The sequence below is a fragment of the Squalius cephalus genome (genome assembly GCF_949319135.1).
Source record: "Squalius cephalus genome assembly, chromosome: 13".
NCBI classification, from domain to species: Eukaryota; Metazoa; Chordata; class Actinopteri; order Cypriniformes; family Leuciscidae; genus Squalius; species Squalius cephalus.
The window spans coordinates 15,700,639-15,838,461 of NC_137134.1; the positions used below are offsets into that span (position 1 = coordinate 15,700,639).

The 137,823-nt window shown below is 38.4% G+C and overlaps 8 protein-coding genes across 12 annotated transcripts; 2 read left to right on the forward strand and 6 right to left on the reverse strand.

The window, feature by feature from the left end:
- Positions 1 to 2,175: 2,175 nt before the first annotated feature.
- On the forward strand, positions 2,176 to 9,024 carry LOC307170320 (vitellogenin-like; the record flags this gene model as incomplete). Its single annotated transcript, XM_079891411.1, has 28 exons — positions 2,176 to 2,215; positions 2,358 to 2,378; positions 2,733 to 2,884; positions 3,019 to 3,270; positions 3,345 to 3,506; positions 3,597 to 3,745; positions 3,829 to 3,979; positions 4,073 to 4,230; positions 4,319 to 4,484; positions 4,569 to 4,694; positions 4,785 to 5,003; positions 5,093 to 5,310; positions 5,396 to 5,493; positions 5,598 to 5,722; positions 5,804 to 5,905; positions 6,013 to 6,132; positions 6,240 to 6,426; positions 6,517 to 6,619; positions 6,707 to 6,892; positions 7,002 to 7,098; positions 7,209 to 7,398; positions 7,476 to 7,735; positions 7,826 to 7,870; positions 7,956 to 8,033; positions 8,125 to 8,331; positions 8,417 to 8,559; positions 8,656 to 8,794; positions 8,880 to 9,024. 28 exons carry the CDS (start codon positions 2,176 to 2,178, stop codon positions 9,003 to 9,005), a joined length of 4,020 nt encoding a protein of 1,339 aa, XP_079747537.1. The 3' UTR covers positions 9,006 to 9,024.
- An 11,825-nt stretch (positions 9,025 to 20,849) lies between these two features.
- On the reverse strand, positions 20,850 to 32,104 carry LOC307169094 (afadin- and alpha-actinin-binding protein-like). 2 transcript variants are annotated; one of them, XM_079889513.1, is made up of 12 exons: positions 31,894 to 32,104; positions 26,367 to 26,513; positions 26,021 to 26,224; positions 25,204 to 25,314; positions 24,982 to 25,117; positions 24,747 to 24,822; positions 24,469 to 24,649; positions 23,959 to 24,106; positions 23,018 to 23,133; positions 22,641 to 22,814; positions 22,444 to 22,555; positions 20,850 to 22,372 (listed from the first exon to the last, which is right to left on the reverse strand). In XM_079889513.1, exons 2-12 carry the CDS (start codon positions 26,487 to 26,489, stop codon positions 22,311 to 22,313), a joined length of 1,443 nt encoding a protein of 480 aa, XP_079745639.1. In that variant the 5' UTR covers positions 26,490 to 26,513; positions 31,894 to 32,104; the 3' UTR covers positions 20,850 to 22,310. The 2 variants fall into 2 exon arrangements, with proteins under 2 accessions (XP_079745639.1, XP_079745640.1); XM_079889514.1 differs by lacking the exon at positions 31,894 to 32,104 and adding an exon at positions 26,608 to 26,630 and having other exon boundaries at positions 20,856 to 22,372.
- LOC307169599 (E3 SUMO-protein ligase ZBED1-like) lies at positions 29,169 to 30,394 on the forward strand (the record flags this gene model as incomplete). The annotated part of the gene is made up of 2 exons (XM_079890330.1): positions 29,169 to 29,480; positions 29,846 to 30,394. 2 exons carry the CDS (start codon positions 29,169 to 29,171, stop codon positions 30,392 to 30,394), a joined length of 861 nt encoding a protein of 286 aa, XP_079746456.1.
- A 157-nt stretch (positions 32,105 to 32,261) lies between the features above and the next one.
- LOC307170122 (atrial natriuretic peptide receptor 2-like) lies at positions 32,262 to 46,714 on the reverse strand. The gene is made up of 23 exons (XM_079891142.1): positions 46,661 to 46,714; positions 45,414 to 45,510; positions 44,787 to 44,919; positions 44,313 to 44,436; positions 43,145 to 43,249; positions 42,965 to 43,067; positions 42,591 to 42,736; positions 40,782 to 40,854; positions 40,458 to 40,596; positions 40,194 to 40,280; positions 39,916 to 40,059; positions 39,707 to 39,828; positions 39,472 to 39,616; positions 38,624 to 38,672; positions 38,422 to 38,529; positions 38,179 to 38,298; positions 35,903 to 35,996; positions 35,525 to 35,612; positions 34,989 to 35,128; positions 34,744 to 34,896; positions 34,510 to 34,608; positions 34,078 to 34,169; positions 32,262 to 32,684 (listed from the first exon to the last, which is right to left on the reverse strand). Exons 1-23 carry the CDS (start codon positions 46,697 to 46,699, stop codon positions 32,586 to 32,588), a joined length of 2,499 nt encoding a protein of 832 aa, XP_079747268.1. The 5' UTR covers positions 46,700 to 46,714; the 3' UTR covers positions 32,262 to 32,585.
- Positions 46,715 to 53,800: 7,086 nt separating this feature from the next.
- lpar3 (lysophosphatidic acid receptor 3) lies at positions 53,801 to 64,258 on the reverse strand. The gene is made up of 3 exons (XM_079889700.1): positions 63,846 to 64,258; positions 62,231 to 62,994; positions 53,801 to 54,183 (listed from the first exon to the last, which is right to left on the reverse strand). Exons 2-3 carry the CDS (start codon positions 62,970 to 62,972, stop codon positions 53,852 to 53,854), a joined length of 1,074 nt encoding a protein of 357 aa, XP_079745826.1. The 5' UTR covers positions 62,973 to 62,994; positions 63,846 to 64,258; the 3' UTR covers positions 53,801 to 53,851.
- Positions 64,259 to 67,699: 3,441 nt separating this feature from the next.
- mcoln2 (mucolipin TRP cation channel 2) lies at positions 67,700 to 81,765 on the reverse strand. 2 transcript variants are annotated; one of them, XR_013823346.1, is made up of 15 exons: positions 81,566 to 81,765; positions 80,536 to 80,695; positions 79,871 to 80,044; positions 76,999 to 77,152; positions 76,835 to 76,913; positions 76,655 to 76,751; positions 75,191 to 75,290; positions 74,975 to 75,087; positions 74,667 to 74,816; positions 73,322 to 73,423; positions 73,037 to 73,159; positions 72,089 to 72,295; positions 70,725 to 70,864; positions 68,348 to 68,545; positions 67,700 to 67,978 (listed from the first exon to the last, which is right to left on the reverse strand). XR_013823346.1 is itself a non-coding variant. In XM_079891410.1 (14 exons), the coding sequence occupies exons 1-14, from the start codon at positions 81,613 to 81,615 to the stop codon at positions 68,509 to 68,511; spliced, it is 1,686 nt and encodes a 561-aa protein (XP_079747536.1). In that variant the 5' UTR covers positions 81,616 to 81,765; the 3' UTR covers positions 67,700 to 68,508. The 2 variants fall into 2 exon arrangements, 1 of the variants encoding a protein (XP_079747536.1); XM_079891410.1 differs by having other exon boundaries at positions 67,700 to 68,545.
- A 606-nt stretch (positions 81,766 to 82,371) lies between these two features.
- On the reverse strand, positions 82,372 to 93,241 carry clcc1 (chloride channel CLIC-like 1). Of its 3 annotated transcripts, none has more exons than XM_079891407.1 (11): positions 92,458 to 93,024; positions 90,829 to 90,945; positions 90,501 to 90,611; positions 90,197 to 90,421; positions 89,971 to 90,111; positions 89,341 to 89,440; positions 89,059 to 89,156; positions 87,955 to 88,101; positions 87,328 to 87,876; positions 83,064 to 83,117; positions 82,589 to 82,725 (listed from the first exon to the last, which is right to left on the reverse strand). In XM_079891407.1, the coding sequence occupies exons 1-11, from the start codon at positions 92,626 to 92,628 to the stop codon at positions 82,648 to 82,650; spliced, it is 1,791 nt and encodes a 596-aa protein (XP_079747533.1). In that variant the 5' UTR covers positions 92,629 to 93,024; the 3' UTR covers positions 82,589 to 82,647. The 3 variants fall into 3 exon arrangements, with proteins under 3 accessions (XP_079747534.1, XP_079747533.1, XP_079747535.1); XM_079891409.1 differs by lacking the exon at positions 83,064 to 83,117 and adding an exon at positions 82,852 to 82,928 and having other exon boundaries at positions 82,593 to 82,725; positions 92,458 to 93,241; XM_079891408.1 differs by lacking the exon at positions 83,064 to 83,117 and having other exon boundaries at positions 82,372 to 82,725; positions 92,458 to 93,051.
- A 21,233-nt stretch (positions 93,242 to 114,474) lies between these two features.
- LOC307169600 (uncharacterized protein) lies at positions 114,475 to 137,770 on the reverse strand (the record flags this gene model as incomplete). The annotated part of the gene is made up of 13 exons (XM_079890331.1): positions 114,475 to 114,741; positions 114,817 to 114,963; positions 128,641 to 128,738; positions 129,838 to 129,937; positions 130,074 to 130,214; positions 130,303 to 130,527; positions 130,616 to 130,726; positions 134,606 to 134,663; positions 134,974 to 135,061; positions 136,286 to 136,576; positions 136,667 to 136,784; positions 136,951 to 137,212; positions 137,478 to 137,770. 13 exons carry the CDS (start codon positions 137,768 to 137,770, stop codon positions 114,475 to 114,477), a joined length of 2,199 nt encoding a protein of 732 aa, XP_079746457.1.
- Between the last annotated feature and the right edge of the window lie 53 nt (positions 137,771 to 137,823).

Sequence of the window (137,823 nt, forward strand, 5' to 3'; positions counted from 1 at the left end):
TTTCTCACATTCACTTGCATTGATGATTTTTCAATCTAGAGGTCCAGTGGGGTTAGCGGAAGGGGCAGGACTTACCAGCTCTATTGCCTATGCCTCAAAATCAGAGGGAGAGATTTTATAGAGAGAGGTTAGAGTGACAGCAAATGATAGCTTTTTCTTATAAGGGCCAAAATATATAAAAACAATAGGGGTTATGTGCAACTTAACTTCCGTATTCTGTAAAACAGATCGCATCACTTACGGTTCAGGCCTTTTGTATGTGTAGCTGTTTTACTCAAGATAACTTAAAAGGAGCGAGCAAAGATGAGCATAACCAATGTCCCTCGCATATGCAGAGTGATATCTAAAAGTTTGTTCATTTTTCTTCTTCACACTAACGTTTAGATATTTAAATAGAATAAAAACCAGTGAACCAGGTAGGTTAGCTGATTACCTAAAAAGTCCATAGATATCGGCATCACTTCATTCTGTTGTTAACACTTTCTCTGACAAGCGGATGTGATGAGACCAGGAGCACATTCAAACTCAAACTGGTGTGCAACGTTTTGCTACGGTTTCCGGGTTGAATGAGATGTTTCCTGGAAACGGTGTGCAAAGGGGTTTGAGATATGTTTTCTCTTGTTTGCGTTTGGTGGATGTGTCAAAAATGTCAGCCCAATCAGAAGCAACATGTATATAAACCACGCGGTATTAAAGAGACAGCTCGCACAATGGGTCCAAGTAAAGACCTTTACAAATGTGTCCGCTGCAGCTCGGTATATGCAACAATTGAAGATATTTGAAGACATGTTTGTCGTATGAGTTTTATACGACACTCGAATGGGATGTTCTCTTTTATTCTGAATGGCAAGGGCATTGACTGTAACATTGAGCGTATTTTGCAGTATTAAACACGTATTTATACCGATTTCATCAGACTCCAAAATTCTTCAAAAAGAACACAAAGAATGGCCTTCTCAGCTGCCATAGTTGCAACTCTTGCGTCATCAGAACAGGATGTTCAACGCACCACCATTTCCATTTAAAAAACGTTTTGCAACTTTTTGTTGGGGCTGAACGCAGCCCAGTATTCCGGTTTGGTCATGTGACGTTCGACATTTACCCTATATTGATTCGCTAAAATCAAAAGTAGGAGGGTCTGGGGTGCAGCGCTCTGCGCCCCGAGGACAATCTGAAATAAGCCAATTAGAGCTCAGCCTAAAGTCACAAGCGTTTCAAAAGTTTATAGACAACCATTTGTCCATACCCGCACACACAAAACAAACGAAATACAATTTTTATTTTTTTAAGATGTGCTATCATGACTACCAATCGAATATTATGACTATTAATACTACAAATAATGTTATTTCATAATTATTTTGCAATATATAGTTATCTTATTTTTAACACATTGAAGTAGCCTTCTTCTCTGGCTAACCTGAAGGGGACGGCACCCCAGTACCCCCTATTGACCGGCCGCCACTGTTTCTATCACTGTTGACTTTTTAATACGAGGTGCCAAGCTCATATGCAGTCTACTGCTGTTGAATACTTTTTCTGTAATACTGCTGTTTTCTTTGTAGTTTGCACTAATAGTTTTTCTTCATGTGTTTAACAAATATTACTTGTATTAACAATTATAAAACTGTCCACAGATCACTCCACGTCTAGTTCCAAAGTTCATCCAATGTTATTTCACCAGTCTTTACATAAAAATGTATAAATATGGACTTTAACAAGATTTTAGATTAAAGGCCAGGGTAACCTAACCCAAAACTGATAGCTACGATTTGCCTTCAATCCAAGGCTGTTAACCACAATTATTATTTGTATAAAAATGTACAATAATACTGAATATGTTTTCTGTAATATACCTCCATAGATAATTTTGTTGCTCCAGCATTATTTTATATGATAGAGAAAAAAAAATCACCCTTTTGAACATAAAAGACAAATGATCAGCATGATTTCACTGTGGACATTGGCTGAAGAATGACATGATGACAGGCCAGGGTAACCTAACCTCTACTGATATTTAGATTAAAATAAGTTGACAGAAGTCTTGTCTTGTGTACAATTTGATATTCCTTTAAAGACATTGGTTAATAATTAATTTAATAATTAGTACTAGGTCAGCAAGAAAATGCTATAAAAGGTCTGTTTCTCTGAGGAGCTCTTCACACACCATCAGCCATGAGAGCTGTTGTGCTTGCCCTGACTGTAGCCCTTGTGGGTAAGTCGAAATATATTTATATATTGTTCCTTCTCTCTCTCTTTTTAGCTCTATAGAATAACTTGTTTGGAAAATTAAAAACCTCTTGAAAACCAAATTTAAAACAAGATTTTCATAGAATATTTTTTTCTGTTTCTTTCAGCAACTCAACAGATCAACCTTGGTAAGTAATATGATATGGCAAATGAGTTTTAAGTGGTAATTTAGACTTCATTATTGCTTAAACGTAATGACCAGTAAAAGTAATTGACTTATGCCGCGTTCCAGGCAACCTGTAACCCGTGTTTTTCCAACCCGTAACTGGGAGTACATCGATCTAGTACGAGTTCACGGGTGGGAAGTCACGGGTTTGACTGCCGTTCCAGTGCACTTTCACGGGTATAAGGTTGGAAAAACACGGGTTACAGGTTGCCTGGAACGCTACAAGGTCGTGAGTCGTGGTTTGAAGTCGTGATTTACGAGCTCAAAAACCTGCCTGGAACGCAGCATAAGATCACAAATTCTGTACACTTTTCAGTTCCTGAGTTTGCCCCTGATAAGACCTATGTGTACAAGTATGAGGCTCTGCTCTTGGGTGGTCTTCCTCAAGAAGGTCTGGCCAGAGCAGGAGTAAAAGTCAGCAGCAAGGTTCACCTCAGTGCCGTGACAGAGAACACCTTCATGATGAAGGTAATGACCATTGAGAACTGTAAACACTGTAGGTCTTCCACACTGACAGAAAAAAAGGGGGGAAAAAAGTGTTAGCAAGATTTAGTTACAATAGCAGCAATACCCTCATTTAAAGTAAAAATGTTTCCTTACAGCTCATGGATCCTCTACTCCACGAGTATGCTGGCATTTGGCCCAAGGATCCATTTGTTCCTGCCACTAAGCTCACCTCAGCTCTGGCTGCTGAGCTTCAGATTCCCATCAAGTTTGAGTATGCTAATGGTGTGGTTGGAAAGGTATTCGCCCCTGCAGGAGTCTCCCCTACAGTACTGAACCTGCACAGAGGAATCCTCAACATGCTTCAGCTCAACCTCAAGAAGACCCAGAACATCTATGAGCTGCAAGAGGTGAGAAAATTATCCTAGTACGTTTTTGATCTATTTTGAGTTCTGCAATCTAATTTTTTGACTTGTCCTTCAAGGCTGGAGTTCAGGGAGTGTGCAGGACCCACTATGTCATCAGTGAGGATCCAAAGGCCAACCATGTTATTGTCACCAAGTCTAAGGATCTGAGCCACTGTCAGGAGAGAATCATGAAGGACGTCGGTTTGGCGTACACTGAGAGGTGTGCTGAATGCACAAAGGTAATGAAGAAGACTGGAAAGAATTGAAATATTTACTCAATATAATGAAAATGCCAAGAGTCAAATGGTCACATACCTTTCTCCCAAAAGAGGGTCAAGAGTCTGATTGAAACGGCATCTTACAACTACATCATGAAACCATCTGCCGCCGGTGTACTGATCGCTGAAGCAACAGTTGAGGAAGTGCATCAGTTTTCACCCTTCAATGAGATCCATGGTGCTGCCCAGATGGAAGCAAAGTAAGATTGATCCTCTGTGAGATTTCTCTTAAAAATATGAAGTAAAAATATTACTAAGAAATAAAGAAATAATTTTTTTTCAGACAAACCTTGACTTTTGTTGAGATGGGCAATACGCCTGTTGTTCCAATCAATGCTGATTACTTGGCCCGTGGATCCCTGCAGTATGAGTTTTCAACTGAAATTCTTCAGACCCCCATTCAACTCCTGAAGATCAGTGATGCACCAGCTCAGGTATAATTCATTACTTGACATCTTTAACAGTCTCCAAGTCAAAGCCTTTGATCCATGAAGACGTCATCTAAGTGTTTCCCTTACTTTTTCTAGATTATCGAGGTCTTAAAGCACCTTGTTGAAAACAATGTGGCCATGGTCCATGATGATGCTCCACTTAAGTTTGTTGAGCTCATCCAGCTCCTGCGTGTTGCCACCTATGAGAATATTGAGGCTATCTGGGCTCAGTTCAAGGACAAACCAGTTTACAGGTACAATGTTTGAGCAATAAGTTCATAGGAATATAGTTCAAGGATTTTTTTTATTATGAACATATTTTGAAAACAATTAATCTGTTAGGCGCTGGCTTCTGGATGCTCTTCCTGCTGTTGGCACACCAGTCATTGTAAAATTCATCAAGGAGAAGTTTCTGGCTGGTGAACTTACCATTCCTGAGTTCATTCAGGCTCTTGTGGTTGCTCTGCAAATGATCACTGCTGATTTGGACACCATCCAGTTGACAGCTGTGGGTATACCTTACTATACTCAAAATGCTGTTCTTCAAATATGACCAAAATCAAATGAATCATTTCTGTATGTTGCTGAACAGAGTTTGGCTATGCACGAGAAAATCGCCACAATCCCAGCTCTTCGTGAAGTCGTCATGCTTGGATATGGTTCCATGATTGCCAAACACTGTGTTGCTGTTCCCACTTGCTCCTCCGAGCTCCTCAAGGTAAACACCTCAAGATATCCACAAATTTCTGTCATGGACATACTATAATATTTGATATTTGTCTAACTGTATGTGCCTCAAACTCCTCAGCCCATCCATGATATTGCTGCAGAGGCCATTTCTAAGAATGACATTCCTGAAATCACTTTGGCTCTGAAAGTTCTGGGCAATGCTGGTCACCCTGCTAGTCTTAAACCCATCATGAAGCTCCTACCTGGACTGACAACTGCAGCTACTTCTCTGCCTCTTAGAGTCCAGGTTGATGCCATATTGGCCCTGAGGAACATTGCCAAGAAAGAGCCCAAACTGGTAAGTGTCAGACTTTGTAGGATATTATTATCATAAAAGATTACACAAATTGTCATTCAATAATATACAAACCTTGTTTTCTGCCTCAGGTTCAGCCAGTGGCCCTGCAGCTTGTATTGGACAGGGCTCTCCACCCTGAAGTGCGTATGGTTGCTTGTATTGTGTTGTTTGAGTCCAAGCCCTCAGTGGCTCTCGTCTCCAATCTTGCTGGTGCCTTGAAGACTGAGACTAACATGCATGTTGCAAGCTTTGCCTATTCTCACATCAAGTCCTTGACCAGAATCACTGCTCCGGATATGGCATCTGTGTAAGAACAATTTTTTTTCGAACATATTTTACTTCATCACATAAAATGAGCACAAGCCAGAGGTAATCATAGTTGTCCATTTCAGTGCGGGTGCAGCTAATGTTGCCATCAAGCTCATGAATCGCAAACTGGACAGGCTTAGCTTCCGTTTCAGCAGAGCCATTCAGCTGGACTTCTATCATAGTGAGTCTTGACATGTTTGAGAGAGAGCTAAAAAATGTTTTCTTGGGTGTTTCTTAAAATGTGTAAAAAAAAATTAATGTATTCTTACCTCTATCTCTGTGCAGCTCCACTTATGATTGGAGCTGCTGGTAGTGCCTACATGATCAATGATGCCGCAACCATCCTGCCTAGAGCTGTTGTAGCTAAAGCACGTGCTTACCTGGCTGGAGCTGCTGCTGATGTTCTTGAGGTGGGACAACCTAGACTTAAAAAAACTGATTCATTGTTTTAAAATATTTTCAGTCTTCACTCAATTGATCCTTTCAAACAGATCGGTGTGAGAACTGAAGGAATCCAGGAGGCTCTTCTGAAATCTCCTGCTGCAGATGAAAGTGTTGACCGTATCACAAGGATCAAGCACACCCTGAGAGCTGTAAGCTTTCATGTCCAGTGTACAGTATAATTAAGTGTACTTTTAAGTAATATTATAAACATGATATAGGCAAAATGTATATAACTTCTCTGTTTTAACACCTCAAGCTCACAAACTGGAAGGACTTTCCAACCAATCAGCCACTGGCATCAGCCTATATCAAATTACTTGGACAAGAAGTGGCTTATTTCAACATTGACAAGACCATCATTGAAGAAGCAATACCGGTACTGTGTTGTACTTTATGCCTTCTCTCTCATTAATATATTTTTTGTGATCTGTCTAAAAAAATTCTCACAATTAGAATTAAGTTTCTCATAAACACTATCCCCAGATGGTCACTGGACCCAAACCACGTGAACAGTTGAAGCGTGTCCTTAAAGCTTTGCAGGAAGGAGTTGCCTTCCAGTATGCCAAACCCCTGCTTGCATCTGAAGTGCGTCGTATCTTGCCAACAGCAGTTGGTTTGCCCATGGAGCTCAGTTTGTACACTGCTGCTGTTGCTGCTGCAAGTCTCAATGGTATGGTTTTTTTTCTTAGAATTGTTTTATCTTACCTTGGATATGAGAGTGTCACTTTGAAGTTTGATGTTGCTCTGTTCATCCCTCTAGTTAAGGCCACCATTACACCTCCTCTCCCTGAGCAGATTGAGACTATGACTCTTGACCAACTCAAGAAGACTGATGTTCAACTCCAAGCTGAAGCTAGACCAAGGTACACTTTTGCAGCTACATTCATGAAGATGAGATATAATGTACACAACAACAGTTTAACAAACAATCTCCCTTATTCTTATTTCAGTATTGCTCTCCAGACCTTTGCTGTGATGGGAGTGAACACTGCCTTGATCCAAGCTGCTGTTATGGCAAGAGGGAAGATCCGTACAATTGTCCCTGGAAAAGTGGTTGCAAGAGCAGACATTCTCAAGGGCAACTACAAGGTGGAGGCTCTGCCTGTTGAGCTTCCTGAACACATTGCTGATGTGAGGTAATGCAATCTTAGTCAGACCAGTGTAGAAAACATTCTGAATCAATTCATAAATAACTTAAAAGGTTTCTGAAAGTGAGATGTGACCACATTTTTCTTGTTCCAACAGCTTTGAGACTCTTGCTGTGGTCAGAAACATTGAAGAGCCCAACGCTGAAAGGACTGTTCCCTTAGTACCCGAGGAGGCCACTCTTGCTGATTATTTGGTAAATTTTGAACACACATATGATGGATATGTGTTAGTATGCAAAGCATTCATTTGTTTTAAGTTTTTTAAATAGCAAGGCTTGTTATAATACTTAATTATTCTTTTCAGTCCTCTGAAATTCCAGATGAGACTCCCGTGAGAGCTGCAGCTCCATTTCACAAGACTCTCTGTCTTGCTGTCCCATACATTGAAATCAAGGGGTGCGTTGAGGTGCACTCTCACAATGCTGCTTTTATCAGAAATTCTCCTCTTTTCTACATAATTGGACAGCACTCAGCCCGTGCTGCACTGACAAGAGGTATTCATTCAGAGAAGATTACATTGATTAAACTCAAATGTTTTCAGACAAAATTATAATTGTCATTTTGGCTTTAGCTGAAGGTCCTGCAGTTGAAAGACTGGAGCTTGAAGTCCAAGTTGGTCCTAGAGCTGCTGAGAGGCTCCTTAAGCAAATCAGTCTCATTGATGAGGATACTCCAGAAGGAAAGGCCTTCCTGTTGAAACTGAGGGAAATCCTGGAGACTGAAGATAAAAATGCACCCGTCTCTTCTGAAAGCAGCAGTAGCAGCCGCAGGAGCAGGAGCAGCAGCAGCAGCAGTTCAAGCTCCTCCATGTCCAGCTCTCGTGTGAGTAAGGTGAGGACGTGGAATGTAGCGTGTTGATTAGGTAGCCAATATTTGTTATAAATATTAATTTACAGTTAGTCATTTTATATGGATTTTCAGACTGCCACCATCATGGAGCCCTTCAAGAAGTTCCACAAAGACCGGGTAACTATACTAAAAAATAATTTTGTTAAAAATCTTGTTTCTTTAGATTATCAGTTTTCATGTCTATAATGTGTTTTGCTCGCAGTTCATGGCACCCCATGGTGCCTCAAAGGCAGTAAGCAGTGGAAGCACTGCATCTAGCTTTGAGGCTCTACAGAAACAGGTGAATCAATTAGTGTCATTAATAACATATAACCCAAAGGTGACATTTTGTACTAAAATCCACTTAAATTGATTATGGTATATGCTTTCAGGCTAAGTTCCTCGGAAATGATCTTCCACCTGTTTTTGCTGTCATTGCCCGTGCTGTGAGAGTTGACCAAAAGCTGCTGGGCTACCAACTTGCTGCTTACTTTGACAAGCCAACAGCAAGAGTGCAGCTCGTTGTTTCCTCCATCGCTGAAAATGACAACCTGAAGATCTGTGCTGATGGTGCCGTGCTGAGCAAGCACAAAGCCACTGTAAGACTGGAACTATTATCAAAATTAATTTCTCAAGTGAAATAATTTACATCAATACCATATTTTGAACACAAATGTCCTTCAGGCCAAGGTTGCTTGGGGTCAGGAATGCCAACAGTATGCAGTCACTGCTAAAGCTGAAGCCGGTGTCCTGGGAGAATTCCCTGCTGTACGTCTAGAGCTGGAATGGGAGAGGCTGCCAATAATTGTCACCACATACGCCAAAAAGTAATGTTCAGCAACACTGAATGACAAATGTATTGAATAGTTTAAAAAATGGCACTGGTTTAATCTGCTCTTCTTTGTGCATCCCTTCACAATTAGACTGTCTAAGCACATCCTTATGGCGGCTTTCCAGACGGGCTTTAGACTAGAAAGAGCCACGAACAGTGAGAAAGAGATTGAACTGACTGCAGCCTTGCCAACTCAGAGATCCTTGAATGTCATTGCTAGGATTCCAGAGGTGAAATAGTTTTCAGTTAAATTATGACTCTCACAGAGATATAATAAGAAAACATAACTAATTATTTTTGTCCCTGGTACTCTAGATGACACTGTCAAGGATGGATATTCGTCTCCCTGTCGCTGTTCCCATCAATCCAGACGGAACTCTTTCCATTCATATCGATGAGGACATTCTCTCCTGGATCCAGAAACATTTCAAGGAAGAATAAGACATGAAGAATTACATTTCACATTTTCTTAAGAAAATGTGAGCTGTGTGGAATTGATCATGCTGAATTGATTGTTCTTTGACAATTTAATTTAATTTTACCACTGTTGTAATGCAAGTAACACTAATAAACACCCTGCAAGTTACTGATGTGTGGATTGCTTTAAAGGGGTCCTATAATAATGCCCTTTTACGAAGTCTTGATTTTGTTTTGGGGGTTTACTAAAATATGCTTTCATGGTTGATTGGTCAAAAGAAAATATTGTTTCACATATTTTACATTATTACAGCACCTCTCTACCTAGTCTGGCTAGAACGCGCCATTTATTTCCTGTTTCGATGAAGCCCCTCCTTCCGAAATACAAAATGTGCTGTGATTGGTTTGCTAGCCCAGTGTGTTGTGATTGGCACCATAGACATAATAAATACATAGATGCATTGTATTGGCCGTTGGATCGTACGTCAACGGCACCGCCATATTCCTCCAGACAACTTGCCGTAACTCTAATAAGTGGACTGAAGAAACAGTGCCTGACTATTTTGAGGTTTTACAAACCGTCGAACGATCCAAACCAGATCTTGGGGAATTACCTTTCACAGGTAAGACTGAACAGTTGTTTTTGGTCATATTTGTTTATTATAACATTATGTTGACAGGTAGGTGGCCACCAAAGTAAAACTATTAGCCTAATAGCTAGTGGTAACGGTTATTATCATAACGGAATTTAGTTATTAAAATTAGACTTTATAAGAGATAATAAAATGTTTACATGATTCTTATGAGGTATGAGCATATATTGTAGTTTATATGGACTAATGTAAATGGCAAGTGAGTCTTCAGTAGGGCTGAACGATTAATCACACTTTACATGTAATCGCACTTAAATCGAGATGGCTTATCGCGATTTTAAACTCACAAAGGCTGCGATTATTTTTTATTTGCAGTTTGTCATTGATGTACGGCTCTGTAAACGCTGCTCCATCTGAAAGCACTGTGAGTTTGAGTCACTTATAACGTGCATTTGAAAAAACAACACGCGTCAAACATCTTTCCAAAACATGAAAAGCATTTATGAACCTCTTGTCCAACAACAGACAACATTTAATAACATGCATTTACTCCAAACTCACTTCATAACAACAGTTGAGTATCCTTCTGTGAGATGATGTGCCTTCTTACACAGAATAAGGCAGTCGTGTATTTATAAGTCATGTTTAATCAAAGCGTTTCAATCTTCTGTTTATTCAGCTACAGTGATAGGGATTTCCTGGAATGATGCGCATTATTGTAACGTAGACTAACCATGTTCCGTACACAACGATGTTCCGTACAGATGACCTTTAACCGCCGATCGCTGAATAAATACGTATAGGTTATACATAAACTATATATGTGTGTTATCATAATTTATCCCTCTTTTATCCCTGACCAAGAAAGAGAATCCCCCGCCGTTTGTTCCAGAGAGATTTCAGTAAGTTTGCTAGGTGCGCCCACTGCGCCTACTAATGGAGGGTAGGCAAGCTGCAGCCCAGATATTAGCTTTAGGTGGGGAGACAATTACAGCGGTGATAATGTACATTTCAATTGGATTAATGCTTCTCACAGTGCTATAGTCTTCATGAAATGATTATTATGTTATCACAAATCATTAAATATATTACCTTTTGTTGAATAACTGCTTTGAAATGGGAATTTTTAAACGTAAATTCCGGACAATGGCCGCTTGGCACCACTCTCGCACTGAGACAGGTCTGTCAACACAGTCAACACAGACTGCGTGCAGTGATGATTATATTCATAATATCTTAACATTTAAAAATAGTAATTCTTTAATAGACAATTAAAATAAATAAACAGCTCACAAATTATGATTTTAAAGTCAATTTTGCAGTTAAAATCAAGGTATGCGCTCTGTACGGAACACCGTTGGCAGCCTGTACGGAACACCGTTAACGTCTGTGAGCATCCGAACCTAGGCGGAGGAGGGACTTTACCCCACTTTTCTCAAATACTATTGGTCCAAAAGACATCAATCAAAGAATATATCCTCCAATAGGAATTTCCCCAGAGAATGAGCACTCACACAAGCTTGTATGTCTCTCAGCAACAGAGGAGTGGCCGTTGACGTGCGGTGAAAGGTGAAAAGTGTACGGAACATGGTTAGTCTACGTTACTTCTGCGGTGGGCATATTTATCGTGTTTGCATGAGAGCGCCCTCTGGCGTTCAAATGGGGCAGTATTTACTACCAGTCAGCCGCACTCCACTGACAAGCTGCGCATAAAATAATCGCAGCCTTTGCCAAATCGCGTGCGGTTTTATTGCGATTAATCGTTCAGCCCTAGTCTTCAGTGCAATGCAGTGATCAGAGGACTGACAGGACAGAATTACAGATAGAGCTAAACGACTCATCTCTCCAAAGAGCAGGCATTTTGATTGCTTGTCATCTAATCGTGGCTCATTTATATATTTTCCCCATTTTAGCCAGTGAAACCAGAACAACACAAACCTCAAGGAAGGCTGAAGAAAGCAGTCAGTGGATTCATTGACGTATCGCAGGAACGTTCAAAAGCGGCCAATAGGGCGTTGATACATTTATTATGTCTATGTCTAGCTCTACTCAGATGTAAATATTAAGGATGACATCAATTTCAAACCAATTAAAGCCTGATTCAGACTTAAGATTGTTAACAAATCAGAGAATCAGAACAGATTTCATGCACAGACTTTGCAAGCATGGATTTCACAGGATGTTTCAGAGTGGTTTGTTTTGTTTTGTTTTGTTTGTAATTTTCTTATACATTTTAGATACAAAGTTATACACCATTTACCCCATTTGTGCCCAAATTTTTCTGAATGGTTTCATGAATATAGTCGTGTTAATAGTGTCCTATGTGAAAATGTTCTGCATTTATTTTCCCCAGGTTTTAGTTTTTTTTCTTGAAAATTGTATTTGAATGTGCTGCCGGTGGGCAAATATGTTGTATGCACCCCCTCAATGTCAAATATGAATAGGAGGAGAACATTTGGCATCTATCTCAAAATAACTGCTTTCAACAGATCAATCTTTATTCATAAACAAATTTATTATGTATAAAAGTTGAAGAACATTTGATGTGAACCCAAAAAAGATGCATCTAGCTTATAATCTCTTGAATATGAAAACACAACAAACAACAAATCCATTTGTCTTAACCCTTGTGCGCTGTTCGGGGTCTTTTTGACCCCCATTTCTAACTTTCATTCATGGGATAACATGGATTATCTGACATGGTTTAGTGTAAGATTTTTGCTCATCTTTTGGAAAATGCAGTTTTAAAAGTAACAAATTATCACTTAAACCATTTGCTATTTTACTAACAGAAAGACATATTTTCACAAGTTTTTCCAGTTCTATTCATATCTACATATTAAGAAATCACAATTATAACAATAAAAGTTACTTTTTGTCAAAGTTTAGGCATTTTTTTGTACTGAAAAAATATCTGTTTTTCAATAATGTTATATTATGATTAGAATCAAATGTATTTTGTCAACAAAATTCATCCTCAAAATCAGAAACAACACAGAACACACAAAGGGCCCTATCTTGCACCCAGCGCAATTGACTTTTTACACCGACGCATGTATCATTCCTATTTTGCACCCGACGCACAGCGGACTTTTCCCTCCACAAAATTAGGGAATGAACTTGCGCTCCCGGGGGCGGTTCAGCGAAAAGAGGAGGCGTGTTCCGGCGTGAATTTCCCTGGTGCTATTTTGCAGTTCCAGAAAACAATTCCGCCACAGACCAGGAAAAACCTAGTCTAAAGTCATTCGTGTTATTCAGATGCTATTTTAAGGGCGCATGCTTGGCCATAATGTAGCGTGTGCACAACACGCACACACTTTGCTTCTCTCATCTACACACAGACACAGCAGTTCCCATTTTTGCAAACCATACATAATTTCAAGGAAAAATATTTGAGGGAAATCATTGTGGTGTCCATGAGGCTGTGAAAAAATAGGCATAAATCTAGCTTACACATTTCCCCAAATTATTATACGGCTGTTCAACCGAAGCTAATTTGGGTGGGTTTCTCCCATCCCCATACAATGTCACTTCTCTGTCTTTTACGGCCCTGATGAGAACGTTGGTCTCCTCGGCTGTGAACCGCTCCTGGTGTGCACCTGGCAAATCCGCCGTTATAATAGCAATCCGCCATGGAACAAGCGCGCCTGCTCTTAAAGGGAATGCGAGATGATGCTCTGATTGGTTTATTTCACGTTACGCCCAAACCACACCTATGAGTAATGTAGCTACTTCAGACCAACCCATTTTAGATTTGCGTCGGGCGAATCTTTTCTTTAATATTGCTCAGATTGAGCCACAAACTGCGTCAGGGCCAATTCCCCCGCCCTCATCCATGTCTCCTAACAGTTTAGCTTGGTAGGCCTGCAGCAGTGACAATGGGTCTCATTCATGAAACATTCGCAAATATACGAGTAAATATGTGAGTGATTTGCGCGTAAAGAGACCTTCCCGAAAACTCTTCTCCTGTTCACAAATACTTCGTAAACGTCAGATGTGATAGTGAAATGTGTGTGTGTGTGCGTGTTAATGAATTCCAATCAGTCGTAAATGGGACGCGCGTGCACGCTCATTCTCAATTACAATAAATCCCGCCCATTAAATCCGACTGACAACTATATATGGGCATAACACCAAACGAAGGATTTCAACATGTCTTCTCAAAAGCGAATGAAAAAGAGAGATTTCTCAGATGCAGAAATTGAAGTTTTATTATCAGAAGTTCATTCAAAACGCCACATTTTATTTTCAAGTGTACATAGTGGCGTATCAGGTCCTAAAAAAAAGGAAGGTTGGCAGCATATTACAGATGCAGTTAATGGAGTTTCATCTGTTAATCGAACAGTCCCAGAAGTGAAAAGAAAATGGTTTGACATGAAGCTTGACTGCAACACTTGTGACTTGCGGACTTGTGTTCCGTTTGCAGATGCTATTACTGGCTCTCATAATAAAAGTAAAAAGAAAAAACGTATGTAATTACTATATATAATATTTTTTCAAAATGCTGTGTAAACATGTACCCGATTAAGGTGAATTAAAATGCAGCCTTATTAATGAGCAAAACGTTCGGATGTTAAACGCACTATTTACGCGTGGCTGGGAGCAGGCGTAGATTTCTTTCGTACCAACTAACATTTGGAAAATACGAACATTTTAATGAATCCGAAAATTTACGCCAGAACCACTTTACACACGATTTACACAAAAATTCGTTCTGCTCGTGTTTCATGAATGAGACCCATTGTGTGAAGGCTTGATGCAGCCTGACCTGAATAAACTTTACCCACTAGTGGTGATGTAGTTGTGACTGGCTTAGTGGGTAATGCCGGGGCCTTTAGGGAAGATGCAGCTTCGGGGGAGAGATAGCTCGCAAGCGTCTCTTCCACTTTTGGCATCGCCCCATAACCGTGCTCTTTATAGTTAGATATAGAGGAATAATTAGATGTTTGTGCACTGTAAACTCAATATGAAACCGGTTTCTCCCACGATCTCCACACTGGGGAAAAAAGGTAGGCCCCGGCATTGAGGTTGTGATCATGATGGTAGAGTTCGTCCAGTTTACTTTTAGAACGAATGTCCTGTTTATCTGCTGGCTAGTCAATACTCAGTCTTTCAACTGGTCTTGTCACAACCTCAACCAGTTCTTCGAATGCATGAGACTGAGGTGGCGAATCCTCAGAATCTCTTGCATCGACTCTGACAACGTCCATTTCCTCAGAACTAGATAGTTGCAGTGTCGGTACCTCAATCAGGGCGGAAGGAACTGCAACGCGTGCTTCCAAACTCTGAGAGAAGGCACTGGATCTATCAGGTGAAGGCAGAGATAAGGCTGGGCCCGTCTCTAACCCCGCTTATAGATCCATTTGCGAACCCCATGACTGTGATCGCCGCTGTGCCTCTGCAGCGGGACCAGAGCCCTGGGGAACACGAGCCTGAGCGTCCTCGCGAAAGAATGCCAAACAAGCTACACAAAGAATGTGTGTGTGTGTGCACCCCTGCCCGCGTTATTTAATGGGTGGACACACACACACATTCTTTGTGTAGCTTGTTTGGGTGAGGAGCATGCACAGTCAGCGCTCGAGGGCTTCCAATGTGGACACTCCGATCCTGAACTGCTGCTTGCTCGACTTTATATATAAGACTGATGTAAAGACAAAACAACACCAAATAGACAAGGACAGTTTCACAATGAGTGCTACCTAAGACACAGAAGCTACTCTGGCTGTTTTTGGGCAGGCTTTATAGTTTCCTGGTTCATGACGTCACCCTCCTCTGACGTTCTGTCACACCATTGAACTGATTTTACATGTGCTTCAAGACGTCATCACGTGAAGCGTTCTCTTTGCGTCAATCGACGCAGCGCGAGTTCCCTTGAAAGTAAACCAGGATTAATTATCCTAAGGGGCGGTGAACAGTCTTACAAAAGCGAGAGCTTACAAAAGCTACAGAAACACTATATCAACACTAGGGGTGTGAATCTTTAGGCACCTCCAATCCGATTCTGGGAGTCACGATCAGATTCCAAATCGATTCTTGATCTACTTTTTTTTCTTATTAATTAATTGGTTTACAGACTTGATTTCTAATTTATTTAATTAAAGCTCCAATATGTAAAAAAAATTCACCACAAGAGGGCGCAGTTTCCAACAATAACAAAGGCGAAGCTTGATGACGCTATGAAGGAGGTGACGATGGGAGATGTCGTTTTTAATGCGTTTTCACCATCTAGCGATGTATCTAAATGGAATTAATGAATCATGATCACGGATGAGGTAATTTATTCGTTTTTGTATTACCTGTATGTCTGATCGTATTATTTTATGTCATCATAATTAATGAACTGCAAGGAACGTGAAATGTTATGCTATATTATTACAGGCATGTGGTGTAATTCATATCTATTAAAATCATCTTTACTGTAACTATTACGTTACTTGTACAATAAAAAAAATTTGATTTGCTTACCTGTCTATTAATACACTCGCGAGAGCAGAGTCTCTGTCAAGTCCAAGATTGTCGCGCAGCTCTCACCATCTCGAAAACGCCTGGCCGATATTTATCCGGGTTTTATTCCTCCGTTTGTCACACAGTCTGCGTGTATCCGAATATGGACGCTTTCGTTTTGTTGGCACTTCAATACTCGCCAAAGAGTAATCGTGATCCATAGCAGCTATAACCATACAGTCTATGGCTATAACACTATAACCACCACTTCCGCATTTGACCATGTGATATTCCGGTGTGGTGGATTATCACATGGTCCACACCGGAAAAAAAGGATAGTGCGGACATTGCATCACTGAGAGGCGACATTTCTTTTCCGGGACGGACTGAATAATAAAGATAATAAAGAGAAACTGTTACGAAGATAAAGATGAAGGAGAGTTCAGAAAGGTTTCAATAAACAAAAGGGTTCTTTAATGATAACAAACTCAGGTAATCCAAGAGATGAAGGCAAAGTAACAGCGTATCTACACACAAACACGAAGAACAACCGACAACTGATGGGTAAAACAGAGCAACTAAGGGTACGTTTATATGGCAGCGATATGCTTAAGACGGAGAGGTTTTTCCTTTGAGTTTTCCACGTACAGATGACACTATTGTCAAAACGATCTCCATTCACACGAATCCGTGAAAAATTACTAAGAACACTGTATTCTGCTGCCAGGCCATTAAGATGGCAATGAAACCCTGAAACCCATTGAACACGTAATACGTATTTGCATGACGTCATCATCTTAAGAGATTCACGTTTTTGTTGTTTACACAGAGACCGTTTTTAAAAACTTGCACTTTGAAGCCCATTTTCAAAAGTTTGCGTTTTCAGGCACCCAAAATGCAGTTGTCGTGTAAATGAATGGCCAAAAGGAATAAAAAGTTTCACGTTTTTCACGTTTCACGTTTTTGTCGTTGACAGGCCCTTAAATACACAGTGATAATGAGATGATAACGAACAGGCGTGATGATTAAATGAGGCAACTGATGACTGCACTAAGACTAAACTAATGGCGCTTTTCCACTACACAGTACCAGCTCGCCTCGGCTCGACTCGACTCGCCTTTGTTTGGTTTTCCACTGTGTAAAAGTTGTACCTGTACCTGCTTCCAGGTACTTTTTTTCGTATCACCTCCGGCGAGGTTCTAAGCGACGGAGTATCCTGAATAAAAAACAGCATAAACAAAAACATCCAAAAACAGCATACACTCGATTTCCTCCATTGTCCTGTGTGCGTGGGTAGCGGGTGTGTGTCGCGTAGAAGATTAAGTCACGGCAGTTTCCTGCGGCGTCGCTATGACGACCAGGTACTATTGTGGAGGTACTATCTGCAATGGAAAACGGAGCGAAAAGCGAGCCGAGGTGATTCGAGTCGAGCTGGTATTGGTAATGGAAAAGCGCCATAAGACAAAGAAACACATGTGATTGAAAATTTACCAAAAGTCCATGAAAACAGAAACTAAGAAACATTACAAGCAATAATCAAAGAGTGCTGTCAGAATTTAAGTGTATCTGAACGTTTTCCATTCAAGAGCTGTGAGTAATTTTTCTCTTTCTCAGCTTTACTGTTGTTTGATTATTACTGATGACATCATAGACAGCAGGAGATCCAATAAGCTGCATTCACACTAGCCTATCTCTTTTGAAATATAAGATGCTTTTGTCCTGTTTAATCCCTTAAGACATAATTGCACGAGCTCTCGTCACAAAGCGCACGTAAGCATTTGTAATTGAAAGCAGCCTTCTGTCATTGAGTTTCATATTTTTCATATATAAGCCCACTGCATTCCAAACGACATAAATTATGCCTTCGTAGAGCATTTCTAAGGAAAATACCGGCGAGCAAGACAGCACACTGCAAGTGTAACCTCAAGCCAGGGCCGTTTCTAGGCATAGGCAAACTAGGCGGTCGCCTAGGGCGCAAACAGCTGGGGGGCGCCAGTGAGAGCCCCCACCACACCAAGAGATTTTTTTCTCGCCTAAGCGAGTGGAAGAAAAATCCTTCTTTTTTTACATTTCCGATAATGGAGCGTATATTTGCACTAAGTGCCTGTCTTTTTGGCAAAAAGACGCCCACCACTAAATATCTACAGTGGCATATAGGTCGTAAGGCGGGAGGTGCTTGAAAGTAGCTTTTGATGCGTTCGACCGGAGTTCGAATCCGCCTTTTGCCGAACTCGCTCTTCTCCCTTTTCCCAACACATGAGATGTAAAAGTTATAGTCTAACATAAAGGTCTCTAGCATTATATTTTGTCAACGAACTAAAATCGAAATCGTGATATGGCTTTGTGCCTTTATAAAACAGCACAAGACTTTAATTAAGTAGCCTATATAGGCATTCTGTTTGTGCTGCGTGATTTAGAGAAAAGTGCGCACTTTTCTCATGCGATCAGCATGGTGATCTGGTGTTTTTCTCCAAAATAAAAGCTAAAGGGTTTATTTCTTGCAAGTGAAGAAATTAGGACAAAAGTATTGTAATTTTCCTATACTATAGTGTAATGTAAAATATACTTTTGAAATATTCATTTTAATTTATACAGTACATATTATTGGCTATGGATTTTACGTCATAGGAATACATATATAAATCATAAACACCAGTGATAATGTAATGTAGACTGAGACTCTATATCATAACTAATAAGATGTTTGAGCCCTCTTTAGTGTCCAGGTACAAGTCAATGGTTTTTCTTTGTTCAGTGTGCACAGTTCATGGGTTGAAGCTCTTAATTTTTAGCTCTCAAAGTGCACCAGATTGATGCATTAATTTAACCTTAAAATGTACAAAAAAAAATTTGGGGGGTTGGGGGGGTTTAAGGGGGGCTCAATAGGAATCTTGCCTAGGGTGCCAAAAAGGCTAGAAACGGCCCTGCCTCAAGCAAAGCCTAGCTGCGTTTCTCACAGCGCATCCTGTTCCTGATTGCAACGACGCCCGCGAATGTTGTAGTTCAACCTTTCTGAACATAATGAAAAATTATTTTATAGAAGGTTCGAGTGTGTGTGTGCGTGGAATTGGAAGCAAGCAGAATACGGGTGTTTCTAAAGCGCACGCAACTCGTGCATCTGCAGTTAAAAAGAAGCTCAGAATCGATTCTGAAAATCTCCGAATCAATCCAGAATCGTTGGAGACTCCGCGATGCATCTTTTTTTTTTTCTCCCACCCCTTATCAACTCTAATGTTGGCTAGCAGGTGAGTAAGCCAAACAACTTTAACCTTTGTTTACATTGTAGCAACAACATAAAACTTATATTTTGAACTGTTAATAGAAAACGCAGCTAAAAATAATAAGACATAGGCCTACTTACAAGTTGTTGTCCACAAACAGTGGGAACTGCTCCATTTCAGGAGAAGCTTTTCTGGGTAGCCTGCATTGTACTTTCTTAGGTTCTGGAAGCTGTTCTCCGTAAAATGTGCAGCACACAGATAAACGTTGGGGTTATAACGTTCAGGAGCAGTGTTTAAAATAAATTGTAACCATTCGAAGCTCATCAGCCGGAACGTCAAACAAATGAGTTTTGGGAACGGGGTGGAAAAAACAGTGTCTCTTAGATATAGCAACAACACTATATTCTCTAATGCAGCTCAACCATACCTCGCACCTTTTTTTCTGGTATTCTATGGGCTTGGATTATTTAAATGAGTAACACTGTTACTTCACAAGTTCCGGAAAAAAAACTTGCTGTAGTCCAAACGAGCCGTTCGTTGTAGTTCTTGGAAAGTGAATTCTGTTAAATAAAATATCTCCATTTGGAATGGACTTTGAGCTTCGTAACCTTGCAAAAGTCAGCATGAATGATGTTAAGAGTTAAGAATGATTTTACTTAACTGGATAACTTCATAACCAAGTCGATTAAGAAATAATTTATCAAAAGATGGCAAGAACAGCAATAGGCTTACTCTATGTCAAGAACCACTTTCAAGATGGAGGACAGTTCTCAGATTACCACATATCAGTTTTTTTTTTTTTTTTTGCTTATAATTTTCTTTGCATAGTAAGTAACTCTACACACAAACATCAAATGATTATATATAGCCTACGTCAAACTACATAACTATATTAAATGTGTAAAAACCTACATACATTAGGTGACGTATATTCAGTATTTACAAAATGAACAGAAATGCAAAAGTGAAAAATGTATTGTTATTTATTGTTTCTCAAAACATTAGATTTTGATTTCTAAGTGAACAAATTACATAGCCTAAGTGTTTTCAAATTATTATTGGGTGGATAGGATATGTATATATAGTGTGTCATTTAAATGGCAGATTTTCAAAAGAGCTGTTAGATTTGAAGAACTGTGTTTAGTGTTTTGCAAAAAGTTTGTTTTACAATTGCAAACCGAGTGTAAAGCAGATAATGTTCTTGCAGTTACGCAAACTTGGTCTGAAGATTAGGTAGCCTATATGATTGAATGGTTGGGCGTCAAGTACCACTTTTAGTGTGTAAGCATAAGCAATTTAAAAAAAAACTGTAAATTATAGACATGACGCATTTTTACAGACCTATGAGAGCAAGAAATCGTAACCTACCTATTGGAAATTTTGATTTGAATGGATACCAAAAAATCCAAAACTCTAGACTCCTTCGTGCCATTATCAATACTCGTTGTTACTCCATGTGAACAAGTTTTGCGCCAACCGTAATTCGATTCGAAGGAATCCTTTGCATCAAAGGAAAGGTTTAACCTAATCCTTTCATTTTGAAAATGAAAACATAAAATGTAAAAAAAACATTTAACCAAAAGTAAGTTTACATCCCAACGGACAAGTTAGATTTAAATGCTTCAAAACGTAAAATGTTTTATTTTTTTACATTTTCCATTGCATTGAGACAACAGGAGGTGCAGGCCACTTTTGTAGACTATGAATTTGTAATTATTCCACGTTTTTACACAAGTTACTTTCTTTATTTGAATAAATCTTAATTAAAGCATTATGAAACACTCTCTACAGTATTATTCCAGTTTGCCATTTTATATAAACAAAGCTTATTCCTTACTAGCCCGTTTTATATCTAAAATACATTAATTTTAGGATCAGTCCCTATTTGTTAGTATGATATATTAATCACTTTATCCATATGAAACAGGAAATCAAAACTTTGTGGTGATATAAACAATAATGGTGGTGCACTGATTAACTATAAAAGTCTAAAAAGATAAAATAAATAAAAATGTACGTTTAAATGCAAATGCACAATAAATACAATGAACATATAAACTATTTGATCTAGATAAGTCAAATACTTTTTCCTTACAACTTTACGCCATATTCATTAAAAAAAAAAAAAGTGTACAAAAAAACCCCACTTGTAACAACACTGTTTAAAATGATGCATAAGATTATCCAAGTACCTAGAAGTAAACCATAAAAAACAATAACTAATACAATACATTTCTACTAGAAAAGTAGCCTGGGTTTCCCCATGCGGCCTTGAGCGCAGCGCGATTTTATTCACGCTGCTAGGCAGCCTGGACACCATGGACCAGATTTTCCCCTCAAAAAGGGAACCAATCACAGAACGGGGAGAGAGCAGCAAGACGATGATGACGTCTATGCGACACACTGAAGCAGTTTGTTTATATCTATGGATCCAACATGGCATCAGACGCGAAGTTACCTTTCGACGCAGCCTTAGATAGTGTTCTAAGTAGTTTAGAACGCAAGTTTATTTCGTCTTTTTCCTCGTCGGATTTCTGTCGCTCTACATACGTCATCTGGTATAATTGAAAAGATTGGCTATGAGCTACGTGCAGGCGCATTTGATAGACATTCGTAGCGCCCAATAAACGGCTCTGGGCATTCGTAAACCACGCCTCAAATACGAGAAAATGAACATGTGGTTCCCAGACCATGTGTCAATGAGACGAGGTCTGATGTTAGCCAGGCTACTAGAAAAGCACAATATGAATAAAATTCTATATGGATTTTCTAAATGAAAATGCAAAATGTTTCAAAAAGTCAACATGGCCATATTTAAAACATTGCTTACTTTTTCAAAACGTACACAATTCAGTGGCTTGTAAGAACCAGCAGGCTTAAGTCTCTGACAATCTTATCCAAAATTGACACAATTCTGTTAAATATTCATGTCTGGTTGTTGTAAATTCTTCATAAAGATATTGGTGGACTTTAATCACATTCAAACTCATTCATATTGGCTCCGAGTATCTCTCCTCTGTCGTTGGAAGAAAATGTAGCTCCATCTGCAAGCAGTTCCATAGGTGGACAGACTAAAGATGAGATTTACTGACTTTTCCAGAAATTGAAATGAGTTTCTCCTCATGAGCGGAGTCTGCAAAATCAGAAAACAAATTTCAAGTTTTATTTTAAAGAGAAATTAAACTAGTAAAAATAATCACTCACGCTTTGAAAATTCTTCCGTTGTGCGACTTTGTGGTTTCATCTGGTCTGCAAATGTTATGTTCAGAAACTGATGTTTGAGCCACGTTGCACGATCGTCCTCAAAAGACTTCCTCTGAAAGAAGAGAACAATGTGGTAAAATCAAGATGAATTAAGAACTGAATTCAGAAGTCCATAAAAACCAGTCACGGGTCAGAACCTCATGGCCCAATCTGATGGCAGCCTCCGTGAAATTTCTCCTTTCCATTTCAAAGTTTTTCCTCTGTTCTTCAAACACCCTCCACTCTTCTTTCAAGCGTTCCTTCTCTTCCAGCATGTAGGAATCATTCAGAACAGCTGCAGTCTCCTCATCACAGGGTGTGTTGAGCTGTTGCTGTAAAAAAAATAAAATTAACAAAAAGAATTGCTGGTCTAGGAAAGCAGCTGTGTTTACTTGTAATTTTACGCATTAATAGCTATATTTAAATAGACATCTTAATGACTCTGAACGCTAAATAAAGTGATCGGGTTGATGGTCGTGTTTATATGTCACAAGCTTCAAATTGGAATGGATTTTTTGACTGTGCCTCTACTTACTTGCAGAAGTTGTTGTTGAGTCTGAATAAACTCTTTGCACTGCTGAATTTCTTGTTTGAGCCTCTCCATCTCCTCTTCATGGAGTTGTTTGGCGATCATCTCTTCACTGTCTCCAGCTTGCACCATTGATGTTGCATAACAAAATATAATAACAGCATCTGTATATTTATTTTACAATAGCTTTGTGTGTCTAAGTTGTGTGTATTGGCTGATAAAGCCACAAACGAAATAAATCAGAAAAGGCTGTGATGAACAAAAAGGTGAGACTTAGGGCGTGTTTTGCACTTGTAGTTCAGTTCTCTTGGTTCTTTTGGTCCGGACCAAAACATTTGAGGCTATACTATAATGAAAATGATAAAGATATAGTTCTAAAAATCATTCTAAATGTACAGTAAAAGAATAGCAGAGTCCACACTTCAATATCGTTCAATTCGGTATTGTTGGAATCATTTTCAGAACGATAAAAACATTGCCACCAATCAGAATCCATTCTTTTTTATGAGCTTGAGCATTTAAAGAGTTTGTAGTTATCGTTTTTGGTGTGAACGGCCCTTTAGACCCATTTTTACTACTAAACATGAAACAAAACAAATAACAGCTTTTATGATGTATATTTTGCGACGGACTTTACCGAACATCCAAAACAATGCTGTGTGCTGGACTAAATGTGCTCGTTGTATGTGCGTACAAATGATGGTACTTTTACCAGCCGAGAACTCATGAAGAGTTTATAAAATGTGTAAAGGAGTCAAAACAGTGGTAGAAATTCCTCCCTTGCACACAAATGAAGATCTGCTGCAAGGAGACATAGCACCAGGGTTCAGTTGGCAAAGTTCATGCTTATTCAAATGAACTGCACTAGGAGAGCAATCGCAAAAGAGTTCGTTTTAATCTAACCAAACCTGCCAAGTGTAAACACAGCCTTAATTCTAATCCTCTACCTTGGCTGTCCAGTCTCTCAACATGATGTTTGAGTTTCCTCCACTGCTGACGAATGCTGTTGGTCAGTTTCTCCCGAGCGTGATCACAGGACATCTCAGGATGTCCTTTCAAAGGTTCCTCGTCATCTGAATTTGTCTGCAGAGTCAACTGAAATATGACCAAAATCATTCTTTTTTCTTTGTTGTTGTTGGTTAAAAATTTCAATAGCTTAAAAATATGGTGAAAGAAATGGTGTAGCGTCAAATGTATATGGACAGTCCAATGTCACAACACTTACTGGGTGCAGAAATCAAAAAGAAGAAAAAAAATCTAAATCTGTACACAACGAATAGGGCAGAGGCGCTCCAACTGTTCGTTTATTATACTTCAACAGAGGCAACAAAAAGACGTGCAAAAAGGTGCTATAAAGTGCAAACCGTTTGAGAGATCAACTCTTCATCTTAAAAATAAAAATAACACTTATACAGCAAGCACATAAAACATAAAATTCTTTAGTGTAAAATGCAAACCTGATCCATATTATTGCTTTGTTTCTCTTCCTTTTGGCATGTCTTCTTTGAATTTAAAACCACCACCATTTCTCGTTTCATTTGTTGAAGCACTTTCTTCAGCTCTATGTTCTCCATCATTAGCTCCCTCTGACGGTTATCAAACTCATTGAGAAGAGTTTTGTACATCTCTCCCTCATGTCTGAAAAAACAAAACAAAAAGAATGTTTTTTATATGATATTATACTGAAGGAGAACAATTAAAACTGCAACAACAAAAAAACAAACAAATATTTTACCTGGATTCAGTTTTTCCAGTTTTCCAAAGACATCTCCTCCCGTCCGACCTTCCAACATAATTCAACACTTCCATTCCTGACAAAGTACAGTAGTACAGTAATTGTAATAATATTTCACAGTATTACTGTTTTTAATCGAATAAATGCAGCCTTCCTAATATTGTATCTAATATTAAAAATATACACTATATTATACAGTAATAATATTGGTTGATATACAAGTAATACATATTACCTTGTTTATTTTCCTTTTTGGCAATGAGTAGTTGATTGAGGCGCTCCTTTACTCTGTTGTGCTCCCTTTCTCTTCTTTTGATGTCATGGTTGTATTGTGTGGCACGGCTTGCAATGATACCCTGTAGCCTTTGCACCTATTAAAGTAAAGACCATATCTGATTTGACAAAAGACTGAGGATCACCACCGCTGTAGAACCAAAAAAAAAAAAACTTTTCATACCTCTTCTTTTGCATCTTTTAGGCAATTTTGCAAAGTCTTTATATTTGTTTCCAGCTGACGCTCTCTCTCGTGCAAGCGCATGTTTTCCTTTTTCGAAAGATCAAGCTGGTCCTACAAAACAGTGAAACGTTTTTTGTTGTTTTTTAGTTTTACTGGAAAAACTATGGAAGCTTGTTTCTGCTGAATAAAAAAAAAAAAAAAGGTAATTGCGATTTCTCACAATTCTTGCGTGATACAAACTTGTATCACAAGTTTTTTTCTCAGAATTGCAAATTTGTATCTCACAATTCAGATTTTATAACTCGCGATTGCAAGTTTATATCACACTTCTGAGAAAAAAGTCAGAATTGCAAGTTTAAAGTCTGAGATTGTGACTTTTTTTAAAGAAAGTCTGAATTTCGAGATAATTTGCAAAACTGAAAAGATAATTGCAACTTTTTATCTTACCATTTTTTTTCTATCACAATTGTGAGTTATAAATTATGGGATATAAACTCACAGTTGCGAAAAATTAAGCTTTTAAATCACTTCTGAGTTTATATGTCACAATTCAGATGTTTTTCTCGCAATTGCAAGTTTATAGAAAGAGAAAGTAGTCAGAATTGTGAGATATAAACTCGGAATTGCGGAACAAAAAGCTTAATTTCTCGCAACTGCGAGTTTATATCCCATAATTTATAACTCGCAATTGTGATAGAAAAAAAATTGTGAGATAAAAAGTTGCAATTATCTTTTCAATTTATTTATTCCATGACAAAAACAAGTTTCCATTAAAAAAAAAAGATTAATTTGTTTGTATGTAGTAACAAAGCCAAACCTTTAGTCTGGAGTTGGTGAGGTGTTGGTAGTGGAGGTCGCTGCTGGACTTGAGCTGCTCCACCTCCAGCTCCTCCATCATTCCAACACCTCGACGGTGTAGCTGAAGCAAGTCATGTATGTTGTTTAGGGCAACCACAGCATCCAGATCACGAATGCCGTCTGAGTTACGGAAAATTGGCGGAAAGCACAGGGATGACAACTCCTGTGAATGTAAAGAGTGGCAAATGTACTCATGCCATTGCCACGCGAGTCCATTTATAATATGAGATTCAAGTTTGTTCTTGTCTAGATTCTTCTTCTTCGAACCCATAAGACAAGCTGCAGACAAATATAAGAGCACCTACCTGATTGATGTACAGAATGCACTCAGAGATATTCTCTTCTGTGCAGAAGTTGCTTGAGACACTGAAAGAACTTAAAGGCAGAGGAGGCATCACAGATGCTGTGTAGAGTCTTGAAGGAGACATTCTAGTCAATAATGCGTATAAGTTCTGGAAAAGAACAAGAAACGTACACATACATAAAATAATCCACAATTTAAAAAAAAAACGCACTAATAAGTGTAAAGATTTCTCACAAGATTACTTGTGCATGCTGTTACGGTTACAACAAGTGAATGTGAATACTGCTCTAAATGAGGTTAGGAGGGGAACCTGTCCTTAAAATAACTTTCCACAGTATTTTGAGTCGCCTAATCTTTCCCTTTTCCCACAAGACTTTGGTTATCTGGAGCACGGATGTGAAATCTCTGTTACTAATATCAACTATGTTCTAAGTAATGACTTGATATGCCAAATGCAACTGATTTAAAGGAATATTTCGCCCATTGTCATTATTTACTTGCCTTGGTCATTCCAAAACCTGTATGTACTGCATTCAAGCCATGTCATAATTACCATAAATAAAGAGCTCCGAATGCTTTCGAATTGCTTTCACGGTACTTTGATGTCAAAAAACGATCGGTCTGCCCAGTGCCGCTTCAAGTCGTACACACCTTACATGTGCAGTGGTACAGCAGCTACATAGTACAAGTCGTAACTCTCAGAAAATTGTGAATTTAAGTGTTGGCTGCGTCCAAAAACCTATCAGGCAATGACTTTGCAGGCAGTGATTGTGCAGGAAGGCCCCTCACAAAACTGATTTCGGACAGACCTCTGAGGCAGCGTAACGGTTTAATGATCTACAGCAAAATAAAGCAGGGTTTGGTGATAACTAAGCAAATATTTAAGCTAGAAATTACATCAAAAGTGGAAAACGTCGGTAAAAAACATATATTTACACACAAACTGACCACCAACTGCAAATTTCAGACACCATCTTTATTTTTTAACTGTCACTGAATGGAAAGCTCAGGACTGTGGGATATCAAAGGCAGCGAAGGATACATCTATGCTGCCTTCAAGAATCGATCAGATGATCTCAGGAGACAGGAAGCTAAAGTTGAATTCGGACATTCCTTGATGCCTTCCTACCTTGCAATGCGTCCTCCGAAGGCAGCATTTTTAAGATTTTAATTACAAGTTCTTCAAGCACGTGAAGGCTTTTCACAGATCAGAATTACTATGATAATTACGGCGTGGCGTGAATGCATCTCTGTTACCACATTTGCCAAGCTCAAAAATAGAGAAAAAACTAAATGAAAACACTCCAGATATAAACTATGCACCATATCCAAAGTCTGAATTATGAAGTTTAGCGATAGATTTTTCTAAAGAACAGACTGAAATTTAGGTTAAGAATTAAAAACTTTCCCATCCACCAAAGTTCTCAAGTAAAATACTGTATGGTATAGTCAGAAGTCAGGTTTAAGGTCATAACATAGGGTATGTTTCCACGACACCGACAACTGAAAACTGAAAAACTTTTATGCATTTTGGCCGTTCATTTTGGTTTGGGGGCCTGAAAACGCAAACTATGGAAAACGGGTTTCAAAGTGCAAGGTTTTGAAAATTATGCCTTTACCTTCTCCATGTAAACAACTAGGGATGGGCATGATTAATCGACGATTGATAATTGATCGTTAAGAATTTCGTCGATCACGTTAATTTGTTATCGATTAATCTAATGCATTTTTTTATCTAATGCAGGTTGCGTTGCGTAGTGTGAGTCTTGAAGCAATTAAATGAATTTCACTGTGTGGCAGCATTTAAACATTTTACCACGCGGGGGCAATATTTGACACCATACTCGGTTATCTGTGATCTTCCGTTTTGATTTCAAAATAATCATGAAGAGGTCACGGCGAAGTGTGGCGTGGGACCATTTTGATTTAAAAAGCGAAATAGTTCACTGCAAACATTGCGATGCAATGTATAAGTACAACACGGCCACGACTCAGATGATGTACCACTTAAATAAAGTGCATCCATCCCTGGTCGGTGGCGGTGCATCCTGCTCTCAGTCTCAACCTAGCATCAAGTCGGCGTTAGCACGGACTCGGAGCTGTGATGCACAACGAGCAGAGAAAATTACCCAAGGGATCTGCAAGTTCATTGAGATGGATATTCTGCCCTTAAGTATTGTTGAGGGCAATGGTTTTCGAGATCTGATACATTTATTGGAACCAGCATATCAAATTCCATCACGACGTACCATCACTAGACTGGTAGAAACTCACTACGAAGAACGAAAGCAGCAGCTGTTGAAAGAATTGAGCAAAGCTGAGAGAGTTGCTCTAACTACAGACTGCTGGACCGCTTTAACAGCTGAGAGCTACATCACCATAACCTGCCACTACATCAGTGATGACTGGCAAATGAACTCAGCGGTCCTGCTCACAGAAAGCCTGCCAGGCCGGCATACAGCTGACCACCTCGCTGAGAAAATGAATGGTAGAGCAGTGGGGACTTGAAGGCCGAGTTATTGCATGCGTTCATGACAACGCGGCCAATATTGTAGCTGCCAACAGTCCCACCAGAGTGCCCTGGATTTCCGTTGCCTGCTTTGCACACACCTTCCAGTTGGCCATAAATGACGGATTTGCACTGTATCTTTATCGGGTAATATCAGCGGCTAGTAAACTCGTTAGCCACTTTAATCACAGCACTACAGCAACCAAAGCGCTGCAAAAGAAACAGGAGCAAATGGGCCTCGCAACTCACCGGCTTACCCAGTCGTGTAAAACACGGTGGAACTCCGCGTGCGAGATGTTTGATCGGCTGGTGGAGCAGCGGTGGGCTGTTGTTGCTGTGCTGTCGGACCGAACCGTGACCAAGCTTCAAGATGCCAGGATCCTGGAGTTGAAGGATGAGTACTGGCAGCTGATGGAGGACACACAGCCCGTGCTGTCAGCACTTAAATGTGCCACCACGGTTATGTCTGCAGAGAAAGACGTCTCCATCTCGAACACTTATCCCGTCACCTTCGGCAATATCCACCTCATGCGCAGTGAAGGAGACGGGCCCAGACTCATCGAATTCAAGACAAAAGTGCGTTCCCCTCTCATCCAACGAATGAATGTAAGCTAAACTTTTTATCTTAGTTTACATATACATAATTACATGGATACTTTCCTGTTATCTGCGTGTTACCTTTTTAAATTTAAGCAATAAGCCCCTCGAAGAATAAAACTGTTACTCCATAAAAATATTTATTTTAATATTTATTTTATTCATAAAATAAACAAAAAATATAACGTTATTATAACACATGTATTCGTTTATTCGTTACCTATTTAGATTTAAGCAATAAGCCCTGCGAAGAATAAAACTGTTACTCTTACTCCATAAAAATATTAATTTTATTATTTATTTTATGAATAAAATAAACAACAAAAAAATACAACGTTTTCTGATTATTGATTCCCCATCATGTATTTATACAGATTGAGGCTGGTGAGTTTGTGTCATTCGCCCCCATGATCTCATCAATGCTGAACCCTCGTCACAAACACCTGGGCTTTCTTACACCAACACAGAGACTGGCTGCTAATGTGAAACTGGTTGAACTGGGAGAGGCGGTGGGGACCGATAGGGCGGCTATCCAACAGGCTGGGGGAGTCGAGGCTGCGTTGTCTGACACGGGCGAGGGGAGCGCAAACACTGAAGTCGCGACCTCCCAGTCATCTGCTATGGCACAACTCCTTGGGGATCACTATACCACTCAATGTGAGGCTGGTATTGAAGCAGAACTTCAGAACTTTCTGAGGGAGACTCCCCCACCCCTGAATTGCACACCTACAGACTGGTGGAAAGTGAACGGAATAAGGTTCCCCGCGCTGGCCAAGTTAGCACGGAGGTACCTGTGCATCCCGGCAACGTCAGTCCCCTCAGAGCGGGTGTTTTCGGCGGCTGGACTGACGGTCACCAGGTTGCGGTCACGTCTGACCCCAGATCATGTCGACATGCTCTTGTTTCTTAACAAAAACCAGTAGACTGGTGCAGAAGTTGTATGCGATTGCAAGTTACTAAAGTTAGTTATTTTTCATTAGCCTAACGTTAATTTGTTAAGTTAGCCTAATTGTTAGGAAGCTAATAGCCTATCTCTCACCCTCTTTCTTCTGGCTTGGATAGTTTTGAGTTACATTTTGACAAAATCTGTCAAGTATTATTATGTTTTTTTGTTTAAGTTATTGTTTAACATGTTTATTATTATTTTGGAACAAATTAGGTCTCTGTTTAAGAAGTCTCTGCAGGTTCCGCTGCTTTAGAGCACCGCATATATGTTCGGTTTGCCTAACTGAACGTAGTTTAACTGTCTGCCACAAGTTCATCTTGTAATAAAGGTCTCATTGAGGAAAAACATGCTGTATTTTTGTATTCATTGCATTTTTTAATTATAGAAGTTAAAATAAATTTTATTATAAAAAAATATTAATTATTAATCGATAGTCGATCGTTAATTCTCCCGACGATCGACTAAGAAAATTAAATCGAATGCCCATCCCTATAAACAACAAAAACGTGAACTTGTGAAAACGGTGACGTCATGTGCATGCGTATTACGTGTTCACGTATGCATATTACTTTGTTTCTTGACAAAGTGACATCGCCGACTACAGGCCTGTCAGCATAATACAGCCTTTTTAGTCATTTTTGCAGATCAGTGTGAACGGGAACGTTTTGAGTTACAGTTGTTTTTAGCACATGGTTGTCGTGTAAACATAGTTACAAAGAATGTGAGAACCAATGAAGGTGACATCCAATGTGAGGTGATCCATTGAAAAGCATCATATTAAAGCTACTTAAAGTTCAGTCTTTTCCTCACAGACATATCATATGGTGTTTGGAATAGCCTACAGCGTGAGTTTTTTTAAAGAGCTCCACAGACATGGTTACTATGAACTGTTGTGGAAAAGAACTGAGTGAAGATTCTGCAAAATTCTCCATCTAAAAGTCTAGATGAGTATAAATAATAAAATTGTCATGTTTAAGTAAATTATAACTTTAAATGACCAAACAACGACTTTTTCCATCTACAAAATTCCACCTCATTTTCAGTGACTTTTCTAGTCCTCATTTTAAAGAAATTGCACTCATAAAGATAATTTATAACCAATTATATATAGTGATTAAAAATCATTATAGCAATTTCCAATATTTTCAAATATAACATTTTACTCTTCCATGCATGGAAAACACAAAATTGCTATAAAACTTGGCTATGTAAATATAAAAAACATCCATATCCATCCATATATATTTTATTATATATATATATATATGAACAGCAATCCATGAGTAGCTCAGTATTACTGGATAGTAGGCAACACACCTCTATCAGGTCTAAAGTAGGTTAAGGTGAGAAGAAGGATTTCTGCATTAGGACGCTGAATTTACTCAAAATTACATGATAATAATGAGACATAAAAGCGATATTTACATATTTACTATTTAGGAATTACATACAGATGGTAAACAAACGAGGACTTACCGCGTATCTTTTGGCATTCAAAAGCACTCGTGAGGCATGTCAGCTTCATTTCCCGACATTTGCACAGATTGATACATTTTCCCTGGAAGTTTGCGTAATGAACCGTCTTATTGTGGCACGTAGTTTGTTACATTGATGCAGGCGCGTTCTGCTCAGGCTCAACCTTGAACGAAAACAGTCACAAGCAAACGCGTTGCCATGCAACGAATACGAGGGCGTGTCATTGGCTGTAACTCATGCCCCCTGCGGAATATCGACCAATAGACTTCGTCGCAGTCAATGCAGGTGCTAAAAACTAAAATAGGCTAGTATAGTAACAATCTACCAAAATGCAATACTAAATATAAGAACATTTACATCAGGCAAGCAACGTTTTTGTCTTCCCATTTTATTTCAGCATATCAAACTTTCAAATACAACTAGGTACTGATGAAGACAAAATAATCACAAACATTATAATGAAAGGTCTCTACAAACACATTGGCCCTTCCTATGACAAATGCAATTTTTACATATTCCAGACAAAACATATTTGACAACATTTTAGCCAAATATACAATGAAGGCAGCAATCAAATAATACTTTGCACATACACTTACAGTAATTAAACTTCACTGAAATCCGTTAGCATATTTGCTAAACAATTTGATTTGTTAAAGTTTCTGTCATGTGCTTATACTGCAGCACATAAGTTAATTGCTAACAGGAATGGGAAGACCCAAAGGTTCGTCTTCCCGGGACAAAGGGTCTCTTTTGGCCTCCAGCCACCAAGTTGTCATTTCGCCTTTGCCCTGTTTAACAAAAAGTCGCAATCAGTAAATCTCCTAAACACAATGCCCTGAAGGACAGCATCATACAAAAGAAAGGAAGAGGGGAGAGAGTGCGACAGCGCAGACTAGGTGTGTATTTGCTTGTACATAATGAACACACAAGTGAAAACACAAAAGCCAGCTGAGACCGGGCCCTAATTGAGAGGCACAGCTGAGCTGGGGTCAGAGTTCAGCCTCTGGGGAGCATATACCATCATTTCAGGAAGAAAAACATCAATGGAAGATTGATTTGGTAGAAGGATCTCTAATATACCAGAGCTGTGTTTCCCGAAAGCATCATTAGCCAACTATAGTCACAAGTTTCATTGAATTGTGTTGGTAACGACGGATCTTGTGAACATAATTGGTATATTGGCATATTTATTAGTATAAATATTATGATAATAAAAATATCACTCATTATAATAATAATTTCATAATGTATAATAATAATTTTAAAATAATATATTATTATTAATAAATTGAATAGACAATAATATATAATAAAATAAATATTTATTTTGAGCACACACATCATTTTGATAAAAATATTTCTTACTTCATAACTGTCGTTGAATTACTTATTTTTAAAAAACATTGTTTATGTAAGCTATTTTGACCTATTTTTAACCGATAATACAGTGTTTATTTTTTCCACAACATGTATCAGCAGATTAATCATCTTGTCAAGCCATAATGCTATGGAGCACCTAAAAGGATATGAAGATTGAAGAATTTTTTTTTTTTTTTTTGCGTTTGCTCACAAAAATGTAGCTTTTCAAAAGGGTGTTGTGTTCCACGGAGAAACCCGTGTAATCCCTCACAAATATTTAGCATTCTCTTGCAAATGTATTGCTTTCCCCCAAGAAAATTTTTATTCACTCGCAAAACGTTTGCGCTCTCTTGCGAAACTTTTGCGTTCTGACACAAAAGTATCGTGTTCCACCGAGAAACTTTTACGTTCTTTTAAAAACGTTCTTTACATTCTTTTTGAAGAACCCCTAAACATACGTAGGCAGATCGTACGAAAACATATGAAAGATTCTACGAATTCGTACAAATTAGCCACCAATTTGCCAAAATGTAAAATTGGTACCGAAATGTGTCATTTCATCACAAAAGTTTAATGATTGAACACAAAGTTTTACGAAAGAATGCAAAATCACTGAAATATAATTTTTCCTCCCATCTCATTTTTTCATCACCAAATCCCTTTAGGGGCTTCGTAGTACGCAAAGTTTGCGAGTTAACCATGGCAACCAGGGTGAATGAACAAAATATTTTGCCACTAAATTTACGACAGGCAAAATGATAGCTCTGTGGGTGGCTTCTTTTCATACACAAACAAGTGCCTGAACTGAACTGACCATCTTACCTTCACATTGAGAGACCCACGACACATCAGCACGTATCCGCCAAGTGTGTGTAGAAGGTCTGCTGAAGAGCCACTGCACTGGATCTTTAAAGCTATAAGCATCATAACAACGATACGAAATATAAAGGCGTGTGGAAAGGAAATGACAAGCCCAAAAAAGCTGACAAGTTTTATAATGATCCAAAATAGTCTAGAGACTTTTGGTATTAATAGCACAGTACTTAGCTTTAGCTTTTTTTCTTTTTATCTCCACAGAAGTTTAAGAGAGGGAAATATTTGGATCCAACCGTAACCAACATTCAGTTTTATCCCTTTATATCCAATAAAACAGTACTCAAAGACAAATATTTACAAGATTCCATTCGTCCGGAAGTGTCGGACAGGCTCAGTTATTAATTGACGCTGTGTAAACAGATGCGTTTGCCCAAATACCTTCACTGGTGGACTCCATACGGGCAGCGGTGTTTACAGTGTCGCCAAATAAGCAGTATCGTGGCATTTTGGTGCCGACCACCCCAGCCACAACGGGGCCTAAGATAACATAAAATACTGTAAATAAAGTTGATAAAATACTGTCTCATCCAAAACACAGAGTTAACGTGTTTAAAATGGTAGCCAGCTTGACGCTAATTTCAAGGAAAGATGATTAATGGAAGCCATGCTGACCGGAGTGAATGCCAGCCCGTATCTTCAGCTGTGTGGTGGGCTTGTGTGGGATTTTAAACGCGTGACAGACGCTGATCAAGTCCAGCGCCATGCTGGCAATTTCCCCAGCGTGTTTGATCCCGTTCTCTTTCGGTACTCCTGAGACTACCATATCTGCGGAGGGAGGGGGTTTTCATTGATTTTTGTGCAATTTGATGCGAACGTGTGACATACAAAGGAAGCAGGGTCTCTGTAATCGCACTCACAAGCATCTCCTATAGTTTCCACTTTGTACACATCATAGTTGTCGATGATGTCATCAAATGTGGTGTAAAGCTTGTTGAGAAAATCCACAACCTGGTGAGGAGTGCTGGAGCCTGAGAGTTGGGTGAAGCCCACTATGTCACTGCCCAAAAGAAACACAAAATAATTGATATTCATTAATATATCATATAATAATTTATAATATGCTAACGAGTTGAGTTTGGGATCAGATTTTTCTTTTATTCAGCAGAATGCATTAAACTGTTCAGAAGTAACAGGTACAAAAAATGGGTATTTCCAATAAAAGCTGTTCTGACTGCATTCAAAAAATACTAAAATAGAAAAGTTATGTTAAATTGGAATAATATTGCTGGATATTACTGTTTTTACTGTGAATGTAGCCTTGGTGAGCATAGAAGAAATAAAAAAAAATCTTAACAAACCTAAACATTTGAACAGTAGTTATATATAACCCAATGTCACTTGTCTTTAAAAGCAAATATTTATTGTTTCAGTGATTCATAGTTTTCATTCTTACCTGAAATACACAGTGGCGCTGGAGTAACTCTGGGCCTCTGCTGTGCATCCCTGACGAAGATCATCAGCTACTGGTTTTGGTAACATGCCTGACACAAACATATATCTATATATATGTATATATATATATATATATATATATATATATATATATATATATATATATATATATATATATATATATATATATATATATATATATATAATTTATGTTAATAAATGCACCAAAAATTTCAAGCTGGAAACAGTCACACAGCACAAGTTCTTTAAATGTCCAGTAGGTGGAACCATTTGGACATTCATTCCTTGAAAGTTTTTTGTTTTTTGTTGATTATGATTATGGATAATTAACTTTCATCAGCCATATACACTTCCATACTGTAGAGTAAACGGTCTGTCTTCTGCTTCTCCTGAAGAAGATCCTGTGTTCTCTCGGCTACAATGGTTTCCAAATGTTTACTGTACTTTTCCATCTAGAAAATAAAAACAACAAAGGTGGACTTCATTTTTTTTTAATAATAATACTATTAGAAACATTTCTGTTAATTGAAATAATGCTAAAAACTAAATGAAAATTAGAAGTGAAAAACTGAAGTGAAAATTATTAACTGTAAATAAATAAATAAATAAATAAAACTATAATAAAAAGTAAAAATTAGACCTAAATAGAAATATTTAATAATAATAATAATAATAATAATAATAATAATAATAAATGTGTGTGTGTGTGGGGGGGGGGGGGCATAATAAAATTTGTTTATGTTTTTAAACATAAACATTAATGTTTATGACATTAATGTCATAAAAGACATTAATGTTTAATGTCTAAACATTAAACTGAAATGTGAAAATATAAAAGTAAAAGCTTATTTGAAAAGTTAATAAAACGTGTGTATATATACACTCACCTAAAGGATTATTAGGAACACCTGTTCAATTTCTCATTAATGCAATTATCTAATCAACCAATCACATGGCAGTTGCTTCAATGCATTTAGGGGTGTGGTCCTCCTGGTCAAGACAATCTCCTGAACTCCAAACTGAATGTCAGAATGGGAAAGAAAGGTGATTTAAGCAATTTTGAGCGTGGCATGGTTGTTGTTGCCAGACGGGCCGGTCTGAGTATTTCACAATCTGCTCAGTTACTGGGATTTTCACACACAACCATTTCTAGGGTTTACAAAGAATGGTGTGAAAAGGGAAAAACATCCAGTATGCGGCAGTCCTGTGGGCGAAAATGCCTTGTTGATGCTAGAGGTCAGAGGAGAATGGGCCGACTGATTCAAGCTGATAGAAGAGCAACTTTGACTGAAATAACCACTCGTTACAACCGAGGTATGCAGCAAAGCATTTGTGAAGCCACAACACGCACAACCTTGAGGCGGATGGGCTACAACAGCAGAAGACCCCACCGGGTACCACTCATCTCCACTACAAATAGGAAAAAGAGGATACAATTTGCACAAGCTCACCAAAATTGGACAGTAGAAGACTGGAAAAATGTTGCCTGGTCTGATGAGTCTCGATTTCTGTTGAGACATTCAGATGGTAGAGTCAGAATTTGGCGTAAACAGAATGAGAACATGGATCCATCATGCCTTGTTACCACTGTGCAGGCTGGTGGTGGTGGTGTAATGGTGTGGGGGATGTTTTGGCACATTTTAGGCCCCTTAGTGCCAATTGGGCATCGTTTAAATGCCACGGCCTACCTGAGCATTGTTTCTGACCATGTCCATCCCTTTATGACCACCATGTACCCATCCTCTGATGGCTACTTCCAGCAGGATAATGCACCATGTCACAAAGCTCGAATCATTTCAAATTGGTTTCTTGAACATGACAATGAGTTCACTGTACTAAAATGGCCCCCACAGTCACCAGATCTCAACCCAATAGAGCATCTTTGGGATGTGGTGGAACGGGAGCTTCGTGCCCTGGATGTGCATCCCACAAATCTCCATCAACTGCAAGATGCTATCCTATCAATATGTGCCAACATTTCTAAAGAATGCTTTCAGCACCTTGTTGAATCAATGCCACGTAGAATTAAGGCAGTTCTGAAGGCGAAAGGGGGTCAAACACAGTATTAGTATGGTGTTCCTAATAATCCTTTAGGTGAGTGTATATACTGTATATATATATATATATATAGTACTGTGCAAACGTCTTGGCCACACTAGTATTTTCGGCCCTAAAAATGGTTTAAGCCAGTTATTTATAAGTGTGTCGGTAGGAAATATCAGTTTATATTTACAAACATTGCTTTTGCAATAATCCAGTGAGATTTTTAAATGCACAACGAGTCTGACAACAGCCGGTATGATCTGATCTCACCATCATCCAGTCTGTCTGAGATTACATGAAGAAACAGAACGTTTATTCAAGAGTCTTGGAGACAGCGCCACAGTTCTTCTGGATTTAGTCTGTCTCAGTTTTTTCTGTTTCTTCATGTAATCACAGACAGACTGGATGATGGTGAGATCAGATCAGACCGGCTGTTGTCAGACTTGTTGTGCATACAAAAAATCTCACTGAAATATTACAATTAATTAATTAATTAATACACAGTACTGTGTGTGTGTGTGTGTGTGTGTGTGTGTATGTGTGGTAAAACTGGAATAAAACTTGAAAGGCTTGACTAGACAAGATACATACCAGGTTCATCATCATATCCACAGGGCTGACCTTGTGCGGGTTCATTTTTTCAAGAATCTTTTTCACCTGCTCAAACGTCGGCCTCACGAGGACATTGTGGGACCAGCATCTCTTTATCAGCTGCGTGAAATTTGTGTGTGCTTTTCATTTATCTGATCAAGAGCTTCAAAGTCATTCAAAAAGAGGAAATGTGCTTAAGTAAATAGCGTTCAAGTGCAATGCATCAGTTACAACAATACAAACCTCACAGTAATCATCTGGATCTGGGCAATCATTGTCCGATTTCCCAGCCTCTAGTTTGGGAAGCGATGGACGCCACATAACATCAAGCTTCACTGAATCTGCCTGTTCCTGCTCATATGACAGTAATTGCACTTCTTATCATCACCTCTTATCCAAATAACTGTCTAAAACCCCCAAACCTTCCTGATCCTTGTATACTTACTGAAATGAGGTCACTGCGAGTGGCGATTTCCACCAAAATAACAGAGTAGCTTGAGATACGGGAAGAAAAGGAATGTTTATTTTATGCTTCTGAGAGATTGTGTTTTATTTGAGAACAAATTGTAGCTCTGGGATGCATCTTTAAAATACACAAAGCATTTCCTTGTGTTCAAAGATAACAAAACAAAAAACAGGGTTATGACCCTGGGTTAGACGCACACTGTTATGCAGTACATTTTATAGTCCCCATCATGTCTATTCATTGATTATTAGCTTATTTATTTATTTATTTATGTTTGTTTGTCACAAATAATTAAACAGAGAAGTGAATTAGTGAATTTTAAATATGTGACCCTGGACCACAAAACCAGTCACATGGGTCAATTTCTTGAAATGTTGATGTATGGTTTGTTAGGATAGGACAATATTTGGCCGAGATAAAACTATTTGAAAATCTGGAATCTGAGGGTGCAAAAAAATCGCCTTTAAAGTTTTTGTTCAAATTTATGTTCGCGATTGTGCTGCATTCACTCACAAAAATGAATGTTTTATATATTTACGGTAGGAAATCTACAAAATATCTTAATGGAACATGATCTTTACTTCATATCCTAATGATTTTTGGCATAAAAGGAAAATCGATAATTTTGACCCATTGTATTGTTGTCTATTGCCACAGATATACCCGTGCGACTTGTGACTGGTTTTGTGATCCAGGGTCACATATGTTCATACTTTTTTTGTATACAGATTTTTAACCTCACTTAAAGATATTCCAAACATGTTTTTGTTTGATAAATCATTAAACATCAAAATTTAAAAGGATGGTTGAAAAAACATGTCTCTTACCTGTACACATCAGCTGCGGCTGTGAAACTAGTGCTGATTCTCAGAACAACTTCAGGGGCGCAGTAAATGTGATAGACGTTTTGACATTGGAAATTGGTGCTCATGTCCTCAAAGTCCTCCTTTCTGTAGGCCATCAGCCCATAATCTGTATAATTAAATATGACTTAATTCATAATTGAATTATTTTTTCACATGCGTTGGAATATGTATAAGAAATGCACCTAGAATTATGTACCTGATATTTTGCAGACCCACCGATCATCAATCACACAGTTATGAGAATGAAGGCGGCTGTGAAATATTTTGTGCTGGTGTAGGTATGCCATCCCTCGGGCAATATCAGTAGCAAAAGACAATCTGTAGACAAACGTGTTCATTTTATTTATAAAGTTCCATCATGGAGCTTCTAAAGAGCTTTCCCACAATGCCACAAGACATATTTACCGAAAACCCCAGTTGATGGGGATGTCCTCGTTCAGCAGCACGTCTGCCAGGCTTCCCTTTGGACAGTACTCTGTGATAATGCTCACGAAAGGAACTTCAATGCACCCTCCAATGAACTTTGAGAGGTTTGGGTGATCAAGCTCCCTGGTGTGTAAAAAATAAAAAATAAAAATTCTTAATTTAGATGTTAGTTAGATGTAGACGTAAATCTAATAAAGGCATTCAATGATTTGGTATGGTTGATGCAATTTATAAGATTTGTGGCTACAGCTACTCACCTGACCTCTTTGACTTCTTTTCTGATTGTTTTAGTCAGGGTGAAGTGTTTCTTCTGGATGTGTTTTACCGCTACAGTCCTTCCATCACTGAAAAAACAAAAACAAAGAAAAAACCCAAAGATAAGACAAAAACAAAGGCAACAAAACAAAAAAGTCAGCAAAACAAAGCAAAGAAAACAAAGCAACAAAAAAAAAGTCAACAAAACAAAGACAAGACAATACAATAAAACAAAAACAAAACATTCGTTTGTAGCAAACACTCACTAGATGCCGGCCTGAATGAAGTGCGGTTTGAAGTTGGCGTTCACCGCAGTGCAGACCGTCACATCTGTAACTCTACTCACACTGGAGTTCCTCTTTACTGTCCAAAGACTTGTGGTGCTACAAGAACCTGTGTAGCATACTTTACATATATGGCCCAAAAAAGGGGAACAGGATGTTCAGTGAGAAAAAAAAGATTGACTTGAAATTACGTAAATTGTTGTGTCATGCTAAATGAATAAAAAAAATAATGTTGTGAATTCAAATATTTTTATATTTAGCAGTAACACATTTAAAGGCAGTGGATGACTCTCTAAAAACTCTTACCAAACATGATATTATTGTAGTTGATAATCCAGCTCTCATCCCAAAACATTTTCTGTTTTTGGTACTGCAGCCACTAGGAAAATTTCATAATTTTAAAATATTCATAATGGGACAAAACAATACATGATTTGTAACAAACTGTACAACATAGGCAGATTAATACATTACTAACACTGAGCGATGACATTGACGCTAGAGAGAATGCAGCCGGTGTCTGAAGCATGTGTGGAAACATGCCAATTCTATTGTTCAACAGCGTGGTCAGGTGACATGGCGTCAGCGCAAAACCGAGACCATAAATAGAGGCCTGAAATGAATGGAATGGATAAACCTAAAGGACTCAAGCCTGGGGTCAATCCAATTCAATAATATCCATGAATGTGTGTGGAAAGGGCCAGCCTGCCGCAACGCAAACATATTTAATAAGTAAAATAAATTCCCAAGAGACACACACTCCTTTTCTATGGAGTGGGCTCTGTTACTCAGGGATGAGGCCCATTGTGCGTCCCACAGGTAAACTTGAAATACTGAGGGGGCGCATTCTTTAGGATACCTTTTCAAAAACGGCACCTTTGGAAAGTAACCTGATCGTGAGTGCAATCTATGAGCTGGTACCCCTCAGGAACCAGACCCACAGCTTCCACATCTCGGGCCTGGGGTGAAATATCGTGGCCCGGGCCTGGAAGAGAACATCCCTCCTAGACAGAATCTCCCAGGGAGAGACATCAGGTCTGAGAAAGGTCCACACTTAGAGGTAGGAGAAAGCCTAACTCTATCCTGTCCAACTCTAGTTGGAAAACCTAGGAGCAGAGCGATTGGGGGGAAAGTGTACAGATGTAGCCTCGGCCATGTCTGCACCAAGGCTTCCAGCCCAAATGAAAGCCCTGGAAACACCAGAGGTGGTGGGGTAAACAGAGCAGTCCCCAGAGGGCTTTGAGGGAGAGACGAGGCATGATGTAGTGGTGCCACAATCTCTTCTCCAAAGGGGGCACGCCCTGAACACCCTGTGGCCATGACCATCAGGGCTTGGACGGCTGTGTGTGACACCCAGGTCCCTCCTGAAAGGGGGGAGCACAGGCCCTCACACTGGCCCTGTTGCTCCTCCCTTCTTGTTATGGAGGAGCTAGGGCCTAGCCAGGATTGGCTCGCAAACTCCACCGGCAAGACAGCCAGATCTATGTTCCCCAGAGTTCCCTCACTGACACAGGGTCTACTCCCTCGCCAGGTCCAGGTCTTTCAGCAGGTCAGGCTTGTACGCCTACACCAACATCATATGCAGCGACACACCAGCCTGACCCACTACCTCATAAGCCCTCCCCCGAGGCCAGATGTAACTTTACACAGTACTCCAAAGGGAACACAGTACAAAGTTTTGCGAGACAATTACAAGCATTTTGAGGGAACACAATGCCTTTTGTGAAATAACGCAAAATTGCTCTGGGGAATGCAACAATTTTGCAAGTTATCGCAAAACCATTGATTTCCATGTTCATCACCATGTCCCTTTAAACCCCGTAAGAATGTGAGTGGTGCTTCCCTGTGAAATATTTGCATATATTAGTGTATTGTTGGTGGTTGATAGGGCATAGCTAAGGTATTCTGAATGGTTTTAAGCATGTTACGGGGTGTTAGTTGGTTGCTTACTTTGACTTACTTACTTTGAAGTCAAAAGAGCCCATCCCAAGTCTCTTTTTTATCTATTCCTTCTTTCAGTGTTAGTTTCTTTGCCTTTTTAATCATCTGCAAGTTATATTGTCTGGGTCTCTTACATGAGCAAATATTTGTCAAGCATTGAACCAGGATTCTCACCACCAACGTTAAGAAAAAAACACTGCAGAACAAGGCAACAGGAAGCCCAATGGCCACTTTGATGGATGTAAGCATAGGACAAACACCACAGTCAGCAGGGCACGTCAGACAATTCTCCTCCAGCTCACAGGTGTCGTCTCCACACACTGACACACATGCAGAAATGAAAGTCACATAAACATCCATAGACTTTTTTTCTAATATGACACAAATTATTTCCTGGACCATATTAGAATATGTCAACAATTAGCTTTGCTTAATCAAACACTTTCTATAGTAGGTGCATTTCAAGTAACATCTATATCCTTGATGTACTAGTTGTTTAAAGACATTTTTCCCGTAAATGTCTAAAGTGTTTAACAAGTTATACTAACCTTGAGCGCTGACTACTACCACTTTGGACTCTAGTGCTGCATGCATCTGTCCCACTTTGATATGAGCAATAACCGATGTAACTCCTAAATGGACCAGCACCACCTGTGTAAAATAATTAAAATAATCCCCATAAAATAAAAATAAAAAAATCTTTATATTTATATAGCTTTGCTTGTAACCTTTGACGTCCAGAACGGTTGGCTCATCTTGCCAGCTTTAGATACCGTGTGGGTTACGATTTCGCCATCGTCTGGAATCCAGGGACCACAAATTCCTCCACCTCTCTAAACAGACAAAATGTAATCACCTGACTGTTTAAAGGTTTAATGGGATGTGGAGCAATCAAGGCTAATATTGACTGTCAAACATCATGCACACAATTTAATAACCGCTTACCACACAGTACAATTAATGGCACCAGTTTAAGTAGAACCTGAATAAGTGCAATAAAACTGAATAAAACACACACAAAAAACAAACACACACACACACAGACTTATACTGTTCTTTATAGCTTATACTGTATAAACCTACTCTATCCAATTATACACTACTGTTCAACATTCTTGGGATTAGTAGACATGTAGAATGTTACAACAGATTTATAATGCTGTTCTTTGAACTTTCTTTTCATAAAAAAAATCATCCCTTGGGGGAAAAGTATCACGGCTTCCATAAAAAGTTTACGAACCACAACTGTTTTCAACACTGATAATAATAAATAAATGTTTCTTGAGCAGCAAATCATCATTTTAGACTGATTTCTGAAGGATCATGTGACACTGAATACTGGAGTAATGATGCTGAAAATTCAGCTTTGATCACAGGAATATTCAAATACAAAACTGTTATTTTAAATTGTAATGATATTTCACAATATCACTGTTTTTGATAAAATGTATTAGTGAGCAAAAAGAGACTTCTTTCAAAAACATAAATCTTACAAACCCCAAACTTTTGAACAGCTCATTAAAAATTGTATTCTTAATCTTATTTTAATTGTACTTTTTTCATTTAAGTAATAATTAATAGAATTTAATCACTTTTAATCACTTTTTAATGACAATAGGATTTAGTTTTATCAGATTTAGCTTACAAAATGTCAGCAAATTTTTCCCCAAAGCCTAGGAAGGTACGAAACTCACACACACGCTCATATGCAACCGCCACAGGGCATTGGCAATGGTAATTGGTCTACATACTGCAGTACTATAATTTTGTGGCCTCTGATATCATGCCAAAATGTGCCTTGTTTAGTCGACTTTTTATTTCAAAGATTTCAGCGTCAGTGTGACTAAATCAAAGAGCGCTTGCTGTAGGTTTTACGTCGACCATAACGATACGGACCATGAGCGCAAGAGGACAGGAGTGAATGTTGGCATGGTACACGCAGCAGTTGTCTTCATTGGCGTTGTTCCAGTTTGTGGGACATTCGTGCTCAAGGCAGAATCTTTTGGCCTCTGAGGCATTACTGTGGGAGAAAGTGGAGAGTATAGTGTTAACATAAGCCAACATTCCTACATTCATTGTTAACATAATATTACATTCAAGTCAAGTCAAGTCAAGTATATTTGTATAGCGCTTTTCACAATACAGATTGTATCAAAGCAGCTTCACAGTATTAAATTAAAATAATACAACAAGGTTTGTTTCTAGTGGAATTTATTGATTGATAAAATTAAAATGAAATATCCCCAAAATATTCCTATTCAAGGAAAACTCAATGTGCAATGCGACAACAAAAAGTTCAATGGAGTAAAAAGTGGTTTCTAAACATAATAAAGCACATTTGAGAAGGCCGGCATTGTGAGTCGCGCTCACCTGAACTGGAAAATCTTGTTTTTAACGGCATATTCATAAAAGGAATTTGTGGCCGTGACAGAATAGGTAACGTTGAACTCCTCCCCATCTGTGACCTTTTCTGGCGGACGTTGAACCCAAGCCATTTCTAAGCCTGTGAAAACATGTGGGTGTAAAGTGTTTAAGGAAGCTTAAAAGGGAAATATCCAAGAGATCTAGCAAAGCAAATGTTTATCTTCTTGTATGGCATACGGTATACACACAGAGTTTAATCAACTTTCAAATGAACAGCACTTATTTTGATTAGAAACTTCCTTTAAGTTGATGGTTTGTAAATTTAAGGTCTCGTCTGCAATTCTTAAAGGGACAGTTCATCAGAAGATTTTATGAATGAATCATTTAGGCTGTTTTTGTGAACTTGATCAATGATTCACTGAAAAGATCTGAATCAAAACAATGATTTGTTCATGAATTGGACCATATTTTTGAATATGTCGGTAGCACACAAGTCATACTGGTTTATATCGATGTTAGGATGAAGACAGAAATTTCATTTTTGGGTGAACTGTCTCTTTAAGAAATTACCATCCACAATGAAAGCAATTGAGTGTAGCTAATTAGACTCATTATCTTAGAAGGCGCACTTACCGCCACAGCTAATCATGTTGTAATCATTTGGTTCAGCTATGGGCCAGCAGTCATATTCAGTGTTGTCCAGGTCATGCCATCCTTCAACAGTCAGAATCTGAAACATTTCATAATCATTTATCTGATAACATATGCCAACTCTTATGAATGATGTCTTGCTCAAGTGCACTTGCGTGGGATTTTATTGTTTAGTGAAATCAATACTTTTGAATGTAATATGCTAAATTTGATACACAATAGTGTCGGCTATGTTAGCATACTTTGGTATGAAGGGAGATTGAAATGATAAAATATGTTCCTGCCAAACTCGTATTTCAGAGCACGTTATATCTATTTTACTCACAATAAAATAAAATTATAATAATAAAAAAAAACTGAATGAATGAAATGTTCCTGTCAAACTTGTATCTATGATTCATTTCAGAGTATGTTAAATCTTTTAACCCTTATAAAATAAAATAATAAAAATAAATTTGTATATATGACATTTCAGACCCATATTTAATAAAATAAAAATTTCCTGTCAAACCTGTATCTATGATAAATTTAAGAACATGTTAAATATTTTAATCTATATTTAATAACATAAAACAATTGCATTTGTATCTGTGCACATTTCAGAGCATGTTAAATACATTGTTTACCCATATTTAATAAAATAAAATTGCTTTAAACAATACTGATATGTAGCATGGACCTAATATGTACGATGGTATTTACATATGGCACTCCTGAATGTACAATAGTATTAGAGAAGCAGAGTGAGTTTTATTCACCAAATGTGTATAAACACACAAGAAATTTGTTTTCCAGTAGCTCTGAGGTATTACCATGGTATATGTAAAAAAAATATATATAATAATAATAATAATAATAATAAAAAAAAAAATAAAAAAAAAAAATATATATATATACATATATATATCCATGATGTGCACAAATATATAACTGTAACTCATACATCCCTCATTTCTCATTTCAGTTCTTGGTGAATTCACAGGTCTGTCCTTCACTGTCTAATTCTGCCAACAAGTGTTTCTGACACGGCCACAAAGTGATCCTGTCTGATCCAGTCCACAGTTTCTTGGCAGGAAAGCTGATTACATTTATCACTATAAAACATGGTATCATAAACAACAAAACACCATCATGTTTTCAGACCTAGACCTGTCAAAGTGATCAAATAATTCCCTGCATCATTACAATATTGATTAACTCCAAGTAAAGGCACAAAATCACGCACTTACCATAAGGAAAAGGACAGCGCAGGTTTCCCACAGACCCATGTTGTCTTGCTTGTCTATTTGGATGCACCGTGTGGACTGACTTGATAAGAAGGGGCTGCCTCTTGTCCTCTATTTTTTCTTTCTTTCTTTTCTTGTGGCCTCAATAGCCCCCTAATTATTCAATCAGTTGGAGAGCTCACGCTAATCACAAACACTCTCCCAAGGAGATCCAACTGACCTTCAGCCTCCACTTGTAGTTAGGGTATGTTGTCAGCACACATGCAGAAACCATATACAGTGAGGAAAATAAGTATTTGAACACCCTGCTATTTTGCAAGTTCTCCCACTTAGAAATCATGGAGGGGTCTGAAATTGTCATCCTAGGTGCATGTCCACTGTGAGAGACATAATCTAAAAAAAAAAATCCAGAAATCACAATATATGATTTTTTAACTATTTATTTGTATGATACAGCTGCAAATAAGTATTTGAACACCTGAGAAAAACAATGTTAATATTTGGTACAGTAGCCTTTGTTTGCAATTACAGAGGTCAAACGTTTCCTGTAGTTTTTCACCAGGTTTGCACACACTGCAGGAGGGATGTTGGCCCACTCCTCCACACAGATCTTCTCTAGATCAGTCAGGTTTCTGGGCTGTCGCTGAGAAACACGGAGTTTGAGCTCCCTCCAAAGATTCTCTATTGGGTTTAGGTCTGGAGACTGGCTAGGCCACGCCAGAACCTTGATATGCTTCTTACAGAGCCACTCCTTGGTTATCCTGGCTGTGTGCTTCGGGTCATTGTCATGTTGGAAGACCCAGCCTCGACCCATCTTCAATGCTCTAACTGAGGGAAGGAGGTTGTTCCCCAAAATCTCGCAATACATGGCCCCGGTCATCCTCTCCTTAATACAGTGCAGTCGCCCTGTCCCATGTGCAGAAAAACACCCCCAAAGCATAATGCTACCACCCCCATGCTTCACAGTAGGGATGGTGTTCTTGGGATGGTACTCATCATTCTTCTTCCTCCAAACACGTTTAGTGGAATTATGACCAAAAAATTCTATTTTGGTCTCATCTGACCACATGACTTTCTCCCATGACTCCTCTGGATCATCCAAATGGTCATTGGCAAACTTAAAGGAGAAGTTCACTTTTAAAATGAAAATTCTGTCATCATATACTCACCCTCATGTTGTTTCAAAGCTGTATGAATTTCTTTCTTCTGCTGAACAGAAAGGAAGATATTTAGAAGAATATCAGTAACCAGACATTTTTGGGTCCCAATGACTTCCATAGTAGGAAAAAAATATACTATGGAAGTCATTGGGACCCAAAAACTGTCTGGTTACTGATATTCTTCTAAATATCTTCCTTTCTGTTCAGCAGAAGAAAGAAATTCATACAGCTTTGAAACAACATGAGGGTGAGTATATGATGACAGAATTTTCATTTTAAAAGTGAACTTCTCCTTTAAGACGGGCCTTGACATGTGCTGGTTTAAGCAGGGGAACCTTCCGTGCCATGCATGATTTCAAACCATGACGTCTTAGTGTATTACCAACAGTAACCTTGGAAACGGTGGTCCCAGCTCTTTTCAGGTCATTGACCAGCTCCTCCCGTGTAGTTCTGGGCTGATTTCTCACCTTTCTTAGGATCATTGAGACCCCACAAGGTGAGATCTTGCATGGAGCCCCAGTCCGAGGGAGATTGACAGTCATGTTTAGCTTCTTCCATTTTCTAATGATTGCTCCAACAGTGGGCCTCTGTTGGGCCTCCAACAGTTTTGTCTCTAGTGTCTTTGGACAGCTCTTTGGTCTTGGCCATGTTAGTAGTTGGATAGTTAATCTTACTGATTGTATGGGGTGGACAGGTGTCTTTATGCAGCTAACGACCTCAAACAGGTGCTTCTAATTTAGGATAATAAATGGAGTGGAGGTGGACATTTTAAAGGCAGACTAACAGGTCTTTGAGGGTCAGAATTCTAGCTGATAGACAGGTGTTCAAATACTGATTTTTTTTTTAGATTATGTCTCTCACAGTGGACATGCACCTACGATGACAATTTCAGACCCCTCCATGATTTCTAAGTGGGAGAACTTGTAAAATAGCAGGGTGTTCAAATACTTATTTTCCTCACTGTATATGTGGTATAGGCTGCAGCTATCGATTATTTTAGTAATAGAGTATTCTGCCGATTATTTAATCGATTAATCGAGTAATCGGGTAAAAAATTGTGATAAAAAAAAATCAATGTGAACAACAGCCTTTAAAATTACTTAAAATACAAATATATAATAAGCGATGATAATCGGTTCAAGTAAAGTATCAAAGTAAGAAATCATACACTGTAAAAAATTGCTAACCCTCCCAAATCAAAAATTTCAAGTGACCGATAACATCTAATTTTTTCACTTGGCCCAAGTTAAATTCTGTAAATTATAAAATTAAATTCACAGATTTTCACTTGGGCCAATTGAAATTTACAGAATTTCACTTGGGCCAATTGAAAAATTTTGATGTTATCGGTCACTTGAAATTTTTGATTTGGGAGGGTTAGAAATTTTTTACAGTGTATTGGTTTTATTGAACAACACTGTTAAAGTCGACATGAAATCAAAATTGATCCTATTTAGTTTGTTAGCGCATATTACTAGTCTTGTGGTGAATAATTAATCCGTGCAAGTTAATACACACACACAAAAAAAATTTGCCGTGGTAATCTTTAATCAAAATCTGAAAAGTTACTTCCGGTCTGGAATGGCGTTCCTTTTCTGATGACGTCAGTTTGACGGCTTGGGTTGAAAACGCTTAACCACTCCCCTCAAACTGTTAGCCTGCTATGAGCAGAGATGGAGAGGATGAGCGCTAAAGTAAAACCCTCCCCTCTGTTCAATATACCTTGGAAATACGTCACTTCTGAATGATAGAAGTGCAACAGCCGCTGTAATTTCATGAACAAGAACATGTGCACATCAGGGGCGTGTCTAGGGGGAGGCAGTACTGAAGTTGCAGTGGACAGTGTTAGGATAAGCCCTGCCTCCCCTGAGAAATGATGTGTCTCATTTAATGCTAGTGTGTTCTTATAAGCTTTTCCTGAAAGTCTTGTAGTTGAACAGTTAAGTTTTGTTTGCATTTTTTTGGTCATTTTAGCAGGCTATTCATTTGTTGGGTAACATACCCTAGCTCAGGCTGCTTAGCTAGCTGTTAGTCACTGAAATTGCTAGTCTCTAGTCATTGAAGTTGGCACTGAAGTCACTGAAGTTGGCTTTTGGATAAGTAATAATTAGACAAGTACAATCGTTATAATACCAGTTTTTATTAAACATAAAAAATGCATAAGTGGCTCATTAAAAAACAGGCACCTTGTCCTTTGCCTCTGTCGAGCTCAGCGCATCTGCTAGCAACACTGAACATGCTGACTCTGACAAGCCCAGTACCTCTGCCTCCAACACCGAGCAGAACATGAATCTGTCAATAATAATAATAATATAATCATCATATTATTAATGTTGACCTGATTTAACTAACTTTTATGTGATGATAGCCCTCTAGTCTAAGAGGGTCCTGTGCCTATCTCTGGGTTCCTGCAAAGATCTGCACTAAAACAGATTGTGTGTAGTAATTTTGCGCCGATTAATAAAAGAAATTTACATTTTTGAGTTAACTTTCTCTTTAAGATCAAAGATACAAACAATTTTTTCTGGATGTTGCATTCAGATATCAGAGGTGACACGTTTGGATGGAATCTTGAAAGGTAAAATGTGAAACTCAGATGCTCATACATTTCGGTGCTGTTCCAGCCCTTTTCCTTCAAGGACTCGACAATTTCCAATTCTTGGGAACTCTAGACACTATTTACACTAGACAATTAAACAGTGCCCTAACCAGACGTGACGTGATTCTGCGTCATACAATCGATAAAAGTATTCCATTTTTGTGATGAGCAACGGGATTCAATTTTAGAAATTATTTCTATTCTTCGAAGTAGCAGTTGGAACAACAACATACAAACTATGACAATGATAATCTCAGCCAGGAATTATATGCTTAAAATATTTTCAAATGTCAGTAACACTGTAGAATAACTACAGCATTAATGAATAACTAGACAGGAACAAATGAGTAACTCCCTTTTAACATTCTAGTAACTACTATTAACTCACAAGAAACTCTGATTAACAAATTAGTAAGTAGGCTAGTGCTCACCTCTAATTCACCTCAGATCTTAAAAAGCAAACATGAACGTTAAAACTGTGAAACTCAATGTAAACAAAAAAGTGCATTCTATGACAATGGTTGTTTCAGTCACTCAGTATTTTTGAGTGAAAATGGTATAATATTTATTAATTTCATTATGTAGGCTACTTATGCTGCGTTCACCCATGCCGTAATTACTGTAGTCTCCAGATGACGTTCCATTCGGAACTGTTCACATCCTCTGACTGGGAATTACACCTTTCTATGGCAACACTATCAACGCCTAAATGAATCTGCAGCGGTCAGGTGATACAAGTAAGAGCTCTTAGAAATTTCGGTTACATTTTATTTTAAGGGGTCCACGTTACCGTGTAATTATACATTTAAGTACTGAGTAATAATAATTAACTACATGTACTACTGTAGGGTTAGAATTAGGGTGTGGTTTAGGCTATTTGCTTGTACTTAAGCACAATTTATAGTAAGTAACTGCATGTAATGTGTGTAACAGACAAAGTCAAATAAAGTGTTACCTAAATTTATTACAAGCGGTAATTACAAGCGTGAATGCTTTTTACAAGTTGAAACCTTGTAATTACGGTAATTACAACATAGCGTGAATGCATCTTCTTGTAGTGCAGTGTACTTGCTGAGAGAGGTCCACCCACACGCTCTTCTGATTGGCTGCGATTTATTTATTTTTCTTCCGGTGTGGACAATTGCTTGTCGCTGGAATCTTACCGAACATGGGCTGCGTCCAAAATCGCAAAGGCTACTCTCTTGAGTAGGTTCCAAGGTGCATTATAGTCGCATTATAGTCCTTCACGTCTATTGCGATCTCAAAATTCCATCCAGTTGATAATACCCAAAATATCAAAATCGATTGCTGGCGGTAGCACCTAAACTCTGGAACAGTCTTCCTAACATTGTCCGGGAAGCAGACACACTCTGTCAGTTCAAATCTAGACTAAAAACACATCTCTTTGACCTAGCATACACATAAAACATATTCCCCTGGTTTCACAGACAGGGCTTAAGACTAGTCCTAGACTAAAATGTAAGTCTGAGCTGTTTCCACTGAAATAAACTTGCACTGACTGATCTTAAAAATATATCAGTGCCTTTTTAGTTTTAAGATGCACATCGGTAATGTTTTTTTCTAAGCATGTTTATAAAAATTACTTAAATGTCCTAATTGATCTATGGTCTAATCCTGGCTTAGTCTAAGCCCTGTCTGTGAAACCGGGCCATTGACTTATATAATAACTTTGTTGAGGTCAATTTGTAAAGAAAGACTACACACCTGCACACATGTATATTCAAACACGCATAGGCCTACCTATAGATTAAACACGTAATACGTTTACGTGTTTTATGAGCCCTGTGAATTCGGACATACTTAATTTGTCACATACTGTTTTCCATTTCATTTTTCAGCCTGAGTGTTACGAGCCACTAAAACAAAAGCCGCGCTATGATAGACGATGTGTACTTTCCTGTTTGCTGGAGTCAAGTGACATGATTCCAATGTGGTTTATCTTTATGGAATCAGCGCCCACACCGGAAGTATAAACCATCCTGTTTGGGCTTGAATACGTGACACTCAAGGACCCGCAGGTGGTCATTGAGAACGTTTTTGTCCAAGTGTCAACAGGAAAAGCTCGTTTCCCAGGATTCACAAACTGAAGCACGGTGGTTTCGTCATGTTGTAATTAGCCTTTGGCGTAACTCCAGGATCTTGACTGTAGAGTTCAGGTGAGACGATGTGCATCAGCTCGTTGCATAAGAATTGTGTAAGACGGGGAATATCTGGCTATTTCAAAGAATAAGTAAAGGAAACCGGTTTAATCTGTACCCCTGACCTAGCAGTTTGTATTCCCAGCCTATCATCTTAACGCACATTGGGAGTGGTTAAGATGAAAACTTTAATACGAACCCAACAATGTTAACCATTTACTTTTTTTTTAACCCAGTAATAAATGGAAGCTAGTTTCCACTTCAGAATAAAAATAAAAATGAAGGGGATAATTTATTATTTTAAGTTTTCATTTTCAATGTAGTTTAAATGTAAGTAATTTTGATTAATTTAATGTTGTTAATTTTGTTTCAGATTTAACACAAACTTCAATTTAAGTAAAAAATGAATTATCTAATATTTATATTTTATTTCAACTTTATTTAAATTACATTTGGATTAATCTATATAACCGCAGTAAATACTGTATGACAACTTATAATTAATGTTTTTCATAATTAGAGAACTTAATACTTTCTTTATCCCACTCAAAGTAAGTCTTCAGTGAGTTTCCATTAAAAAAAAAAGACTCTTTAAGACTCCTATGAGCACTTTAACAGCACGACTTTACTTTTAACATTTGTTATAAAAGACATTTATCTTTTACACATGAAACCACAGATACAAATTAGCAGTACCGCTATGTATTTACACTGGCATAATTGACCACTTAATCATGTAGGACCACATAATCATGATAGTAATCGGCAATATACAGTACAGACCTTTAAATAGTCATTATGCTTACACATGAAGACTGTGAAATGCATATTAATTCGCTCAAATGCTTACATTAATATCTACAACATCTACATAGATCATTTCAAGATAAAAAAAAAATTCAAGACTCCTTTTAAACTGTACAGTACACTTAGGAAGTAATCAACAGATTCACACAGATTTTACACCAGTACAGAGTACTAATGAAAGCTGTTTCTGATTCTGAAAAACCGTTGTCAAAAGCTGAATTAATGAGCATTGCTATTGAAGATGTGGCCTGGTGGGTAGTGCACATGCTCGGACAGGTTTCACAGAAGCGCTTATATGGGTGACTAACAATAAAAGTTGCACAAGTAAGTGCATTGCTTTGTACCGTCATTAAATTCTCTTTGAGTTCTGGTCTAACTTTTCATCTCTGACTGCAGTCTGCAGGAGTATTTCAGAGCAATGGCGAGCCATGTTGCTAGGAATGGTTTTCGTGGAGTCAAAAGCGAGACTTCAAGACTTCAGCATCTCCTGTGTGGAGACCTTGCTGTCCTCTGCTGTATTCTCTTTCAGGCTGCTGGTTGTCTCCCGACCGGAGCCGCGTTGAATGTTGGCTTTGGACGACCTCTGTCTCCTCGTCCCATTGCGAACGCAGCACATCAGGTTCTTGATGGTGGTCCACATTTCCTCGTCTCTGTACGAGTAGATGATCGGGTTTATGACGGAGTTGAGGACGGCGAGGAGCAGCAGCCAGCGTTTAAATTTAAGGATATTGCATTGTTCGCACTTGAGGCCATCCAGGAGCAGAACCACAAGTCCAGGAGTCCAACAGATCACAAAGGCTCCTGAAAAGACATAATTTTTTTTTTTAAATGTTAACACACACACATACACATTTTATACACATTGGTGGTTGTGGCGAGCAGGACGAGTGGCGTGATTACTGATGCGCGACACCTGCGCGTCTCGTATCTCTCACGGAGGAGCAGAAGCATAAAGGGGGAGAGACGACAGTGGAGATAGAGAGAGGACAGGCCTGAACTTGTGTTGTGTTTGGTTTTATTGTGACAGCAGTCGTCCGTGAGGGGCTGCTGTCTTTTACTTTCGTTTTGCATTTGTTTTATTTGTATCATTAGAAACCTTTATTTATCCCACAATGGGGAAATTCGTTAAAGTTTTTGAATGTTCGCCGGTTCCCGCCTCCTCCTTCCCACAACATTTGACCTCGTTACACTGGTGTTGAGTATCTTATGTTGCCTTGTGTTGTTAAACATCAAGGTACTTTTTTTAAGGAAATGAAAACAGAGAAAGTTGTCATTGGTTCCTAGTTCAAGCAGGTTCCACAATTTTCTCATAAAAAGTATGGCTTTGCTGCACCCCTAAGATAAACCTTTAACACAGATTGCATCTTGCACTCCTGTTGACACTGTTTGTTTTAATTTAGAGAATGCATTTCTGCCCCAACATGTTCAATAACCCTTTTCCGAGCTTCGATATGGTGACTCACAGCAACAAACCTGCCTTTAGTCTGATTCCCACTAAATTCTTTCAAGTTACCATGAAATCCTGTATGCACCGCAAAACAAGCTTAGACAAACAGGACGGTTCTCAGGTGGAGAGCATGTAGCGGCACGTCTTTCAAGGTCAGAAAACACTCGCGTGACTAAAATGAACAAAGGAGATGGTTGTTTTCAGATGGCAGAGCTTCTCGTGAAACCCATCTCCTGTTTTACAGGAAAGTAGTTTTTTTAATCAGTATTTTGTCTTTTTTATTAGTAAAAATATTGAAACATTCTTTTATTAGCCTATATATATATATATATATATATATATATATAATTTGTGTGTTGCAAACATGAAGTAATAACGAAAGTATTGGGATCAAAGTTTTTAGTCTGGATATATAGACTCTGATCAGCCGCGATCAAAATGAATAATTGACCAAACTATTGTTACGCTTCAAATAAAGATTGTATATGTTGGTAACACTTTAGAATACCGTTCCATCATTAATGAACATCACAGGAACAAATGAGTGACGCACTGTTAACATTCTAGTAACTACTATTAACTAACAAGAAGAAATTCAGATTTTTGAGGTTTTTGAAAGGTTTTGGATAGTAATGACTCGAGTGTTACTATTTCCTTCTAAAGAAATGAGTATTCTAAAGTGAAGATCATGTTAACACATTAGTAATGACTCAAGTGTTACCAAATTCATTGGAAGGAATATTTCCAAAACCTTACAAAAAAACTTCAGTCATTACTAGACCGTTATCATGATTTTCACTTTAGAACAATGATTAAAACAATTAGTAGTTCCTTCTGAAGGATGTAGTAATGCTCAAGTCATTAATGGGCTACCACTTTATAATTAATGATATATTATGCATTATCCAAGTTAATTATGAACCTGTATAGTAGTTATCAGTAGTCCTCTGGGAGGTATGAAAAAAATAGTAGGCCTAGTTATTGATTAGCTAATATTGAATAGCCCCCCCTTTTGGTACGTTCCATGATCCATGCACACACACACAGTACTGTGCAAAAGTCTTGCGCACATTAGTATTTTCACCCTAAAAAAAATGGTTACGCCAGTTATTTATATATTTTGCTGCAGTGTGTCAATAGGAAATATCAGTTTACATTTTCAAACATTCATTTTGCCATTACTTGTAACAATCCAGTGATTTTTTTGTATGCAAATAGTCTCTCGCCTCTGACCAAAAAAGCCTCCGATAACACAAAATAACGATTTTTGCAGACACACAATACAGAAATCTCTCGTCTCAGGGGGACATGAGGGAGGGAAGCACGGTCATTCGAAAATACTCCCGGGTTTCTACTGTGAAGTATCCCTTTAAGCAAAGTAACTTTTTTTTCCAGGAAAAATATCTAAACTTCCTTAAAACATGAAATACATAGTGATTCAAAGTTTTTGTAAGGTTAAAAGTGTGATAAATGTGCTTATTTGGCTCCAGAAACGCTTACTAGAGAAGGCCATGCAGAGGTTATAACAAAACCTCATCAAATGGGGGCTCCTCTGTGGTTTCTAGTAAGATCCCCATTTAAGGGAACACTCTTTCTCTTTAATCATATTAAACAGCATCTGGAGGAGAACGGCACGCCATGTTTGTTGCAGATGTGCACAGTGTTATAAGCGCTCTTTCCATGCATGAATTTATTACACGGCATGTTTTCTCAGCATAATAAACAGCAGCGGTGAAAGGGCCGGGTACCGCAGGGCCACAGAATCTCAAAGGGGCCACAACTATTTTAAAAGAAGACTCTGAATGTGTGTGAAAACCCTTATAATGGCAGCACTGCTGAAACACCATTCAGGCATAAACACATTTTTAAAAACACTTTTATACACACGTATAGAACATTCTTTTGTAATAATCGCAAAATAAGCATTTATTCAAAAGAAGTAGCGACTCAAAAAGTGTGCAATTTTGGATGCAGACTTTGTGTTCGGTTACGTCTGAGGGAAGGGACATGGTGATGGAAAAAATATGAGATGTGAGGATATTTCAATTAGGGATGCATGATATATCGGCCACCATATCGTATCAGCCGATATATATTCATTTTTAATGTTATCATTATCGGCCCAATAAGAAAATTTGGCCGATATATTAAAGCCGATGGATTATTTCCTTCAGCTGAGACTCTTCAGATGTGCACTGTTTGCCAAGATGGTTTTGAATTGCTTGAAATATGATTGGAATCACTTCAAAAAAGGTAAATAGAGTTAAGTGCACTGTTATATAACATTATAATTGTGTGATTGGAACATGGCTTTTAAATGGTAAGACTTTTTGTAATCAGGCTCTCAAAAACTATATCAAAATTTGGATTTAGATTTATCGGACAATATTTCGGTTATCAGCCGAGGAATTTTGCTAGCAACGTTTCTCATGGGAACGCAAAGGTTTTATGAGCGAAAGCAAAGTTTTTTTTTTTTTTATACAATTTAATTTCTACAGATTGAGTATACAATTTTTTTATAAATGTTTTAATCTCATAATTATGCTAATAATAATGTTAACCAATGTTCAGTGTTTTTTTGCACTGGGTTGCCCCGTCCACTTAGCCTAGAAATCTAGACGCACCCTAGTGGCAGCAAAATGTATTTTGCAGCCAGGGTAGTCTAGCAACTCTCCGTTGACTTTCGGAGCTGTAAAAACCTAAATTGGGTCAGGCCAATCACATCGTGTATAGAGTAGGCAGGGCGGGCTTAACATAATGACGACAGAGTTGCGACTTGAACTCTGGTTCCCTGCTACTTGAAAACAAAGAAGAGCTGCTGCTGCTGGAGAACAGTCTTTCAAATCGGCTTTGGCCGCGACTCTGGAGGACTTGGAGTTAAGTTTTTCTTTGAGAAAAGAGCAAAGAACGGCACTTAGGTCATTCTTAAAAATGGAAGATGTGTTCGTAGTTTTGCCGGCCAGATTCAAAAGTTGAATCTATCAACTAACGTTAGCTCCGCTGTTGGGAAAACGCTCTGGTTGGTTGAAGCGCTGTTCTATTGCGTGCAGAGGGAATTTGAAAGACAGCCGTTTATCCCGACCCTCGGATTGAGCCGTGTCTATGGTGAGTTGCCAGACCTAACATCTTGCTTGCCAGGCTACAGTCCACTGTGAAATCTCATTGGTCCAGAATCCTCCTCCTCATAACTGTACATTAAACGTCAAATATTTTCTGATTGGCTGTGATAGTGTCACGTCACTCAGCAGTTTCACGTTCAGTGTGCACAGACTGAAAATTGTTTGGTGTTTTCAAGAAATTATCCTGTAATGCTTGCAATTTTGATCTCTATTCAAGCTGAACAAAACATCTCAAACTATCAACATTTACACAGAATGTAAGCAAATACAGCTATGATGAAGTTAATATTTACAAGAAGCTTTCTTTTTTTTCCTTTTTAAACAAAGAATTTTCTCCCTTTTCAAAAGAGGAGTCATGCAACAGATTAATGTAACCGTTACCTCCACACATGCCACAAAACAACAAAAGCAAGAATGTAGCGTGCTTATGAAACGCAGGAGTCTGCTTTTATTAGCAGTTCGTTCAAGACAATAACTGATGATTAACGGACTGTGAATCTTCACAAATCTTCATAATACAAAGTCTCCCAGACACACTTGCTAAACCTTCAAAGCAAGTTCGTCTGACCAAAAACGGGGTTTCACACATGTGAGCAATTGGTTTGAAAGAGAGACACGCATCTACTATGAGGTTCATGTTCTTTCTCTCCAAGGCCACAGGCCACTCGCACTGGTGGTTTGATTCAGATGCCAGGCAGTGTAAAGAGCGACCTTGTGCAAGATAATTATACAGGCCTGGAGGAAGCCTGTTGTGCTGGGAAGAGACGGCTCCTCCGCTTTGACCCTATCTGCAATTTGAAGCAGTAAGAGATACTCCTAAAACCAGAGTTTCTTCTTTGCAGCATGCGTTGGTCTAACATAATTTCTGAATATAATTCCGAACATAATTTCTGAATTTCTCAAAAAAAAGATCAGCTTAGACCAGCATTAACCAACTTTCTGGTGGTCTAGCTGGTGGTTTTAACCAGGGTCTATAAACAGCAATTCTTACCAGATATGTCATAGTACTTTTTTTTTTTTGGTCCAGATCTATTAATATATTATTCAGAAAATACAATGACTTGTATATTATATAACATTATATGAAGAGCCTGTTTTACATTTTTTTATTAAATGTGTGTGGTGTGTGGGGTGGGGGTGGGGGCAAATTAAATAATGCATTAATATTAATATATATATATTTGACTTTCAAATCAAAGTCAAGGTTCGTTCAGGTTGCAAAATATCATGAGGTGCAAATGACAAATTGTCTCTCTCTTTATCAAGTGCACTCTTATTTATCATTGGCCTGTTCGCACACAAAACATCTGGTTGAATGTTTGAACAAAAAGGAAAAACAAAAGGCAAAAGAAACCCAACCTTTGAACTTCTGATAGCAATCAGCTAATGCAAAGGTGGGAGGTTTCGTCTTTTGTGTCTCATTGTTAACACTTGCGTCAACGTTAACTCTTCAGTTTCTCGTGTATCTCATCAATCAAGTTCTCAAATTCTTAAAAGCAAGATGTATTATGTATACATATTCTAGATGTCTGCCTGTGGTTAACAGGATATGAGCACATCCTTCCAATCTAAATATTTGCCATGGCTGTAAAAATTCACAAAAATATTTACCCACCCAGTCCCACATCGCCCAAAGTTGGGTGGGTTACGAGTTTCTTATGAAATGTTTCAGACCTTGCAGGCCTCTGTTGTGAGCTAAATTAACATATTCAGCAGCCTGGGAGCGTTTATCATGCTTACAGACCAAAGGCGTGGACTTTGGACAGCTCATCAGAGCTACGAAGGCTTGTGGGAAAACTATAAACCAACATATGCTGTAATTGCCATTGAACTTTGAGTGACTGAGGAGTGATGGTGCATTCTGACTGATACATATCACAGTCTGGAATGCATGTGGTGCATCAACATGCAGCAATGACTCCACTTCCCATTTTGTCAGGTTGCTTGTATTAATGTAGTATTGCTATACTAATGGATAGATCACCCATGAAAAAATCAGTTATTTCCTCAACATCATGTCGTTTTCCTGAAACACTGTAACCAAAATTTTAATTTAGCTGAAAACCAAAATTAAATCTAAAGATTGGCTCATTAAATGTTGGTAGTTGGGTGGTTTAACTCTTTATGCGGTTCTGGGTGTTTAATAAAACCAGTTAAAGTTCTTCGGCTAAGAGGATATTTATTTTACATATTCCTAACATTATTTGTGTTCACAATGATGACATGTTCATCTGCTGCTGTATCTTATCCTCACTTTGTGCAAAAAATAGATGTATATATACACACACATTTTTTTTTATATATATTTTTTGAATGTTTCAAATGTTGTTTCAATGTTGTTTTGACCATAAAATGAAAGTCAGTGGGGTCCAAAAAAACCAAATTGGACCCCACTGACTTTCTAAAATTCTTTTGTGTTTTACAGAAGAAAGTCAGTCATACAGGTTTGGTACGACAGTTGAACTACCCCTTTCTCAAAAACAAATCTAAAGGAACATCTCTAGTACTTACCAAATCATTTTTCCACAGAATTTTTAATTTAGCTGAAAACCAAAACTAAAAATGAAGTTTGGGTAATTTAACTCTTTATGTTGTTCAGGGTGTATAAAAAGATGGGGTGGTGGAGGGATGCTGTTAAACTGTCAGTGAACGGAGGTAAGTCTGCTGTATACACCTCTTAAAGGGATAGTTCACCTAAAAATGAAAATCAGCCCATGATTTACTCACCCTGAAGTCATCCTAGGTGTATATGACATTCTTCTTTCAGATGGATACAATCTGAGTTATATTAAAAAATGTCCTGGCTCTTCCAAGCTTGATAATGGCAGTGAATAGCTGTCTGTCTTTGGAAGTCCATCAAAGCACATCTATTCATGATCAAAGTGCTCGAAACGGCACTCCGGGGGTTAATAAAGGCCTTCTGAAGTGAAGCGATGCATGTGTGTAAGAAAAATATCCATATTTAAACCTTTATCGACTAAAATAACTAGCTTCCCGGCAGATGGCCGCACGCATCGATTTACGCAAAAAGAGTAACCCTTGAACTTGTCGCACAACGTAATGACGGCAATTGACGCGCCTCTTGCGGTTCAAACAAACAGGACTGGGCAACCACGTTCGTCATTACGTTGTGCATCAAGGTCAAGGGTTACTCTTTTGGCGTAAATCAATGCGTACGGCCATCTGGCGGAAGCTAGTGATTATAGTTTATAAAGTTTTAAATATGGGTATTTTCCTTACACAAACGCATGGCTTCACTTCAGAAGGCCTTTATTAACCCCATGGAGTAAAAGTGGAGCACTTTTATCATGGATGGATGCACTTTTTTGGGCTTCAAATTTTCTCCAGCCATTCACTGCCATTATAAAGCTTTGAAGAGCCAGGACATTTTGTAATATAACTCTGATTGTATTCGTCTGAAAGACGAATGTCATATATACACCTAAGATGACTTGAGGGTGAGTAAATCATGGGCTTATTTTCCTTTTTGGGTGAACTATCCCTTTAAAGACATACATCATTCTTATGAAAATACCTGAGATAGCCTGATGAACACAGATATATTATCACTATCATGTGTTTGTCTTTATGTTTCATCAGTCAAAACGTCTCTGTTTGCATGTTATTATATCCATATAAGGCATTTCCTGAAACGTCATAAGTTTAATACTCCTATGAATCTCACTTGTGGACTTTCTGCGCGAGGTATGAATCAGTGTGTACTGGGCTTCCAGTATGAATGAAACAGATGACATGAGAGTGTTTAGCGCTCCATATCGCTATCATCACCCCATTTTGGGTAAAAATAGAAAAATAATACTAAAGTACTTTGTAACGTGGTTACTTGAGTAGTTTTTAAGCAAACTACTTATTTACTCTTAGTTGAGTCATATTATTTAGGTCTTCTACTTGTACTCAAGTAAATTATTACTTAAGTAGCAATACGTTTACTTAAGTACAATTTTTTAGAACTCTTTCCATCACTGCAGTACGACATGAGAGTTTTTGGTAACACTTCATTTTACAGTGTCCTTGTTACATATGTTACATGTACTTACTGTAGTAATAACAGTAAATTATGCATAATTACATGCAACTAACCCTAAACCAAACCCTAATTCTAACCCTATCATATACTTATGTGGTTAATTATTATTACTCAGCCCTTAAATGTATAATTACACTGTAACAAGGACACCTTAAAATAAAGTGTGAATTTTCATTTTTGGATGTACTATCCCTTTCGGAAGTCCAAATCTAAAGGAACATCTCTAGAACTTACCTAGTACGGTCATCACAGTTTTGATGAGTTTGACTGGCGTCCTCTTACGATTTATAGATCCAGAAGTGTGCGCCTTCAAGACGGCAGTCTTTTTCATCACATAGATGTATATCCTCAAATATATGGACACCATAATGAGGAAGAGCACCAGATTGGACACGGACCAGAAGATCAGGTAGCTCCGGCTAAAGATGGGAGCCAGTTTGGAGCACAGGTCAAGACTACAGATACAGTTCCAGCCCAAACTAGGTACAGTCCCCATGAATATCGATACACCCCACACAAAGGCGATCAACAGGGTCACTCGACGTTTGGTGAGGTTACTGTGGACCTTCCAGTTCATGATGGAGATGTAGCGTTCGAGAGCGATCACCAGGAGGTTGGTCAGGGATGCTGATAGACTCGTATCCAGCAAACCCTGCCGAAAGAAGTAGCCTTGAACGGTTAGATCACGAGATGTTTTCCCTGTATTGAACATGAGATACACGTAAGCGATCGCGGCGAGAAAGTCTGAGGCGGCGAGATTGGCGAGGAGATAGTAGAAGGGGTAGTGAAATCTTCTGTTTGTCACCACCGCTGCAATGATCATGGCGTTGGCCACTAGGATGAAGCAACAGCAGATGGATCCAGCACACTGAACCAGGATGAGCTGCGTTCGGTCCCATTCGTCTGAGGTTATGTTGCTGTTGTTGTAGAAAAAGCCCATGGGCTTATCATGGTTGCAAACGTTATTCTTTGCCATCTTTAGACACAAAACACTATGACTGGAAGGAAAACAACAATATAAGTGTATTGTCTGGAACTATAATGCCTCAATTATTTCAGTTTGTTTTTCATGACTCATTTATAGGAAAACCCATAATTCAAAGACAAAACGCCATCAGGGTAACAGACATGGTGTGACATAAAATTCAATACTAAACAACATAAAATGCAACATAAACACTCAAATGTACATGACTGATCACCGATAGACTAAGGTTTTCAATAAAATCCAAATAAATGGGATTATGATGGCCCTTTCTATGGAAGCTTGATTCCGCCATGGAATAAAACAATTTTTTTGAAAGACAACAATTTTTTTTTTACTTTCTCTCACAATTCAAATGTTTCCCCCCTCGAGTTTACATCTCACAATTCTGAATTCTGTAATACCTTTTGTATTCCGTGGTATACAAAGCTTCCATTCATTTACACAAAAAAAGTCAATGTAAAATAAATAAATTACATTTTACCATAAACGTATCTCTATTGCATTATTAAATAAACTATAAACTTACTAAGGGTTTAAAGTATAACATTTAAGTTCATATTCGTTACAGTAGGCTTATGTTTTTAACATTTTTAAGGTCCTTTATTTTATCGCCATTTTAATCCCATTTTGTTTTCACAAGTTTGTTTTAAATGGAAATGTAGTCTCTCAATTAGAACAAGCTCGTGAAATGCCGTTTCAAACAGTTTTACATAACGTTACATGTTCCACCTCAGGACTCAACCAAAACAAATTTCACGTGAAATCAATTTTCAGCAGTTTTACATCCTTAAAAACATAACCAAATGTATGAAACTATGAAACTAGTTCAATAATGTGCAGTGATAGATAAAGCTCTCTTACCTAGGCAGACTCGTCAGGTTCTCAGTTCACTCTCCATTAGTAGTCCGAAGTATCGCTCAAATCCGGCGTGCCTCCACAAACACTGGGCGGGCGTCTCTCTCTCTCTCTCTCTCTCTCTCTCTCTGTCTGTGAAGTATCTGCTGAAGTTTGATCTCGAGAGTTTTAAGGAGGAGAGCGGGAGTCACCGATTGTCTCTGAGGGCGTGGTCAGAAAACACTGACTGCTTTCAATTGTGAAAAAAGCAAGTAAAACATTGAAGTTTTCTTAAAGCGCAATTAGGCTACGCGAAATTTGCATTTCATCTTATCATGAGCCGAATAACTATAGGCTAGTGTTTGAAGAGAAAAAGTTTAATCGTTCAAGCGAAGTCAGATTGTAGATAGCCTACATGACTTGTGTATGAGTCTTATTCTGTGTCAGCGTCTATTGCTTAATGTTACGCAATTTTACTCAGGTGTGTGAGGTAAAGGAGAGTCTACAACACTTAACTTCTGTAATTTGGTCAAATGTCTTTCAGTCGTTAAGAAATTGATAAAGACTTAATTTATTCTGATACTCAGTTTTGGACTTAATTCTTGAATATTTAATATTTAAACACAACGACAGTGAAGATAACAAGAAAATCCTTATATGAACACTGATCAAAATCCTAGCCCATCTTTTTATTATTTATAGTCAACAAGTAATTTTTATTTTATTTTGGTGCCAATGTTCAGCAAGTTTTCAGCAACTTAATGCTAAAATCGATCATGTTGTGCAAATAAAATAAAAATAAATAATAAATAAATAAAAAGTACAATAAAATAAATCAGCATCTGGGCAGGTAGACCAAATAAATTACAGATTACCTGTGGGAGTTTCATTTCTTATTGAAAGATGAAGTGAAGCCATCATCCTAGAAACCAAGCACTTCTGATTTAATTGTTTTTTGAGGTAAAAAAAACAAAAACAAAAAAAACACAAGGTGTGTGGGGGCGGTGGGGGTTAAGAAAAGCTCCTTCTTAGGGCTGGGTCTACAACACTGAACATCTATAAATTGATTAAAGGTCTTTCAACCCTTAAAACTGATAAACACTTAAAGGGGGGGTACAATGGTGTTTCATGTATTCAGAGTTGTTTACAGTGTTAAAGAGATGGATTCTCATGCTTAACATGGCCAAAGTTTTTAAAAAATATTTTGGACGAATAACGGAGAATTTCTGTGCCGAAAATCTTACTTCCGGGTTGGTACAAGTTTCGGCTGGTTTTTTTTTCGACCGTGGATCTAATGACGTAGACCAGAGTGGAACTCCTTATATGAGCATTTCTCCCGGAAAAGCTCGCCCGCGCACACGTCGACCAGAGGAGAGCGAGACCGCGCACATCAACGCGCTTCAACAGGAAATCATCGGCAGCGCTGCATAGTGTCTCCAAAGTGTGTTTTTGGATGTGAGGGAAAGCTTACCATGTTCAGCTTCCCAAAGAACCCAGCGTTAGGAACAGTGGATGCAGATTGTTTTCCGGGGCAAAAACGAGTTGTGTAGACTGTTTGTTCCCTGCATTTCGACGATGAATGTTTTATAAACAAAGCCCAGATCGACGGATTCTCTCTATGGCTCTGGCTTCGCCCACAGGGCCCGCCTCCAGACGCTCGGTTTTTTCCCGAAAGACTTGGTACAGCCTATCTTTCTTTTATAAATATAATAAAACTAAAGACTTTTTGGAGATATGAAGGATGCAATACTACTCTATAGGTACTCAAGATTAACAGGAGATTGAGTGAAAATGAGCATTTCACCCCCCCCTTTAATTTTATCAGTTACACTTTATTTTAGGGTGCACTTCCCTTGTTACAGTGTAATTATACATTTAAGAACTAATATAGATATAATAATGTACTAATATAAAAAAAATGTTTTGTTTTAATGACAAAAACGAAAGTTATATTTTTGGCAAATGTAAAGGTCCTTTCAAAACAAATAAGCCTCAGGCTGAAGGACATATACATTCATACATGTACAGTAGAGGGCGCAGCTCAAACAAACCTTTCAGCTGTGCTGCCGTTCTGGATTGCAGAAGAAGAAAGTTTAACACACTTACTTCAGCAATAAAAACTAAAGAAACACAAATGTGATGTTTATATGTTTACAAGTCATTTTTAGTATGGTATAATCAAAAGGTCAGCGACAAAGACATTAGATAATAAAGTGAGATTAAATACACAAAGGCCCGGGTTTCACAGAGAGGGCTTAGATTAAGCCAGAATTAGATCTTAATTAAATTAGGACATTTAAGTAGCTTTTCTAAACGTGCCTTAGAAAAAAAAACTGGTGTGCACCTTGAGACAAAACAATGGCTCTGATATATTTTAAGATGAGACAGTGCAAGTTGCTTTCAGTTAAAACAGCTCACACTTGCATTTTTGTCTGGGACTACGCTTAAAGGGATACTTCACCGATTAGCATTAAGCTTTGTATCAGTAGAAACCCGGGAGTATTTTCAAATGACCGTGCTTCCCTCCCTCATGTCCCCCTGAGACGAGAGATTTCTGTATTGTGTGTCTGCAAAAATCTTAATTTTGCGTTATCGGAGGCTTTTTTGGCCAGAGGCGAGAGACTACAGCCGTTAGTAGGAGATAGTTCCGCATGTCTTCAACCCGCCCATAGGGGGATCTCACGATAAAACAGCGTCTTTTCAGTTTCGAGTCAACTAGTAGCCTAGTTGTATCATTTCTTCCGATACTGCCCTCTGTAACCGGTAGGCGTGGCTTGGGAGTGGCCTCCTAGAGCAGCGAAGCAAGTGCATTCTGGGAGTTGTTGTCTTTCATCCACATGAGCCAAAAATACATTTTCTGGCTTTTCTCAGTCTAGAGGGCACCAACTTCTAAAATAATTTCGCATTTCTACTACATAAATGACCCAATTTAAATACACAGTCATCTTTCCAGCAGTGAAACCGGGGGTAAGTATATTTGTGTTATTTAACATATTTAATTATTTTATGTCTGCGTAATATTCTAAGTTTCATTTTCACTGTTTTTATTCATTTTCTGGAATACTGAATCTGTTTTTGTACAAATGAGAAGTAAATGCCTGCTCACATTTAGTTTAAAACTACAATAACCATCATGTTCACACACAACGCCTCTGCACTTACTCACGATTTCTCTCAACATGGGGACAGGAGAGATGTCAGTCAATACATGGGAAACAAAGCAACTTGGGTTTGAAAATGTAACCCGGATATTTTATTGTAAATTGAAAAGTAATGCATTACTTTTACTAGTTACTTGAAAAAAGTAATCTGATTACATTAGGGTTAGTTTCATGTAAGTTTGCATAATTTACCTGTAAACAAAGACAATGTAAAATAAAGGGTTACCATTTACCCTGTTACTCAATATCTTGGACTTAATTGTTGAACATTTAATATTTAATCAAGAAAATATGCCTTTTCTAATGTATTGTGCATAAGAACATATATCAAAAAACTATCTATTTATTATTTATAGTCAACTAGTCATCCAGTCCATTGTAAATGATTGTAAACATTGATGTTCTGCAAAAAAGTTAAATTAAATATATAAGTAAAAGACAGTCAAATAAATAAATCAATATCCGGGCAGACAGACCAGGTAAATTACAGATTTCATGTCTGGTTTGGAATTGAGTTTCATTTCTTATAGGAAGAAGAAGTGAAGCCTAGAAACCAAGCACTTCTGTGAATTGGTTTTTGAGGTCAAAAAAGCACCTTGTGCAAAAAAAAAAACATGTTTCATCATGTTTCTAAGTTGCATTCTAGTATTATGTAACATCCAATTTACTAAGCCAACAATGAAACCCAAACAAGAAAACGGCACACACATAAAGGGCCTCTTTAAGTTTGCAAATACAAAATATTATTTTATTATCTTTCATTCCCTCACCCCAGGTCCTTCCCCCAGTGAGCAACTGCTTACTAAGCAAGTTACGTTGAAACTTGTCTGCCTTCCCTGTTAATTGTTGGATGATAGGCATAATGAGATGTAATTTGCATCATAAAGTAAAATAAATCTCCACAAAGACAAAAAAAGTTACCTCTGCTATAAGTGAACACTGCATTCTTAACACTCCAGTGTTGCACAAACCGTCCACGTCGCAATCACTCCTTGCGCACTTCACATATTTGAAGCAAAATATTAAAAGACTTTATCGTCAAACTATTTAGCTGCAAATGTTCTAAATGCCTTTGAGGACTCATGCCAGAACGGGCTGATATAAAAACAAACACAAATGTGTAATTTGAGCTGATTCTCTAATGTAAAACATGGGTAGACAATCCAGATGACGCATAAATAATATCATAAAAGATATTTCCTCTGGTTTACAACATTTAACAGGGATAATTTTACAGATTGCACATTAAGATGCATCAAACATCTTCCATGCTTGCCATTTGACCCTCTTTTTTCGCTCTTAATTGCATTGTAGCGCACTTTGGCAGATATTATACGGCATTTACCCGTTTGCTAATGCAGGTCTTACCGGTTTCTAATGAAATTGGCATGTGAACTAAGCTCTTGCTTCCTGTGTAGTACGTGAACCATGTACATGGAGCGGTAAACATGTTCACACAATCTTTCCCTGATTAAGCTGCAAATCCATTGCAGTTTTCAGTAGATTCAACGTTGAATCATTCGCTGCGATCAGCTGATGAGAATGATGGAGTCGTCTTTGGGAATCCTGCAAAAGGACACAAATTAAGTATAGTCACATTTTCCTGGTTAAGTATAACATTACATAAAAATTACAATTTTATATGTATTTTTACTTGTAATTAATGTTCTATTTATTAAAACCAAGTATCAATCTCATCAAGTGTTGAGCATTTTGAATTTTTTTCCAAAATAATATCTAAAGGCAGTTACTATTTTTCAAACAATGTTTTATTTGTGAACTGATGTTCAGCTGTTCTTTTTAATAGTAAAATATTTTCAGATCATCAGTCATGCTCGTTAAACACTGGGCCACAGACACGAAGGTGTATCTTTAATTTCTCCTTTAATTTCTAAGCTGATTGCTCACTAAAAAGTCATTATGTTTTCAGTCACCAGGTTTTTAGGCCATGTCAAGTTTGATTTTGATGTGACAAAGCGGTTGATATTTAAGTGGCTGAGCGGTTTACTTACTTTTTAATTAGTCTTCCCATTAATCTTGTTTATTCAGACCGATTTGAGGATGCGCACGAAAACAAGAGGCGGGATTTATCGCGTGAACCAATCATAGCCAATCATTTCCAGTTATAGTGCGATGGAGGCATTGCCTCCTCTCACGTGACTTTACCTCATTCAACTCAATTACACCACAAAAATCAATGGGCTCAGGGGAGGCAAGAGAGATGCGGCATCCCGCTGTAACTTTACCTGCTGGTGTCGCTGTTGGACAGTTTTAAAAAAACGGGTGATTTGTGCACTTTTTAATGTCAAATTTTATTTTTGTAATATTTTCTCATCCAGTTTTTTGAGGAGGCACTGCCTCCCTTGCCTCCTCGGAGGAAACTCTTCCATATATTGTCGGGTAGATGTTCTGAAACAGTCTTTAAAACGGTTTCTGTCATCTTTGAACCGACTTAAAGTACGGTTTTTAGTTCTAATGTATTTTTAGTGAAGATTGGTCTTTATAAATGTGTCCGGTTGCAGTTTCCAAAGGAAGTGAAAGTAAAGATTTCCCAAAAAACTTGAAGAGAGATTTGCAGGTTAGTTTCATGTCATATTAGGTAAATTCTTTAGGTAAAGTCCCTGTAGGACTTCAAAAGGTTGGGGCTTGTTAATACTTTTATTCCGCAAGAAATTATTAATTGGATCAAAAGTGACGGTACAAAAGATTTTCATTTAAAATAAATGCTGTTCTTTTGATTAAAGAATTGTGAAAAATATGTATCATGGTTTCCAGAAAAATATTAAGCAGCACAACTGTTTCAACATTAATAATAAATGTTTCATGAACAGCAAATCAGCATATTAAAAAGGATTTCTAAAGGATCATGTGACACTGAAGACTGGAGTAATGATGCTGAAAATTCTGCTTTAATCACAGGAATAAATTACATTTTTAAATATATTCAAATAGAAAAAAGTCATTTTAAATTGTAATAATATTTGTAAAAATAGTACACTTTTTACTCTTTTTTTTATCATATAAATGCCTTGCTGAGCATAAAAAATAAATCAGATGTGGCCTATTTAAACATGACATTTATAATAAAAGTGATATTGATAAAAGATGCCAATATAGCCTGAATCCCCCAGCCAACTGAGAATAACAACTGTTCCTATTTCCGAGATGAAAAGATTTGGAAATATAATTCTGGTCCACTTGTAGAGCAGGAACACCAGTTGATCTAATCTAAAGAGATCATAGTAAAACCCAATTCAATCCCAATGTACGGTAATGTCCATGCTCAAATCCACTCAGTGCAGCATAAGTGGGTTTTAACCTGATATTTAGACGCAGCATTAAAATTATAGCCAGGCATCCCTTCGCATCTGACACTCAAGCAAACAATGAATGCTCCTTGTGGAGTCAGTTTCGAGTTCTTGCACTAGAACCCAAAACAGCTAGATACGAACAAGACAAAAGGCTCTAGCAAAATTCTCCAGAGGAAAAGCAGCGCAGAAAATTAATGGGCATCATGGAGAGTTTCTAAACTCTCGTTTGTTTATCGTTCCTGCAAGGCAAGGGGAAGCCTTCTCGATTTTTTTTTTCCCCCACAGAGAACATTTCTCTGTAATCAGCACTTTGCTGGGTGTGTCCGTCTTTCTCTCCCACCACTAATTCCATTTCTCATGCCATAGTGGGCTGACCTCAGCTCTGGAGGAAACACTGCTGCCCTGTAGCTGATGTCTGGGATTATATACTGTACCTTTTGCAGCAACACAGCATAACAGAAGGGTGGACGTTCTCGACTTCGCCACACTCCTGCCCCTGGAGGGGGAAACCCTCCTTCTGGCCCATCATAAACTGCTGGAGCTCTGTCATGGGGAAGCCTGTCGTTTGGTAACCCTAGGCAAAATGGAGAAGTTGATATGAAGTGCTACAAACAAGTATAGCATGGCTTTGTTTGTTCAATTTTACTATGTGTAATGCAATACGGAGAAACGTTTTACACAAATGATAACACACAGTATATATTCAATTAAAGGAAAGTTAATCTAGAAACTTAAATGTCACCATTTACTCACTCTGATGTTGTCAGTTTTATTTGTTTCTTTGGTGAAACACTAAACTACAAATTCTGGGGGTATAAAAGCAAACAAAAAAGCAACGCAAAACAAAAACCAAACAAAAAAGCAACGCAAAACAAAAAGCAAAGCAAAACCAAACAAAAAAGTAAAGCAAAACAAAAAAGTAAAGCAAAGCAAAACCAAACAAAAAAATAAAACAAAGCAAAACCAAACAAAAAGCAATGCAAAACAAAAAGCAAATCAATATAAAACACCACCAAAAAAACAAAACACAAACAAAACAAAACAAAACATAAAAACCCCAAAGAAAACAAATTTACTGCCCTTATATGGAGAAGCTAGGATGTGTTGTCTATATATTTATTTTTGCATAAGAAAAAATAAAATGGGGTTGGAAAGATAGGAGCAAATGATGAGTTTTCGTTTTTTCGTTATTTAAATAAAATAATTTAAATAAAAATATAATAAAAGTAATTACTTTTTTGCATTAGAAAGAAAATAAAATGAGGTGGGAAAGATGCGAGTAAACGATAACAGTTTTCATTTTTGCGTGAACTAACCTATTAAGAGAATAGATATTTTTTCAACTGATATGCTATTGTATTGCTAACAAGGCCAATTCCTTCAACCCCTAAATTAAAAACAAAAAACAGCTAAAGTTGTGTCCCAAATTATGCACTATACACTATGCACTTATGCACATACTCAACCTCTATGTATTCTATAAATTTTATAAGGTGATTTTGTCATTCAACATCAGTCTGATGCCCCTCCCCCTCCGCTTCTTAATTAAAGCTGCGAGAGTTGAGTGTGGTGAGGTGTCCAACACTTCGTTTTTTTTAATCGAGAGCATAATATATGGACAGTGTAAAGGGACTAGGATATAATAGGATGAAGAGGGGGAACGAGATTAGGAAATGTTGCCAGCTTGATTCAAACTCACGATGTGTTGGAGCATGTGAGCTAAACCCTAAGCCATGCAAAATCCTAGAAGCTAGTCACATTATCTATCTATCAAAACCTTTTATCAAGTTGATGGTACCTTGATTGTGTCGTAAGCATCTGTGATGAGGGCGATGAAGAGACTGAGCACCATGTAGATGAAGAGGGAGATGAACGAGTAGAGATAGACTCGACTGAACAGCCACACCATTGTGTTTTTTTGCCCAAACTCTGCAAACGTAGGGAACATGTCGTCCCCATTGACTAGGGAGAAGAGACACTCTGCCACACGACTCAGACCTTCAAACTGACCCACATATGAAGAGATGGAAGATGCAAGGGAAATGACATTCATTCATTAAAAAATATATTTCATTATATATATATATATATATATATATATATATATATATATATATATATATATATATATATATATATATATATATATATATATATATATATATATATATATAAAAACATACATATATACACACACAATGTGTGTATGTAGTAATATTTATATATAAAATATTTAGAACTAGGATTATATTATTTAATTTATTATACTATTTATATAAAATATATATAAATGATTATACTATTTTATAATATTTTTAACTGCCATAAAAAATCCAAATCAAGGAAACATGTTAAGATGTACTGCCATCTACTGTTCATAAGAAAGACTACAAATCTTAAACCAAGGAAAAATTCAAATATCTTTAAAAAATTATTAATTATATTAAACTAAGTTAACAAATAATATCATATAAAACCTGCTTATAACTACTATTATTTCAAATAATTACTTATTAAATATATAATATTTGATATTTAATACATCTATATACCATTTATTAAATAAATGGCTCTTTAAATATATAAAGCCAACATGTCCTGCCATCTACTGTTCATAAGAAAGACTGCAAATCTCAAATAAAGGCACAGTACATCCATATGTCACCGGTATACAATTCAAACTACATACGATTACAGAATGGGTATATTTATTTATTTTATTACTTTATTGACTTTCTTTTGGTACCTTCTCATGGTAGGGCCCTAGAACAATCCATCCACAGAAGGTGTAGCCAAGGTAGATCATTCCTGCACAGCAGCAGAAGCGCAAGACCTTTGGTAAGGCTGCTCGCATAGTGAGGATAAGCACCTGTGTTATCATAAAAAAAAACATTGTAGGGCCTTAATTTTTGGTCTTAAGCAATCAGCACTGTTATATTACTTGTGGTCAATAAAACACATGTACTGTACTTAACCTTGCTATTACATTTACATTGGTGTTCTTAATGTGATTTTGTGCAGTTTGACTTACATTGTATTTTTCGAAGTATCCCAGATATCTTATGACGCCCACCCATACCATTAGAGTTGATGTTCCCAGGAAGATACTGCACACATCATAGTTGGTCAGACTCTGGAAGAAAAAATGAACGGGGTGACTTTATTAGTGTAAACGTGGGCCAAACTTGCGCTTCTATGCAAGTACAAAGTAAATATTACATAATTGTTTAACTGCCATGACTTAAATCGCCCTACAGCACAGACCCAAAGTCCAAAGACTAAGTGTGTCTCTCAAGAACTCAAATTTGCAACATTTGTGCTGTTTTTAGAGGAACATGAATTTTTGTATATATATATATTTTTTTTTTAAGTTTCCAACTAACAAAGAAATGCAAATCAAATGACTTTGATTATGAAAATGAAGCAAATTCCACCCTAACCCAAATTTTAATTACCTTACACAATAAATCAATAAACAAATAAAATTAAAATAACAATAATAATAATAATAATAATAATAATATTTCACACCCAAAATAAAATTATTATTGTAAAAAACCTCCTCCAAATGTACTTGGCAAAGATAAATAAATAATTTAAAATAAATAAACAAACAAATAAATAAAATCAATTCTAATATTTCAGGCCAAAAATACATTGATTTTCATTAAAAAATAAGCACATTCCTCTCCAAACTGAAATTTTTACATAAATAAATAAAATAATAAATATACTAACATTTCACTCCTAACATCAAATGATTGTTAATGAAAATTAAGCACATTTCCCCTGCAAATGTACCTTGCAAAAAAGAATTTAAAAATAAAACTAATATAAGTGTTTACAAAGGGACATTTTCTACCAGCTAACAAAACTCAAATCAAATTATTTTCACGAAAATGAAGCACATTTCCCCTCTAAATTTAAATTACCTTACTAAAACAATCTTATTAAATATATAATTTAAAATAAATAAATGGAAATATAAATGACCAAAAATATAAATAAATGATTTTAAAAATACTAATATTTCACCCAAAAACAATTTCCCCTCCATATTAATCTTTTTTTTTTTTTTTACAAAAAAATATTTTCAATAAATAAATAAAATATTTTACTGTATAAAGTGTCTAATACAGGCCTTTAAAATAAAAGTATTGTATTGTACTGACAATCCTCATTTTAAAGAGAACTTTAAAGTATTGAAGTATTGAAAGTATTTTAATTTGATTCTGGAGGTTGGGAGGTTAATTCACCCATAGACGCAATAATAACATATTAAAGTCAGCATTTTTTTAATTTAGGGAACTACAATATTCTCTGCAACATTTCAGATTATGTGGTTATCAAATGCATCAGCAAAAAAAGAAAAGCACCTTAGCCTGTATTTCCATTTTTAGTATCGATCCAATGATGGCCATAACATCACTGATGATCACCAAGATGTACCAGCCGTTTAAGAACTCCCTCTGGTCATCTTCACACACTTTATGATTATAATTCTCAAGGCAGAATCTAGAAAACCGCTGCAGAGTGAGGAAGTGACACATGAAGGAAACACTGACACGGCACAAATATATATCAGAACAGCATGAGTTCACTTTGAGTCAGAACTTCAAAAATAACTATAATGTTGATGTATCAGACGGTATTCAGTAATATACAGATTCCCAGTCAGGTTTACCTGAAGTAACTTCACAGCAAGTATAATAGAACGAGTGCAGAGCACTGCAGAGATCAGACAGATTACAATAACAAAGCCATCAAAGATCAGGAGGTAGTGTGTGCTCTTCTGAGCTGAAAAAACACAATAGCAAACCATCTGAAGTCCATATGCACGTCATAACATTATAACTATTCATTGACCATAAGCATTCACTGTAGTTGATTTTTCACATACCAGTTCCCGAAATCTTCCAGTTTTTGCACACGCTACTAGCATCATCAAAATCAAGAGTCAATTTCACCTTCCCGCTATGGCAACTGTTATCAAAGACAATCTGCAAAGAAACAAAATGAATTTATTCAGATAAAATGGATGATATTTTTTTAAAGATGACCTATTATGCCCTTTTACAAAGTCTTGATTTTGTTTCTGGGATCTACTAGAATAGGTTTTCATCCTTGAATGTTGCAAAATAACTTTTTCCCACATATTTGACATTGTTGCAGCAACTCTCAGCACAGTTTAGTTCCTGTCATTATAAAGCCCCTCCTTCTGAAAAGCACAGTGTGCTCTGATTGGTCACCTGGAACGGTGAGTTGTGATTGGTCAACTGCTTCGAATGCGCTTCAGAAACGCCACGCCCCTTTACCATAGCCATAAGGTTCCACACACTAACTCAATCAGGCCTCGTCCCTCTTTGTGTATGTTTTGGGCGGGAATTATTTAAATGAGGAATATTGTGACACTACAATGGAGGCGTTTCAGGCAGTTCAGAAACAGTAGAGAATAACTCTCTCTGGATTCACTTTGTGCTTTGTAACTTTGCAGACCCTTTTCATGCTCAAACAGCAACATTACATTACAAAATTACACTAAAGAAAGCTGACCATGTAAAAAAGCATAATAGGTCCTTTTTAAAGGAGATCTCCGGTCAATTTTAACATTGAGCTCATTTTTTTGTACATTTGGAGTGCTGTCAGTACAGAGAACAACGACAAAAATCGGTGTTGCCTACACCGTGTTATCCTCTTTTTAAAATTTGCACCCTGTTGACTTCAATGGGGCAAGTTTTAAACCTGCTTTTAGCCTCTTAACATCCTTGATGTGTCATTACAAGTGCCCAGCCAATGTGAGTGATTCCTTTAGAGTGAACACGGTGAATCTGACTGCAGTAGATGTGAAAGATATGAATAAAAATGATGTTATTTCAGCCAGCGCACATACCTGTATTTACATCCTGTTTTCGGTTGAAGTCCACAGTAGTCGATTGTCGAGTTCACGCGCATGATCATAGGTACTAAACCAATGCGCGTGAACTCGACAATCGATTACTATGGACTTTAATCGAAAACAGGATGTAAATACAGGTATGAGCGCTGGCTAAATAAATATCATTTTTATTCATATCTTTCTCATCTACTGCAGTCAGATTCACCCGTGTTCACTCTAAAGGAATCACTCACATTGGCTGGGCACTTGTAATGACACATCAAGGATGTTAAGAGGCTAAAAGCAGGTTTAGTACTTGCCCCATTGAAGTCAACAGGGTGCAAATTTTAAAAAGAGGATAACACGGTGTAGGCAACACTGATTTTTGTCGTTGTTCTCTGTATTGACAGCACTCCAAATGTACAAAAAAATGAGCTCAATGTTAAAATTGACCGGAGTTCTCCTTTAAGATCCCAAATTTGACCTTACCTTCACAAAGAATGTGTAACAGTCAGGCTGCTCATGCGAACGAACAGTTTGCAAATTGATTCCTTTGAGCGCAAAAGTGATCTCAATCTCAACAAGCCTGTATTTCAAACAAAACCAATGAAACTATTACGTGATAAATTGGTGATAAATATTTTGATTATATAATTTCGGTTTACCAACCTATAAAATTCCAACTCAAAAAAGGACGCGTTGTTCATTCTCCATGTTGTAGCAGACTCTGGATCAAGAGCCAAGCAAACTGGAAAAGACAAGAATGTGCAGTTTAGGCACAAAATATGATTTATAGGCTACAATATTTTTACATTTTCTGTAAAATGTGTAACCTGTTTCAAGCTGGGCGTCAATGTCATAAGATTCCTCGGACGGTTCCACGCTGCCCCTCATGTAGCTCTTCTTGCAGATAATCATGTGCAGAAACTTTTCACTCTCCTCAGCATAACTAACGGGTCCTACAGACAGGTTTCGTAACTGGGAATACTGTTGGATAAATGATATTTTGAGTAATTTTAACTCAATAGTTAATAACTTTAAATTGCCGCACATACAGAAATGAATAGCACTTTTGATAAATATGTTTAAAATTGAGTGCACTTACATGAGATGAGAAGACTAATAAAAGCCATTTTATTTTACATGGAGAGGGTAACCTCATGGGGGCAGACATTTTGAAATCACATGACCAGTGAAATACTATTTTAGTATTTAGGGTCAGGGTTACCCTAATCTTTCCATCATCAGACACTTTCTATCATGGCGGACTGATCTGGTTTTATAAAAGATGACGGTCCGTGTAACGCTTCACAATTCACTTTTCAGACCATACCATGCAAATGCAAAAATGAAAAATTGAAACCAGACATTCATTTTTCTTGTTTTTCCAGTTACATTATCAATGGATATTTGCCTTTTTCTCCCCTTTTTTCAATTTTACTTTTGCTAAATTGTGACTTCAGAAACAAACATTTGAATAAATGAAATCTAACCGATTTTCTATTTTTCCATTTTTCGTCTTGTAATTTGTGCCGTGGGCGGTACCATTAGCACGGGGGTGTGGCCGTGGACTAACTTAGTCTTTACTATCATTTCATTGATGTAACTGCTTTATTTACACTGCATGCACGTTTGAGGAGAAGTTTAAAAGACGGAACACGGGACGACATTTTTCACCCGAAGTGCCATCATTTTTATTATTAATAGTCTGTGCTAAATTATAAGGCAGTCTCGGACCGGCCATCGGGAGCAGCCGGGAAAAGTGAAATCCCGGTGGCCTGGGTACGATTTGGCACATATTGCCCTTGTTTGTATTTACCTATTCATTCTTACTTTATTTTATTAATATATAGCTATATCCTTGTTGTTGTTCATTTTACATGGTACAGTAGCCGAGGCAGCCACAACCATGAGATCCCAGACAGTTCATTTTCAGTGCAGCAGAACGGGGGTGGCTCGCGAGCAGCAGCGCTTTTCAAGATCCTTCACGGGAATCTAGAATAACGATAAAAATTATAGCCTACTAAGCAAAAAATATAGAAAAAATAAGCATATTTTTCCCCCCAATTTTTAAAGGTTTTTAGCTCTCGTTTGTAGGCTAATACAATAGGCTATTTAATGTCTATAGTGCTGATTCATTATCGAATGGCGAATTTAATGTGCTCGAATAAATAAATAAAAAACAAACTGGGCAATGTGCCAAACGTAGCAAGGTATTTATGTTTATTTATGGAAAATAAATAAATATTATTGCTTTTGATTTGCAGCACAGTTAGCTATAGCCTATATCGCCTCATGCTCATATCCCGGCGAACTGCTTCTATTATAATGAACAGACTAGTTCTACAACTGTGCTAGATTTAAGGGCATTTTACGGGAACGAGAAGCGGTGTAGAGCTAAAGCACACAGAAGCTCAAGCGGATGCCGTGGTAACGAACAATGCCCGCTATAGTGAATACATCTGCATCTTTATTGTAGGCCTATTGTAGACTATTACAAACGAGAGCTAAAAACCTAACAAAAAAAAACAAAATTTTTTTTCTATATTTTCGCTTGTATTTTTATTAATAAGGTCAATACAAACAGGTAGGGCAATGTGCCAAATCATACCCAGGCCACCGGGATTTCACTTTTCCCGGCTGCTCCCGATGGCCAGTCCGAGACTGCCTTATAATTTAGTACACGTAGACTATTAGCCTAATAATAGCCTACAAGTTATGGCACTTCGGGTGAAAAAATGTTGTCCTGTGTTCCGTCTTTTAAACTTCCCCTCAAACGTGCATGCAGTGTAAATAAAGCAGTTACATCAATGATATGATAGTAAAGACTTAAGTTAGTCCACGGCCACACCCCCGTGCTAATGGTACCGCCCACGGCACAAATTACAAGACGAAAAAATGGAAAAATAGAAAATCGGTTAGATTTCATTTATTCAAATGTTTGTTTCTGAAGTCACAATTTAGCAAAAGTAAAATTGAAAAAAGGGGGGGGGAAAGGCAAATATCCATTGATAATGTACTGGAAAAACAAGAAAAAAGAATGTCTGGTTTCACTTTTTCATTTTTGCATTTGCATTGTATGGTCTGAAAACTGAATTGTGAAGCGTTACACGGACCGATGACAAGCCATTTGCTTTCATGTGATGCTTCATCCAAACCATTAGGTATCAGTATAATACTGCATTGTCGTGATTAGCATAATTACGAAATGAAAACACGTCCTCGTAATTATGTATTACTATGGCAACAGAGCCAGAGTCAGAGCTCTAAGAAAAGTCGGAGTTTACAAGTTGTAATATTTCATAAGGACATCTCGTGATTACGGTAATTCCGACATGGCGTGAACGCACCTTAAAGTGACAGTTCACCTAAAATTTTTAATTCTGTCATCATTTACTCAGCCTCAAGTTGTTCAAAACCAAACAGTTGATGGGACACATTGACTTCAATAGTCAACGGTGCTCAACCAACTGTTTTGTTACCGCCATTCTACAAAATATCTTTAATGTTCAGTAGAAGTAAAACTCATACAGTTTGGAACAACATGAGGTTCACCATTCATTTTTGTGTGCACTATCCCTTTAAGACAAAGAAAAACTGACCAGTGCAACAAACAAAATTGTATTTAACATAATGCTATGTGATGGAAGAGAAAATACACATGAAGAAAGAAAGAAGCAAGATGGATGAAAAGCAAATACATACCTGATCTATGACATAGTATAAACTATCATATACATTCTGTTTGGTGTAGACAGCAATACTGTAGTCATCCTCATCCACACCACTGTAGCCCTTAAGAAACAGATTCTTAAAGGCCATCAGGTTCTCCTCCTTGTAGGACACCACAAGCTGGTTATTCAGTCCAAACAGTATGAGCTTTGAAATAAACAGAGATGTTTTTTATTCTGGCTGGTGGAACATTACAGATTTGTAAGGATCTTTAAGGAAATTACGTTAAATGGTCATTTACAAACAGGTGTAATTTTTTTACACCCCTAGCTTCAGCAAATGGAATTGCAAACATAGTGACTGTGTTCAAACAGGTTCCTAACCACTCCCCCTGCCTTCCATTGGTCGAACAAACAGATAGCCCCGCCCAAAATTGACACAATTGGTTAAGCCATTGTTGCTGTCCTAGGGGTGCGTTTTTCCCAAAAGCATGGTAAGCCAAATATGGTCGCAAGTTTCATTGATCTCTGTTGGTAAGGCACCCCTGATTGGGATTTGCAAACAAACAGAAATGTATTTTGATTTGAATTGGGTTGGTCTCAGCATGTCAAACTGGGATACAATAGGTTTTTTTTTTTTTTTTTTTTAAAGAACACACATTTCGGCTTTAAGCAATCAGGCAATAACCCTATAAATACCTGGAGTGTAATCATGAATATTTTCAAAATTTGCACTGCTAGTTTCCATGGTAACTGTCGCCGTGTTCTGTACTTCTCACAAGGGCTCATGAAGTAAAACCTCAGGTCATCTCTCAGTGTCTCTTCTGTCACATGATCAGTGGACATGGATGTGGAGACGCTATATATTAAAATATACAACATATATCTGATTGAAGATAAATCTGCAGGAAACATTTTTTAAATGTAAGAAATAAATGAATACGGAAAAGCAGCTTTAATCTGTGTTATTTTGTAGTTTTAATTACTTCAGTGTTAATCTAAACTGTAAAATAGTAAAAAAATAATAATAATTATATATATATATATATATATATATATATATATATATATATTTGATGTGTCCAAAAGTTTGCACTGTTATTCAATTTTATATTTAACAAATATATTATATAATAAGAATATTCAGAATTAAATTAGCCTATATACACTTCTCATTCAGATGTGTGGATAACATTGCATATCTCCATGGACATACAGTTTGATAAGTGTGATTTGTTATATGTTACATAAATGTATTAGAGCACAAGCAGATGATAAATCAACTTTGTGACACATTACCCATGTGACAGAGTTCGGTTTAGGATGAGGAAGATGGAAGGGGTCAATGAACAAAAACGGAAGAGGGAAATTAGTTGCTCAATATACCTTTCTTAAATTTTAACTGAACCTTTGTAAATAACTGCTAAAACTTTGCACTACATTTACACTCCCAAGTCCCAACGCAAGGGTTTAAGTCCAAGCGTCCGCTCAATGGCACTGACAGTGTAGTTACTGACATGGCGTACTAACTTTAAGAGTAAAACACAAGAAAGTTCTTTTTTAAATATTTTCTTTCCAAAAACACAGTTAGAACATTCAAATTCTGCAGTGTCATGTATTTTATTAGATATAAATTAAAACAATGCGACTTTTGAATTTATAGTTGTTTATTTCTCATGCCAAAGAATTCTAGCTAAGGATTTCAATAAAAAGCTTTTGTCAAACTTACCTCGACATGTCAATCCTGACGCCTTGGCAGTAACTATCAGACATCTCCATGCCACCTGTTAGCTCATGACAAAACGTGTCACAAGCGTTCCTTAATCATTAAATTACTAAATAACCTCGTGTTTGACGTCACAGCTGCTACACACAGAACAGCGCCCATCGACCAATCAGGAGCGAGGAGGTTTCCCGATGGGCGTGGCCTCATTCTACCAAATAGAACGTTCTTTCAGTTGCTCAGAATGCTCACTGACTTGAAAACGTCACAAAGGTTCGATTGAAGAACTACGGAGTCTCAAATTAAAACACAAACAGACCATACGCTGTTTATAAGTTAAGTGAACAAGGTAAAGTAAAAATATGTCATTTTACTTTTTACCAATGCTTCCAAGCTGGAACTTATTTCTGAGATCACGAGGTGAAACTGCAGTTTCACAAAGAATTAACAACTCTTTTGAGAAATATCACTTAGGTATTAACCACTAGTCGTCGAGAAAAAGTTTTACTCTAGTCTACATGGAGCGGGTCGCCCTCATATGGGTGTTGAGCATGACCTTCTATGTCATCCAATTAACCTAGTTAATGATGATGATGATGATAATAATAATGTTTACCTTATACAGTGCTTTTAGCCAATGCTCAAGGCATGTTACAAAACATAATCATAAAAGTACATGTAAACATAATATAAGAACAAACCAATACATTACCGGCACTAAATAACAATGAAGCCTGAGTCAATATCATTAAATTAGTATAAAGTGAACGTTCTCTGCTGGGAGTGACAAAAGAAATCCTAACAGCTCAAATCACCTACAACAAAAAAATCATTGAGATTTAATCCAATATTGTTCATTATGAATGGATGAGATGGAGAATGACAGTAAAACAATACTTAATATAAAAACAGTTTTTGTGTGAAGCGACAGCAGATAGTGAACAGATTTCATACATCCCGGCCAGTAGATGTCAGTATAACGTCCAAAACCAGTGATACTACTGGGATCAAAATAAGAGGCAGCTTATTGTTGGCAAAAAACCAATAGGCTTTTTATTTTATTAAACATTTATTTAAAATTTTTAATTTTATTGCCCTGATTCTTGGACTGGTTTCCTAAAGCTTGAATAGCCTTGCTCTCCAGCTGCAGAATCTGCCAATGCCCCCTGCACAAACAAAAAACAAATTTCTGGTCAAAATTATGCAGGTACAACATAGACATTACATATATAGTGGAGTGTATGAGTTTAGTAGTGAGATATGCCATAATATGTATTTGATAAGTTGTGTACCCTATGTAGTTGCTTCAGGTTTGATGGGCTACACAAGCACAATGTAATATTGCACATGTACATGCACTAATATTGACCTAACATAGAAGAACAAAAACACAAATACAACAGAATCACAGGCCATTCAACATAACATAAATTATCACATAATCAAAGAATCATAATTTCAGCTGTAATGACAGACATACGATGATAAACTTGCGAAACATAACCTGCAGCTTGAGGTCATTTCGAGCAGCCCATATCCTTTTAGTGCACATAAAGTGCTGCGATGTTTGAATTAAAGGAACATAAAAATAATGTAAGAAATATTTATAACATTTGTGTATATATTATATACAGTATATATTATATTAAATGTACAGTATATGGAGAAAAGTTAAAGAACACCTGACCAATTGCACCTGTAATGACATTGCATTCTAAATACACAAAAATGAACATGAAGTTGGTCCCCCTCTCCAGCTACAACAGCTTCCACTCTTCGGTGAAGACTTTTGGATTGTTCCAGTGGGAATTTTTGTCCATTCATCCAGGTCAGGCACTGATGTTGGATGAGAAGTCCTGTTTGTTTGTTTTTAACGCCATGCCAGCTTCTGTGGCTATTTTCATGTCGAGAAAAATTATGGTAAAACTACAGTATATCAGGTGTTTACAATTTATTTTTGCTAAAAACTCAACAATATTTAGTGTAACTTTGTTAAAAATTTCTTTAAATGAGTTAACTGAATTAAAAAGGTTTGTCACAGGGTTATAACCAGCACAATCTAATAAAACATGCTTCAATGATAGAGTTTTGAGATTTGATAGAAACTTCTTCTTTCAACATTTGGGCTGATTTCATGAAGTTTATTCATAGTATGTAAATCCCACTCTGTTCGCCATTTGTTATTTATATAGAAGTGTTTTTTTTTTACCCATAGGAGGTACTGTGCAAATTTGGTTTGATCCGTAGTCCAAAAGGTTGGATATGACTTGGTTTTTGTTCGTACAAACTTGTAAGAGTTAAGAAAACATGATAATGAGCCGGATTTCCTTTATTGGTCTTTAGCCTTACTGTGTATTGGCTTATTTGAGGCATCTGTCCAGGAGTCGGATGTGTGATTTCCTGGCCGATCCAAATACTATACATAATCCAAACGTGAGTGTATTAGCTTCTTGTAGAGATTTAGAAGCACTGAACTCTCTGCACCCCATTTTATTTGTGCTAAAAAAATGTAAATATTCCTGACTTTTGAGACATTTATCCTTTAAAATTTGTATGCAAGGAATAAAACTTAATTTATTATCAAGGGTTATTCCAAGAAATTTGGTTTCCTTGACAACTCCGATATGTTCCCCATCCATGAATATCTCTGGATCAAGATGAAGAGATCGTAGCTGGCAAAAATCAATGCAATACACACTTCAATGGACGTCTGACCCAATAGCTTTTGCAATGCCATTGATTTTGATCCTAAAAGGAGTAACTGACATGATGCTTCCTTGTGGAAGTCCTAGTTATTCTTGTTTATGTGGGTCAGATTGGATATTACCTACTCTGACTTTAAAATGTCTGATTAAAAAATGGCAATGAAAATCGGTAGGTGCCCTATAAAACCAAGTTGATATAAATCCTTTAAAATCCCAAACTTCCAGGTGGTGTCATACGCTTTCTCCAGGTCAAAGAAAACAGCCACTGCATGTTCTTTTTTGATGTCACTTTTTTGACCAGCAAGTCCAATGAGATGATCCATTGTGCTTCTTCCTTTTCTAAAACTACATTGCACTTTACTTATTCATTTTTTATTTATTTTTTGATTCCAAGATCCATACCAGACGTTCATTAATCATAATTTCCATGGTTTTGCATAATCAACTTGTCAGGGCTATTGGGCAGTAGATGTTAGGTTCATTGTGATCTTTTCCTGCTTTCGGGATGGGAATGATTTTCGCTTCTTTCCAAGAAAGCGGAATATTCTCTGATATCCAAATATAGTAAAAGAGTTTTAAAAGTAGAGAAAAAAATGGATGAGGCAAATTTTTGAAAAACTGATAATGAATATCATCTGGTCCAACTGCAGTTTCGTGAGATCTGTTTATAGCTTTTGTTAATTCTTCCATTGTGAACGGTTGATTATAAAGTTCCTTATTATTCTTTTCTTCTTGTGCTTGGATACCTTGAAAAGCACTTAAGCTCTATTTTCAATAGAGGAGTTCTTTTCAAAATTTTCTGCTAGTATATTTGCAATCTCTTGTACCTTTTTCATTCCTACCTTTCATCCTTCGGATCAGATTCCAGACCTTTTTTGGTTGAGGTACTTGATGTCAAACCAGATACAAATTGTCTCCCACTTTTCCTTTTTGCATCGTTTATTATTCTTCGAGCTTTTGCCCTAGTTATTTAAATCTTGATACGATTTTCATTTGTTGGTTTTCTGAAGAATAATCTTTCTGCTTTCTTCCGCTCTTTTATAGTGTTCGATGGGGTTGAGCTCAGGGCTCTGCGTTGGCCAGTCAAGTTCTTCCGCCAAACTCATCCAACCATGTCTTTATGGACATTGCTCTGTGCGCTGGGGTAGAGTCATGCTGGATTAAAAAAAAAAAGCGCATTCCCCGAACCGTTCCCACAAATTTGGAAACATAGCATTGTATAAAATGTCTTATTATGCAGAAGCCTTAAGGTTTCCCTTCACTGGAAGTTATTTTCCCTCCTCCACCAAACATTACAGTTGGCACAATGCAGTCAGGCAGGGTACGTTCTCAAGGCATTTGCAAAACCCAGCCTCGTCCATCAGCCTGTCAAACAGAGAAGTGTGATTCGTCACTCCACGGAACACGTTTCCACAGCTTCAGAGAGGCTTGCATGCAGCTGCTCGGCCATGGAAACCCATTCCATGAAGCTCCCGCCGCACAGTTTTTGTGCTGATATTAATGCCAGTGGAAGTTTGAAACTCTTCATTGATGGAATCAACAGAGCGTTGGCGATTCTTGCGCTCCATGTGCCTCAGCACTCGATGATCCCGCTCTGTGATTATATGTCGTCTTCAGCGTTGCGGCGGAGTTTCTACTGTTCCTAAACACTTTCCAATAATTCCACTAACAGTTGACCGTGGGAACATATAGCAGGGATGAAATTTCACAGCCTGACTTATTAAAGGTGGCATCCAATCACAGTACCACGCTTGAATTCACTGAGCTCTTCAGAACGACACATTTTTTTCACAAATGTTTGGCTAGGTGCTTGATTTTATACACCTGTAGCAATGGGTCTGACTGAAACACCTGAATTTAATAATTAAGAGGCGTGTTCCAATACTTTTGTCCATATAGTGCATGTATTATAGACTATTGTTCAAAAGTTTGGGGTCAGTAAGATTCAAAAAAATTATAATAATTAATACTTTTATTTAGCAAGGGCACAGTACTTACATTTATAATGTTACAAAAATTGATATTTCAAATAAATGCTTTTCTTTTTAACTTTTTACTAATCAAAGAATCCTGGAAAAAATGTATCATGGTTTCTACAAAAATACTGAGCAACAAAACCATTTTGAACATTGATAATAGGGTTGTGCCGATAGAGTGTATTGTGATTCATGTATTGAAGATAGTCAGATATATGATGCCTTTGACTATATCAAGACATTAATTGGGTCGTTTTCCCAATAATGTATTAAACTATTATTATTATTATCAGGCTAGTACTGTACTATCAAATTAATATTAGCACCTACAATTCATTTTAGAACGACATCAACACACTTGTGACACATACACGAGTGTATGAGGATTGAGGACTTCTCAAAGATAATGTTTTTAAAACAGACTACAAAACTATATCCCACATCAAAATTGAATTGTAAGATGATCTATTCACAAATTGTCAATAGTGCTTATTATTAAAGAGATGCATCATTCTTATACAGTTGTTGTTTGAGCCAAGGTGAAAATTGCATCGTTTTATTGTCAGCATTTTGTTTCCATAGCACATGAACAAAACATTTTAGTGACACTAATCAATACAATTACAAATTAATAATAATAATACTAAAATTAAATAGGCCTAACAACAGTCTTTTGGTCCGAACACAGCACAATAATCAGTCATCGATGAAAATCAAAAGAAAATCAACTATCATTAATGTATGGTCCTCAAAAGAAATATTGAGCCAATAAATAAGATAGTAGATTAATTTCTCATTGAGCCTGAGAGAATTATTGGGAAAAATGTACTGTGTTTTGACCAACTCCATCTTTGTTCGCAAAATGGTAGAAAAAGATTTCCCGCGATAATAAAACAAAGTAAATAATCAAATAAATGAGTAAATTATTGATGAGATTATTACACTAAAAGACTTCTTTCAAGAACATTACAAATCTTGCCCAACCCCAAACTTTTGAACAGTAGTGTGTTTGTTCATTAATATATTCATTTATTTATAAGGGTGAATTAACCATCTAAATAAGGAATGACATTCAAATGATACTTGCCTCATTTCCTTGATTAGCTCCAAGTGTTGTCACATCTATCTGAGGAGAAGGCACATTGGTTGCAGGCTCACTTCCATCTGGACTCGGTGTGTCTTTCTGCTCCTTTTTGTCCACGGTAGATACATCTTTCTCCTTTTCCTCAACTTTCACTTCAGGCTCTGCATTTTCCACTGTACTAGGGTCCACCTCCTGTGTCCGCTGCTGAAAATCAATCTCATCATCCCTGGACGTGTTACCTGCAGCACGTACAGTCTCTACCCGGACCCTCTGGGTCCCTCTGGGCGAGACGGCTAAATCCTGTCGGAGCTCCATGCTTCTGTCCTCCTGTCTATTTAGTTGGTTTCCTGCTTGATTCACTCTGTTGCCATTGTCCTGGCGTATTTGCAGTTGCTGTGGGGCATCGCCCCCTTCCCAGACGTCCTCACGCTCCCTTAGTTGAGGAGCTTGGCGCTGTCCTACCGCAGGAGGCGGCGGGTCCTGTCTCCAGCCCATCCGGGGCAAGCGTACTGCTTGATGTATAGCTGCCTGAGCACTGCCATACATAAACACCTGAGAAGAGCAAAGATGACTTAGTATGTTTTTTTAACCAATAAGATATTTAACAAGTTTTCTGTTCCCAGCACTTACAAAGATGGATAATGCAATAGTAAGCAGCACAGGTATCTGGAGAGTGACTGGTAGATCCTTCAACAGCGCTCTCAGGAACTCACTGATGCCCTCCCCAATTTGCTTCAAGGGATCTGTGATGAAGCTGGTTATGGTGACCGTGATAGCCTGAAATATAAACCCCACAAAATTTGCATTAATGCATTTCATTTTCATCTCTTATAACAGCTCTGATAACCACTTTTGGAACAAACCGATATCTGCAAGAATAAATAATATAATAAATATAACAAAATTTATTGAACATTTTCTCTCTATTGCAGATAAAGTACTGCTCAAAACAGCACAAACAGTAATACTGTGACATTATTACAATGTAAAATGACTGTTTTGTTTTTTAATATGATCACAGCTGAGTTTTCAGCATCATTACTCCAGTCTTCAGTGTCACATGATATGATGATTTGCTGCTCAAAAAACATATATTTTTTTAAGAATTGTTTGATGAATAGAAAGTAAAAAAAAACAAAAAAACTTGGAATATAAATAATTTATTATAGAAATGTCTTTACTGTCTCTTTATCAATTTAATGCATCTTTGCTGAATTTAGAGGACAAATTCCGATTTGGCTTACCATTCTTGGCCTTCACATGTCACTTTCACTTTATTGTCACAATACCAGGATGTGTGCATAGCACGCAGACAGACAAAGATTCAGAAGAAGATAATTCCAATACAAAGTTTAATCCAAACAGGCAATGACAGGGCAGAGACACACATCTAACGTGAACGAGACCGAACAGAGAATGAATGAGAGGGTACAACTTAAGTAGGAGTACAAACTAGACTATAAACAAATGAGAAGGAACAAAGGAAGACACGTGACTAATGAAAACTGAAACTAACTGTGTGTAATGTGACAATTATTTAGTTCAGGGTGGAGGTATCTGTTTTTTATTTATAGTACTATTTTTTTACAATTACACAGATTTTACATTCAATATACAAGCTTCAAAAATGATCATCTGATTAGTCAGAAATCAACCATAACAATATTTTTCGGTATCAACAATATGCATTATAGTCATTCAAATTTCAGTCATTGGAAATTAAAAGATACAAACCTTTGTTGGAGGCACAAGCAAAATGGGGTTCACCAATAGGACCTCGTAATACATTTTGCAAGGATCATCTTGAAGAGTCAATGTCCGTCTGTACCACTCTAAATCAAAAAGGGGTTACAACAGTTCATCCCTATTTGTCATTATTTACTCAACTTAGTGTCATTTGAAGCTTGAAAATATCTATGAGTAGGTTCTTCAAAATTCTAAATTTATATCCATATCAAAAGTGAATACATAATAAAAATTTTGGGTAACATATTCCTTTAACAGTAAACACCTCACCTAATAAACTGTCCTTCCAGTCCAGTTCCTTCACCCCCGTACATTTGCCATTGAAGCTCTCCACTTCCACAATGTTCTTCTTGTGTTCCGCAAAGACAACCTAGCCAAGAGGAAATGTTTTTTTAACACGCACACACACATTTCATTCCCTTCAATAGCTATGTTTCCATCTAAAGTTGTGAATTTAACTACGGTCGTCTGCCGGAAGCTAGTTATTTTAGTTGATAAAGTTTTAAATATGGATATTTTTCTTACACGAACACATCGCTTCATTTCAGAAGGCCTTTATTAACCCGCCAGAGCAGTGTCGAGCACTTTAATCATGGATGGATGCACTTTGTTGGACTTCCAAAAAAAATATACCCATTCAATCCCATTATAAAGCTTGGAAGAGCCAGGACATTTGTTCTATCGCAGTTTATGCCCATGTCTTCTTATCAAATAAAAAACGTATCAACGCCTCAATTGAGCGCATGTTTTAGAATTGATTCATTTGCATCCAATGTTTTTGTCATGCCATATTCCAAAATGTGCATAAAAATAGGTGGATGGAAACAAAGCTATTGTCAACTGTTGAATACCGGTTTAGCAAAAATGTCACTCAACAGTATTTTGTGCAAAAGTGATTACCATATAAAGATGGAACCAGTTCCAGATCAAGCTAATAAAAAAGCAAACAGCAAACATTCTCCTGAACTGGACAAACCAGGACACCACAGACCAGAGTTCAGTGCAGATGACGGCTACGACAATCAGAACAATCAAGGAAACCTGTGGACAAAATACAGCACATATTCATTTATTAATATTATATAATTATTTTGTTTATCTCTGGAAGGTTTATACAAAAACTGACCCTCAGGGCTGTATCAGCATCCACATAAAACGTGTGTTCGAAACGCCATTTCCAGGCTTCATGGTTGTGGCGTTTGAATTTGACCAGAATTTGACTGAGCGCCTCATCCATGGCTCCTGTGGTCCAGTCGTTCTCTTCATTCAAAAGCTTCTGGATCTCTGCCAGCGATTGCTTGGACAGCTTCACCATGGCGTCATAGTGCATGGCTGTTTTTACATCATCAGGCTAAAGATTTTAAAACAGCAAAAGTTGTAAAACCTTAACCAGTGCAGAGTAATGTTGTAATGAAAACAAAGTCACATACCAGGCCAAGTTTTGAAGTTTCTTTAAGGAGCTTGGAAAGGAATCGCTTGAATACTGGAAGACATATTGGCTTTGAAGAGGTGGCGGTCCCCTTCTTTTTGAGTTCATCAAACTAAAACAGAGAGGTAGCAGCGAGAAATAATATTTTTCAGTCATTCAAAAAAGTTTTGGATGACAATTAGTACCATGGTACAGTATAGTCTTCATTGCTTCAAAAATACCATGATAAAACCATTGTGTACCATGTACAAACAACATGGCAGTACCATTTTGTTAGCGAGGTCTAAATGAATAAATGTACTAAACAGGTGTATTTTGATATTTGTTACCTCTTTCTGCAAAATCTCTAGTTTATTGTTGCACTCAGATGCATCAGACTGTGGCACATCACAGGACTCTGGGCTGAATCCCCTTCTCTTGGTTGGCACATTCTGGTAACTGGCAGACTGTGAAACATTAAAAATTCATAGAAATGGTTAGGATGTGATGTATACAGTATTTGAATTTCCTGCATAAAATGACAGTACTTGCAAGACCTTATATGAATCACACTTTGCCAACAGAATAATGATAGTTCAGTTGTTCAGCCACGGCTCACTGTAAATCAAACTGTCTATCATAAATTATTTAATCAAGTAACCGAGGTACAGTCACATTAACCGGTGAATTTGCCACATTGCCAGAAAACTGCTTGGTTTGAAAAGTAATTTCCAGGTGAGCTGCGCTTCATTTCTACACTATTGACAATAGACAATGGACCTTTTTGCTTGTGAGAGTATTGGACTCAAGAATCGCTTGTGTCAATTTGCAATTTGTGAACCACTTAAACAAATTCATAAATTTTTTAAAAAAAAAAGACAATTCGTCCACAAGTCATTTTGAAACAGGGGGATTTAACTGGCCAATACAATACAGATTAATGAACGTGCAGTTGTGGACAGCAGACCAACGGCCAAGGTCAAGGATTTTCCCTAAAGAATTTCTCCTTTTGTGGCCTGAAAAAGAAAGGTTTTTAGTAAACCTTCATTAGAACGTCAAGGTGAGTACCAAGCTAACAGGGAACGTTCTCAGAACTTGAGCTAACGTTTTGACATTGTTCTCTCAAAGTTAAAAACAAACGTTCTTCCAGTAACGTTAATAGAATGTTCACTCTTGTCTTAAATAAGGTCCCCAAACGTTATCACAAAAACATTAGTTCATATTGTTCAAGGAACATTTTTTTTTCCTGAAACGTTGGACGTTCGCATAGGAGTTTTGAATGTTAACTTAATTGTTTCAAAACATTCCCATAACGTTTGCAAAATGATAAAAGCCGGACGTTTCGAAAATTCATAGTTCGTTAAAACGTTCGAAGAACATATTTTGTTAGCTGGGTAATAAATGACGGAAATTTCATTTTTGGGAAAACCACCCCTTTAAAGTGGAAATGAAGCAGTCAGTCAAGTTTACATTATTTAGTAAACTGACTTCCGCTTTATTAAATAATAATAATAGTAATAATATTTTATATATATATATATATATATATATATATATATATATATATATATATATATATATATATATATAACACTATCAATGTAAGCTAACAATTTTAAAGAAAAAGGGATGTTTTGGAGCTGTGGCACTGCAAGATGGCGGCGCCCGTGCTCCAAAAGCCATAACAAAACATCCCCTTTTCTTTCAAATGGTTACATTAATCGTGTTTGTACATTTTATTTATTAAAGTGGAAATCAGTTTACTAAATAATGTAAACTTGACTGACTGCTTCATTTCCACTTTAAATTTTAAGTTCGTAAAATCTTAAAATATGTGCCACATTGCGGTGATATTTACGATTTAAAGTTTCAAATGAGTCTATTTTTACAGGGGGAAAATGTGATGAAGAATTTAAATGTCCTGCAAGCACTGTAATACGGTAATTAAGTTTTTTCTTTTTTTCTTTCTTTTTTTTTACCTCTGTGGGTTTTCTCATGCGCTTTGTCGTTGGGTCGTAGTTGATCATGTCATATGGATCGATCCATGCATCATCATCTTCCTGGTGGATATTTGCATTTGCATTAACAAACAGACTACAGAAAATAAATAAACTCCAGAATCTAAACGACGAACAGCTTGGCAACTTCATAATCCCAACTGGAACAGACCATGAGAAAACTCAAGACTTAAGTTACTGGTAAAGCTACAGAAAGATTCTTAAAAATGTAAGTTCAGATTCAGCTTTCTTGGACATTTTATTTTACTACATGTTATCCAGATCACCCGTTTATCCTACATGTACTAAATGCATCTATCGGCTGGCTAAAAGTTACCCAATGATGCCTAAATAAAACAAAATAATAGAATACTTGTAGAAAAATCGATCGCACTAGCCTAGGAAACAAACATTTCCTTAGCCTACACGTTGGACGAGAGCTGTCATTTACTGCCACATAGAATACACGCATAGATTCATAATCGCAATTGTTAACAAATTCAAATACGGATTCTAAATACTCATATCTATGTGCAGTCTTGAAGAAGTTTCTTCTTTAGTGTAACGCCAAGAGCTGAAGTGCCACTCATCGCCCCCAGGTGGACAGCGTTATATGTAACATTCATTCTTGACCACTGAAACACAAATATATAATTTGTTTCCCGCTGTCTACTCCTTCTGGGTTTCGTCGGTCTTCGTCTGCCTCGTCTCCTCCCCCGTTTGACTTTTGCAGCGCGTGTCACTGCTTCGTTGACCAGCTGTCTCTGTTTCTCAATTCATGGCTCTGCTTCGTCAGTGTTAAGGTATGTAGTGTTTCTTGTTCTTGATGTTTATTAAATCACTTTATCGTTTTGTCTGCATCATGCATCTCTTTTTTTGGATTAAGACTACACGTTATCAGTGACAATTAAAGCTCAAGAACATTATAAATCAACTTTATGTGACAGTTAGGATGAGAAAGATATGGAAGCTTGTTTCCGCCACAGAATAAAACATTTTAAAAGATAATTGCGACTTTTCATCTCACAATTGCGAGTTTACATCTCGCAATTCTGACTTTATTTCTCAGAATTGCGAGATATAAAGTCAGAATTGCGTGAAATAAAGTCAGAATTGCGAGATATAAAGTCAGAATTGCGTGAAATAAAGTCGCAATTGCGTCTTATAAAGTCAGATATAAAGTCAGAATTGCGTGAAATAAAGTCGCAATTGCAATTGCGTCTTATAAAGTCAGATATAAAGTCAGAATTGCGTGAAATAAAGTCGCAATTGCGTGTTATAAAGTCAGAATTACGAGATATAAAGTCAGAATTGCGTGAAATAAAGTCGCAATTGCGTCTTATAAAGTCAGAATTCTGAATACGCAATGGGAGATATTGAGAGTGAGGAGTCACGTGCCGACTTGGGTTGATTTGGGCGGGGTCTGAGCCTGTCGGCCATGATGGAAGGAGACGCTATCGGTTGCCAGGGGCAACGCCTTCAGAACTACACAGAAGCGCGACTAAACATTCCAGAGCTCTTTCATTTTTGCGCATTTATTAGGCTATTATTATTAGGCTATTTATTATTTCAGCGGGACACAGACTGATCTACGAATACGAAAAAGAAAAGGAAGAAAGTAAAGCAATGCAAAAAGATAAAGCGAAAGAAAAGGGACCTTACAGGAACAAGCTCACACCAAGCGCAAAACAACGGTATTTAGAGAAGATAACATGAGATATAATTCGTCTTGTGTTGACCTAACGGGCGATCTTTGGTCTTGTGAATCTTGTTCCCTGGCCAAACTGAGGGCTAAGTGAAATTTCATAACTTTATATTTAGGCTATTTAACTTTACCGTTGTTGTTAGACTAGAGCGCTGACTTTGTATGTTTGACTGAATCGTTTGCTTTATTTCTTATTGTATAGCTTCTTGTACTTTTTACTTATAGGCTACTTACTTTTATAATGGCTATTATTGATAAAACTGAAATTCAACAAAAAGAGACAGGGTTTTTTGTATTTTTTTTTTTAAATTTTATTACAGTGATGATCAGAGTACAAATGCACATAATATATTGCCTGAACCATATTAATAAGTTTAATATTTTTAAAATTTAAACGAAAAGAACAATTTAAATATAACAATTTAAAAAAAAAGTTTTGTTATAAATATGCTAACGTTACATGTAGTGAATATAATAAATATGCGTTGCCTGAACCACATTTGTGTAATGTTTAAGATTTCTTTAAATGAAAACGAAAAGAGGCAGTGTAGTGTTTTATAACATATTTCGTTTTATTGTTGCCTAAAATGTACATACAGAGATAACCGGAGTAGCAGAGCGAGCTGAGTGACGCGCGTCCTCGGGAGTCATTCCTGAGCTGGACTTGGCATTTAAGTCCGAACTTTGCGTACTTGCTATTGAGAAATGCCTAATGTCGGCGCTTGGCTTCTTGTAACAAACACTGGAGCAGTTTTTACTTCCAGGCATGGTAAAACAGTGCGGAATTGCGAAAACCTCCTCTACTACCGAGTTAACAACACACGTAAACAATGATGTTTTGCCGCTGGAATCCTGCCAACATGGCGGATCGGGGGAGGGGCTCTATACCGTGACGACAACTCCTCAATCTCAATAAAGTCAGAATTGCATGATATAAAGTAGCAATTGCGTCTTATAAAGTCAGAATTGTGAGATAAACTATTCTGAGGTAAAAAAAAAAAAAGTCCGTATTTTTTTCCCCTTAGAATTGGACTTTATATCTCACAATTGAGTTTATATCTCACAATTCTGAGAAAAGATGTCAGAATTGCGAGATATAAACTCGCAATTGTGAGATAAAAAGTCGCAATTATCTTTTAAAATGTTTTATTCTGTGGCGGAAACAAGCTAGAAAGATGGAAATGGTCAATGAACAAAAAATGAAAAGGGAGGGAAAGGGTTGCTTAATATATGCTTTTTAAATTTTAACTGAGCCTTACATGAAGACTACATGTCCATGTCCATGTAAAACACTCACTATCAAGGGTTTAAGTCCAAGATTCTGTGTAGCTACGGACATATCATGCATTCAACATTCAAATTCTGCAGTGGCATGTAGCCTATTTTATTAGAAAAGTTTTTTTTTCTTTTTTTTCTTTTTAAAGCTGTTTATTTGTCATGCAAAATAATTCTAAGGATTTCAGATAAAACTTCTAGATAAAACTTTTGTCAAACTTACCTTTACATGTCAACCCAACATATATTTCCATGCCACCTAAACGCGTTCTTTCAGTTGCCTATATTGACTTGTGAAACGTCACAATAAAGGGTCGATTGAGGAAAGGTATGTGAGTCGCAATTTAACTTACAGGTGCACTCAGTTAAAAAAAAAGTTTTTTTCACAAAGAAATGAACAACAATTTTGAGAAACACACTCACAGTTGACGAAGACTCCAGACTTAGTCTTAAAAAAAAAAAAAAGAGTACTCTGTTTAAAAAATGTTCAGTATGAATGTGTGTGATGGATGAGAAGGAAAAAAACAGTTAAAACAAAATAAAAGTTCTCTTACGTGAGGTCTCTCGTACTGCGTAAGATATCTTACGCTAGGGGAAAATCCTTTTTCCGCGAGATATTGAAGCCAAAAATTATCCTTAATTTTTTTAAGAATGAAAAACGCGTTGCGGCAGCATACAGACATAGGCGAGACAGCTCGCGCGCCTATTGGCTGCTCTGCGGCAACTGCAGCAGCCTATCGAGCGAGGCCTGGGGTGACGTCAGACCCAATGAGGGCGCTTCGCGCCCGCTGCGTCACATCCCGCCGAAACGGGCGTGGCCTAGGCCTATAAATACAGCTCGCAGGCAGCTAATATCTGATTTTTCATCCTTCAAGCGAAGCACACGCATCGCTGGAGCTGGAGAGAAGCCGCGCCGTCTGAAAAAGCCTTTCAGCGGGACGAGTCGACACTCTGAAGCCGCTGGCCGCGCCGCCTTCAGTCGCCTTCCTGCTGCGCTATCCGGCGTTATATCCTTTCAATGCTACTGTGTTTTGTGTATGTGTGTGTGCTCGCCGCCGCGACACACACTCTCATTGCACTAAAAGAGCCGGGTGTCTTTTTCAAGACGCCCCTTTCCTGAGGATCACGCAGCTCTCGCGCTCGCGGACGGCGACTGCCCTCACTGCGAGCTAGTTGCTGCCTATGGTGACTCTTAGGACTCACCTGGCATCCTTCTCCGAGACTGCTCCTCCGCCCCCCCAACCCGCAAAGCTCGCCGGTTCGCCCACTTGCCTTGCCTGCTTGGGGGACGATACCTCCCTCTGTTCGAGCCGCGCAAACCGCGCCGCTCACAGGGGATGTCACGGGGCTAGCTTTCTCTCTCCCTCTGTTCGAGCCGCGCAAACTGCGCCGTTCACAAGGGAGGCTGGAAGCGGATGGTCGGGGTTAGTTTTTCTTTACGTTACAAGAAAGCTACCCTGCCCCTGCGCCCCATTCATGCGTCACTCACCGGCGAAAGGAGAAAGGAGTGTTTTTAGTCCCGCCGAGGATGGACTGACCTCAATTTCTCACATTTCTCAGTTCCCTGATCAGGCAGGCCCGGCGCCACGAGGGGGCATTGCCCCCTCTGATCTGATTTGTGCCCCCTCAGTTTCATTTTTGTATTCATGGTTACAAATGAAATGTTTAACCTTTTGAGCGGTACAGTCCCATATATGGGATTTTTTATTTCAGTGCCCCTGAGAGTATGGTCCCACATATGGGATTTAGAATGTTCAGTGACGACATAACTGCCAGATTCAAACTGTGTTTTCGCGCGTTGATTGGCGCTGAGCCAGAGACGGACGCGCTCAGCGCTGTCATATATCACAACTATGCAGTGTTTTCAACCCCACAATGTTTATTTTAGGTTTCAGACATTTAAATACACATTAAGCACTAGTAAAACAATACATTTGGAGTTTGTAAAATACACACTGATGTCTGTGGAAGCAGCAATAACAATCTATTCAAATATAATTTGCCGACGTGTGTTTTCATATCAGACAAACACAGTGGAAGTAAGTATAAAGTAGTTTACTCTATTCTTCTATTCCACTTTCTTGCATGTATTTCGGGGGAAGTTGATGACTCACAGGATTCTCTGAACTGCGGCGCAAAGAAACAGCTAGCCATCTCACGTTATAGATCAAGATCAAGATTATTTATAAAGGTTTTTAAATGACCAAACACACTCACAAACACATTTTTGAGAATCGGAATATCAGATAGTTGATGACATGGTAAGCAAGTTTGTGAATATTTTGAATAAAAAAGGGAAAAGGAAATAAAAGCGATACATCCGCGGTGTGTCACGTGACAAATATGACGCGTTGCCATGGAAACATTAAGGGGGAACATTCTAAATTCTAAAATAACAGTCGCCTTGAAAAATCTCACTATGGGGAGTCAGTTAGAATATTAAAATTAAGCGTGAAAGGGTTAATATATGCATAATAAATGACGCTGGCTTATCTTTTTTTACTAAGCAAGTAAGTTATCAGTGTGTATTGTTCATTGATGGTATAGAGTTAAGCCCCCTTAACAATTTCACATGCCCCCTCAGTCATTTCATTCTGCAGCCGGGCCTGTGATCAGGCGACTAGAAATATCAATATTGCAGCAAACGAGCCTGTTATTTTACAAGCACGCCTGCAAACAAACGCCGAAGAAAACATGTTGACGCTCTCTTATAGAGCATCACAGTCCCGCCCATAGACATAATAAATACATAGACGCCCTATTGGCCGCTTTGGAACGTTGCTGCGATACGTCAACGCGTCCGCCATTTTGTGGAGGGCAAGACTGCGCTGTAATCAAATGCAAGTAAACAGGTGAGCTGCGGTTTTTCTGTATAAAAACCCCCAAAAAATGTAAATTTATCAACCGATTTCGGTGGTTTGTATGTGGTGTACAAAAAAGTTCCATCTGTAGTTAGTTAGTTAAACTCTCGATAGTTAGACTTATAATTTTTTTTTTTTTTAATAAGGAATGGCCAAAGCTCAGGCTTGTCATTTAGCTTTTCATTCTTGGATAAGAATTGTGAACACCCCCATACTGAGATATAATTTAATTTTCACATTAAATTAAATAAAGTTTTCTTATTGTGGGAAAAGCATATTCTGTCATTGACCTGATTTTAGCAATAACAAAGATAACTGATGGATCCTTTATGGTAATACATATGATATGGTACAACTACAGTGCAATGCAAATAGTAAATTAGATAAAGTGAGAGGTAGGCTAATAGTAAATAGTTTAGTTAATAAAATAAACAAACAGTATACAGTAAATAAAATAGTAATGAAAAGTATAATTATATAATATCATAAGTACTAATATAATAATAATAATAATAATAATATATTGATAATAGCATAGTTTATGTATAATACTATAATAATAGCAATAGAATATGAAATATCAATTACAGAATATAGACAATAAAAAAGAATAAGTTAAATAGTTACAATATAGTAAAATAATTTAACAGCATAACTATAATAGATTGATAATCGCAAGTGGTATATTATTATAATAACAATAATAAATAATGTAAATTTATACATTTTAAAATATTATTACATATGCTATATAAAATAAAACGACGCAACCCTGTCTCTTTTTGTTAAATTTCAGTTTTTAAAAGGTATAAGAAGCTATACAAGTCAAGAAATAAAGTAAACGATCCAGTCAAACATACAGCAGGCTACACTGTTAAAGTTAAATAGCCTAAATATATAAAGTTATGAAACTTCACTTTGCCCTCAGCCAAAACAATCTGCCAAGGAACAAATTATAGATTAATGAAACCAAAGATCGCCCGTTAGATAAACACAAGACGAATTATTCTCACTAGACTGACGTCAGAACTCAGAAGCACTATTATAGCCGAGGCAAGGCTGTTCTCGGCGGGGTACATGAGCGCTGAGCGCCCGCGGTGATCGCTGGATCAACTCCGAAACCGTCAGATAACATTTTTAAAAAGGCGCTATCTTTATAAATAAACCACAGATTTGAGCTTTAAACAACTACATTGTCGACTGAAAAACTCTTAAAACTACATTTCGTGACACAATAACAGTAGTATTTTTAAATTTCGCGGCCTTTCTCCTCTGAAAATAAAAATAGTAAATGAAATGCAACCAGAAACAAATTTTCAGTTTTGCTTGTGAAAGGTAATTCCCTGAGACCTGTTTTCAATTGTGTGGCGATTTGAAAAGCCCCAAGCAGCACAAGAAATAGGCATTTTTCTCAATTCTCGCTATGAGAGGTATGGGAAAGTTGCCCTCCGCAGTATGGCGGCGCCGCTGACGTACGATCCAGCGGCCAATAGGGCGTCTATGTATATTATGTCTATGGTCCCGCCCACAGCCCGAGAGCGCTTCGGTGCCGGAAGTAAATTTCCCATTCATTTTCCCATTGACGTTTTCGAAAATCCGTATCTAAAGAGTTTTAGAGCATGTCTGAGGATAACCAGCTACGGCTGAACTCATAGGTATACAACATATCATTTCGAGTGAAAAAACGGCGAGAAAATCCAAAAAAAGTCAAAGGTACAAGACTGTGTACATATTTTCATTTCCGAGCGAAGGAACTACTCATCCCATAAACCACCGCGCCTCACTGAAGTTGACTGAAGCCACAACCGCGAAAGAGCCTTTAGAGCGACTTTAAAATCTGACGACAGCCACGCGAACTTTTTCTTGTGCCGTTTATAGCAGTTCTTTCAGTAGTAATTGTGTAAATAGACTGGAAAGCATGGCTGGCGGTCCGCGGCTCACGGGTGCAGATCTGGCGGTCCGCGCGGCGTTCTGCTCATCAGTTTCAGCGGCCCACGCGGGCAGGTTGCTGACAAATGCCTCAACAATTTCCCACTTGTGGTCCATGCTCATTTTATTCATGAAGTTATAGTTCATCCTTAATTTTAATAACATTTAATGTATTTTCTTAATAACAACAAGTGAAAATTAAAAAGTGAAGGTCAGCAAACCAGAAAGTGCATCATATTCAGTTTATTAACTTGCCATGAATTATTACACAAATGTTCAGTAAATGCATGAAGAGCTCTCTATGGCTCTGGGTATGCCTAAGCTAAATATTGTTTTGACAGTGGCATCATAAAATGCTTGATATGACTCATACCATAGGCCTATATGAAGACTCCTCGGTTCAAATGTCACATCAGTGATACCGTGCAAAAAAACGCAACAGTTTTTTTTTTTTTTTCTATTTATCTTGAGTCTTCACGAACTTTCGCGGGGTTTACACGAGCTCCACCAATCAGATGCATCACTGTGGGATTGTGGGATTGTTTAGGATTGTGGGTAATGAAGTACTTCTCCAAGACATCGCGAATAAAAGGCATTTATCTCAAAACAAGGTTAGTGCCCCATGAACTTTTGGCGGTTATATGAGCATATACAATCGCTTAGTACTGCCGTAGCTGGTTTTAAGTCTACCATGTATGGTTACGTTTTTATGGCTTATACCCCAACTGTCAATGGAGAAATTGTATTGAATTTTTACTTCCGGCACCGGCTGTGGGCGGGACTGTGATGCTCTATATGCTCGTGCATCTGAAAGCCTTTGTGTTCCCCCCTGTGGCTCAGTGGTGGAATCTTAGGTTTTTCGCACGAGAGACCGGTGTTCGAATCCCGGTCTAACGGCAGATAAATTATGCCGCCAATGCTCGCTCTGTCAGTTCCATGAAAGGCGACTGCAGATGTGCATTTTGCAGCCAATGAGCGTGTTGTACAACCCGCTCGCCTGCACCCAAACACCGTTCCTATGGTTCCCGTGCGTCACTGGCGAAAGGAGAAGAGTGTTTTTAGTCCCGCTGCGGCCGGGCCGACCTCCATTTTCTCACACATTTCTCATTCCCCTCTGAAGTTCAGGCGACTGGAAATGTCAATATTGCAGTGAACGAGCCTGTTGTATACACGCAGGCCTGCAAATAAACGCCAGCATGTTGACGCTCTCTGTTTCTATGGCAACTTCTCGCACGTTCAGTTCCAGTAATGTGACTGTTCCAGTGTATTCTGCAGTAAGCAAGTCAGCGACGCAGCACACTTGCCTGCACACAAACGCCGCTTTTACGGCTACCCAGATAAATCCCATAAGAGTGATTTTTCTGGTGTCCCGGCCACGGCCGATGGTGTTTTATGTGTAGAAAAAATGCCCACTGCCCAGTGCCCATTCCTACACACAAGCACAGCCCGTCACACAGGGCTCGCGCACATAAAATCGACTCAGATCGATTGCGCATTAAACGTGGTAAATGTGCCCACTACCCAGTGCCCACAAACACTACGTTCTGCATGTCTCAAGGTTTCTGTAAAAACGAAACCAACGTGCATTCGCTTCACTCAAGCGGACAATGTTTTCAGTGTGGTAAATGTGCCCGCTATCCCACGCCCACATCCACACACAGACATGATAGTTCCTACGGGACTCGCCCAGCCCTCCCTCTCTCGGTTTACCGCCGCAGAGGAGTCGAGCGCGGGCAATCTGCCCGCTGTTATCAGCGCGCCCCCTGCCTCAAATGTCATAAGCGCGATGCTTATGTTACAGCACACCGAAGCTTCTCTGTCGCTGAGCGAATGGAGCGCACTTCGTATTCAACCCCTAGCCATTCATGCAGACGCATGGGCAAAGCTGCCCGGGGTTTTCGAAGTGGGTGCTAGACATTATAAAAGGAGGCTATTCGCTGCAGTTTCGCGACGCCCTCGCCGCTATGCGGCGCGTGTCGAGACCACGGTGAAAACAGAAGTAGCACATTTACTTCAAGCCGAAGTCGCGAAACTATTGAACAAAGGGGCCATAGAGCCTCTCTCTCAAGTTCAGAGCGAAGGAGGGCTATACATCAGATACTTCCTGGTGGCGAAAAAAGACGGGGGTCTCAGACCCATACTAGATCTAAGGCAACTGAACAGAGTGCTTGTGAAGCGACAGTTCAGAATGCTCACGACCAGAAAAAATCCTCGCGCAGATTCGCCGAGGAGATTGGTTTGTGTCAATAGATCTGAAAGACGCGTATTTTCAAATACAGATAGCGTCACGTTACAGGCGATTTTTGAGATTCGCCTTCGAGGGCCAGGCATATCAGTACACAGTCCTGCCGTTCTGCTTATCCCTGGCACCCCGTACATTTACGAAGTGCATGGATGCAGCGCTCGCACCCCTCAGACTGCGGGGCATGCGAGTACTGAACTATTTGGACGATTGGCAGATTCTAGCTCAATCTCGCCCAGAGCTCACAGAGCACACGACCATTTTACTCGAGCACCTTGAGAATTTGGGTCTCAGAGTCAATTGGGCGAAGAGCTCTCTGTCCCCCAGTCAGATGATATCTTTCCTGGGCACAGAGCTGGACTCACTGTCCATGATAGCACAGCTATCACCATAGCGCACGGTAGACATTCAGCGCGCAGCGGGCTCTTTCCGCTGCGGCGCATCTGTCCCGCTCAAGAAGTTTCAGAAGATGCTAGGTCTCATGGCCTCAGCATCATCAGTGCTTCAGCTGGGCTTGCTCCGCATGCGCCCACTGCAGTTCTGGCTGAAAGCGCGAGTGCCACGCCGAGCGTGGACCTCCGGTCTGCTTCGTCTCAAGGTCAATCAGAAGTGCATCACAGCTCTGAAACCTTGGAAGGCAAACGACTGGTACCAATCAGGTGTAAGCCTGGGGACTTCCTCGAGGGTGAGGGTGGTGTCTACGGACGCATCCACCTCGGGATGGGGAGCACTGCTCGAGGGCAGACCGTTTCTTCGGCCAATGGTCAGAACGGGAGAAAATTCTGCGCATAAACTGCCTCGAAATGTTGGCAGTAGACAACGCGCTGACGCGTTTCTGTCCCCAAATAAAAGGACACCACGTCCTGGTCCGCTCGGACAACATGTCTGTGGTGTCCTACATAAATCGTCAGGGCGGCCTCAGGTCCGGGAACCTGCACAGGCTAGCAGAACGCCTCCTGGTATGGGCTCAGCGCAACCTGCGCTCGCTGAGAGCAGCGCAGCTGCCGGGGCTCCTAAACATAGGACCAGACAGACTGTCCAGGAACAATGTTCCGGCAGGCGAATGGTCTCTACACCCACAGACAGTCCAACTGCTGTGGAAGAAATTCGGCAGAGCGGAAGTAGACCTGTTTGCATCTCAAGAAAACGCTCACTGTCTGGAATTTTTCTCCAAGAGCAGGGACGCGCTGGCTCATGTATGGCCCCGCCGCCCGCTCTATGCTTTTCCCCCCGTCTCTCTCCTGACTCAGGTGATAGAGTGGATCAGGGAAGAAGGATGCTCAGTACTGCTCGTAGCACCGTGCTGGGAAAACCAACCTTGGTTCCCAGTTATGATGCAGCTAGCGAGCACTGCCCCGTGGCTAGTGCCAGTGAGGAGAGACCTCCTCTCCCAGGCCCACGGCTCGATTTGGCATCCTCACCTAGAATTGTGGTCCCTTCATGTTTGGGCCATCAACGGGTACCCGCTGAACTCCCAAAAGGAGTGTTAAACACGATCACGCAGGCTAGAGCTCCGTCTACGAGACGTCTCTACTCCTTGAAATGGTCAGTGTTCTCGGGCTGGTGCACAGCCCGTGGCGTGTCACCCACAGACTGTGGGGTGACTGAGGTGCTCTCCTTCCTACAAGAGCTGCTGGATAAGGGCAGGACCCCTTCCACGCTCAAAGTCTATGTGGCGGCTATAGCAGCGTTCTCGAGAACAACGCTTGGTCAGTCAATAGGAAGGAACGATTTAGTCATCCGCTTCCTTAGAGGGGCTAAGCGACTGAATCCTCCCAGACCTCCCACAGTCCCTGTACGGGACCTTTCTACGGTGCTGGAAGCCATGAAAGGTTTTCATGGCTTCCAGACTATTGATATGAAACACCTGTCTTTCAAGACTGTGTTTCTGCTGGCTATAGCTTCAGTGAAGCGCATAGGGGACTTACACACGCTCTCAGTGAGTGCGACGTGCATGGAGTTTGGGCCTAATGACTCAAGAGTTATACACAAACCTAAGCACGGTTATGTTCCAAAATCCCTCAACACACCGTTTAGGGCGCAGGTCATTTCCCTGTCAGCCCTACCGGTCCCTGATGAGGAAGGAGACGCGAGCCTCCTCTGCCCAGTCAGGGCATTAAGAGCTTATGTGTCTCGCTCGTCTGTTTTCAGACAGACAGAGCAGCTCTTTGTTTCATTCAGCGGGCGTTCTAAGGGACTAGCCACGTCGAAACAGAGCCTATCCAGATGGATAGTTGACGCTATTGCGCTAGCGTACGCTTCCAAGGGCATGCAATGCCCGTTGGGTGTCAGAGCGCGCTCCACGAGAAGCATGGCTTCATCGTGGGCCTGGTCAAGTGGGATTGCCTTGCAAGATATATGTATGGCGGCAGGCTGGGCCTCCCCGTCTACATTTATAAGGTTTTACAACCTAGAGGTTCCCGCCCTGCAGGCCAGGCTGCTGTCGGTCTAGATAACCAGTATTGTCTGTCCTGATGCTATCAGCTCAGAATGCTGCGTCTACTGAGCACAGCTCAATGATCGACAGTGTAAAAAAAAAAAAAAAAAAAAAAACCCACAAAGATGTGTTTTGGGCAAACTGTATAAGACCCACATTTATTCATATATATATATATATATATATATATATATATATATATATATATATATATATATATATTAGAGGTGGGCATAGATTAATTTTTTTAATCTAGATTAATCTAGATTAATTTTGAAATTAATCTAGATTAATCTAGATTAAAATGGCTCATTTGAATTCTGCCGAAGGCATTCAGAATATGTGTGCTACCCAAATAATGACTATAAAAGTAAGTCTTTGAGAACGGGTTTCTCAAGCCAGGTGGCACATTAGACCAGGGGCTCATCTCCTGTTTCCAAAATGCATCACAAACTGCTTGAGAAAGCTGTTCTACTCACAGACTGTAAAAGGTTACTACTGTACTGTTACCGTCCATAGGCAACATTAGGTAGGCCTATGTTATTATCAACTACTATAGGCAATCAATTAGGGATGGGCGATATGGCCTAAAATCCATATTGTGATATACATTGCAGCCTCTTGCGATAACGATATTATAATAAAACCATTTCAGAACAGGTTACACAGACCCTGCTAAACAACTGCTAAATGTTTTTGTTTTTTTGAAAGGGTGTATGTAGTTTTGAGAACATATATTGTGCAAAACTGTAAGTATACAACATAATTTTGCAGATAAATAAAATTTAAGTACACTAGCTGCAGAGACTTAAGTAGGTCTAATGTTTATTATGGCTTGGAGCTTATGAAACCCCAAATTTAAAATTAGAATATTGTCTAACCGATGTCTTTTCAGTTAAAAAGAAACACAACAACGATTCTTAAAATCGGGCGCTTTTAATAAAAAGAGATTATGTGCTACACCACTCACTAAGATATATTGGGAATAATACGCGCGCGCTGGTATTCAGTGATGTGTTTCGTTTTGAATTTGAGGTGGTAGAACGGATTAGTCGTGTTAACTTACCGAATTGTTACACCACACAGTCTACGTCGGACGGCTTAAATCCGAACCAAGTCCAAATAATGGATGTTCCACCGATCTTTTACACCAGCTTTCACTTTCAGCCGTGTTTACTTAAGATGACGACGAATATGATGCGTTGCAGCCGGGTGTTCCTCGCGGCCGCGGGTAGATTGCGTCATCATAGCTTGTGTAGCTTGAGCCAGCTCCCAACCCAATTTGGAGAATAGATTAACGGCGATATTTTTTTTATCGCGCGATAAGAGTCTCGCGTTAACGCAGCGCGTTAACGCCGATAACGGCCCACCACTAATATATATATATATATATATATATATATATATAAAATTCCTAAAAAAGTGGGTCGCAGCTTAATGACCATGGGAAAATGTGTGTTTTTACCCAGCTGAGGCTTCCACTATTTAGAGCTCTTTCTTAAAACTAGCCTTGGCTGCTTTTAGTCAGTGTGTTGTTAGGCTTTCCCTCATCCATTGTGAATCATTATGGTTGAAACCTCCACTCCCTTGAGCTGACCACTGGGATAGTGAACTCGAACGGCCTGGCTTTCTTTGCTAAGGCCTCTGCTCTCCTAATTTTGTCAAAATCGAGTGAAATGGCTCTCTGTGAGCCTCCTCGTTAAGTAGTCTTAGTGTTAAAGTAGTGTTACCTTCTCTCGCTAGAGAATATTCCTGCAGAAGTCTGCAAAAACCCTGAGCTCCGCCTGGATAGCTACTGTATGTCCAGTGGCATGATTCTCTGGGAGCCCCCTTGGTAGGACTGTCTCTAGTATAATATGTAGTTAGGCCTCCTCTCGTTCGGTCGGTATGCTGAGTGCTTCGCTCCCCGGGGCTAGTTAAAGGCAAGTCGGCTGGGGCCTCTTTTAACAACATATTTATTCCAAGGTGAAGGACTTTTTGTAGGCCTCCTTCATGAATTGTGACTTTTTGTAGGCCTTCTATCAAATGATCTCTCTAGCAGATTTTAATTTCAGCATGATTTCAATAATATGAATATGGTGCATTATACATTATACACAGATTTGATTCATACCATAATTTGAGAAATGGAAAATCATGCACATACATGTAAACACGATACACTTCCAATAAACTATTCAATAGTTAGTAACAAATTCATGAATTAAGTGTGATCAGAGCATAATAGTCAACATGTATAGTTTGAATACATTATATAGAATTATGCAGTTTACTAACATTTGATTCTAAGTCTTTCTAGCATTGTTTTGGGATGATCTGATGCATTTTGATATGTAAAGGCAGTCTCTGTGGGTTTTTAGAGAGGATGTCAATCCTGCGTTCAAGGGAAGAGTTCAAACAGAGGTCTCAGATGGATGTCTGCTTTAGGTCTCTGTCTTGGGAATCAACCCCCTTTGGCATTTACTCGTGATTTTCCTTTTGATCAAAAGTCAGCAAACTCATTTAAAATGTTACAAAAGATTTCTACTTCAAATAAATGCTGTTCTTTTTATCTTTTTACTAATCAAAGAATCCTGTGGAAAAATATAATGTGTCCCACAAAAATATTAACTATTTTCAACATTCATAGTAATAGGAAATTTCTTGAGTCACCAATTCAGCATATTAGAATGATTTCTGAAGAATTAAGTCAAGTCAAGTCACCTTTATTTATATTGCGCTTTTCACAATACAGATTGTTTCAAAGCAGCTTTAGGGCAATTCCGCGCAAAACTGTCACATCCATAACACCAACACAATGCAATGGTATTTAGTTGGCGTTATGGATGTGACATTTTTGCGTGGAATTGCCCTCTACACTAATAATAGAAAAATAATGCAACAAAGTTTGTTTTGGCTGTACAGCAGCTCTAGAAGAAAATAGTGTCATTGTCCAACTTAAAGGGTAACTCTAGCCAAAATTTAATCTAGGCTCTAGATCTAGATCTACCCGAGTCAAACGTTCGTGTAAAAGCATAATTAGGATCAAATTAGTCAAAAGTAGTCGATCTCCGAATGCAACGTAATGAACTGACTCCATATGAGGAAATGTCATGAACTTGTAATTTCAATGAAAAGCATGATAACTTAGATTAAAAAAAATATCCGTGAATTTATATGGAAACAAGCTTTAGGAGCTTTCCATCTTTACTCTCCTCATGTTACGTTCAAGCGTGCCGCACAAGCCCTGAAAAGTGAAGCCAAAACGTCTCGATCGCCCACTGGTGACTGGTCCTAGTATAGGTCATAAGCCCCGCCTCCCCGTGTTAGTCAACGGGACGTGAGACCAACTAAACAATTAAATTACACTTCAAATATCTTTTTTCCAAAGGTGGTTTCTTTCATTTGCTGTTGTTTTTATCACGCTGATGTAAGTTCAAGTGTCTGTTTCAAAAATAAGTTGGTTTTTAGTTAGTTACGTGATGCGGTGGTGTAACGTCATGATTGACAGCTGTGATTGACAGGTTCTCTGAGCGAAGTAGTCACTGAAGCACCATGGACATTTTTTTCGGGATCTTCGGAGGACTGAGGAGATTGTATTTACTTTATTTTAACAAGCCTCTTGTCATACTGCAATCAATTTTCAAAAAAGTGTGCAGAATGCACTCTCCCGACGAGAGTGAGGGCGGAGCGTTGACTTCGCGGCTTTACTTCCTGCTCACGACTGCGCAGGTCTGGTCCCGAGATCGCTACTGCGCAGACTCAAGTTCCAATATGTCAGCGCCATATCGGGACACTGGCGGCTTCAGTTCTCATCAATGGAAGAGAGCGAAGGGGCGTCGTCCATCTTTTTTTACAGTCTATGGTTACGTTGCATTCGGAGATCGACTACTTTTGACTGACAAAATTTCAGCCACCGGAAACACTAACTGATAAAGTGAGTCGTACAAAACCTTTCTTTTTAGTAAACTTTGTGTACACAAACAATGTAGTAAATGCTCAAGTTCATGTGTAGAGCCCAGTTTTATGTTGTGTCGAGCCTTCTTAGTGTTTTAAAAATAGCGATTTTGGTGCTATCATAAGCCCTATTCGGACGGGACTAGTTTTCCAAACGACGTTTGAGTTACAATTCTTATCAACCTACGTCTGTGATTTCATGTACGGATTCGGACGGGACTAACATCTCCGTGTTTATTACCGAGGTAGGAGTGTCTGTGTTTTACATGTGGGCATTGCTTTGATGAAAGTTTGATGTATGATGAAAAACAGTAGGTAATTTGCTCTGGAATTTTTACGTAGGTCGTGTGAGAAAAAGACAGACATGGCAGATTCGGACAGGATTAAAATCTCAAAGTACGTCTGTGAAACAAATTTTTCTAATGTCCCCCTGTGAAACTAGTCCCGTCCGAATAGGGCTATAGAAGTGCCCCATGCACTCCCATTCACAAGGCATTTTGACCTAAAACAAAAATACGGTCAAACTTAAAAGTGGCATTTCCATTCTAATTATGCTTTTACACGAAAGTTTGACTCGGGTAGATTAACAAAAAGAGCCTAGTTTCAATTTTGGCAAGAGTTACCCTTTAAGTAAGTTCAGTGTTGATTCATTTCCATTGTAAAAATCATTAGATATTAATTTAGTTAATTTATATACAGTCATGTCGTCATCCAGCTGGGTTCAATTCTCATACAATGGTGTTAATGCAGGTGTAAGGCTGGAAGCTTATGCTGCTATTTTGAACCAATAATCGGAACAAAAGGCAGTTGAAGGATAGCGTGTATAATTCAAATATTTATCTGACTCCAATATAATTAATCTGGCTCCATTAAAGTTGTTGTTATTCTTCAACCTCTTATTCTTTAAAGGTAAAGGTCTTTCTTAGAACTGATAGGAAAACGTAGGATTTAACCTGAACGTTTAGATAACGAAAGTTACAATCACTTCAGCTTTCAACATAATCAGTGATAAAAGGAAAGATTCTCAAAACCTTTAAAGCAGGCAAAGTTATTTATTAAGGTATATTAGGTATGTATCACATGTTTAAATATACAGACAGTAGAATGGAACAACATACTGTATAGAAACTTAGTTGTAACAAATAATGCACTGTCGTGCAGAAGAGGCCGTAAAAGCCTTTCTTGTTGAGGTAACGCACCGGTGTGCGGGAGTGGCAGGGTTAAAGCCTTTCTCCTACATCAACAGTTACCTTTCCTTCTTATACCCTGAGCAAAACATTGTTAAACATAAGTGGAATACCAACACTGAAACTGACCAACAGGAAACCAAAAGATGAGGCAGATGGGTGGAGATCCAGAGGAGGAGAAGAACATTAAAGGGATAGTTCACCCAAAAATTAAAATTCTGTCATCATTTACTCTCCCTCAAGTTGTTCCAAACCTGTATGATTTCCTTTCTTCTGCTAAACACAAAAGAAGATATTTTAAAGAAGGTTGGTAATTAAACAGTTGCTGGTCCCCATTGACATCCATAGTATTTTTTTTTTTCCTACTATGGAAGTCAGTGGGGTCCATCAGTCGTTTGGTTACCGACTTTCTTCAAAATATCTTCTTTTGTGTTTAGCAGAAGAAAGGAAATCATACAGGTTTGGAACAACTTGAGGGAGAGTAAATGATGACAGAATTTTCATTTTTGGGTGAACTATCCCTTTAACATATTCTCCTCAATGCATGTTTAAGCAATAGTACCTAGATTGTACATTAGGATACTTAAATGTCTCTATTAAGTTCACCACCATTCATTTCAGTTTATAAGCTGTCAGATGAGACCAAACATGGCATAGTTACATATTAGAACACACTAGTAAATAAACAGTATGTAGAAAGCATATGTCCTGTGAAGCAAATGGTACAGACGTGTCATTAAGGTGCAAACGACTCTGTCTCTCCCGACAGAACCATCCTGTACCTGGAGTGTCCCAACAGTCCTCAATCAGCATATTGATGAAATCCCTGCACTAGATCAGCATTAGCATACTGGGATGATGAAAGCCATTGTGCCATGTTTAATTCACATGTATACCTTTAAAAGGCTTTATGAGGTACTAGGGCAGAAAAGAGTTCTGCCCATATTTGCTCAGCCCTATGCAGATCAATAATACTGTTTAATATATTAAGTGTCCCCAACTAAGCCAGAAGCTACAGTGGCAAGGAACCCAAACTCCATCAGGTGACAGAATGGAGACAAAAAAAAACTTGGGAGCAACCCAGGCTCAGTCGGGGCTCAGTTCCCCTCTGGTCAACAAACAACAGTGTATGATTATGATTCATGGAGCATTAGGGACTGTTCGTTATTTATTTAAGGGGCCACCGGAGGAGTTTTGAGATCTGTTGTCAAAAAAGACATGACCCTCCCTTCGCCAGCAATAATTTTTTCTATGACCCTCCAAAATGATTGTGAAAAAAGGCATGACCCTCCCCTAATTCTGTACTGGTTTGCGCTTGGCAAAGATGTTCAGATAGCCATTGTTTGTTTGTTTTTTAAACCATAAACTCTTGCTTTCTCATCTGGCTGTAACGATAGACCAAACCTACGATTCGTTTCGTATCACGATTTTTTATTTTAGATTTGAAAAAAAATAATGTTTTTGGTGCTGATGCGGTGTGACTCGTTCAACATGTGGGTGGCGTTGCGAATAAAGCATCTAAAAGCTGTCACAAAGAACCGGCAAAAGTAATGATTATTAATATGTCATATATAGCTAGACATTTTAATTGTTTTTAATAAACAAGTGTTTTCTGCGTCTACTGCAAAGATGAAGTTGACGATGCGTCGCGATCTTCTCAGAACGCGCCAGAGAGAAATGCACATTTCATAAGGAGAAAGCAGTCTGTTTTCCTTCGTTTTGAATTGTTCTGCATGTTTAAAAGTAGACATTTCAAGCTTTCTATATATTTCTCAGGTCTATGAGGCAAGTAGCATACCTTACGCTGAGTTTCGGTTCATTTATGAGACAAGAGTCCAGTTCACTCGCCCGCGCCTCCGTGTCATGATTATCTATTTTCTACTATATTTAGACTACTTCTTATTTATTAAATCCAGATGAAACATTGATTAAAATTAAGATAAAATTAATAAAAAAACGAAATTCACTTTAAAGAAAGGCTTTGTGCCTTCTGTTTGAGGTCTCTGTGCAATTTTTAAAGTCGCTTCAGAGCAGTCATGTCCGTGCGTAATGGAGAACTGTCACGTCCGTAACATTTTTTTTTTTTTCACATAAATGTAAACACGAAAAATAAAATAAAAATAATATAAAATTTAATTTTCTGTGGAGGCCGATCTTTATTCATCCGGTGGGTATATATATTTTGGTTTGCACAGTGTAATTTATAGAATTACTGAAAACATATTTTGCCATCTAAAAGTTAAAGATTTTTTTTGTGTCACGTCACATGTATTTCCCTCATATTAAATATAAAACGCATGTGTAGACTGATATTTTTCTAATGTCTTGACTCCTTTCAGACGTTTCAAATAAATGCATTTTCTGAGAATTTTTATTTTAAGTTTTGACTGCAAATGTCACTTCCATTCACTGGAATCGCCCAATTTTAACGAATTTATCCTCAACTAGTTTTTGTGGTGTAGGTCTATGTATTTTATGTTAACTTAAATAATAGCCTACTAATAGTGATTTAAAGATGTGGTAGCGCTGCGAAGATCGCGAGTCGTCAACTTCATCTGGGGTGCGTTTCCCGAAAGCATCGTTGGCCAACTATGGTCGCAAGTTCCGTCGTTACCAATAGAGTTCAATGGACATTGCGATGAACTTGCGACCATAGTTGCCAACGATGCTTTCGGGAAACGCAACCCTGTCTAGCCGACACTGACATAAAAAATAACTGTTTTATTAGTAAACAATTAAAATGTCTCCTGCTATATTGAACATATTTGCCTGTTCCTTACAAAACACTGACAGTGGGGTTTTTGACTTTTTTTTTTTTTTTTTTTTTTTTTGAGCAGCTGCGGACAAATTATTTCGACACACACACACACAATATTGATAAACAGGTTTTTTTTTTTGTTTTTTTAATACAATAAAAATTTCATTTAATTTATTGTTTAATAAAATCATAAGCCTATTATTTTTAGTTTATTAAAAGCAACAACAGCTGTAAAGATGAAGTTAACGATCGCCATCTCCGTAGTAGTGAACACGCCTATAGAGAGAAATGCACATCATTACATAACCAGAGAGTAGCCTATTTCTTTTCGTTTTAAATTGTTAAAAAGACATTTCAAGCTTTCTTAAGATAGGCTATATTTCATGTATGTGAGGCATATGCTGAGTTTTGTTAAGTTAGGATGAGATGCGCTCCTGTTTACGAGCAGCGCAAGTGACCACGCGGGCGCCTCTATGATTGTGTTGTCTGCTATATTTGGTATTTGGCAATTGGTTGATAAAAAAATAAAAAAATAAAATTAAGATACAATTTATACAAAACGAAATTCACTTTAAAAAATCGTTTTCTGCAAAACAAAACTTAATTAAGTGGTCAAAATCATGTCTGACCCGCTCCATGTCTCTCTATTTTGCGTATACTCGTGTGTACAAAACCATAGGCTATAGAAAATGGGTGGGCCCGGACCTAAATGCCCACCCGGGCCCAATGGTAGCGCCGCGGCTGGTGGTAGCCCTACATCTTACACATCGTGGAAACAAAATAAGAATGGAAACTAAAATATGCAGTTTTGCCCTAGCGCACATTCTATCAGCAGTTCTGGCGCCTCAGTCCCAATACTGTTAAACTCGACGTACGTTCACATCACATGTTAATGCAGCGGTAGAGTTACACTCACAGGACACTGTGCACTTAACAAAAGTTCATTATTTGCTCGTGCTTTAAAGCTTTGCCGGGTAAACATTTATTTGGCATTCTGTTCTGACATGATGCTGCACTTTTTCTAAGCGCGAACTGAAGCGCACACTGTCAAACAGCGCCAAACTGGATTTTTGTTGGGTCAGACCCATCTGATATCGAAGGGGGTCTGATAACGCGAGATCAACATGGAGCTAAATGGAAAAAATAGCACCAAACAAGCCACTTTGAAATGTTGCTGTTTTAATGAATATAAAAGTTGGGTGACCCTCCCCCTAGACTAAAAAAAAGTTGGATGACCCTCCCCTCAACAAAGAATAAAAAGACATGACCCTCCCCTATTTTCCTCCGGTGGCCCCTTCCATAAATACCGAACGGTCCCTTACAGGTCAGAAGTCAGACTGGATCAGAACATTTCAGAATATTTATCCAGTTCCATCTGGTTGAAGATGAATCATGTGACATTAAAGACTAGAGAAATGATGCTGAAAAGATATATTTTAATAATAATATAATTGTAATAAAATATATTTACTGTTTTTATTGTATTTTTGATTAAATAAAATGCATCCTTAGCGAGCATAGGATAATTCTTTCAAAGCATAAAAAAATCTAACCATCTATATTAAGCATTGAATTTTGAAGTATTTTGTGAGGCATAAGCATCTCCTGCCCTGAAGCCCTATCCCCGTTACCTGCTTGATTCAGTCTCTACCCGGACATTCTAGGTCCCTCAGGGCGAGCCGGCAGATTCCTCTCGTAGCTCCATGTTTAAACGTCTATTTAGTTGGTTTCCTGCTTGATTCACTCTGTTGCCATTGTCCTGGCGTATTTGTAGTGGCTGTGGGGCATCACCCCCTTCCGGGATGTCCTCACGCTCCCTTAGTTGAGGAGCTTGGCGCTGTCCTACCGCAGGAGGCGGCGGGTCCACTCTCCAGCCCATCCGGGGCAAGCGTACTGCTTGATGTATAGCTGCCTGAGCACCTCCATACATAGACACCTGAGAGGAGCAAAGATGAGTATGTTTTTTTTAACCAATAAGATATTTAACAAGTTTTCTGTTCCCAGCACTTACAAAGATGGCTAATGCAATAGTAAGCAGCACAGGTATCTGGAGAGTGACTGGTAGATCCTTCAACAGCGCTCTCAGGAACTCACTGATGCCCTCCCCAATTTGCTTCAAGGGATCTGTGATGAAGCTGGTTATGGTGACCGTGATAGCCTGAAATAAATAAAAAAAGCCAAACAATTCTTATCAATGCATTTCATTGTATCTTTTATTACAGCTCTGATAACCGCTTTTGAAACTGTAAAAAAAAAAAAAAAAAAATATATATATATATATATATATATATATATATATATATATATATATATATATATATATAATTAATAAATTAAAATAAATAATTAAAAAAATAATAAATATAATGTATAGTTTCATTGTCTTGTTTAGTTTCTAGTCATAGTTTGCTGTCACTGTTTTACCTGTGTTCATCTAGCACTGTGTATTTAATGCTGCCCTCACATGCTATTGGAAATGTCCTACTTTCCACTTCTGAAGTCATGATTATGAGCTCAACGCATTCAAGTGCTTTGTTGTCGGAAAGAACAGGAATCATAGAGGACATCAGGTTTGTTCTTTCTTGCTTATTTATTGGGAATTTTTCTATTAAAGTCAAAATTATATTTAGAATCCCATTCATTGACAACCATTAATGTTCACAACCCTAAGATAGTCAGCTTGCTGGCAACTCTGGAATTTTGGTCAAATACAGGCTATTTTCGCTGTTTATAAAACATTCAATACACTGCCATTATAACGCTCGGAAGCATCAGGGTGTTTATTAATATAACTCTGATTGTATTCGTCTGAAAGAATGTCATACACATATGATGGCTTGAGAGTGAGTAAATCATGGGCTAATGTTCATTTTAAAGTGAACTACTCCTTTAAAGGGGTGGTTGAATATGATTTCACTTTTCTAACTTTAGTTAGTGTGTAATGTTGCTGTTCGAGCATAAACAACATCTGCAAAGTTACAACGCTCAAAGTTCAAAGCAAAGGAAGATATTTGCTTTTAAAGAAATAATAATGCTAAATCATAAAACAGATGTGTGTACAATAACATTAAGATGAGAACTGAGAACTGGATATCACTGCACAAGGAAACCTACTTTGAAGGGGATAGCAGCCAGATTTAAATGGGGTAAAGTTTTGGATTTTATAGACACACTGAACTTTTTTATATTGCACTCTGAACATATTTCAGGCACAGCAATTTTCCTTGCTTTAAGCCCTGTCAGTAGTTGTTATTTGGATATATTTGTCAAATAAGAAAGGAAGGATTATAATTCAACATGAGGCTATTGCACCCATAAAAAAACCTAGTCTAAATTAGCAGAAACCATACCATAACTTTATCTCCCAAATTGGTACTTTCGACTATTATGCCAACACTGCAACTCGTGTGTGTGTTTATGTAGTGTAGCTTTCTAGTGCTCTTTTAGTTATCATATTGTGCATTTCAGGAGAGACACTAAGCGCAGACAAGTGGATGATGTCCATGGAAGGAACAATTGTGATGGGGCCCCACAACAGTCTTTTGAATGGAGTGGCTGCAACCTTCGCTGCTTAGGCAAGGCAAGGCAAGGCAAGGCAAGTTTATTTATATAGCACATGTTATACACAATGGCAATTCAAAGTGCTTTACATAGAAGAAATTAAAATAATAAAAAGAAATAAGAATAATTAAAACAGTTTAGAAAAATAAAATAAAATACAATACAGTACAAACAGTCGGACGAACAGTGGCACAGTGCTCATTCAGTAAATGCACAGCTAAACAGAAGTGTTTTGAGTCTGGATTTGAAAGTGACTACTGTAGGAGCACATCTGATCTGATCTCTTCTGGAAGCTGGTTCCAGCTGCGGCTGGCATAATAGCTAAAAGCGGACTCGCCATGCTTAGAGTGAACCCTTGGTATTTCTAGCTGATGTGATCCTAATGATCTGAGTGATCTGTTGGGTTTATATTCAGTGAGCATATCTGCAATATATTGAGGTCCTAGGCCATTGAATGATTTATATACCAGTAATACAGTTTTTCTCGATTGCTTAAACACATTTCTTGAAACTATGCCTCGTATTCTCAAAACTATAAACACAAATCCATAACGTCTCACCCAATTCCCCAAACATCCTATTTTCAGGTCAAAATGAAGCTCTATACTCAAAACCATTCACTCTTGCTGAAAAACCTAACTTTGCCCTCAGACAGGACACACAAGCCCTCAAAATCACACACACTACAACATAGTCTAAGACACTGGTGCAATAAATTCAAAACAACATTTCCAAAACCGGTAAGTTATGTTGCTTGTGGTTCCCCCCCTCACAAACCTTTTCACATGATGAACACAAAAGACACAACCAGTGGATACATTGGCACATTTTTATTCATACACAGAAAACACACACACACAAAAACATTTTTTTTTCCTGTTTTACTCTTTTTTTTTTTACTCTCTCCTCTACATTTTTTTTATATTTACTTACAGTAAGATGTGTGTGACCAACATATGACAGTAAAAGAGCACACACAAACCATATTCTAATATGGAATTCGAATTGTATTGGAATGGTAAAGAGTGTTGGGACGTAACAGGAGGGCCTCCATTCAAGGATACAATATGATGGACACATCTAAGAATGTTCCACATATGGTTGAAATACCTAGAAAGATAACATTCTGGGAGTCAAGACTATAAAGGAGAAAGGAAGCCCTCCCTTCACTGTCACACTCTGCAGCCACTCTGTCTGACTGTACGACTGCTGGCCTTTTCTTGCAAGAAAATAAACCTCATCAAAGACTATTGGAAATGTTTGTCTCTTATTCCGTGATATAATTTTGTTTGACACCACTCCTCCCTGAAGGTTCTCGAGGCGACGGTAAAGCGACTCAAATTTGGCCTTACTCGTAGCCCAGCCTCCCTCATAGTCATACCATTGACGAAGACATGGGCAACTAGAGTGGCTTGAATTTCATCTGAGACTGCTTGTCTTTTTGTTCTTGCCCTTCCTCCTCCTCATTCTTATCCCTCTTCCTTCATGTCTTTCTGGATCCATTGTTCCAAAACGCAAAAAAATGATTTGGGCCCTTTTATATATCTATTGAAGGTTCTGATTGATGTGTGTTAAATTTTGACTCTTAGTGTTTCCACTTGGGTAATTGTGTGCTAACTGAGCTGAAGCTGTGCTGACTTGAGTGAACAATTTTGAATGCTAGTGCTTTCTAAATGACAACATGGTCTAAGCAATGAGAAATGAAGGGATTTGTGTGTAGCTTCCTGCAGGATCAGCTTCCTGCTTTGCTACTGTTCGGACGCTTTTGCCTACTGCTCCGCACTTTGCTCTATCGCTTTCGTTATTATTACATTTTATCACCTAATTTTAACTTCAGTGAATCAGCACAGTGCTCAGAACGCTTGGATTACTATAAAAAAGCAGAATTATTTTCATTCCTTCAGAATTCACTGAAGCTTACATTCCGGCGGAAGAGAAAACATTCACAAGGATAAGAGAAAATGCGTCCTTTTGATTCTACTTGCTGTACTAACTGCCAAAAACTTTTACAAAGGATTACAGTTCTTGAAACAAAGCTAATGGTAGGATCAAACCAGACGGAACCCACAACAGAGTTTCATCATGGACAAATACAGCGCACAGCCGGTGAGTGTCATGAATTTAATGCTGCTCAACAGAACATACCTAGTGCAGAGAAACAAGCCGATCGACCTACAAACCGTTGGTACAAAGAGGGGGCAAAACCCAAAAATAGAGACATTAGACTCTCTCAGGCAAAAATAGTTTCATCTACACCATACACAGCTACAAGGATTACAAACACTGGTCGTCTTCCACAACCTATTCATCTTAAGAACAGATTTGAAGTATTATTGAATGAGGAATGCTCAAATTTGTTAAATGTGGATGAACACAGACAGCCAGGAGCTCACTCTGATACTAACAGGCGCTCAAGGTCAAGCAGACAGCGGCACTCAGCTCAGAGCGCAGCCGAGGTCAAAACATTGATAGTTGGGGACTCTACGATCAGAGATATCAGCTCGAAAGATACAACTACATGCTGCCTTCCACAAGCAACAACCTCTGACGTAAACAGAGAAATTCAAAACATTTTGATGAAACATAAGACTGCAAATCGACTCATCATTCATGTGGGGAAGAATGATATCCATAAAGAGCAGTCAGAACAGCTTAAGAAGGATTTCAATGAACTTTTTGAAACACTCAAAAGACTGAAAGTACAAACATTCATCAGTGGACCACTCCCAGCAAGAGGAAGTAACAGGTTCTCACGGTTGCTTGGGCTTAATTCATGGCTGCAAAAAACCTGTAATATAAAAGGAGTGAACTTCATAGACAACTTTAATCTTTTATGGAATCAGAGGCCACTGTTTCAACAAAATGACCATCTTCCAAACAAACTGGGTTCAAGAGTGCTAAAGGACAATATCCTTTTCTCCCTTCATCATCCTTCTGCCAATCCAATCAACCAGAATGGCACACACTCACCTGGACACAGTTTGAATGACCACAGGACTTCACTTCAGGACTTGAATGGACATGCGGCTGACACATCTCACAAAGACAATGATAACACCATGCAGCCAAAACAACTTCTGCTCACGGACACAACTTCAGCTGAGCCCTGCCCACTGAGCTCACCAGAGTCAGACTGTGACATATTAGAAATGTCACAAGATTCAGCTCCCAAGGACAGCATATTACAGCCTCGAATAACAACAGATTCAGCACCCAAGAATGACCAGGGAAGCCAGGACAGCATATTACAGCCTCCAATAACAACAGATTCAGCACCCAAGAATGACCAGGGAAGCCAGGACAGTACATTACAGCCACCAGTAACAACAGATTCAGCACCCAAACACGACCAGGAAAGCCAAGACAGCATATTACAGCCTCCATTAACACCACAGCCACTCTCACCGCTATCACTATCTCCTACATCCCCATTGATGTGTTTCTCAGAGAAAATGGAAAAACTAGTGTATGCTGGAACCCAATTCGCTGGAAGCCCCCAGATATCAACCAGAAAAACATCACTACCACCAAAGTCTATGAGCGCAGCTCGCCCTCTCCCCCCTCCCCCTCTTCCTCCTCCTCGAGCATTAAGGCCCCTTCCACAACGCCAGGGCCCACAACTTCCACCGTCTGCTCGAGGTGTTACAAAATCAACCGATACCAGCTCCAAGTGATTTGTGCCGGGTCCCCGCTGTGATAACAGTAACTTTCTCAAATGTTTACAGAACAAGCGGGAACCCAGTGTTCCTGTATCATCTGTTCATTCACATGTTAGAAAGTCTAAGGCCTTTAAAAGCCGTACAGCAAACCCATCTAATCTGGTGCCTATCACACGACAAACTAAGATTGTGGACACAAAAAGCAAGACTGTTAAGTTAGCACTTTTAAACATCCGCTCACTTAAAAATAAATCACTTCTAGTCAATGACTTTATAAGCACATACAACCTGGACTTTATATTTCTAAATGAAACTTGGCTAAAAGACAGCTGCAGTGCAACAATCCTCAATGAAACATCTCCTCCGAACTTTACCTTTATGAGTGTCTCCAGAGCTGGAAGGAGAGGTGGGGGTGTAGCTGCTCTTTTTAAAGATGTCTATCAATGTAAGCAAATATCATTTGGTAATTACCCGTCTTTCGAATATCTGGGTATTGTGTTAAAAGGTGCTCCACGGATTTTACTTATCACTATTTACAGGCCTCCAAAATACTCTTCAGCCTTTGCTGAAGACTTTACAGAACTGTTATCAATAATTTCCTCAGAGTTTGACAGTTTCACTATTGCTGGAGATTTTAACATTCACATAGATAATGCAGAAAATAATATGGCAAAAGAAATCAATACTGTTTTAAAAACTTTTGATCTGATTCAACATGTACATGGGCCCACACACAATCGTGGACACACTCTAGATTTACTTATCAGTAAGGGTCTAAACATTTCATTGAATGATATTAAGGATGTCGCACTCTCTGATCATTACTGTATTTTCTTTGATTTATTGATCTCTCCTGCCATTGAAGTTAGATCTGTGTCTGTCAAGAAGAGATGCCTAAATGAGAACACTAGTGTACTATTTATGAAGGCCATATCCCTAAGACCGAGCATATCTGCTGACTCGGTTGATTCTCTCCTTGATTCTTTTAACTCGAAGGTTAAAAATGTAATTGATGATATTGCTCCTGTGAAAGTCAGGAAGAATGGTAAACAAAAAGCACCTTGGAGAAACTCAACAGCAGTGCAAATTATGAAAAGACAATGCAGAAAATCAGAGCGCATGTGGCGAAAGACAAAACTTGTAATCCACTATAACATCTATAGAGACACCATTCGTGCTTTCAATATGGAACTAGGCAAAGCTAGACAGACTTCCTTCTCCAATATCATAAACAGAAACCTAAATAATACTCGAAATCTCTTCGCTACTGTCGACAGACTAACAAATCCCCCAAGCCAGATTCCCAGTGAAATGCTCTCAGAGAACAAGTGCAGTGAGTTTGCTTCCTTTTTCTCTGAGAAAATCAATAATATTAGAAAGGTGATCAGCACATCCTTGAGTTGCGCTGGGGTCAGTCAGATCAGACTACAACCTGAGAAAGTAGTTACTATGTCTGATTTTGAAGAAATTGATGGCAAAATTCTGAAAGAAACCGTTCAGCACCTTAAAACATCAACCTGCGCCCTTGACACACTTCCCACATCTTTTTTTAAAAGTGTGTTAGACTGTTTAGAAGCAGATCTCCTAGAAGTGGTAAATGCCTCACTTTTCTATGGAAGTTTTCCAAACTCCCTTAAAACTGCTGTTGTCAAACCCCTCCTGAAAAAGAGCAATCTGGATAAGACTATATTAAGCAACTATAGACCGATCTCAAATCTTCCTTTCACAGGCAAAATCATTGAAAAAGTTGTCTTCAACCAGCTGAACAAATTCTTAAACTCAAATGGATACTTTGATAATTTTCAATCTGGCTTCCGACCGCACCACAGCACAGAGACAGCGCTCATTAAGATAATAAACGATATTCGCTTAAATACGGATTCAGGCAAATTATCAGTGCTGGTTCTACTCGACCTCAGTGCTGCATTTGACACTGTCGATCATAACATACTTCTTGACAGGCTGGAAAACTGGGTGGGGTTTTCTGGGACAGTTCTAAAATGGTTCAGGTCATACTTAGATGGGAGAGGTTATTATGTGAGTATAGGTGAACATAAGTCTGAGTGGACGCCCATGACATGCGGAGTCCCTCAAGGCTCAATTCTTGCGCCACTCCTGTTCAACCTGTACATGCTCCCAATGAGCCAAATAATGAGAAAGAACCAAATCTCTTACCACAGCTATGCAGACGACACACAGATCTATTTAGCCCTATCGCCTAATGATTACAGCCCCATTGACTCTCTGCTTCAATGCATTGATGAAGTCAACAGTTGGATGTGCCAAAACTTTCTACAGTTAAACAAAGACAAAACTGAAATCATTGTGTTTGGAAACAAAGATGAAGTTCTCAAGGTGAACGCATACCTTCACTCTAAAGGTCAAACAACTAAAAATCAGGTCAAGAATCTTGGTGTGTCTTTAGAGTCAGACCTTAGTTTCAATAGTCATGTCAAAGCAATAACTAAATCAGCATACTATCATCTGAAAAATATTGCAAGAATTAGATGCTTTGTTTCCAGTCAAGACTTAGAAAAACTAGTGCATGCTTTCATCACCAGCAGGGTGGATTATTGTAATGGACTCCTCACTGGCCTTCCCAAAAAGACCATAAGACATTTGCAGCTCATACAGAACGCTGCAGCCAGGATTCTTAGCAGAACCAGAAAATATGATCATATCACACCAGTACTCAGGTCATTACACTGGCTGCCAGTTACTTATAGGATTGATTTTAAAGTATTATTACTAGTATATAAATCATTTAATGGCCTAGGACCTCAATACATTGCAGATATGCTCACGGAATACAAACCCAACAGATTACTCAGATCATTAGGATCACATCAGCTAGAAGTTCCAAGAGTTCACTCTAAGCAAGGAGAGTCCGCTTTTAGCTATTATGCCAGCCGCAGCTGGAACCAGCTTCCAGAGGAGATCAGATGTGCTCCTACAGTAGACACTTTCAAATCCAGACTCAAAACACTTCTGTTTAACTTTGCATTTAATGAATGAGCACTGTGTCACTGTTTGTCCGACTGTTTATCCTGTGTCTTATTTTAGTCTTTATTCTAAACAGTTTTAATTATTTTTAGTTCTTTCTTGTTTCTTTATTTTAAACTGTTCTTTATTCTAAACTGTTTTAATTATTTGTAGTTCTTTCTCGTTTCTTTATTTTAAACTCTTTTGTATATTCTTATTTCTTCTGATTATTTTTAGTATGTAAAGCACTTTGAATTACCATTGTGTATGAAATGTGCTATATAAATAAACTTGCCTTGCCTTGCCTTGTAGAGTTTTGCAGTGAGAGTTCAACAAATCTGACTCATGTGTCAAAACAGGGAATAGTGTTTATAGTTTAGTGAAATGGGTGTGCTTTTTGATAAATGGCGTTATGGTTTTGAAATTTTAGTTCAAAAGCCTGGTTATAGTGTTTAAGCAATCGAGAAAAACTGTAATACTTTAAAATCAGTCCTAAATTTAACTGGGAGCCAGTGTAAGGACTGAGGACTGGTGTGATATGTTCATATTTTCTGGTTCTGCTCAGCGTTCTGTATGAGCTGCAAATGTCTTATGGTCTTTTTGGGAAGGCCAGTGAGGAGTCCATTACAATAATCCACCCTGCTGGTGATGAAAGCATGAACAAGTTTCTCTAAGTCTTGTCTGGAAACAAAGCATCTAATTCTTGCAATATTTTTTGATAGTATGCTGATTTAGTTATTGCTTTGACATGACTACTGAAACTAAGGTGTGACTCTAGTGACACACCAAGATTCCTGACTTGATGTTTAGTTGTTTGACCCCTAGAGTGAAGGTATGCGTTCACCTTGAGAACTTCATCTTTGTTTCCAAACGCAATGACTTCAGTTTTGTCTTTGTTTAACTGAAGAAAGTTTTGACACATCCAACTGTTGACTTCATCAATGCATTGGCACAGGGAGTCAATGGGCTTGTAATCGCCAGGCGATAGGGCTAAGTAGAGCTGTGTGTCGTCTGCATAGCTGTGGTAAGCAATTTGGTTCTTTCTCATTATTTGGCTCATTGGGAGCATATACAGGTTGAACAGAAGTGGCACAAGAATTGAGCCTTGAGGGACTCCGCATGTCATGGATGTCCACTCAGACTTATGGTCACCTATACTCACATAATAACCTCTCCCATCTAAGTATGACCTGAACCATTTTAGGACTATCCCAGAAAGCCCCACCCAGTTTTCCAGCCTGTCAAGAAGTATGTTGTAATCGACAGTGTCAAATGCAGCACTGAGGTCGAGTAGTACCAGCACTGATAATTTGCCTGAATCAGTATTTAAGCGAATATCGTTTATTATCTTTATGAGCGCTGTCTCTGTGCTGTGGTGCGGTCGGAAACCAGACTGAAAATTGTCAAAGGATCCATTCAAGCTCAAGAATTTGTTCAGCTGATTGAAGACAACTTTTTCAATGATCTTGCTTATGAAAGGAAGATTTGAGATCGGTCTATAGTTGCTTAATATGGTCTTATCCAGATTGCTCTTTTTCAGGAGGGGCTTGACAACTGCAGTTTTCAGGGAGTTTGGAAAACTCCCAGAGAGAAGTGAAGCATTTACTACTTCTAGAAGATATGCTTCTAAACTGTTTAACACACTTTTGAAAAAAGATGTGGGAAGTGTGTCAAGAGTGCAGGTTGATGTTTTAAGGTGCTGTACGGTTTTGCCATCAATTTCTTTGAAGTCAGACATAGTAACTACTTTCTCAGGTCTGATCTGTCTGACCTCAGAGCAACTCAAGGATGTGCTGATCACCTTTCTGATATTATTGATTTTCTCAGAGAAGAAAGAAGCAAACTCACTGCACTTGCTGTCTGAGAGCATTTCACTGGGAATCTGGCTTGGGGGGTTTGTCAGTCTCTCTACAGTAGCAAAAAGAGTGCGTGTGTTGTTTAAATTACTGTTTATAATATTTGAGAAGAAAGTCTGTCTAGCTTTGCCTAGTTCCATATTGAAAGCATGGATGCAGTCTTTGTAGATGTTATAATGGACTACAAGTTTAGTCTTCCGCCACATGCGCTCTGCTTTTCTGCATTGTCTTTTCATATTTTGCACTGCTGTTGAGTTTCTCCAAGGTGCGTTATTCTTCCTGACTTTCACAGGAGCAATATCATCAATTATACCTTTAACTTTTGAGTTAAAAGAATCAAGGAGAAAATCAACAGAGTCAGCAGATATGCTTGGTGTTAAGGATATAGCCTTCATAAATAGTACACTAGTGTTCTCATTTAAGCATCTCTTCTTGACAGACACAGATTTAGCTTCAATGGCAGGAGAGATCAATATATCAAAGAAAATACAGAAATGATCAGACAGTGCTACATCCTTAATAACAATCGATGAAATGTTTAGACCCTTACTGATAAGTAAATCTAGAGTGTGTCCACGATTGTGTGTGGGTCCATGTACATGCTGAGTCAGATCAAAAGTTTTTAAAACAGTTTTGATTTCTTTTGCCATATTGGTTTCTGCATTATCTATGTGGATTAGGGGTGGGAATCTTTTACCATCTCACGATTCGATTCGATTCCGATTCTTGAGGCCACGATTCGATTCAAAATCGATTTTCGATTCAAAAAGATTTTCGATTCAAAACAATTCGATTTTATTCATAATGATTTCTAATCAGGTTTCTGATCATGATCTACTCTCATCTGCTTTGCAATACAGAATGACAAACGGAGACATTAAAGTGTCTTTTTCACATTTATTAAGTTCAATTCTCAGGGAAGTGCCTTTTATCAAAAAGTATTTTTACTTGGTACTTTTAAAGCAAAGTATTTATGATGACCCATAACGAACTTACTTCCAATACTTCCTATATTAATTGTATTAATAAAACAAATGGAAGTGATTTGGCAAGTCAACTGTAAGGTTACATTTGCCAGCATATGTCCCAACATTGCTGAGAACCAACAGGAAAATAAATGTGTGCCTGTACTAGCAGCGTACTTGTAGTAAATTAATACAAACTTCAGCATATTCTGAATAATAGACTTCTAACCAACATCCTCTTGTTATTTCCAAAGAGCAATATAATCCTTCAGACAAAAAAAAACATTTTGCTGTAGCAAATTCACAAACAGTTTTCGTTCAAAAATATAGAATTATGTACCAGAAGCTATCATAACCTATAATGCTTGTGGACTTATGCATATTCTGAATAATTAGTAACATACAAAGTCGCTAAATAATAAAGAGTTATGACTTGAAATGTTTGCTGTATACCACAATCAAAAATAGCAAAGAAAGTGAATGAACATTCTGCAGAGAGTAACTTACAGTCAAAATGTTTTTTTGGCAAACTTTTTGTGACTGGCATTGCACATATTGCATACAGATCAGATCGGTTTACACAGCATATTGATGTGAAAACTAAACAATACAGAAATTAGCTCTCATACAAAAAAATACTAAATAGATCACAATGAAATTGCCAATGTTCCATACGTTAGCTTTTAACGAAGAGGGTGCCGTTCGGATTTGGCGCTCAGCCATCATGCGTCTGTTATGTGCACGCCACAGACTGTCCGCGCACTGCAGGTCCGCTTCAGAGTTCCGCCTTTTGCGTTCCGTCAATGTTACGTTATTAGATTTTTTTTTTTTTTTTTTTGAAAATCGATTTTTGACATTTGTGAATCGATTCAGAATCGTCCACGTCCCGAATCGCGATTCATCTAAGAATCGATTTTTTCCCCCACCCCTAATGTTGATGTTAAAATCTCCAGCAATGGCAAAACAGTCAAACTTGTAAAACTTGGTAATTGTTGATAACAGTTCTGTAAAGTCCTCAGCAAAGGCTGGAGAGTATTTTAGAGGCCTGTAAATAATGATAAGTAAAATGCGTGGAGCACCTTTTAACACAATACCCAGATATTCGCAAGAAGGGTAATTCCCAAATGATATTTGCTTACATTGATAGATATCTTTAAAAAGAGCAGCTAGACCCCCACCTCTCTTAACAGCTCTGCAGACACTCATAAAAGTAAAGTTAGGAGGGGCTGCTTCATTGAGGACTGTTGCACTGCAGCTGTCTTCTAGCCAGATTTCATTTAGAAGCATAAAATCCAGGTTGTTTGTGGTTATTAAGTCGTTGACTTGAAGTGATTTATTTTTAAGTGAGCGAATGTTTAAAAGTGCTAACTTTACAGTCTTACTTTTTGTCCCCACATCAATTTTAGTTTGACGTGTAATAGGCACCAGATTAGTTGGGTTTGCTGTACGGCTATTGAAGGCCTTAGACTTTCTATCTTGTAATAGAACAGCAATAGAGAAAGATACAGATGGTAACCAACCAGAATGCCTATTACCGCCGCGCCAGGCGCCGCGGCAAAACTACCGCGGCAAAAATAAACCAGTCGCATTTCAAAGTCATTCGCGAAATGACCGCCAGGTGGCGCAAAGGGATATTGTGCAAAACAGCAGCAATTGCTGCATTTTTTTTTCCAATTGCCGTAAGTGGGGTTAATGTCAATTAACAGTAAGGATGAAATACTAAAACTATGGTAAACAGAATAGAACATTTTTAAGGGCCAGAAAAATAGAATAACAAGTTAAACATAGAGACGATAACAATATAACCTGTATTTCATATTGTTGGCCTAGACGTCGGTGGGCGACAAGCCTATTCCCCGGGGAGCAGTGCGATAAAACACACACACACACACACACACAAATAAATTTAATACCCAAAATAACAAACAAAAGTAAATTATGTGCAATGAAGCTGATTATTTGTAGGCTACTATTCTATTGAGGAATGAGTCGAATGAAGAGAACAAACATTGGAACGTTTGGGCTCATCGCAACGAGTCCAATCTTGGCCGAGTGGTAGAACTTACGTGTTGATCATTTTGATGACACGGGTTCAAATCCCGAACCAACTTGGACTACTATAATTTTTATATTAGCCTATTAATGCATTTTATAGCCTATTATTGATGCAGAGAGATTTGTCTAGTTCTAAAACTGTTGCACCATATTTTTTTTTTTTTTTTGCTTATATTTATAAAATAAAATTACCATGCATTTCCATTTTACACTAAGGAAAAATGCTTTTCTTAATTAGTATTTTTGTTTTGTTTCCAGTCCAAATATCTAAAAATTCTTAAATCAAGAAGCATTTACTAGAGAAGTAAAATTACATAATAAATTCTATTTTGTTTTAAGATAAAAAGAAAGTAATTTAAGTAATTTTTGCTTAAAACAAGCAAAATTATCTGCCAATGGGGTAAGAAAAAAAATCGAATGGAAAACAGGAAAAAAAAATCTTAATTCAAATGGAAACCAAGATTTTTTTTCCCAGAGCTTCCCATTGGTAAATAATTGTAATATTTACGATCATTTCAATAGCATGTGAAATAGAATTCATTTGTAACATTAGCAAAATCTTTACTGTCACTTTTGATCAGTTTAATGCATTCCTGCTGAATATTTTCATTCATAATACTAATTTAAAAAATTGCATCTGATTAATCAGAAATGGAACATACTAATATTTAACACCATCAGCAATATCCATTGTCAGTTGACCTCTAGTCTCCTATCAAATTCAAGTTTAAGTCATTGGAAATTAAAAGATACAAACCTTAGTTGGAGGCACAAGCAAAATGGGGTTCACCAATAGGACCTCGTAATATTTTTTGCAAGGATCATCTTGAACAGTAAATGTCCGTCTGTACCACTCTGAATCAACAAAGAATTACAACAGTTCATCACAAAATAATAATCATGTCATTTTGTCATTTAGAAACAGTTCAAATCTGACAGTTCAAAAGGTTCATAAAGAGATTGTAAAATAAATCCATATAGATCTAGAAGTTTAAACAAATGTCTTCTGAAGAAGAGACTTGATCGCTCATCACTTTATATGATGAACACATTTAATTCATGCTTTTAGTCACATAAACGCTATCAGCGAACATATATTTAGTACATCAATAACGGTCAATGAAGCTCAAGCATAAGAACCAAAAAATGGTTTGTTCTTGCGCTTCAAGCAAGTATAAGCTCTATGTTTGCTGATCAATGTGAATAAAAGCCTAAATTCAATCTATTCATAATATAAAGCAACCGTGTCTGTTCAGAAAACTTGGATTAAACTGCTTGATTCATATAGATTTATTTTACGATCTCTTAATAAACAATTTGAAGCATCAGCGTTTTGGGTAAATACTCAAATCTCTCAGATTTTACAAAAAAGATCTTAATTTGTGTTTCGAAGAAGAACAAAAGTCTTATGGGTTTGGAACGACATGAGGGTGAGTAATAACTGACAGATTTTACATTTTTAAAGGAGCTGTATGTAAGAAATGTATTTCAATTAATCATAAAATGGCCCTGATATGTCACTAGACATTAAGAAATCATGTTCATTTCAAATACTTATATCACTGACAACAGTAGTCCGGCCAGGATATTGTCATTTAAAAGTGAAGTTGCAGCCCTCAACTGATGTTGATGTTGTCATGTTGTGTTTTGGCCTGATGCGCCACCCTCCACCTATCTACCAATCACGAAGTCAGTAGTGTTTCGGCATCCGGGTTGCCAGCTCTGCTCTAGTTACCACAGCTGCAGCTCCTTGTAGCAGCCTATGTTCCTGCTGGATCCTGCAGCCTATCTGGCAACCTCGAGTCAGGGGGGAGGGGGAGGGGATACACTGCTCTACATTAATTTGAAAGTGATTGCAGTACCAGTTTTGGCCACAATCTTACATACAGCTCCTTTAAGTAAACTAACCCTAAAAAAATCTAAATTTGGGGAATTTGTTCCTTTAGCAGCTCACCTAATAAACTGTCCTTCCAGTCCAGTTCTTTCAGCCCAGTGCATTTGCCACTGAAGCTCTCCACTTCCACAATGTTCTTCTTGTGTTCCGCAAAGGCAACCTAGCCAAAGTTTTTATTTACTTTTTTTTTTACTCTTGAACACACATATTTATGCTTTATTCTCTTCATTGTCCTCTGTTCAATACAAATAGCAAAAAATGTGATGGACAGTCGACAGTATTACAAAAATGATTACCATATAAAGATGGAGCCAGTTCCAGATCAAGCTAATAAAAAAGCAAACAGCAAACATTCTCCTGAACTGGACAGACCAGGACACCACAGACCAGAGTTCAGTGCAGATGACGGCTACGACAATCAGAACAATCAAAGAAACCTGTAGACAAAATACAGCACATATCCATTTATTAATATTATATAATTATTTAATCGTTTATCTCTAAAAGGCTTATACAAAAACTGACCCTCAGGGCTGTATCAGCATCCACATAAAACATGTCTTCGAAACGGCACTTCCAGGCTTCATGGTTGTGGCGTTTGAATTTGACCAGAATTTGACTGAGCGCCTCATCCATGGCTCCTGTGGTCCAGTCGTTCTCTTCATTCAAAAGCTTCTGGATCTCTGCCAGCGATTGCTTGGATAGCTTTACCTCGGCGTCATAGTGCATGGCTGTTTTTACATCATCAGGCTAAAGATTTTAAAACAGCACAAATTGGGAAACCTTTAGCGATGTAGAGTAATATTGATTTAATTACCTGGATAAAACAGTCACATACCAGGCCAAGTTTTGAAGTTTCTTCAAGGAGCTTGGAAAGGAATCGCTTGAATAATGGAAAACATACTGGCTTTGAAGAGGTGGCGGTCCCCTTCTTTTTGTGTTCATCAAACTAAAACAGAGAGGTAGCAGCATGAAATAATATAATGTAAACAAACCCAAAGTATGGCAGAACAAATAAAGGGGATGGGCTGAATAAAAATGCACATTCACACTCTCACAGTAGATGGCGCTCATGGAACAGCAGAAAAGCAGACTTTACCCCGGTAAGTTAACCCCCGTAAACAAAGGGCTGGTTTACTCTTGGCATTAATATGCGACCTGATGTTGTCCATATACATACTGAAGAAAACAAGTGTAAACACATTTGTGTGTCTTGGGGGTATTCCAGAAAACAGGTTATCAGAGCCAGCGCCAGGACACACAAAACGGTGGGCATTCATAATTCTTGACGGGGCCATGTTTGGGGGTTAAAAGTAGGCAACTGAATCTCCTATTTAAAATTGTATCATATATTGCTGCCATGATAACCATTTCAAATTTTTACATGCTTTCTTCTCTTTTCCATTTTTGTTCACTGAGGTGGAGCTGCGATGAAATATTGTTCTTGTTAATACTTTCCAGCATTTCAGTAATAAAAGTGTAGGCCTACATCTTACATACGGTGCTCGGCAGTGATCAAAAAGGATTTAAACAGTGGATTTTGAATCTCTTCTTGTAAACTCAGAGATGTGGATTCAGACGGCAATTAAATTACCACACGACCTGTTTGTCAAAAAACAGTATAGGTACTAATTTGGCCAGAGATTTTTACGCGTGTTGGGTGAGAAAAAACACTGACATTATGGATTCGGACGGCACTAAAATCACAGACTTACCCCTATATTTAAAATACCGTAAGAGCCCATGAGAAACAATTAGCAAAGTAATCTTTTAGTTTAGACTGGAGTGAGGTGAAAACAGAAAAAAAAAGTGCAAAGCAAGTTGTTGTTAGATATAGCTGCTAATTGTATTCAATTGTATATGTAGAAAATTAGATATTGGTTAAAATAAACTTTTTAATGGTACTTTTTTATTCTACTTTTTGAAATTGATATGATTATATACCGTCAAGCAAAGAAGGATTTTATCGTACAAAGCTATGAAATCCAGTGGTAAAATCACAGCTTTAAAAAAAAAAAAAAAGAGGGTAAGAAAGGATGACAGTCCGTCGGCCACCACTGAAGACCAATTTTGACCCAGGAAAAACAATAATTTTGACCCCTTAGCAAACAAGCGATTGCGCCTCCGGAAAAATGCAGTTGGGTTGTCGAGGTCAAAACACAACACTATATGAGCTGTGAATTAGGGTGGTCCTTATTTTTAAAGTCTCCAATTGTCATGCTCTTAACCCTTCGAATTGTTCCTTTATAAAATAAAATACAGCATGCCAATTTTTATGGCAGTAACATAATAATTACTGGTAGCTCAATAGCTTTAAACTTTCTGAGATTTTGATGATTTTCGTAAAAACAGATCATTTGATTTGGTATTGTACCTGGCTAGTAAAATTCCAAAAAAATCTCCATAAAAGCATCTAATGCACCATATATTCCTAAATATGTATTTTAGATACATATCTCAGTTTACTTATTGTAGAAACTAAATCCAAATGAATCCATCCATGACCCGGTTTAGCAGATTTACCTTTCCTGGTGGAATCAATACATATTTCTATTGATGATCACCTGGTTATTGTTTGGGTTTAGAGCACATTTTTTGGTTTAAAAAATTACATTACGTTCCTTGAAATTGACCCGGAACTTTGGCCAAATCAAGCAGATTATCAGGAGGCACAGGCAACCATGCAATGAAAGTAGTCAATGATCACACCGAGAGAGGAGTGGCTCTGATTCAAGAATAAAATGGCTCTCTCACACACTCTGAAGAACAGTTGCAGTTTCTCCTTCATGTGGTGGAAGATCACCGACGGATCTATCCAGACTGCAAAAAGTCAACACTGACTGCTGAGCATCAGAAATGAGGGATTGTTGAAAACTATGTGCTTTTTTGAGATTGTTGTCATTGCTGTCATGTCAGTGTTGCTCTGATTTCAATAAAATGTAGTGTATTTGCAGCAACTTTTAATATTACTTACATATCACAATAACGCCGCACAGCTTAACATAGGCAATCTTCCACATGATTGAGCTACCTCTAAATAGCATTTTTTTTGTCAACATTTTTTGCATATTTCTAATTTTGAAGTTAAAAGGAACAGTTTAAAAGGTTAAGACACTAACATTTTGCAAAAAATATTTTAATAATAAACTTATAAATAATGTTATGTCATTTTTTTACTCTTACACTGAATGTTTGGATTTTGTGAAGGTATGGATCATTTTTGATTAATATTTAATCACTGCTCATTCTGTGTGATGGTAAGTGCTGTGCACCTCGCGTTTTCGAACCTGAAAAACACGTTAGGTGTGATCGGGGCCTGAGGGGGACAGTCAGGTGCAATACCAGTTTTTATCTGATCTTTGTTGACAGATTTTTTTTATTTTTTTATCTCATCTCTTTCTTTTAATTCGAAATGTAATGTATTCCTGTGATCAAATAAATCTTTCTAGTATGCTGATTTGCTGTTCAAGAAATATTTCTTATCATCAATTTTGAAATCAGTTGTGCTGCTTAATATTTTTGTGGAAACCATGATACCATTCAAACATTTGTTGTAAGATTAAAAATAGAAATTAATAATTTGATTTATCAAGCATGCATTAAATTGAGCAAAGAAGACATTTAAATTTTTTACAAAAGATTTCTGTTTAATAAATGCTTTAATAACCTGTATATGCTCCCAATGAGCCAAATAATGAAAATTAACCAAATTGCTTACCACAGCTATGCAGACAACACACAGCTCTACTTAGCCCTATATCGCCTAATGACTACAGCCCCATTGACTCCCTGTGCCAATGCATTGATGAAGTCAACAGTTGGATGTGTCAAAACTTTCTACAGTTAAACAAAGACAAAACTGAAGTCATTGCGTTTGGAAACAAAGATGAAGTTCTCAAGGTGAATGCATACCTTCACTCTAGGGGTCAAACAATTAAACATCAAGTCAGGAATGTTGGTGTGTCACTAGAGTCACACCTTAGTTTCAGTAGTCATGTCAAAGCAATAACTAAATCATCATCTGAAAAATATTGCAAGAATTAGATGCTTTGTTTCCAGACAAGACTTAGAGAAACTTGTGCATGCTTTCATCACCAGCAGGGTGGATTATTGTAATGGACTCCTCACTGGCCTTCCCAAAAAGACCATAAGACAGTTGCAGCTCATACAGAACGCTGAGCAGAACCAGAAAATATGAACATATCACACCAGTCCTCAGTCCTTACACTGGCTCCCAGTTAAATTTAGGATTGATTTTAAAGTATTATTACTGGTATATAAATCATTCAATGGCCTAGAACCTCAATACATTGCAGATATGCTCACTGAATATAAACCCAACAGATCACTCAGATCATTAGGATCACATCAGCTAGAAATACCAAGGGTTCACTCTAAGCATGGCGAGTCTGCTTTTAGCTATTATGCCAGCCGCAGCTGGAACCAGCTTCCAGAGGAGATCAGACGTGCTCCTACAGTAATCACATTCAAATCCAGACTCAAAACACTTCTGTTTAGCTGTGCATTTACTGAATGAGCACTGTGCCACTGTTCGCCCGACTGTTTGGCTACGGTATTTTATTTTTCTAAACTGTTTTAATTATTCTTATTTATTTGTATTATTTTTATTGCTTCTATGTAAAGCACTTTGAATTCCCATTGTGTATGAAATGTGCTATATAAATAAACTTGCCTTGCCTAATAAATTTAATAAATAGCACATCCCGAGCAGAACAACGGTTCGCTGACATTTTACAATGAAATGTTTCAATGGAGTCTATTTACACTGAAAACAAAATTATGAAGAATTGAATAAAAGAGTTTTTACCACTGTGGGTTTTCTCGTTGCTCGTTCATCATCTTCCTGCTGGATATATGCATTTGCACTAACAAACAGACAACAAAAAATAAGGAATCTACAGAATCCAAACAACGAACAGCCTGTCATCTTAATCCGACACTGGAACCGACAACAATAAGAAAACTCAGACTTCCTGTTTTTATTGTTGTTTTTTTAAATATCAAATATGCAAGCCCACACACTAGTGATTTGTCGTTCGCGAATGAGCTGATTCGTCGCCTCCCGCTCGGGGAGAGCCGAATCTTCAGGCGCAGGCAGGGGCGGGGCAGAGCCTCGAACAGATCATGTTCATGTTCTATCGTGTTTATTCTTCTAACAAGTTTGTTCAGTTGTACCCTAACTGATGAAAAGAAGATGTAGTGTAGCTTTTTCTCAACAAACAGAAAAAGAAGTTGTGACACCATTGCCAGATGTTCTCCAGTCCTAAAAGTAAAAAAAAAAAAAAAAAAAAAAATATTAAGTTGTTTTAATGGAGAGTCAGGTCAGCTTATGTTCTGCATGATTTAAAATAGTGATGGGCTACTCTGGCATCCTCAGCATCCACTGTCCTGCAGATTTAGCTCCAACATCAAACCCACCTGCCTATAATTGTCTATAAGTAAACCTGAAGACTTTGGTTAAAAAATGTAGGTGTGCTTGATTAGGGTTGGAGGAAAACAATAGGTTACTGTCGTAACCCCGGTTCTCTGAAACATCTCGTTTCGAGATCCACCTATGGGAAGGGCATCCGTACCTGACCTCTGCAGAAGCATCCAATTGCACCAAGTCTGGCTAGACAGACAGAAGCGCGCAGCCAATGCCAGGTAAGGCCACACCCCTTACCTAGGCATATAACTTCTCCGCGCGCTGCTATTCCTCAGTAAGTATATTCGCTTCTCGTGCGGCAAGCGGGGCAACGCTGGTGGATCTCTCCACTCGATGTTTCAGAGAACCGGGGTTACGACAGTAACCTATTGTTCCCTTTCATCATCTCGTTTCGAGATCCACCTATGGGAGAGACATGGACAGCTCCCCGATTGCCCAATACACTCACAGTGAGGTTCTGAAGGCCAGAGAAGGACGGTCACCTCAGAGAGGCGGTGCCTGACACACCCCACAAACATGACCCTGCAAGGATGACGCCACGCTAAACTGCTGTGGACAAGCAGGGCATGAAACATGAATGAGACACATACATGATAACGGCCCCCACACCACCAATGCACATAGCTAAACCCAAGAAGGAATGCAAATGCTTGGTGACAGGAATGAACATGACCAGCCGGCCTATTCACTCCTCGTTGGTTAACCCAACGGGGCTGTGGGAAAGGGCTAAGAGGACCCTACCCCTAGGACCGAGTGTGCCACCGAGGTTCTGGTGACATCCAACCGGTAGTAACGCTCAAAGGTATGAGGAGAGGCCCAACTGGCCACGGAGCAGATGTCCTGCAGTGGCACTCCTCTGAACAAAGCCCAAGAGGCGGCTAAGCCCCTGCTCTGATGCCCCCTGGGGGCTGCACTCCCTTGCTTCATAAGCGTATAGCGTCCACAAGCCAATGTGAGAGGCATTGCTTTGAAATGGGACTCCCCTTGTGCGGAAAGGGAAACCCTATCTCCACTTAGGGAGAATTTGGCACGAGGGGTGAACCGAGAGTGCATGTAGCTCACTGACCCGTTTAGCAGATGCCAAGGCCAAGAGCAAAGCTGTCTTGAGGGACAGCAGCTTAAGGGAAATACTCCCCAGAGGCTCAAAAGATACAGAGGCCACGCTTCCAGCACCATGGAGAGGTCCCACTCTGGAACAGATCTCCTGATGACCGGCAAAGAGCGGCGTGCACCCTTCATAAAACTGCGGGATAGAGGGTGTGACGGTGGAGCCCACAAAACCCACATGACAGGCTGAAATCGCAGCCAGGTAGACCTTAATGGTGGAAAAGGACCTGCCTCTTTCCATGAGGTCTTGCATGAAACACAAAATATCAGGCACCGAGCACTGATAAGATGTGAGACCACGCCCATCACACCACCCTTCGAACACTTGCCACTTACAGCCATATAGGGATCGTGTGGAAACGGCCCTGGCATTCTGAGTAGTGGCTATTACACGTGGCGGGAGCCCCAGTGCATTTAGGTTCGTCCTCTCACGGGCCAGGCCCAGAGAGCCACCCTGTCGGATGGGGGTGGTAAATTTCCCCGTTGGCTTGGGACAGTATGTCCGTGCGAGGGGGGAGGCGCCATGGCTCGGCGTATAACAGAGGGATTATCTCTGCCAGCCACGGGGCTTTGGGCCACCTGGGTGCTATCAGAATGAGAGACAGGTCGTGCTCTCTCACCCTGGCCAGTGTGAAAATATCAGGCACAGGGGAGGAAAAGCATACAGCAGCACTTTGGGCCATGGGTGGGCCAGTGCGTCTGCCCCGAGGGGCGCGTCCATGTCCTTTAGCGAGAAGAACATAGGACAATGGTGGTTTTCGCGCGAGGCGAAAAAATCTACGGCTGCCTGTCCAAATCTCATCCATAGCATCTTCACTATCTGCGGGTGAAGACGCCAATCTCCGTAGATTGGGTTTCCCCTCGATAGCTGATCCGGTGCCTCTGTTCAGAATGCCCAGAACATGAGTCACTCGTAAATGACAGAAAAACCTGTCTGCTCCACATCAAAAGCCTGTAAGCTAGAGCGTGGAGTTTCGACGAGCGCATGCCGCCCTGACGGTTGATATAAGCCACTGCCGTGGTATTATTGCACCGTACTAGAACGGGATGTCCCCGCAGGCGAGGCAGAAAATGATTCAGAGCTTTCCAATTAGTAAAAGCTCTAAATATTTAATGTGCACTGAACGTAGTCTGCTCAGCCACAGACCGTTCAGCATTCTGCCTTCCTGGGTGGTTCCCCAGCCTGTTAAGGACGCATCTGTCATCACAACTTTCCGCATCGTAACCGTCCCAAGGGGGGTTCCCCGTGCGTAAAAGTTCTCGCTCTCCCAATGGCGCAGGGCCGCCGAGCAGGCGCGCGTCACCGTTACCGAGCGGCAGAGATCGTGAATCGGGCTGAAATGTAGTGACAAAACCCATTTCGTGAACGCTCTCATTCTCAGGAGACCCATTGGCACAACTTGGATAGATGAAGCCATGAGACCCTGCAGCCTGAGGCATGTGCGATATTGTACTCTCGCCCCTTCTCTGAACTGAGACAGACAGTCCATCAA

Bases quoted from the DNA above. Each gene is read 5' to 3' on its own strand.
- LOC307169094 (XM_079889513.1), bottom strand. From the start codon at position 26,489: ATGTCTCCTTCAAGACTCTACACAGCATCTGTGATGCCTCCTCTGCCT. The intron at 25,118-25,203 runs GTATGAAAAGTT...TTACTTTAATAG, and splicing joins TAAAAGATGCAAAAGAAGAG to GTGCAAAGGCTACAGGGTAT. The intron at 22,373-22,443 runs GTGAGTGATTAT...CTGATTTTGCAG, and splicing joins AACGGAAGAATTTTCAAAGC to ACTCCGCTCATGAGGAGAAA.
- LOC307170122 (XM_079891142.1), bottom strand. From the start codon at position 46,699: ATGGGTCTGTGGGAAACCTGCGCTGTCCTTTTCCTTATG. The intron at 45,511-46,660 runs GTAAGTGCGTGA...GAAATGTTTCAG, and splicing joins GCGCTGTCCTTTTCCTTATG to ATTCTGACTGTTGAAGGATG. The intron at 40,281-40,457 runs GTGAGTGTTTGC...TTGTTTTTTCAG, and splicing joins TTCATTCAGGCCGGCATCTA to TGATGGAAGGACTGTAGCGG.
- lpar3 (XM_079889700.1), bottom strand. From the start codon at position 62,972: ATGGCAAAGAATAACGTTTGCAACCATGATAAGCCCATGGGCTTTTTC. The intron at 54,184-62,230 runs GTAAGTTCTAGA...ATGTCTTTTCAG, and splicing joins AACTGTGATGACCGTACTAG to GAGCCTTTGTGATCTGTTGG.
- mcoln2 (XM_079891410.1), bottom strand. From the start codon at position 81,615: ATGGAGATGTCTGATAGTTACTGCCAAGGCGTCAGGATTGACATGTCG. The intron at 73,160-73,321 runs GTAAGTCAAACT...ATGATAACACAG, and splicing joins GATACTTCGAAAAATACAAT to GTGCTTATCCTCACTATGCG. The intron at 72,296-73,036 runs GTACCAAAAGAA...TATGTGGGTCAG, and splicing joins TAGGGCCCTACCATGAGAAG to TTTGAAGGTCTGAGTCGTGT.
- clcc1 (XM_079891407.1), bottom strand. From the start codon at position 92,628: ATGAAGTTGCCAAGCTGTTCGTCGTTTAGATTCTGGAGTTTATTTATT. The intron at 88,102-89,058 runs GTTTGTATCTTT...TTTATATTTCAG, and splicing joins TGCTTGTGCCTCCAACAAAG to GCTATCACGGTCACCATAAC. The intron at 83,118-87,327 runs GCAAGTATCATT...CAAACATCGCAG, and splicing joins GAGCTAATCAAGGAAATGAG to CACTTTATGTGCACTAAAAG.